We start from the raw sequence: 144,179 nt of genomic DNA, 5'->3' as shown, positions 1-144,179 counted from the left end.
TGCCCACGCACCTCTCTGTGTCTTCCTGGGGTGTAGCTTTGTTTCTCTTTGCCTCTGTCTCTCTCTTTCTCTTGCCTTCTGTCTCACCCCTTCCCTTTGCAACTCCTGCAACACAGTGCAAAGTGCACTAGATGAGAAAAAATCAGAAAACCTAAGTTTTCTTTTTCTCTTCAACTAAGCCATACTCTATTTGCATGACTCTGTAAGTCATTTCTCAACTTCAGGCCTCGGTCTCCCCACTAGCAAAACAAGAAAGGTAGAGCTCTAGATCCCTCTGTGAGGGCCTCTTTCTAGTTTTTATCTATCTTGTTGCTTGTAGCACAGCCTACCCTATAGTTCCCCAAGGCCCCTGCATCCCTGCTTTTTAAATTTAGCCCTAAAGTCAAGACTCCAGCCTCCTAGGGACTTCAGTGGGGAGGGGTCTCTGAGACTGTCAGCCAGCAGGCCCGCAAAGGAGGACTCCTCACTCCTTCTCCCCCTTAAACATCAGGGTGGACAAGGTCCTTTTCTGGGGCCATGTCTGGGATACAAACCAGATTAGCTCATCTCTATAATCCTCTTTGTGCTGGGGCCTCTGCCAGGCAGGGACACCCACAGCGAAGAGTGAGGGTGTGTGTGTGTGTGTGTGTGTGTGTGTGCGCAGATTCTTGGAGAAGGCAGGACATTCAAGGCTTGCCTCCCTCTGTTACCCCCTCCTGCCTGAAAAGCCCAATTTAGCAGCCCTCACAGTGTAAGACACATCTTCCAGCTGCAGCCAAGTCAGGTTTTCCATAATCACAGTCTGTCCCCCACCCCCTGCCATTTTCGTTCCTTACAGCCTCTCTAGGACTGGACTAATCATTCCATAATCATTCTAGCCCCACACACCCGTTTCTGAACAGCCAGGAACCTACCCTTCCTCCACTAGTAACTAACGGCCTGTGTGTGAGTTCCTAGAAGTGTCTTTCTAGCCCCTCTTGAAATGCGCAGGCAGGACACAGGGGAGGCGGGGAGAGCAGGCTGCTGCTGGGCTTCACACTCCCAAGTTGGAGGCCTTCAGCCCTTCTCTGAAGTTTCTCCGAAATGTGGAGAGGTCTTTCTTGGATGATAAGATCAAAGCGTTCCCTCTGCCAAATCATTACCTTATTTTCGAGGCAATTAGAGAACTTGTATCAATAGCCCGGTCTCCAGCTGCAGCCGCTCATCGCTGTCAGTCGTGCGCTTCCAGAGGAAAGGGTCTGCCGGCCCAGCCAGCCCAGCCAGCCCGGCCCAGGAGAGGAGCTGTCCGGCTGCTTTCAGCAGGGACGGGCGGCTGGAGGGGACTCGGGTGCACTTCAGAGGAGCGGGAAACGTCTGCTCCCCTCGGCTCTACACCTGCGCGCCTGATGTGGCCCGGGAGAGCGAGCCATGAGAGCCTGGAGTGAGGGCGAGACTGGTCAGGCCAGGTAAGGGCCCAGGGCTCCGCGGAGGAAAACGCCTAGCGGGAGCCCCAAAGCTGGTGGGTGGGTGACTTACCCTGTGGGCCGGGCGCCCCGCCGTGGCGTTTGCAGGAAAGGCACAGCAGAGCGAGCCTCTTCTCCAAGGGACCCCGGCCTAGGAGTGGCATGGAAGTGGCGCTGGAGTGTGCCTTCCTCTGCTTCTGCCCACAGCTGCCCAGACCACAGGGTCAGGAGGGGGAATCCCTAGAGCAGCAGTTCTTCTTTTTTTTTTTTTTAATTAAATCATAGCTGTGTACATTAATGCGATCACGGGGCACCATACACTGGTTTTATAGACCGTTTGACACATTTTCATCACACTGGTTAACATAGCCTTCCTGGCATTTTCTTAGTTATTGTGTTAAGACATTTACATTCTACATTTACTAAGTTTCATATATACCCTTGTAAGATGCACCAGGTGTAATCCCACCAATCACCCTCCTTCAGCCCATCCTCCCCCCTCCCTCCCCTTCCTCTCCCCATATTCTTAGGTTATAATTGGGTTATACCTTTCATGTGAAAGCCATAAATTAGATTCATAGTAGGGCTGAGTACATTGGATACTTTTTCTTCCATTCTTGAGATACTTCCTAAGAAGATTGTGTTCCAGCTCCATCCATGTAAACGTGAAAGAGATAAAGTCTCCATCTTTCTTTAAGGCTGCATAATATTCCATGGTGTACATATACCACAATTTATTAATCCATTTGTGGATCGATGGGCAATTGGGCTTTTTCCATGACTTAGCAATTATGAATTGGGCTGCAATAAACATTCTGGTATAAATATCTTTGTTATGATGTGATTTTTGGTCTTCTAGGTATATGTCTAGTAGAGGAATTATAGGATTGAATGGCAGATCTATTTTTAGATCTCTGAGTGTTCTCCAAATATCTTTCCAAAAGGAATGTATTAATTTGCATTCCCACCAGCAGTGTAGAAGTGTTCCCTTTTCTCCACATCCACACCAACATCTCTGGTCTTGGGATTTTGTGATATGGGCTAATCTTATTGGAGTTGGATGATATCTCAAAGTAGTTTTGATTTGCATTTCTCTGATGCTTAAAGATGATGAGCTGGAACATATTCTTCTTAGTAAAGTATCTCAAGAGTGGAAGAGAAAGTACCCAATGTACTCAGCCCTACTATGAGACTAATTTAGGGTTTTCACATGAAAGCTATAACCCAGTTACAACCTAAGAATAGGGGGAAGGGGGAAAGGGAGGGGAGGGAGGGCGGAGGTGGGTAGAGGGAAGGGGATTGGTGGGATTACATCAGCGGTGCATCTTACAAGGGTGTATGTGAAACTTGGTAAACGGTCTGTGAAGCTAGTGAATGATGCCCCATGATCATATCAATGTACACAGCTATGATTTAATAAAAAAAAGAAAAAAAACCTAAAAATAAATAAATAAATAAACAGAAAAAAAAATAAAGATGATGAGCATTTTTTCATATGTCTGTAGGCTGTGCACCTGTCTTCTTCAGAGAAGTTTCTCTTTAAGTCCCTTGCCCAGCCTGTGATAGGATCACTTGTTCTTTTCTTGCTTATACGTTTGAGTTCTCTGTGGATTCTGGTTATTAAACCTTTGTCAGAGACATAACCTGCAAATATCTTCTCCCATTCTGAGGGCTGTTTGCTTGCCTTACTTACTGTGTTCTTGGCTGCGCAGAAGCTTTTTAGTTTGATCAGGTCCCAGTAGTGTATTTTTGATGCTGCTTCAATTGCCCGGGGGGTCCTCCTCATAAAATACTCACCCAGACCGATTTCTTCAAGGGTTTCCCTTCACTCTCTTCTAGTATTTTTATAGTTTCATGTCTTAAGTTTATTCAACAGAAGGTTGTTTAATTTCCATACCTTTGTGTGGGGTCGAACATTTTTGTTAGAGTCGAGATCCACCTTTAGTGCCTTCTGGTCTGAGAAGGTACAAGGTAAAATTTCAATTCTTTTGATTCTGTTGGTATTTGTTTTGTGTCCCAGGATATGATCAATTTTGGAGAATGTTCCATGGAGTGATGAGAAGAATGTATATTCTTTATCTTTGGGATGGAGTGTTCTATATGCATCTATCAAGCACAGTTGTTCTAGGATCTCATTTAAATCTCTTATATCTTAGTTTAATTTCTGTTTAGAGGATCTGTCCAGCTCTGTAACAGGAGTGTTAAAATCCCCTGTTATTCTGGTATTATCGGATATCATATTGCTCAGACTAAGTAAGGTCTGTTTTAAGAATCTGGGAGCATTTAAATTGGGTGCATAAATATTTAGAATTGAAACATATTCTTGTTGTATTTTTTCCTTGACCAATATAAAGTGACCATCTTTGTCTTTTTTGACTTTAGTTGCTCTAAATCCACACGTATCTGAAAATAAGATTGCAAACCCTCTTTTCTTCTGAATTCCATTTGCCTGAAAAATTGTCTTCCAACCCTTGACTCGGAGTTTTAATTTCTCTTTTGAAGCCAGGTGTGTTTCCTGCAGACAGCAAATGGATGGCTTGTGCTTTTTAATCCATTCAGCCAATCTATGTCTCTTCAGTGGGGAATTCAAGCCATTAACATTTATTGAGGTAATTGGCAAGTGTGGTAGTATTCTATTCATCTTATTTTGTGAGAGTTCATTGCTTGGTTTTATCTTTTGCATCAGTGTGGAAGTTAGGTTCTGTCCTTTAATTTCTGAGTTCTTATTTTGCTGCTGATCCATAGAACAGGTTGAAGTATTTCCTGTAGAGCTGGTCTTGTTGTGGTGAATTTCCTCAATGTTTGTATATCCATAAATGATTTGATTTCTCCGTCAATTTTAAAGCTTAGCTTAGCAGGGTACAGAATCCTGGGTTGGAAATTGTTCTGTTTAAGTAGATTGAAGGTAGATGACCATTGTCTTCTGGCTTGGAAAGTTTCATTAGCAAAGTCTGCAGTCACTGATGGATTTGCCCCTGTAGGTCAACTGGCGCTTACTCCTGGCAGCTTGTAGAATCTTTTCTTTTGTCTTGACTTTGGACAGGTTCATCACAATGTGTCTTGGAGAAACTTGGTTAGAGTTGAGGTGACCTGGGGTCCGATATCCCTCTGAAAGGAGTGTGTCAGAATCTTTGGTGATATTTGGGAAATTTTCATTTGTAATATTCTCTAGTATGGCTTCCATTCCTCTGGGGCATTCTTCCCATTCTGGGATTCCTATAATTCATATGTTGTAATGCTTCATAAAGTCCCGTAATTCTGACAGTGAACATTCTGCTTTCTCTCTCTTCTTTTCTACCTCTTTAACTATCTGAGTTACCTCAAGAACTTTGTCCTCTACCTCGGAAATTCTTTCTTCTGCATGGTCTAAACTGTTGCTGATACTTTCCATTGCATCTTTAAGTTCCCTAATTGACTGTTTCAGTTCCTTCAGCTCCACTATGTCCTTTCTATATTATTCATATCGTTCATCTCTTATTTTATTCTGTTTTTGGATTTCCTTTTGGTTATTTTCCACTTTATTAGCAGTTTCCTTCATTGTTTCCATCATTTCCTTCATTGTTTTCGTCATGTGTATTCTAAATTCCCTTTCTGTCACTCCTAACATTTCTTTATAGGTGGAATCCTCTGCAGTAGATGCCCCATGGTCCCTTGGAGGGGTTGCTCTGGACTGGTTCTTCATGTTGCCAGGAGTTTTCTGCTGATTCTTCCTCATGAGTGATTTCTTTGTTTCCTTGCCCTAATTTTCCTTTCACTTCCTCTTGCTCTTTAAGTTCCCATGCCTGTGGACTAAGTTTTCGATGAGTCCTTTTGGTACAGGACCAGAATGATGAGAAGGTGGAAGAGCAAGAAGGGATAAAAGAAAGAAAAAGAAAATAGAGAAAGGAGAGGGGGTGGGTAAAAGGGAATATTGACAAAAAGAAGAGAGGCACAGAAAGAGGGAGACAGAGCAATAGGTGTACAGTAGGGTACTTTGACACAACCTTAAGAAAACCCAAACCTCTGGGGGTGTCCGGTTGGGTGGTTCCCTTGAGGTCAGCAGCTCTTTGCTAGCCTGATCGGACACAGTACCCCACCTCCACCAAGTAGAAAGGAAAGACAAAAATGCTATAAATCAAACCAAAACAAGCAAACAGAAAACTTTATGGGATAAAATTGGGTGAAAAATCAAATAATAGGGGTAGAAACACTAGCAAAAATGAAGTTCTAATTAATGAAAAAGGCAGCAATGGGAAATTGTATTTAAACTAGAAAAATGGTGAAAGAAAAAAAGAAAAGGAAAAATCTGTACAGAAAATGTTGAAATTAAAAAACAAAACAACAAACAAACAAAACAGACAACCAAAAACAAAGCAGTATATGTATCTTGTTGAATATTGTCTGAGCAACAGGTGGTCCTCTGGGGTATGAGGTGCTAATCACGATGCTGATACAACTGGCGGCCTCCACTGATTTCTCAAACCCCACAGAGTGGAGACCCTAAATCTCTCTTCAGCCCTGTTAAAAGGCACTTTAAACTTGTAAACTTGGCTAAGCAGAAGCTTTCTAAGGAAAGTGCTTGTTGCTGAGATCACTGCTGAAGTGGCTATCCACTTACCCAGTGTGTCAAAACCAGTCTCACTCTGCCCCTGTGAGTTAAGGCTGTAAGGCAGCTCAGTCTCTGCCTTTAGTCACTAGGTTACTAGCTCCTTCCTGATCCTTGCTCTGTGACCCTGAAGGCGGAGCTTGCCAGTGGCTCTCACAGTGGCTCCCTGCGGCCCACAGCCAAACACTATTAGCTCAGTCCAACTCAGCAGTTCAGTCTGGGGCCCTAGACAACGCCCAAAGTTCTCTGCACTCCTGCTCAAGCTCTCCCCAAGGCAGTTCAACTGAGTGCCAAGTTCCAAAACACCAAAACAGTTCACAGGTAAGGCGTTTCCGGTTTATAGTCTCACTGCTGCTGTACTTACAGCTGCCAGCGGGATTAGACCAATCGAACACCTGCAACCACTTGCCAGTTTTCCACTGTTTTTGCCCTCCTCTTGTGGTCCAGAAGTCTCTTCCTGACTCCCTGTCTCAAAGGGATGATTATAGGCAGATCCCACCAGCCAGAGATGCCTGGAGTCTTATCTCCTCAGACTCATGGTGCCCAGTTGTAGGGAAGCTGTTCCTCAGGCACCATCTTGCTCTCACTCCCCATCTTTGCCTTTCTTTACCATTGTTGCTTTAAAGTCAATTTTATCTGATATAAGAATGGCTACACCTGTTCTCTTTTGGTTTTGTGTCCATGGGAGTTTTTTCCCATCCCTTCCCCTTGAGTCTGTGTGAGTCCTTGTAGGTTAGATGTCTTTCCTGGAGACAGTAAACAATTGAGTTATTATTATTTTCTTTTATCCATTCAGCTAGTCTATGGCTTTTAGATGGAGCATTCAGACCATTAACATTGAGTAATAATAATATTCAAACCATTAACATTGAGTAATAATATTGCTTTTGGGCAGCACCTTATTGCTTTGTTTTCCCTCTTGTGCTATTGTTTTATATGAGCTGTGATTTTTAGCTTTTGGGTGATTTTATCCTGGTGGGTATCTATTGTTCTGATGCATGTTCAATGTAGTTCTGAGTATTTCCTGGAGAGCAGGTCATTATAAATTCCTTTAGTGTTTGCTTCTCTAGAAATGTCTTTATTTCTCCATCAATTTTGAAACTTAGTTTTGCAGGATACAAAATTCTGGGTTGGCAGTTTTTCTGTTTACGAAGACTGAAGACAGGCCCCAATCCTTTCTGGCTTATAAGATCTTTGCTGAGAGGTCTGCAGTTAGGCTGATATATTTTCCTTTGTAGGTTAAGTGTTGCTTTCATCTTGCTGCTTGTAGAATTTTCTCCTTCATTTGACTTTGGCCAGGTTGATTACTATGTTTTGTGGAGATGTCCTATTTGCCATGAATGTTCCTGGTGTTTGATGACCATGATGTATCTGGATGTTTGAATCTGTGGCAATACCAGGGAAGTTTTCCTGGCAATACCAGGGAAGTAATTTCCTTAAATAAAATTTCCATGGTTTTTGCTCTTTTTTTTAATTGCAGTTTTTGGCCGGAACCCAGGCGTGAACTTGCCACCCTTGGCATATGGGGCCAGCACCCTACTCCTTGAGCCACAGATGCCACCCATTTTTGCTCTTTTTTTTTTTTTTTTATCCTTCTGGGATAGCTGTAATTTTTATATCAGTTCAGTTCACATAATTCCATATTTCTTTGTGTGACTGTTCAGTTTTCTTTATTCTTGTTTCTGCACCAAGAGCCTGTCTTCAAGCTCTGGGATTCTTTCTTCTCTTTTGTTTAGTCTGTTGTTGAAGCTTTGTGCTGTGTCTGGGTTTTTTATTTGCTTGTTTTTTTTTTTTTTTTGACAGAGTCTCACTCTGTAGCCCTTGGTAGAGTGCATCATAGCTGACAGCCACGTCAAACTCTCAGGTTCAAGTGATTCTCCTGCCTTAGCCTCCTCTGTAGCTGGCACTATAGGAGTACACCACAACGCCTGGCTAGTTTATTTTATTTTTTCTATTTTTAGTAGAGATGGCTCTTGCTCAGGCTGGTCTCAAACTCATGAGCTCAAGTGATCCACCTGCCTTGGTCTCCCGGAATGCTAGGATTACAGGCATGAGCCACTGCACCTAACCTTTGCTGTGCTTTGAAATTCTCTAAATGGCTGTTCCATTTCTTTAAGTTCTTGTATCCTTTCTTATGTTGTCTAGCTCTTTAGCACCTTTTTTATTATTTTCATTGATTTCCTGAAATACTTCTTTTTTTTTTTTATTTGTTGGTTTTCAATGTTCTCTTCTATCTTATTTATCTTATTTGTCATCCATATTCTGAATTCCATTTCTGTTATTTAAACAATTTCCTTTTCATTGGAGTCCCTTGTAGCTCCGTTGTGATCCCTTTGCAGGGTGCTGAACTGTTTTGTTTCTTCATATTGCAAGGGGGATTTTGCTAGTTTCTTCTTACCACACATTTTCCTTTGCTAGGAGCTCTCCTACTTAGTGGAAAGAAGGGGAGGTCCCTAGATGGTGATTTAGTGTCCTGCTCTGAAATGTTAACCCAGCAGGAAAGGTGTACCATCTATAGTGCAGCTGTTCTGTTTTGTCCCATTCCCCTGTGATTATCACAGCTCAATCCAAAGCTCAGTCTTTCTGTGAGGAGGTGAGTTTTTCCCCTGATCATTGTTGGAAGTTCAAGTTGGGGGCTGGGTGAGACTCTGCACAGAGGCTGGCTCTGTGGAGGATTCCTCTACCTGAGGTTTCACTGTGGAGGTGACAGTGGCAGCTAGGTGAGGATATCTAGGTAGTAGTCATAGGTATCTCAGCTGTGGCTATTTGCTTGAACTAGATCCAAGTATAATGGCAGCTTGAGGCTCAGGGCTCCCTGATGGAGCATTGGACCTTGGGGCTATTCTGTGGGCTCAGTGGCAGTGGTGAAGACTTAGGGATGGGGTCTTGGGGTCTAAGAGAAATGCTGAAATCTCAAGGGCATCATAAGGGCAGGAGCTCTGGAGCCACTGGGCAGAGCCTCAGTCATCAGCACAGCTAGAGCCTCAGAGCTGCTCAGGTAGAGGGCTGTTCTGGCACTATGGGGACTGGGCCATGCAGATGGAGGTCAGTCAGTGGTCCAGGGACCATGGAGGCAGTCAGAGCCACTGGAAAGCCAATGTTCTTTCTTCCATCCCTGCCTAGATCCCCCTGAGACAGTCACCCAAGGCTTCCAAGGTGGTGCCTATGGAGCCTGAGGCATCTCCACTGTTAGATCCCATATTGGGGGTGAGGAGCACTTGGCTTCCAGTCACAGGACATGGCATTGGGGAGTGTCTCCTCAATCTGCTGCCCTACTGGCCGGCGGGTACAATGTAAAGATGCTGCAAAGATGAGTCCCATGAGTTCCATGCAGACCTGGTGCCATGCACTTGAGAGCTCAGGATGGTGTCAGTTGCAAAAACCTGGGATCAGCAGGCACCCAATCCATGCTGCACCTGCTCTCTAGTGCAATGTCTCTGCACAGAGTTTTAGTAGCTCCCTGATATTGCTTGGGCCACAGTGCCTGTGGAATGAGTGTGGAGCCCCAGGGCTCTATTCTCCTTAGTTTTCCCATATGTGTATGCCTTCCCATAGTTCCCTTCATTCTTGCCAAAAGAATTGCCCTGCCACCTTCTCCTTTACTCTGAATGTCTTCCATTGATTTTGTGGAGTTTTTTTCAATGTTCTTTCCAAGAAGAGCCATCTATAGGTAGGCATCCACCTGCAACTTTTGATCTCCTTGAGAGTGGCACACGTGGTCTGCTTCTAGTCTACCATCTATACTGCTCCTTTAAAGTATTTATTTTAATTCATTTATAATTTATAATAACCAAAAGTTTTTTAATATTAATATGACATTTTTATTTAAACAACTATAATTTCTGAAACAAAAAGAGAAAAAGAATGGAATTATTTAACATTTTTGCAAATACTGTATCGTTAAGGTCTGGCTTAATAATAGGATTCTCATAGTATTTTTACATTCAATCTGTTATGGTATTACTCATAATGTAGTCTCTGAAAAACTCCACTGTCCGAGAATGAGGGAAAGAAGGACACATAACACCTTGGCATTTACTATGAACACCTAGCTTTACTATGAACACCTTAGCTTTACTATGAATACCTTAGCATTTATTATGAACCTGCCTTTGTTATCTTTATAGATTACTATGATTCTAGATGCCCAATTTAAAGTCCCTAACTTTTAGGCCAGGCGTGGTGACTGATGCCTATAATCCTAACACTCTGGGAGGCCGAGGCAGGTAGATTGCTTGAGCTCACACGTTTAAGACCAGCCTGAGCCAGAGTGAGACTTTGTCTCTAAAAATAGCTAGGCATTGTGGCAGGTGCCTGTAGTCCCAGCTACTTGGGAGGCTGAGGCAAAAGAATCACTTGAGCCCAAGAGGTTGAGGTTGCTGTAAGCTGTGATGCCACAGCACTATACCAAGGGTGACAAAGTGAAACTCTGTTTCAAAAAAAAAGAAGAAGAAGAAGAAGAAGAATGAAAAGAAAAGAAAAGAAATTCCCTAACTTTGACATGACTTCTGAGTTCTCTGGTCATGTCTGTTATCATAATCTCCCCTTTTCCTTAATCCTCTACCCTTTGAAGACTTCCCAGTTTATTTCAACAGGACCATCATGCCTCAAAGACACTGTACTCTCCATTGTACAAAACTAATAATGAGATAGTTGTCCCTCTCACTTTCTCTAGACACGCTGAGAAGTGTCACAACCCCTAGAATACTGAATGTGTAATAAATGATTGTTGGGTGACTGGAGGCAATTCTGGGGTTAGAGTTCTCTTTCTTTTTGATGAAATCTCCTTCTCACTCCTTCCAGCATGCAACGGCAGTGCTCTGTGATTTAGTAAGCTTCTCATTTGCTTTAGTCAGTTTGACATTTGTTAACTTAAACAATTACTAATTTCTCTCATTGCACAGCCAGGTAAACCTTGGCAGCATCCATTTGGGGCTAACTTTGTGGGCACACAGAGTGTAAAAGCCATGAAGGCATGGATGGTTACCTCAACTTGGATCTTAAAGGAGACCTGCCGAAGGGCCAGGGCTGCCACAGAGAGCCTTTACAAAGGCATTGTCTAGTGGAATGGGGCATAAGGCAGCCCCTCAGTCCTACAGACTTATCAGCATGCAATGCCAGTCTTGGGAGAAGTAGAGACACCCGCCTCCAACCCATGAGAGCTGCGTCTAGGCTGGGCCCAGCAAAATAGTGGGTGTGGGGTTGCCTGGGGCCTTGGAAGGTCCAACCCCAGAAGATAGGCTATAGAGTCAAAGGAGATTATTCATTCCTCAGTCTTAACATTTAATGTTGTTTGCTTGTTGGTTTTCAGACTTACTTGGGACCTGCTACTCCTTCCTTCTTTACTATTGCTCCCTTTTTGAATGGAAATATCTGTCCTATACCTATAATACTACTGTATTTTGGGAGCACGTAAGTTGTTTGATTTCATAGGCTCACAGCTGGACGGAAATTTGCCTTAAGATGAATTACGCCTTGACTCTCACCTATATCTGATTTAGATGGAACTCTGGACTTTAGACTTTGAATTGATGCTAGAACAAGTTAAGATTTTTGGAGCTATTGGGATGGAATGAGTATGTTTTGCATGTAAGAATGGCGTGAATTTGGGAGACCTGGGACCAAAGGACTACAGTTTGTGTCCTTGCAGAATTCATGTTGAAACTTAGTGGCTAATGTGACAGTATAGAGAAGTGGGGCTTCTCTATACTGTCACATTAGGTAATTAAGTCATGAGGGTGGAGCCCCCATAAAAGGGATTAGTTACCTTTGTAAAAGGGCCTGTAGAAGTGAGTTCTTTCTTTTTACCCTTCTACCTTCTGCCATGTGAGGACCCAGTGCCTTTCCACTCCAGAGGACTCAGTGTTAAAGTACCTGACCCTCACCAGACTACAACCCTGCCTGTACCTTGACCCTGGACTTCACTGACTACAGAACTATAAGGCATAAATTCCTATTCTTTATAATCTACCCTATTTGTAGTTCTTTATTGTATTTCATTACAGCAACATGTTAAGGTAGCCTGTGTATTTATATTTTGTTCTTTTTTTTATTGTTAAATCATAGCTGTGTACATTAGTGCAATCAAAGGGTACAATGTGCTGGTTTCATATACAGTCTGAAATATTCTCATCAAACTGTTCACCGTAGCCTTCCTGGCATTTTTTAGTTATTGTATGTAGGCATTTGTATTCTGCATTTGGTAAGTTTTGCCTGTACCCATTCTAAGATGCACTGTAGGTGTGGCCCCACCCATTACCCTCCCTCCACCTTTACCTCCCCCCTCCCTTCCCCTTCCTTGGCCCTTTCCCCATATTTTTGTGCTATAGTTGGGTTATAGCCTTCATGTGAAAGCTATAAATTAGCTTCATGATAGGGCTAAGTACATTGGATACTTTTTCTTCCATTCCTGAGATACTTTGCTAAGAAGAATCATGTTCCAGCTCCATCCATGTAAACATGAAAGAGGTAAAATCTCCATATTTCTTTAAGGCTGCATAATATTCCGTGGTATACATGTACCACAATTTGCTAGTCCATTCGTGGGTTGATGGGCACTTGGGCTTCTTCCATGACTTAGCAATTGTGAATTGGGCTGCAATAAACATTCTGGTACAGATGTCTTTGTTATATTGTGATTTTTGGTCTTCTGGGTATAAACCTAGTAAAGGAATTATAGGATTGAATGGCAGGTCAATTTTTAGGTCCCTAAGTATTCTCCAAATATCCTCCCAGAAGGAACGTATTAGTGTGCATTCCCACGAGCAGTGTAGAAGTGTGCCCTTTCCTCCACATCCACGCCAAGATCTCTGGTTTTGGGATTTTGTTATGTGGGCTACTCTTACTGGAGTTAGGTGATATCTCAAAGTAGTTTTGATTTGCATTTCTCTGATGATTAAGGATGATGAGCTTTTTTTCATGTGTTTGTAGATCGTGCGTCTGTCTTCTTTAGGGAAGTTTCTCTTCAAGTCCCTTGCCCAGCCTGCGATGGGATCACTTGTTCTTTTCTTGCTAATATGTTTGAGTTCTCTGTGGATTCTGGTTATTAGACCTTTATTGGAGATATAACCTGAAAATATTTTCTTCCATTCTGAGGGTTGTCTGCTTGTTTTACTTACAATGTTCTTGGCTGTGCAGAAGATTTTTAGTTTGATCGGGTCCCAGTAGTGTATTTTTGATACTGCTTCAATTGCCTGGGGAGTCCTCCTCATAAAATATTCACCCAGGCCGATTCCTTCAAGAGTTTTCCCTGCACTTTCTTCAAGTATTTTCATAGTTTCATGTCTTAAGTTTAAATCTTTTATCCAGTGAGAGTCTATCTTAGTTAATAGTGAAAGGTGTGGGTCCAGTTTCAGTCTTTTACAGATCACCAGCCAGTTCACCCAGCACCATTTGTTAAATAGGGAATCTTTTCCCCACTGGATGTTTTTAATTGGCTTGTCAAAGATCAAATAACAGTAAGTAGCTGGATTCATCTCTTAGTTCTCTATTTTGTTCCAGACATCCACTTATCTTTTTTTGTGCCAGTACCATGCTGTTTTGATAACTATCAATTTATAGTACACTCTCAGGTCTGATAGCGTGATTCCTCCTGCTTAGTTTTTATTGCTGAGTAATGTTTTGGCTATTCGAGGTTTTTTTCTGATTCCATATAAAACAAAGTATTATTTTTTCAAGATCTTTAAAATATGACAATGGAACTTTAATAGGAGCTGCATTAAAATTATATATTGCTTTGGGTAGTATAGACATTTTAACAATGTTGATTCTTCCCAGCCATGAGCATGGTATGTGTTTCCATTCGTTAACATCTTCAGCTATTTCTTCTCTTAGAGTTTCATAGTTCTCTTTGTAGAGATCTTTCATGTCCTTTGTTAGGTATACTCCCAAATATTTCATCTTCTTTGGCACTACTGTGAAAGGAATAGAGTTCTTGACTGTTTTTTTGGCTTGGTTATTGTTGGTATACATAAGGCTACAGATTTATGGGTGTTGATTTTGTAGCCTGAAACATTGCTGTATTCCTTGATCACTTCTAAAAGTTTTGTAGTAGAATCCCTAGTGTTTTCCAGATATATGATCATATCATCTGCAAAGAGTGAAAGTTTGATGTCTTCTGACCCTATGTGGATACCCTTGATCGCCTTTTCTTCCCTAATTGCAATGGCTAGAACTTCCATTACAATGTTTAAAGAGCAATGGAGACAATGGGCAACCTTGTCTGGTTCCTGATCTGAGTGGAAATGATTTCAATTTAACTCCATTCACTAAGATATTGACTATGGATTTGTGTAGATGGCCTCTATTAGTTTAAGAAATGTCCCTTCTATACTGATTTTCTTAAGTGTTCTGATCATGAAGGGATGCTGGATATTATCAAAAGCTTTTCTGTGTCAATTGAGAGAATCATATGGTCTTTATTTTTTAGTTTGTTTATGTGCTGAATTACATTTATAGATTTATGTATATTGAACCAGCCTTGAGACCCTGGGATAAATCCCACTTGGTCATGGTGTATAATTTTTTTGTTGTGTTGTTGGATTCTGTTTGTTAGGATCTTATTGAATATTTTTGCATCAATATTCATTAGTGATATTGGTCTATAATTTTCTTTTCTTGTTGGGTCTTTCTCTGGTTTGGGGATCAAGGTGATGTTTGCTTTGTAGAATGTGCTGGGTAATATTTCTTCTTTTTCCATATTTTGGAAGAGGTTTAGTAATATACGTACTAGTTCTTCCTTAAAGATTTGGTAGAATTCTAATATAAAGCCATCTGGTCCTGGGCTTTTCTTTTTAGGGAGATTTTGTATAGTTGATGCTATTTCAGAGCTTGATATAGGCCTGTTTCCACTTCGTTCTGGCTAAGTCTTGGTAGGTGGCGTACTTCCAGGTATGGGTCGATTTCTTTCAGATTTTCGTATTTCTGAGAGTAGAGTTTCTTATAGTATTCGTTAAGGATTTTTTTGAATTTCTGAGGGGTCTGTTGTTATTTCATAGTTACCATTTCTGATTGATGAAATTAGGGATTTTACGCTCTTTTTCCTGGTTAGGTTGGCCAAAGGTTTATCTATTTTATTGATCTTTTCAAAAAACCAACTTTTGGATGTATCGATCTGTTGTATAATTCTTTTGTTTTCAATTTCATTTAATTCTGCTCTGATTTTGGTTATTTGTTTTCTTCTGCTGGGTTAGGGGTTGGAGTGTTCTTCCTTCTCCAGTTGCTTGAGATGTCCCATTAAGTTATTAACTTCCTCTCTTTCCATTTTCTTGAGGAAGGCTTGCAGTGCTATAAATTTCCCTCTTAGGACTGCCTTTGCAGTATCCCAGAGGTTCTGATACTTCATGTCTTCATTGTTGTTTTGTTCCAAATATTTGGTAATTTCCTTCTTAATCTCGTCGATAACTCATCTATCCTTCAGCATAAGGTTGTTTAGCTTCCATGCTTTTGTATCAGTATGCAGATTCCTGTTGTTATTGAGTTCAACTTTTATTCCATGATGGTCTGAGAAGATGCAAGGAATAATTACTATTTTTAAAAATTTGCTGAGGTTAGATTTGTGGGCTAGCATGTGGTCGATTTTGGAGTATGTTCTGTGGGCCGATGAGAAGAATGTGTATTCAGTTTTTTTGGGATGAAATGTTCTGTAGATGTCTGTTAAGTCCCGATGTTGAATGGTTAAGTTTAAATCTAAAATTTCTTTGCTTAGCTTCTTTTTGTAGGATCTATCCAGCACTGCTAAAGGGGTGTTAAAATCTCCCACTACTATGGAACTGGAGGAAATCAAGTTGCTCATGTCTGTTAGAGTTTCTCTTATAAATTTAGGTGCATTCTGGTTGGGTGCATAAATGTTAATAATTGAAATCTCATCATATCGAATATTACCTTTAACAAATATGAGGTGTCCATACTTATCCTTCCTTATTTTGGTTGGTTTATCGCATCTGTGAATAGGATTGCAAGGCCTGCTTTTTTCTGCTTTCCATTTGCCTAGAGTATAGATGACCATCTCTTCACCTTGAGTCTATATTTGTCTTTTAATGTAAGATGAGATTCTTGTATGCAGCAGATATCTGGCTTGAGTTTTTGTATCCAATCAGCCAACCTGTGCCTCATTAGAGGACAGTTTAAACCATTCACATTAATTGAGAATAATGATAAGCCTTTCGAGAGTCCAGTGGACATTTTTAATCCTTTTGCGACTGTGGAAGTTGGAATTTGATCAAAATTTTCTGGGTGGGTTTACCTTTGTGGTGGAGGGTTACGCCAGTCTTTATGAAGGATAGGTCTGAGAATATCCTGGAGAGCTGGTTTAGGTGTGGCAATTTTTTTCAACATGTGAGTGTTGTTAAAGTATTTAATTTCTCCATCATAAATGAAACTCAGTTTAGCTGGGTATAGGATCCTGGGTTGAAAGTTATTTTGTTTTAGGAGATTAAAAGTCAATGACCATCTCTTCTAGCTTGAAAGGTTTCAGCAGAGAGATCTGCAGTTATTCTAATATTCTTGCCCTTGTAGGTGATGGTTTTCTTTCATCTGGCTGCTTTCAGAATTTTCTCCTTCATATTAACTTTAGTGAAATTGATTATGATGTGTCTGGGGGATGTCTTATTCAGGTTGAGTTGTGCTGGAGTTCTGAAACTGTCTGCTATCTGAATTTCAGAATCTCTAGGCATGTCTGGAAAGTTTTCCTTCATAATCTCTTGGAGAATAGACTCTGTGTCTTGTGAAGCCACTTTGTCACTTTTGGGGATCCCTATAAGACGAATATGAGTTTTCTTCGAATTATCCCAGAGCTCTCTGAGAGAGTGATCTGTTTTTGCCTTCCATTTCTCTTCCTCTTTGAGAGTTTGGGAGCGTTCAAAAGCTTTGTCTTCAGTGTCAGAAATCCTTTCTTCTGCTTGCTCCATTCTGTTACTGAGGGATTCTACTGTGTTTTTCAGATATTTGAGGGCTGCAACTTCTTGTCTTAATGTGTCAATATCTTTGGTCATTTGGTCTTTGAATTCATTGAATTCTTGAGATATCTTTTGGGTTACTGCTTGAAATTCTAATTCGATCTTATTTGCTATCCAGATTCTGAATTTCTGACATCTCAGCTATTTGTTTGTGCATGGGATCTTGTGCTGTGTCTGCCCCATTGATCCTTGGGGGAGTTGATCTACTCTGATTATTCATATTGCCAGAGTTTTTCTGTTGATTTTGCCTCATGATTGTTTTTTACTATTGTCTCTGGCTGTCCTCAGATTTGGGTAGTTTTCTCTCCAAGATTAGACCCTAGTGGGATCACTCTATTGTTGCTGGATCTTTGTAGGGAGTGACCCTGTGTAGTTCTTCTGGGGCTGCCCCAGGCAGGGAGTTCTGGTTGTGGAAGCAATTCTGGAGTGTGACATACCAGTATTCAGCAACAGGGCGGGGGGTGGTGCCCACGGTTCTGGGAGTGCCTGGTGCCCAGTAACTTTGGCACAGAGAGCCCAAGGCTCTAGCAGTCTCTGGCCAGGAGAAGGGCTTCGTGCAGAGGCAGGAGGGCTCCAGAGGGTGCGTGGCTACCAGAGTCCCTGGCCAGACAAGGGGTGGTGTGGAGGCTGGGAGGATACAGGAGGGAGTATGCAGGGTTGTGTGGCTCCTGAAGTTTCTGGTCAGGGTGTGCAGAGGCCCGGCAGGCTTGTGTTGGGGGTTGTGGCACAGCTGTTACCGAGGTCTAGGTGGGCGCTGATCATGGTCGCAGCATAATTCTTATGGTGGTCTGGGTGGCGCAGCTCTTATGGAGGTCTGGCAGGTGCTGATCGCAGTCTCGGCCAGAAGAGAGAATTTTGAATGCTTCCAGTACAAGGGACTGGTCCATGGGCAGCTGCACGGCGTTGCTCAGGGGCTGCAGCAGGGTGGAGACTGTGGTGCTGGTGGTGGCCATGGTGAGGTCTGGCCACTCTGCCTGCCACACTCAGGCCGCCTGCTGCCAGCTCGCACTGTGCTGGGCGGTGACGAGGATGGGGATGCAGTGGCGCACCTGTATTTTGTCCTTTATAGACAACATATATAGTTGTTTTAAATTCCCAATCTGATAATGTCCACATCACTGTCATGTTGAGACTGGTCCTGGTGCTTGCTTTGTCTTTTCAAACTGTGTTCTTTGCCTTTTAGTATGCTTTGTAACCTTTTCATACTGGTTAAAAAGAAGTACTGTAAATAGGCCTTCAGTAATGCTGGGGTAAGGAGTTAGGGGAGAGGAAACATTCCATAGTTCTATGATTGGGGCCCAGTCTTTTAGTGAGCTTGTGCCTCTGGACTGTGCACGTCACCAGTGTTTCTCAATCTTTCCACCTGTCAGGTGGGACAGGATGGTTAGTGTGGGCTGGAATCCAGTATTCCTTTCTCCAACATGAAGTCTAGAAGATAATTGAAGCTGGGTATTTTCCTTCCCCAAGTTTGTTCAGACTCTGGAAAGAAACCCAACAGTTTAGGCTCTGGTAAAATAATTTCTCTTAAGGGCCAGCCTTGCTCAGAAGAACAGAATGCTTTGGTGTATTTAAAAATGGTTAACTTTTCTCCTCTCCCTGCCAGAAGCACAAGAGGATATTTTTCTGACACTGCGAGAACTTGGTCATGCTTTTGGAGGTAAAACTCACAAAATGTGTGTGCCCCCTGTAACTGGGTCTCCCAGAGTTTTTAATTCTCATAGTTGCCCAGACTGAGCCTCCAGGAATTCAGCGATCACAGTCCAGGTTTCCTGCCCTGGCACTGGTTCCTGCTGGCGGGTTTTTGCTCTGTATTCACCTTCCACCTCTCCAATTTTGGAGGCAGCAGCTTGCCTTGTGATCTTACTACTCTGATGGATCTAAGCAAAGCGTTGATTTTCCAGTTTGTTCAGCTTTTTACTTGCATTTAGGATGGAGTGGTGACTTCCATGCTGTTTTATATGCTGGACAAGAAATTGTTAAGTCTTGAGTGTCATTTTCATATTGATTAATGAGAGTTTCTTTACGTATATGTAAAACAAATCTTTGTTATGTATTTTATGAATGTTTTTCTCCCTATTCTCTTACTTTTCTTACTTTATTTATTTATTTTGAGACAGAGTCTCACTATGTTGCCCTCAGTAGAGTGCTTTGGCATCACAGCTCACAGCAACCTCAAACTCTTGGGCTTAAGTTATTCTCTTGCCTCAGCCTCCCAAGTAGCTGGTACTACAGGCGCCCACCACAACGCCCAGCTATTTTTGGTTGTTGTTGTAGTTGTCATTGTTGTCTGGCAGGTCCGGGCTGGGTTTGAACCCTACATCCCTGGGGTATATGGCTGGCACCCTAACCGCTGAGCTATAGGCACTAAGCCTCTTCCATTTCTCTTAATTTTTTTATAGTGACCTGTCATACATGCGTTTTTTTTGTTTGTTTGTTTTTTGTTTTTTTGCAGTTTGTGGCCGGGTCTGGGTTTGAACCCACCAACTCCGGCATATGGGGCTGGCGCCTGACTCCTTTGAGCCACAGGGCCACCCCACACATGCGTTTTTATGGCTTCAGGGTTACTGTCTGTCTTAGGTAGTTGTTCCCACCTCCATGAAACTAATCTTCTAAATTTTTTCCTGGTATTTTGTAAATCTTAACATAATCTGGAATTTATTTGGGATATAGTATGAGGTCGAGATCTAATGTAATAACCCCCCTCAAATCTTCCTAACTCTTCACCTCTGTTTACTCTTTCCCTTTAGCCTAACATGCTCTTCCTGCCTCTGTCCAATTAGCTGATTCCTACTGGACTTTCAAGATCCTGCTCCACGTGGTCTTTCCTGACTAGCTCAATATTTTTTGGCCTCTTCCAAAATTCTATCTGATTAGTTATTCAGGTCATTAATTTATTCCTTATAATTTGTTGCCTGACATTTTAACTATCCGTTATATTTACTCTACAAACGTTTATTGAATGCCTACTCTGTGCAAGGCGCTCTGCCTGCTGTGTTCTCATACCCTCATGGATCCTTTAGTTTCTTGGGAGGGAATACACAAGTGCATATCTTTTTTTTCATTGTATTTTTTTTTTTTTTTGTAGAGACAGAGTCTCACTGTACCGCCCTCGGGTAGAGTGCCGTGGCGTCACACGGCTCACAGCAACCTCTAACTCTTGGGCTTATGCAATTCTCCTGCCTCAGCCTCCAGAGCAGCTGGGACTACAGGCGCCCGCCACAACGCCCGGCTATTTTTTTGTAGCAGTTTGGCCGGGGCTGGGTTTGAATCCGCCACCCTAGGCATATGGAGCCGGCGCCCTACTCACTGAGCCACAGGCGCCGCCCACAAGTGCATATCTTAACAGTCATACATGCGATGGATTTTTAGTAGAAGGAATAATGATTTATAGGTTTATAAAGGAGGAGAAGAGTGTTGGGGGTTGGGGAGAGATTTTTGTGAAAGAGATGGGTTTTGATACCTAGACTTTTAGAGGTGGGTAGGATTTGAAATACAAAAATGAGGTAATGGCTCAGTGGTTACAGCACCAGCCACATACACCGAAGTTAGTGGGTTCAAACCCAGCCCAGGCCAGCTAACCAACAATGACAACTGCAACAAAAAAAAATAGCCACATTTGTGGCAGGCGCCTGTAGTCCCAGCTACTTGGGAGGCTGAGGCAAGAGAATCGCTTAAGCTCAAGAGTTTGAGGTTGCTGTGAACTGTGACGCCAGAGCATTCTACCGGGGCAACATAGTGAGACTCTGTCTCAAAAAAAAAAATAAAGGAGGGAATGGCTCGGTGCCTGTAGCTCAGTGGTTAGGGTGCCAGCCAGATACACTGAGGCAGGCAGGTTCAAACTCTGCCACAGCCTGCTAAACAACAATGACAACTGCAACAACAACAACAAAATAGCTGAGCATTGTGGCGGGTGCCTGGAGTCTGGGCTACTTGAGAGGCTGAGGGAAAGAATCGCTTAAGCCCAAGAGTTGGAGGTTGCTGTGAGCTATGACACCATAGCACTCTACCCAGGGCAACATAGTGAGACTCTGTCTCAAAAACAACAACAACAACAAAAACAAAAGAGAGGGAATGGGTATTTTAGGTATAGGGAATGTCAGTATTGTGTTTTCATTAAAAATATAAGGTCTTTGAGAAAAAAGAAACTTGCTATTCACTTATCTCTCTTTTTTTTTATTATTTTATTTTATTTTATTTTTTTATTGTTGGGGATTCATTGAGGGTACAATAAGCCAGTCACTTATCTCTCTTTTTGAGCCCTTTTCTCACTCGCACTTGGAAGAACACCTTTGCTACATGTTACACTGGAAACAGAATTTATTAGAAACCTTTTTCTAAGGAGCAATCCAAGGCTAGTCTTCTCTCTACCCAGATCATGGATTCCCTTCTCTCTCAAGTTCCCCAAGATCTCCCTCCAACAGTTACTCATCACTCCAGAGGTTTGGTTTTTTTTTTTCAGAGACAGAGTCTTATTTTGTTGCCCTTGGTAGAGTGCCGTGGTGTCACAGCTCACAGCAACCCCCAGCTCTTGGGCACAGGCAATCCTCTTGCCTCAGCCTTCTGAGTAGCTGGGACTACAGGCGTCAACCACAACGCCCGGCTATTTTTTGTTGCAGTTTGGCTGGGGCCGGGTTTGAACCCGCCACCCTCAGTATATGGGGCCGGCACCATTGAGTCACAGGCGCCGCCACTCCAGAGATTTTAATGTCTTTTGGACTTCACACATAGAGAGCTGAGTTAATGATAGTCCCCAGTTCTTAACACATATCATCATTGACTCATGCAAGGCACCTCTTTGTTTGTTCCTCTATTCCCTTTATCCCATTTCCCACTTTTATTCCTTTTTCTGTTTAGTAGGCATTCACTCTAATGTACTCAAAATAGGCTGCCAGATATATGTGTATCCTTATATATTGTTTGCATGTGTGTTTCTTTTTTTTTTTTATTGTCGGGGATTCATTGAGGGTACAATAAGCCAGGTTACACTGATTGCATTTGTTAGTGATCAATGATATAAACCTTGTATTATTCAGGCTTGCCGTAGAAACAAACAACCCTAAAATCTCAGTGGCTTATGATGCTATTTATTTAACTCACATTACATGTTAGTGATTGTGGCTGGAGTCTGAGGTTCTCTTCGTCCATCTTCTCACCTTGGGATCTGGACTGAAGGAACAGACTCTTGGAGGACATGCTATTCTTTTGCAAAAGGAAACAATGACAGATTTGGTAGAATTTGTGATGCTTATTAAAACTGCTTCCACAATTGATATCTACCCTGTTTCCCCGAAAATAAGACAGTGTCTTGTTTTAAAGTGTGCTCCCAAAGATGTGCTAGGTCTTATTTTCAGGGGATGTCTTATCTTTCCTGTAAATAGGTCTTATTTTCGGAGGATGTCTTATTTTAGGGGAAACAGGGTAAGACTAAAAACAGGATGAGGAAGTACACCTGCCTATGGGGAGGACTAGCATTGCAAGTTTCATAGCAACAGGTGAAGATACATAATCCTCTCATAGGGAAGAGATTAAATTGTTAAAAACAATAACTCAATGAAGTTCAGCCTTCTTTGATCCAAGAGAAATAAAAACAGTCAGGCATTGTGGCAGGCACCTGTAGTCCCAGCTACTTGGGAGGCTGAGGCAAGGGAATCACTTAAGTCCAAGAGTTTGAGGTTGCTGTGAGCTGTGATGCCACAGTACTCTACCCAGGGTGACAAAGTGAGACTCTGTCTCAAAACAAACAAACAAACCTCTCATGTTCTGGCCAGGTGCAGTGGGTCACACCTGTAATCCTAGCACTCTAGGAGGCTGAGCCTGGCAGATAGCTTGAGCTCAGGAATTTGAGACCAGCCTGAGCAAGACACTGTCTCTACGAAAAATACAAAAACCGAGGCAAGACAATTGCTTCAGCCCAAGAGCTTGAGATTGGGTGAGCTATGACACCACAGCACTCAAGTTGCCAAAGTGAGATTGTCTCAACAAAAATAAAATTAAAAATATGAAAAAAAAACTCCTGGGTGGGAGTTTATTGGATGGGGTTTATTGGTGGGAGTTTATTTATGGATGGGGTTTATTGTTATTTCTTCAGGTTTAACAATCATTTCTTACACAGTCTGTTATCTGTTGTTAATCCCATGCAATGTTTTGTTTTCGTCTCTCTGCCTTGGGTCTTTTCTGTATTTTTCATGTCTCTAATTAACAAATCCAACCTCCTTCGACATATAGAATTAGGTTATAATAGTCATTTTAATGTAATTGTCTACTATTTCTATTATTGTGTTTTTCTGGAGTAATTTTCTTTTCTTTCCTTTCTTTCTTTTTTTTTTTGAGACAGAGCCTCAAGCTGTCACCCTGGGTACAGTGCTGTGACATCACAGCTCACAGCAACCTCCAACTCCTGGGCTCAAGAGATTCTCCTGCCTCTACCTCCCAAGTAGCTGGGACTACAGGCGCCTGCCACAGCGCCCGGCTATTTTTTGGTTGTAGCCGTCATTGTTGTTTGGCAGGCCTAGGCTGGATTCGAACCTGTCAGCTCAGGTGTATGTGGCTGGGGCCTTAGCCACTTGAGCCACAGGTGCCGAGCCTGGAGTAATTTTCAATTGATTGACTTTTCTTCTAATTATTTGCCATGTTCTTTTGCTTCTTTGCCTACATGGGAATTTTGGATTGGATGCCAGACATTATAAATTTGGATTATGGATATTTTTGTTTTCCTATACATATTCTTGAGATTTGTTCTGGGATGCAAACAGTTTGATCCTTTTTTTTCTTTTTTCTTTGAGACAGGGTTTCACTTTGTCACTTTGGGTAGAGTGCCATGGCATCATAGCTCACAGCAACCTCAAACTCCTGGGCTCAAGCGATTCACTTGCCTCAGCCTCCTGAATAGCTGGGACTATAGGTGCCCACCACAATGCCCAAATATTTATTAGAGACAGGGTCTCACTCTTGCTTAGGTTGGTCTTGAACTCATGAGCTCAAGCAATCCACCTGCCTCAGCCTCCCAGAGTGCCAGGATTACAGATGTGACTCACTGGGACCAGCCTGTTTGATCCTTTTGAGTCTCACTTGTAAATTTTGTGTGGGTGGGAACAGAGCATCATTTAGTCTAGGGCTGAATTTGGCCCCTTATAGAGACAAAAGTCTCTGAATATTCTATGTATGTGTTACAAATTATAGTATTTTTCATTCTGGGCTCAGAGAAAACAGAAACTACCCCCAGTCCCATGAGAATTCCGAGTACTATTCCTTCTAATCCTTTGGAGTGGTTCTCTCATTGGCCTTGGGGAGTTTCCCCACATGTGTGCCCTGATTAGTACTCAGTAGAAGACCGCAGGGGAAGCTTCTGAAGATCTCTGGTGGTCTCTCTCATTGCAGTTCTTTCGTCTCCAATATTTTGCCCTCCCAAGAGCCCCATCTTTATCTCAGCCTAAGGAGATAACTGGGTTGAGTGGATCACATACCTGGATCAAGCACCTGGATCTCTCCTTCCTGCTGGGCCAATCCTAAGACTCACTTTGTTTCCCATTGTTCTCTTTTATTGTAGGACATTCAATTATCTTGAAAACTGTTATTTAATATATTTTGTTCTTCAGTGTTAGTTTTTTAGGTGTGGGAATAAATTCAGTCTGTGTCATTCTATCTTGGTCAGAAGCAGAATAATCTAAAATTTAAACATGTGTATCTTTGGACTCCATACTCTTTGATTACATCTTCCTATGTATGATGAATTTCTAATTGTGCACACTGTATTGCTGAGTATTTTTACCAACAAGAGGGAAATTTTGTTTTGGCCAGGAATTAATGAGAAATTAATAGTCCACTTACAATTTTACTCATCCAGGAAGTGGAATCATTTTTTATAGACAAGTTCTGGCTCCACATTTCCCCTGTCACTTTCCACTTTACTTTTAGTGCCGGGTGCTTTAGGGTATATTCATAGAATACAACCTTTGGCACTGCTTCTTAATGTCTTTATGTCAGGGAAGGCAGCATGATGATTGATAGGAGCAGTCCCAGAGGCTGGCATGGCTATCAACTAGGCATAGAAGTGAATGCAAACCACATAAATATATTTCAGTCAAAAAGTATTCTCCATTCAACTTACTTTTAGCTGAATTCCAAAAATGCTTGTGGCCACCACTCAAATGCTACCCAACATGGGGGGCGGGGGAAGTGTGATATAGAAAAAGAGAGAAAAGAGACAGCAGGGTTCACTGACTACAGTTTAGTGCCTTCTCAGTTCAGGCACCCGGTGGCCTTCCAAATAGAATGCAAACTCTTTAGGTGAAGAGGGCCGACTGTGCTCTTCCCTGTCTAGTTCCCACTAACTGCTCCATGCCCACACTCCCATTCCAGGCTTCTAACCAGCAACTCCGTGTCGGTTTGCAGATGGTGCTTTGTACCTGCTACTCTCATTGCCCAGAATTCTCTTCATCCCCCTCTTCCCCTGGAGCATCTACACTTCCTTCAAAGTCAGGACAAGTGTCCCCAAGTGAGACCTTTCCTGACCCCACTGGGGATTAGTGTGCAGCCATAGCTTGTTTTTGTATTTATTAGAGCACGTGCATCCATGTTTCATGTTTGTCTCTCCCACTGGCATCTGAGGCTCCTAATGGACTGTAGCATGTATTTCTCTAACCTAGTGCCTGCGTCAATGCCTGGCACCTAGTAGGAACTGCGGCGGGGATGTTTGATAAATGAAATTTCTTTGTTTTCCTCCTGGAGTGCTGGCTCTTGCTTATTTGGCTTATTAAACATTTTTGGTTTGTTTGTTAGTTTTGAGTCAGGGTCTCCCTCTGTTACCTGGGGCTAGATTACAGTGGCATCATGATAGAGCTCACAGCAACCTCAAACTCTTAGCCTCCTGCCTCAGCCTCCCGAATGGCAGGACTACAGGCATCTACTACCACACCTAGCTAATTTTTCCATTTTTCTTTTTTTTTTCCTCTCTCTTTTTCTTTCTTTTCTTTTCCTTTTCCTTTTATTTTATTTTTGCAGTTTTTGGCCGGGGCTGGGTTTGAACCTGCCACTTCCAACATATGGGACCAGAGTGCTACCCCCTTGAGCCACCGGCACCTCCCCAAAGACAGTCTCACTATGTCACCCTTGGTAGGTGTTACAGCTCACAGCAGCCTCCAGCTCTTGGGCTTAGGCAATTCTCTTGCCTCAGCCTCATGAGTAGCCTGGGAGGACCACAGGCACCCACCACAATGCCCAGCTATTTTTTGTTGCCATTTGGCCAGGGCTGGGTTTGAACCTGCCACCCTTGGTATATGAGACCCGGCCCTGCTCATGGAGCCATATTTTCCATTTTTTCATAGAGACAGGGTCTTGCTCTTGCTCAGGCTGATCTCCAACTCCTGGCCTCAAGTGATCCTCCCACCTTGGCCTCCCAAGGTGCTAAGATTACAGGCATGAGCCACCACACCTGGCCAAACATTTTGTCTTTTACAGCATCAACAGTATAGAAAGAACAAAATATTTTTGATGCATGATTAAAAGGATGAATAACTAAAGACATTAATTAATATTGATAGTCATCCTGGCCCCTCTTTAACAGTTATTGAGCATCTACGGTATGTGCATCACCATTCTAGGAGCCACAGAATATTATCACTTTCTGCGTGCTTACTTAGCCAGGGACTAGTGTTAAGTCTTGAACTTGCTTATTTAGGCTCACAGCAGTCCTGTGATTTCTGTAATTTTTCCCCTTTACGCAGTCCGGGCTTTCTTCTGTCTTTTAGGCACACTACGCTGCTGTACCACTGAGGAGGCTGCGTGTGGGGGCGGGAGGGGCCCGCTGCAGGGGGCCTGGCAGCGCTAGCCTCGGTCGGGTCGCGGACCCTTTCCCCGGAAGGTGGGCACGGTCAGGCCTCGGGGAGTCACAGCGTGTGTAACAGCAGGGGGCGCCAGCGGTCCGGCTTTAAGAGGAGGGCGGGGCGACCGGCCGGAGGGGCCCTGGGACCTACTTTCCACCGCGCTCTTTCCAGTCTAGATACACAACTTGTGTTGCCGCCCTGTCACCCGCAGCGCCGCTCAACAAAGGGACCAGAGAATCCTAGTATGTGCTAGGCCCTTGTCTGTCTTCTCTCTTTTAATTCGCAGAGAACCCTGAAAGGAAGGTGGCGAGTTGGAGGCCAGCAGAGGTCAATTCACTTGCCCCAGGTTACACAGGCAATGACAAAGCTCTTGATCTTAACTCCCTTTCTCACCAGGAACGTACACAAACTCCTCTCAATGCAAACCAATGTCCTTCTTCTGTTGATTTAAATCAAGTGCTTCCTGAATGTCCAGTCTCATGGATTCCCAGCTCTCCTGGACCTCTCCTGGCCCCATCACCCAGGTGGCCACCTGCTCTATCTCACCTGAGATGTTACCTGTGTGAGACTTATTCTCCCACTACAGTGTAAATTCACGCACTTAGCGTGATGCTTGACTCAGAGCTGCTACTGTATGTTGAATAAACTAAGGGCGGACACAGCGTGGACGTGGACGCTGCGTGTGTGTCCTTTCCTGCCTAGCTTGGGGGCTGCACAGAGCCAGCAGCATTGAATGTCTCTTGAATATGCAGAAGAGGATTTGATAGTGTAATGTTTCTAGGTTGTTTTGCCTGCTGTGTTTGCATCCTTAAGTTTATATCCAGTGGGGACTGCAAACTCCCAGAAGGCCAGGAGAAGGAATGCGCGTGTGGGGGTGGGTGGGGGAGGGTGTGTGGGGGGTGTGGGGGGTGTTGGGAAAAGTGAGCAGGCGCAGGGCAGGGAGCAGTGCTTTCCCATGGTGAGAATAAGGCCCATATAGAGAATGAGGGAGCGAGAGATGCCAAGATCTGAGTTAGAGCAGAAGAAAAAGGAGGCCTGAATAGAAGCCTTGTGTGGCCCTGTGACGCTGACTCACCAGGACTCAGGAGAAGGAAAACATGTTAGGGATGAAAAGGGGGCCTGTGTGTGCTTTGGTCGCCACCCCCAAACCGCCCCACCACCCTGAGTCCGTTTGGAGCGGGTCTTCCTGAGGACACTTCTGGAAGGCTTTAATTGGGGTTGGGTGGGCCGGGGAGAGGGGGAGTTGGGAGGGTGGGCACTACAGAGCAGGGAGGTGGGTAAGGCTTTTGAGAATGCAGAAGGCCACTCCTGGGAAACCTTGCGTTTCTGTCCAGGCAGGGAAGGAGGGCAAGGAGGACAGAGGCCGCCCCCTCCTCCCAGGCAGGTGTGGCAAGTCAGAGACTCCTGAGCATAGACGGGACAGATGCCCATGGCTTCGGTGGCTCCTTGTCCACACCTGAGCAACGAGACACTTTATGAGTGCTTCCAAGGCTGATGCCAGACAGATGGAGGCACAGCCTGGGCATAGAAGCTCCACCATATCAGCCCCACCCTCACCCCAGCTGTCAAACCTGCTCAGAGACAAGAGGACAGGATTTTTGTGGCAACAAGCCTGGCAGGCAGCCCTAGACCTAGGCAGAGGGCAAGGCCTGGAATATGGGGCAGCCCAGGTGAAGATGAAAAGCAGACATTGTGGAGAAGCAGGTGAGAGAAGGAAAGTGCCCCCGGGAGCAGCCAGGGCTGGGCTAGGAATTGCTGGTTTCAAGTCGGCTCAGGAGGAGCCGTCTGCTGAGGCAGAATGAGGGCACCAGACTGACTGGGCAGTCCAGGCTCTGCTGTGAACTAGACATTACCCTGGGGCAAGTCACCTGGCCTTTCTAGGGCTGGTTCTCCTCTGGGAAATGAGGAACTAGAGAATCAAGGGTCTCTAAACTTCCCTTTAGGTCTAACATTTGATGACTCCATGTGTGGAAGGAACATCAACCTTCTTTCTTCATACCAAAACCCAGTGGCTTTAGTCAAAGGTCTCAAAAGAAAGCTAACTAGTGGATTTACATTTAGGTATTTGCCTGAAAACAACTTAATACTCTAAACTCCCCAAATGTATGATTGTTTTAAGAATGTAGTGTGGCCAGGGGAAGGAAAGTGGGCTTGAAAGTCAAATAGCAGAGAGGTTGAGTCCTGTCAGTGACACTGAATCTCAGCCCTGTTCTGCTGCAGGATCATGGGCAATTGGCTCTGTCTCAGTAGGACTTAGTTACCTTACCCAGCCAGCAGGGATAATCTACCTCTGTAGCTACCTCTGTAGCTGTGTTCATTAAATGAATTAACATGTATAAAATACGTGATTGAGAGCTTGACACCATATAAATACTCAGAAAGTGTGTATTCTTTATTTGGAGGACTTGATCATGACCAAAAGGAACAGAGTAGACTTTGAGATGGAGGCTAGGGTGCAGGAGGCTTATTTGGGGAGTGCCCTTGGGATCCATACCTAGGGAAAAGGGAGCAGGATTGGGCCCATGAAATTGAGCTGTTATTTAGTCTCAATAAAGATTTCAGCCAACCCTACAGTGGGTTTTGAAGCTGCGATGACCCTTCAGCATCATCCCAAATTGGGACAAAGGGTTTAGTATAAACTCCACACCAATCAGTCTTTGGATATAAGTTGCCCATGGAAAAAGATATGACCTTGGTCAAGTTTATTTTCTTTCAGTTAAGGCAATTCCTATAAGGGATTATATCTGAGAGCCATTTATTGCCAGCATTCTCTGCACCTAGGAAATCGTTCATTCCTGAAGGGTGGCCTACATGGCATATCCTAGTATCTATAACATTTTGAGTTATACTGAGTAGGATTCTTGTCAGATTAAATAGATAACTCTCCAAGGATAAAGCCAGTCTGGTTTTGACACTTCCCAGTAATCTTTGAGAGCCAACCATTTCACAGGGGTGTACAGAGCCACTTAATACTCCCTGGTGCTCCTCCAGTCTAAAATCAATGGCCTAGCAAGCGTCCCAGAGGCTCATTTCATTCTTTTCAAAGCTTAACTGGCATTTCTCTCATTCGCTCATAGATTTCAAGGGGATGAAGAAGGGCAATGGGTAGAAGAGGACATTTATGGGCAATGTAGTATTTTGGCAACAGGCCTTTTGCATGTTCCTAGGCCTTCCCTAGAAGTTATTGGAGAATGTTTTGCAGAGTGCTGTAGCCACTTAGAACAGCCACAACCCTTTAAGAAACTATGCATGGGTGTTGGTCTCCCTGAAACAGGACTCAACTCTTGGGGACTTCTTGTACCTCTGTCACTGACCTCATCCTAGAATTCAAGACAAGCCAACTCAAACATAAAGCAGACACAGGGAGATACTGCAAAACTCCAGGCAAATAATGCTTTTTTAGTTAATTTTTTCCTGCCCACAAAGACCTCTGTCAACTCTAAGCTACTACAGAGCTTTGCCAGGGACCACCTTCCTATGGTTTCTTAAACTCACTTGCATTATACTATCAAACTTGTTTCTGGAATCATTATGTAACTTACTAGTTAATGTTTTGCCTCACCAACTAGATTGTGAGTACTCCGAAGGCTGGGAACAGGCTTAGACGTCTATCTTCCTTAATAGCTACCTTAGTTCCCAGTTTGTCTTCGATACTTAAGAACTGTGTTGTTTAGGGGAATTAATAAGGATGTTTTGTTTGTTTCATTTATCTGACCTGATAAAGCTCTTCTGGCGGTCTCATAATCTACCCCTGGAGTGGTGGTACAGCAGTAGGCGACCTTTTCTAAACATTCTATCTTAAGAATCACCCAAGGCACTTGCACTTAATAGAGCCCTACCTTGTCCTACCGTGTCAGAATCACTAGGCAGGGAATCTGTATGTTTAACAAGAGCCCCAGGAATTCTCATTTGGGAAACACTGGCTGTGTAAGAGTTTGAATCTTGGCTGTCACTTAATAAGGACCCCTGTACAGATTTCTGGTCCCAACTACTTCATCTATACATGGGGGACAGTACTCTCTCACAGTACCCTTGTTGAGGATTGGTGACATCATTTTGTGGTCCTTGGTATTCCAGCACACTCTCCACTCCGAACATCACTGACATTCTGGCAAACCAGTCTCAGGAGCATAAGATATCGCCTTAGGTCAGAGGCAGACAAGTTGGTGTGAAAGAATAGGTGTGGGTTATGAAGCACTATTTCTCAAAATGTGATCCTCAAAGCACCTGCATCAGCCACACCCCTAAACTCAATCTCTAAGAAGCTGTATTTTGAGGCTTCCTTGGTTACATATCCATAGGGGAGGAGGGACTGGCCCCACTGATCTTCTTTTTGTATATTTGTTTATGTGGGACAACTGAACATAACAAAAAGAAAACATCAGTGAGGTCAGTCTCTGACCACTACATTGTATGCAACTGTAGAACTGGCTACTCATATGCAAATAGATGGGTGGATAGGCTCTGGACTGGTTTTGTAGTAATTAAATTAAAAATTACTCTGGTAGAATGGTGTTCATTGCCCACCTCTGACTCATTTTTAGGAAAATACATCCTATTTTGGTTTTTGGTTTGTTAATGAAGTTTATTGTATATCAAACTGAGAGAATATGGGAGCAGGAAGCTGTAACATAAAATGAACAGAAAACTGAACTTACTCTGTATTTGGGGTGCGAGTGACTGAATCTGGAGGTAATCTGGATCTGTATCTCTGAAGTTGTGCCCTCTTCCGACGGGTGACTTTTTTTGGAGAGGGGGGTCAATCAAGTATTTATTTGTTAGAGACAGGGTCTCACTCTGTTGCCTTGGCTTACGTGCAGTGGCCCAATTATAACTCACTGTAACCTAGAACTCTTGGGCTGAAGCAATCCTCCATCCCAGCCTCTTGAGTAGCTAGGATTACAGCCATGTGCCACTACAGTTGGCTAATTCAAATTTTTTTAAAATTTCAGGTTAATATGAGGGTACCTGCAATTAGGTCACATAAATTGCTTAAAGTCTGTGTTATTTGTGTACGTCACCCAGGAAGTATGCCATATACCCGTGCAATGTACCCTGAGTGGGAACTTACCCAACTCCTCCTCTCCAATAAACCAACTTGTCAAAAGATACTTGAAGTTCTGTTTCAAGGACGAAGCATCAGAAGCATTCTTCATGAATTTACACACACACACACACACACACACTTGGAAGCATGCACACAAACTGGCAAGCCAGCATTGCTGACAGGCTGTTAAGGGAAAATGGATATAGCTAGTGTTTGCTGAAATGATCATTAATTGGCTTAAATGCTGGAAACTTAAGATATGTAAACATCTATACTGTTTGAACATCTTCTGTACATCAAAAGATTTTCAAATGCTTTTGTCTGGCTACAGCTTGCACTTGCTAACAGTGAGGCTGCAAGGGCAGTGGTCTAGGAAACAAGGGATGCCATTAGTTATTGGGAAAATGAGAAGGCAGGACAAGATCACGCTTTCTTGAGCTGGAACGCATGAGTCATGGATAGTTTCAGGGTCTCTGATTCTGTAAGGCCATCGGCAGAATTCTGCATATCCATTTTTTTCTGGGGATAGAGTCTATACCTTTTCTAAGATTCTCAAAAGCTCCAGAACTACCTATGGCTGGAAAATTACAGACTGGATTATTGTAAAGGCTTTTTCCAGTTCAAACATACTAAAGAAAACCAATGTAGTAGTTCTTGATGGTGTCTAATCTGATGGGTCAGTGACTTCATGTGGTTTTTCAAAGCCATGATCAAGTGTTCCCTCTACTACACCCACTCCTTCCCCAACAAAATATGCCCAAATTGTGCAACGCTTTTCACTTTTTATAAACAAGATTATTTTCCCCGACAGTATGATTTAACTTGTTTTAATGTAGTTTGCTATAAAAATTATGGAGACCTCTGCATGGTGTATTTGATTTTACAAATGTTAATGACTAGTTAATGCTTGTGTTATTTTGTTGCACATCATGACAATCTGTTGACCAATAAATAATACAGCTTTTGCAACATGGGTTAATACCAAAATTGTGAATCATGGATTTTTTTACTTAGCACACACATACAATCTACAGCAAACTTAAGTCCTAATCTATAATACCTAACTGGATTATTGGATTCATTGCAGAATTGTGCTTATTTATCTCAGAAGATAGGCAACTAGCAAAAATACACATTTCTTTTGTATATTCCCACCCCCATATTACACTGTAAAAGAAATACGTTACTCAGTGCATTTCCTAAGAAATAAACTTCCTTATAGTATCTCTCTCTATATATATCTATCCCAAAACAAAGGAAGAGCACAATGCACCTTTAAGATTACCATTTAAAGCAAGAGAGATAACAACACTCTGGCATGATAGCCCCCTCGCCTATTTAGAAAGATTAGCTATTTTATCAACACTGTTCATTTTGGCTATGTATGGCAATAAAGTTCGATGCATGATTGCTTTGGACAGTTTTAAAATATTTCCTACATAATTTTGGTAGGCATCCTGGGTAGTAGCATTTTGATTTCTGATATATTTGCCTTGATCAAACTACGAGCTGTGGGGGTCACCAGTATATTCCATTGTGATTTATGCTTAGATTTCCATCACCTCCCCTTTCCCTATCAACTCATATTGGACTAAAAGAGACTTAACTTATAGCAGGAGGCCAAAGACTGGTGGAGAGATGTTGGTTAGAATTTGTGTGCAGACACCAAGACCTGGCCTTCCTTATGGACATAAAATCATACACCTACCATGTCTGAGCTATGTTGTGGAAGGTCCTGAGGATAATCATTACCGTCTATGGACTCTGTCAGCTATACTAGTCTACACAATTTCAAATTCTGGAGGTGACTGTCCAAATAAACTGTCAGATTTCCAGAATGAAAGATGTTACAACTTAGGAGCCTGTAAGGTAAATCCGTCTGCAAAAGTGTTCGTTTAACCTGCAGGGTTTAAAATAATTTTTAAAATCAGTTCTTAATATTTAAAAATGTGAATGTTTCTTATGAAAATTTAGATTTCATAAAAATTTGAAGAGCTAGTAATCTTGGTCTAGTATTTATTTATTTATTTATTTTTGAGACAGAGTCTCAAGCTGTTGCCCTGGTTAGAGTGCTGTGGCATCATGGCTCACAACAACCTCTAACTCCTGGGCTCAAGTGATCCTCTTGCCTCATTTTTTTTCTATTTTTAGTAGAGATGGGGTCTCACTTTTGCTCAGGCTGCTCTCCAACTCATGAGCTCAAGCAATCCACTCGCCTTGGCCTCCCAGAGTGTGGTCTAGCATTCTTGCACAGCAAAAAACAGGTGGAGATGATGAGGTGCCCTTTTTATTATTTTTAGAGGTAGGGTCTCACTCTATCACCTGGGCTGGCTGAAGTGGTGTGATCATGGCTTATTGCAGCCTTGAACTCCAGCAGTCAAGTAATCCTTCTGCCTCAGTCTCCCAAGTATCTAGGGACTACAGATGCACACTACCACATCTGGCTAACTTTTAAATTTTGTGTACAGACAGGGTCTTGCTATGTTGCCCAGGCTAGTCTTGAACTCCTGGGCTCAAGTAATCCTCCCAAAGTGCTGGGATTATAGGCACGAGCCTCCTCAGTGAGACACCTCATTTAAATGGCACTTGGGAACTTCAGTTTGCCACAGCTCCCCCTACTCCCAGCTGTTTTACCTGAGTGAGTGGCTTGTTTCACTCATTTTTATGGCTCACTCAAATTTCATTTTGTGAGATGGGTTTAGTTTCCCTGCCCTTTTATGAGGCTGATGACCCTGAATTTCTCTATCACTCTGGGAACAAGAGTCCTCCCCTTTGATGGGGTCCCAGCCACATTGAGTTGCTTTTGGTAGGTAATCTTAATGTGCAATTCTGCTTGTCCTTTATGTTATATTGCAAACTTCAAAGATATTAGCACACTAATATTTATGTGTTTAAGTGTGTGTATGTTAAACATGTAAAAGGGGTATGTATCTATACTTCCATTTACGCAAAAGTTAATTTGGTTCCACGGATACAGACACCAAGTGCTGGCAGCTTGGAGAATAAAAGTAACAATTTGGTAAAACTTGTGTAATTCTAACTTATAACATTATAAGGAGAGTGAATTTTAAGTTATTGCTTTTTGATTACAGAGTAAATATTTCATTCTGTTGCAAAACTTTTAAACAGAATGAGTAACCATTTCCTATTCAAGTAACAGCAATCAGAATCAGAAGTTCCTTAAATGACAGTAGATGCATGAAACACATTTTTTTTGAATGGAGATGTGATTTCATTCTATTCAAGACTTTACGCAGGAAACTGGGAGTGACTTAATTTTTCAAAAGTACAAGAAAATCAGCACCTCAACTGCTTAGTGCTCAGGAGGGCTCTCAAGGGCTCTATAAAAGCTCAGCTTTGTGGTGAGTTCACACCCACCTTTAGAAGGATTCCCATTCTACTTATTCAGCCTTGTTTCAGAACACAAAGCTTGTTTAAAAACAGTAAAAGAGGATTAAAAGCAGTGTTGGTTTCTCAACATTCAGAATTCACAGAGGATCTCATTTTCTGCAAGTAAATGATCCGTTTCTGTTTTTGCTGCAGAATCACATTCATATGACAGTCATATATCAGGCACTTAAAAAACATATTCATCTGGAATAAAAATCTGCATGAACCACTTCTGCATAATTCAAAATGAGTGTTGAGTGATTCTAGTCCTAAAATAGACAGCAAATCACCACCTGGTACTCAATTAGCTTTCTCCAACACAACATGACGGTGACTGCTGAGCTTGAGATGTCTTTGAGGTGCCCTTTTAGCTTCAGTAAAAAGATATGAGCCATAAAAATCCAATCTACTCAGTTCCTACTTAAAAAAATACAAAAAGTGAAATACACTAAATGTATTATACAGATGGGTTCAGCTACTATCAAAATAAATAACATAATCTGATTCAACAGTCTGGCTCTGAGCTTTTGGACGAAATCTGATGGAATGTCAAAAGTGGAGACTTCCTCCTAGGGACTAGCTGCTGGTAGGCAAAAGTATCTCAACATCCTTGCCATTGGCTACGATAGCATTAGAAGAACAGCTGCTGGCAAGGTCTTCTGTAGTGGTCAAAGAGGATGCCTGGGAATGAGTTTTGGTTAGTGGAGTGGTAGCAGATGGAGAGGGGGTGAGACCAGGTTTCTTGGGTGGGATAGGTGGAGGGTTTCCTCTCTCAGCTCTGGGAATGGTAGGGGACTTGATTCCTGGAGACAGGGGGCTCAGAGGACTGGATACCTTCCCTGGAGTAGGTGAATGGCTGGTGTCACCTCTTGGATTGGCAGTGTTGGCCAAATTTCGATAGTCTGTGCCAAAGGGCGAGCTGTTGGGAGAGACTGGCTTGATTGGTCCTTGTTGGTTAGTGAATCTGGAGAGCACCTGAGTGACTGTGTTTCGGGCCAGCTGCTTGGCGGCCGAGTTGTCTATGAGGGTGGGGGACAGGTCCCTGGATGGAGGACTCTGTAGACCACTGACTTGCTGGTCCTGATCTGCTTGGGACTGAAATTTGTGTCGAGCTGCATGGAACCGCTGGTTGATCCCTACTTGGTAGGATGACTGGTAGCCGGGGCTGCTGGCTGATGACCCCAGTAAACGCTTAGTTAGTACTGGTGAAGAACAAGGAGAGGATGTTAGAGAGGAGGAGGCTGTGCTGCTGGGAGATGGTGAGCTCCCACTGGAGGGGAGGTGGCTGGGCATTTGGACTGGAGTCTCAATTCCCACAGGACACCCACCATTCTCCACTGGTTTCTCTTGGGCCAATGCCACAGATTTTTCCCGTGGAGACACTTGGTTTTCTACACTGTTGCCTACAACGAGCTCCCTGGTAGTCTGTACTTCTGGTTCGCAATGGCCATTGGTTTTTGCATAATAGTAAGTAGGTGTGGTAGGACCGGGCAGGCCAGTGTGTGTCACCTTGGCAACGTTGCTCCTGTGGATTCTTTCTGCCTGAAAACTCTCTGTTTGGCAAAGTACAGACATAAGCATGAGAGGCTCAGTCGCTGTGGCTTTGGACATAGTTGCTGTTTTCTTCAGCTGCTCATTAGGGCCACTGTGCTGGTGAGAAGCCTCTAGGTCCTTCACTATCTTTTTCAAGCTTTCCATTTCTTCTTTCAACGTTTTGGTTCGGTTCTCTTCTCGGTTCAGTTTGGCTCTCAGTTGTTCCCTTTCGATGTCAAACTCAGACAACTGCTTCTCCACCTGGGCTTCAGTCTGCAAGCTTCGCTTTCTCTCAGCTGCTAACTCTTCCTCCAGTTTACTCACCCGGCTCTTCTCCTTCTCCAATTTCAGGCTCAGTTCTCCTGCTTTCTGGCCCTCCTCGGCTGCCTTGCTGGTGGCTTTCTTGCATTCAAGTACCAGCATAGATGAGAGTTGCTTGTGGCGGGAGCGCTCCTCTTCCAGCTGACTAGAGAGCTTCTTCTGCTCTTTTTCAAACTTTTTCACTTGGGACTTTTCAAATTCCAGCTAAAAAAAAGCCGCCACACATCTTGATTAGAGTAAGAAAACAAAGAGACGTACTGAAAAACTGTGGTCAAATAGTCTCCTGGTTACCTGTTCTCTGGTAGATAGGATTAAACTGTATGCCATGGTGCTTAGACCAAGTATTTCTGAAGTATTAGAATACTAACACAAAAATGCACTCACTACGATTTAATCTTTCTCTGATGGTTTAGGAGGCACTTCTAGCTCTTGTATTGTCTCAGGATTATCAGTGGGAATACGATGTATTGTTGTGTTTTAGGGACGTGAAGAGTATATAGCATTAGGGTCAATCAAAATAGATGGCAGAAGGCAATATACACCAGATTTTGTGATAAACACTGGAAAAAAAAAAACCTTTGCTGTTTCAGTAATAATTTTCTCTGGTTTTAAAAACAAACAGAAATAGCAGCATTTGAATCATATTTTTTACATGAGTGTAGTCTGTTTTAGTTGTCTTCCCAACCCTACGTGGGGCAGAGAGACTCCCAGTGAGAGGAAAAGAGCTGCAGGAACTCTTTCAGTCAGTGGGTTCCAAGTGCCTTAATCCATTAACGGATGGGGAAAACAACTTGGTGAGCCACAACCAGAATTTAAAAAAATAAAATAGAAGAGAAACCCTACTAATAGGCAATAAGGGTTATATATCATTTCATGAGATTTTTGTTTCAGGAAATGTATGTGTCTACATATACTGGGTGATGATGCAAAAAGTCTTTCTTTTTTTTTTTTTGAGACAGAGCCTCAAGCTGTTGCCATGGGAAGAGTGCCAAAGCGTCACAGCTCACAGCAACTTCCAACTCCTAGGCTTAATCGATTCTCTTGCCTCAGCCTCCCAAGTAGCTGGGACTACAGGTGCCCTCCACAAGGCCTGGCTATTTTTTGATTGTAGTTGTCATTGTTGTTTGGCAGGCCTGGGCTGGATTCGAACCTGCCCGTTCTGGCGTATGTGGCTGGCGCCTTAGCTACTTGAGCTATAGGCGCCAAGCCGTAAAAAGTGTTTCTTACTGGGATCCTAAGTCAAAAACACTTTGAAAGCTATAGCTCTAAGTTTGCATTCCAGTCCCCAAAATGTGTTCTATGGAATAACAGTCCTACAATGAGTGATCTCTGTCAAGAATAGATTTTATGAAAACACAGATTAGCTAAACACAGAATACCCTATCTTGCTCTTGAAGACTCACAATGTGCTTTTGCATACTGAAGATTCTAACAAGTTTAAAGTTGGAAACCTGTTTAATTTTGTTTAAATTGGATTAAATTATTTAATCCAGTAGTTTCCATGCTCACTTAGCCTTAAAGCCTAGTTTTTGAGGAACCAATTAGCATCCTGCAGAATACTCTTTGAGAAATGCTCTTCTAGGGAAATGCTGCTGTGAATGCCACCACCTTCATTACCTGTTGAGTCAGTCTCTCTCTTTCCTTCTCTAGCATGTAGGTGACATCATCTCCTTCAGCTGTATCCTGTGCATGCCTTTGCCTTTCTTCCTCAAGGTCTAAGATCACCTTTAAAGAATTAAAAGAAAATTCATTTTCAAATATCAAGGAGTCACATTTACAATACAACCAGAACTAAGTGCCTTAATAAGGACCTAAAATATTTTCCGAGATTAAATAAACAAATGAAACCCAGCCATGTCCATCAAAGAGCACACAGTTCAGTCGAGTGAAAGACATGAAAGCTATGTGCTTGAAAACAATAAGGTATTTACTTGAAGTATGCACAGAATGGTATGTAAACAGAAAGAAGAGAGCAACTAATTAGTTGTAGGAGTTGAGGAAGTTTCAGAGAAATAATAGAAAGTCCAGGAAACTGAGAGCAGTTTGCTATGATTAGGGCCAGGGTAGGTGAAGGAGCAAGATAGGATCACAGAAAGCTGAAAGCTTCCTCTGTGATTTCCAAATCATACAAGAAGGCACCCAAGAGGAAGCCTAGATGAGACATGTCAAGTAAGTGACATCTTAACTGTGCTATGTTTAATTAATAATGTGCACTTTACAGATAAGAGGTAAAAAGACTCTCTTGACTTCATCTTACATGCAAAAAAGCTCAATTAAATGAACCTTTTTTTTTTTTTTGAGAGAGAGCCTCACCACTCTGTTGCCCACCTAGGTAGGATACTATGCGACATCACAGCTCACAGCAACCTCAGACTCCTGGGTTCAAGCCATCCTCTTGCTTCAGCCTCCCAAATAGCTGGGACCACAGGTGCTAACTATGATGCCTGGCTAATTTTTCTATTTTTAGTAGAGACAGGAGTCTTATTCTTGCTCAGGCTGGTGTCTGACTCCTGAGCTCAGGCAATCCACCCACCTCAGCCTCCCAGAGTGCTAGAATTATAGGCATGAGCAATTGCACCCAGCCAATTAACATGGCTCTTAAATGTATATTATTCACAAGGTCCAGCCACCCCTCACTTTTGAAAAATTTTTTATTTTATTTTATTTTGACACAGAGTCTCACTTTGTTGCCCTCGGTAGAGTGTTGTGGCGTCATAGCTGATAGCAACCTCAAACTCTTAAGCTTAAATGATTCTCTTGCCTCAGCCTCCCAAGTAGCTGGGACTATAGGCACATACCACCACACCAGGCAATGTTTTAATTATTTGCAGAGGTGGAGTCTCACTATGTTGCTCAGACTGTTTCAACCTCCTGGCCTCAAGCCAAGTGCTGGAATTACAGGTGTAAGCCATTGTGCCCAGCTCACATGGCCTTTTTAATTAACCTGCCTACCCACGTTCCATTTATCCTGCTATCAAAGAATTCAGCCCAATTTTAAAAATAATACAAATTTAAAGAGACATTTTCCACATAATCCTGCCTAGAACTGCAAAATATTCTTAAATGGAAATGGAATCTGTAGTAGATTCTGCCTGTGCTTTCAAGGTGCCTTGGCCTAGACCTTCAGGCAGAGCTCTGTCATTCTAATGGCCACTTTTCATTATTTCTGCTCACTAACAATTTTTATAAATGGAGACAAAATTTTCTGGGACACGAAATCTCTCTTTAAAAGTAAAATTGAGGTGAGCGCAGTGGCAAATGTGTATTACTTGCCACTTTGGTGGCCTCTGAGGCAGGAGGGAGGATAGCTTGAGCACAAGAGTTTAAGGATACAGGAGCTATGATCGCCCCCGTACTCCAGCCTGGGCCACAAAGCAAAACTCTGTCTCCAAAACAAAACAAAACAAAACAAAACAACAAAATGGTTTTGGTGGACTTTCTCCTGGTTTAGTTTTTTCTTCTGGTTTAATTTTTCATTTTAATAGAAAGGCTTTTGGCTAATGGTAACTCATCTCCTCTCTGTTTTGAGAGCCCTGTGAAATTAAAGAAATAGAATGAAAGACTAAAAACTTACAGGGACAGAGAGATTTTATCAGTCAAGAAATTTTAATAACATTTGAGAAAGCAAAGAGGCTGGAGTATAAGGGAGGAAGCTGTTTTGCCCCATAGGGCCCCACAAACATGGAACGTACAAGTGGCAGGTACTGAGATGAGAGATTAAATGTACAATTGAAAATTGGAGGAATGGCTCAAAGTCTCTATTTTCAGAGACTTTGTATCTTCACCCTGATTCTTCCACACAGAGTATTAGCAGCCAGGCATCTGCTGCCCAGGCCTATGCCAGATGCTGCTTTATCCACTGAAGAACAGCATGTGACAAGCTCAGAATGTGGGAAGACCAGCTATGACGGAGAACAGGGGTGAGAAAAGAGGGCTGAATTGGGGTAGATGGTAAGGGGTAAACAGAGGAAAGGGAGGTGGGGTTAAGATAACTAAATCTATATCTGTCATAAAAGAAAGTAATATAAACACCTAAAATCAATAAAGAGAGAACAGTTTATTATTTAGAAATATGGAGGTTACCTACCAAAATAAATGCCTAAAAGATAAAAGTGGTTGCCTCTAAATACTGCAGAGAATGGGAAATGGAAGAGGTGGACTAGAGAACTCTTTTTTTCATTATAAGCAGAGCAACCATATAATTTACTGTTTAAATGAGAACACTGCTGAGAGTCTAATAGCGTAGTGTTAATAACCATGCCAATGTGATAGGCAAAAGTGGAAGGAACTACGAGCACACTAATTATAAGCTTCAAAGTCAGTATTCTACCTTGACAAACCACTTAACAGGATAGATAGGCACTTAGTTTCAAAACTTAATACTCATTTAAAACATTTTAACATTGAGATACAGTATTAAGACGTTTTGAATTATTTTTAACTTCTTCCTCTCTCCAATCACATAGAACCACAAACGTGCCAACACTACGCCTCTCAGGGGCATGAAAGCTAGCCAGCCCCTTCAACACAGCTCAGTTACCTCATGCATGAAGTGGAAATAAAGCTTGTCTATCAAACAAGGATGTTGGGAAGACTTTCTTAATCTCCACAATTTAGGCAACTAACGCCAACCTACTGACACATTTTATTTTTTTATTTTTTTTTTTGTGGCAGGCTATTGTTCTGTCTCCTGGGCTAGAGTTTAGTGGCATCATCACACTAAACTCTTGGGCTTGAGCTATCCTCCTATCTCAGCCTCCCAAGTAGCTGGGACTACAGGTGCATGCCACCACATTTGGCTTATTTTTCTATGCTTGCTCAGGCTGGTCGCAAACTCCTGGCCTCAAGCAATCCTCCCACCTTAGCCTCCCAAAGTGCTAGGATTATAGGCATGAGCCACCACATTTGCCCATTGACACTTTTTAAATTGGAGCATAAATATTTCCAGATTATCTCATTCTAGACCAGAGGTTAATCTTTTCTGGGTCTTGGGAAACTCTGACAATCTGATTAAGTCTTGGACAAATGTATTTCCTATAAAATATATAAATTTTTTCATTTTACATATTTTATGGAGGGCCATGGAAGGTCTGAGGCCCATTCATGGTTAAGGCCCATTCTGGCCTTTCATGTGGGCTCTGTGAAGAGAAAGAAAAGATCACAGGCAAAACCAGGTAATTTATCAGATGTGATTTAAGCAGATGGCTCTAATGCTAGTAACCATAAAAGTGAGGTCCACCAAATTTTGCAGCTGCTAACCCAATTTTTCAAAATGTTTTCTACTAAATGTACTGATATCCCCTTTGTTGGTATATAAATTTAAACTGATAGTTTTTTTTTTTTTTTAAACACAAACTGCAGCCAAGCATCTTTACAGGCCAAGTTTGAGCAGTAAATGACAAGTTGGGGAATACATTCATAAGAGCTAGAAATCCACTTAGATGAGTTAGAGGAAGGAAAGCACAGCTCAACCTTCCTAACTTAGGAGCTGTCAGACCTATGGAACCACACACACACACACACACACACACACACACACACACACACACACACACACACACACACACACACACACACACACACACACACACACACACACACACACACACACACACACACACACACACACACACACACACACACACACACACACACACACACACACACACACACACACACACACACACACACACACACACACACACACACACACACACACACACACACACACACACACACACACACACACACACACACACACACACACACACACACACACACACACACACACACACACACACACACACACACACACACACAGTTTCCTAATAGGGTAGAACAGCTTTACAGTAAAGAACCCTATGGACTGTTTATGGTTTCATGAGTAATAAAATATAAGGAAACTCAAAACTAGGAATAAATGAAAATAACCTATTGGCTTGTGTGTTTATCAGGTAAATTCTCTCTGTCTTGGATACAGCATTCCCCAAATACCTGTTAATCCTTCTATTTATCAGCTAAGTAAGCAAACAGAGAACGCTCCATTCAGCCACAAGCTTAGCCAAACCCAGTTGGTTGCCAAAGTTTGGATAATCAAGAGCTGAAAAAACACACCAAGTGTTTTGGAGGGACATATCAAGAAAGGCCATCTTAATAATGTGTCTGGCACATTCCTTGAATTTAACTTTTGGAATAACCTGTGTCTATCTCTTGTCTCACTGCTGTGAGACACCCAGCTGACAAGAATAACGCCTGACAAGAAGTTATCAGGCATCGCTTGGAAAGTCTGTGTGAGGACGTGTGCAGCACACAGCCCCAGGGCGCGCCGACCTTTCGGTGCCTGCTCTCGGCAGCAGCCAGCTGGGACAGCATGCGCTCCTGCATGTTCTTGCACTGTTTCATCACCACCTTGAGAATGGACAGTGGGTTTGTGCAGACCGGCTGCTTTTCACCATCACTTTTCTCCTTCAGTGTTTCAAAGTCTCTCTGTAGAGCCATCAAAGGATCACTGATATTATATTTCCCATAGCGTTCTTCAATAAAAGTATCTCTGTGCTGGGCCTGGAAAGAGAAAAAAAAATATTTTGCTTTTAAAAACTACTAAGGAGTTGGAATTGCTATTTAATAGTTATGCATCAAAGGTAGTGGTGTAAGTACCAATGTAACCTGCTGACTACAAATCAGACTGAGCCAACTAAATGTAGAAATAAGATCAGAAAGGTGGTATGGTATGGTATTAACAAGAACCAATACTTACACAGAGCTAACTATGTTTAGACATTAACCTAAGCATTTATAGTCATATTAACTTATTTAAAATTTACAACTCTATCATCTCCATACTGCAGATGAGAAAACTTATAGAGAGGCTAAGCAACTTATTCCTGATTACTCCCATACAGCAAGCTGTCAGAATTAGGATTTAAACGCAGGTAGTCTGGCTTCAAAGTTTCTGTCCCTAATCACCATATTCACTGCCTCTGCTTATGAATGCTTATACTATCAGCAGGTATAGCTGACCTTTTTTTTTTCTGTTACAGCATTTGCATTTCTGAAATATGTTAAACATGAGAATTTTACGAGACCCAATAAAGCGCAAGCAGACATGTGAAGGATGCTAAAGTTAAGTGTGGTCACATTTTAAGCCAGCATTATTTGTGATCTGTATATCTGAAACTTTACTCAGTTGTTGATGGGTCAAGAGGGTTGATGCATTCACAACCAGAGGGGCAGACAAAATGCCTCCTGCCTGCTGCCAGATTCTACCCCCTCTTCCTGGCTCTCTTCAGCTGTTCCCTTCCATCCTCCTTTTTGTCTCCTTCGGGGCTTGATAAACTTTAGGGATAAAAGATGAGAAGAGGGTACAGGCTGGTGCTTGAGTCTCATCTAGGGTTTTAGGCCTGGTGCCAAGTCAAGGAGCTAAGGATCAGAAGGTGGGTGGAAAGATTGCCAGCCTTTTCTCTTTCCTTCTCCCTATGAGAAAGAGCTTGAAGCAGTACTTTATATGAACATGATATATTACATACATGCTAATATTAATAACACTAATTATTACTTTTTTATACAGACCTCAAAACAGTTTCTTGAGAAATTTTACAATAAAAAAAAGGAAACAGGATTGAGGAAATGTTCTCAAAAATCACAGGAAATTACTACATAATTTAAGCTTTCAGATTAAATATAGTTATGAAAACTACTGGCATTTATCCATTTTTAAAAACCATTTCATCAATAGTTATGTTTTCTGAGCACTGCCACCCATGAATAGGAACCCATTTGAAAAGAAAAGGAAATTCACAATTCAATGGCTATGCTTTAATTTAAACAAATTCTCAAGGGAATAAAGCAAATATGAAGTTTCTTTAACATGGAAGTATATTTCAGTGTTGACCATCTCATGCTTTCTTCTTCCCTGACTTTCCAAGTTTAAGTTCCAGTAATTATTTAGCATTATGCTTCAATTTCATCTTAGTATCAGTTAGCAAATGTTCAAAGCAGAGTTAGAAACCCTGGGTTTTAACTTCTGGCTTGATTACAACTATCTTAAGGTATGACATTATTGGAGTATTTCCTTGATATTTGTATATGGGAAATATGAAGAGAGAATCCGTTTGTTTCTTTAAGCTATAATAACCATCTTTCTTTCTTTTTCTTTTTTTTTTTTTTTTAGACAAGTCTCACTATGTCACCCTCAGTAGAATGCCGTGGCATCACAGCTCACAGCAACCTCAAACTCTCAGGCTTAAGTGATTCTCTTGCCTCAGCTTCCCAAGTAGCTGAGACTACAGGCACCCGCCACAACGCCTGGCTATTTCTTTGTTGTAGTTGTTGTTGTTTGGCAAGCCTGGGCTGGATTCAAACTCACCAGCCTTTGTGTATGTAGCTGGCACCCTAGCCACTGAAGGTGCTGAGCCAATAACCATCTTTCTAACATCTCATTAGAAGTGTGTGTGTGTGTGTGTGTGTGTGTGTGAGTGAGAGAGAGAATGTGTGTGTGGGGGGTTGAAAGACAGGCCAATACAATTTTTTTTTTCAGCTCCAAATTAAAAAAGACATTTTCAGTATAATTTCAAATTAATCTCTCATCTGTTTAGGATGGAGAAAGAACAGATCAACCAGCCTGAACCAGCCATTTTAATTATTATTTCAAATCATTTGACAGTAAAACAAAGAAAAGCTAGCCGCATTTTAAAAGCAATAATGTCAAACAACATGGGACTCATCAGTGTTCTCCTTTTTACCTATAAAACTATGAAATGGATAACCTAGAATTCAATGAAAGCATCGATTTGTAGCTACTAATGTCCTAAGGCATTCTTGGGCCATATTTAGAAAAAACAGACAAAGGAAGCAAAAATCTCTTTAAAGCAGTTGAAATACTACTCTTCCGTCTCACTTCTTATTCCTGACAACCGTTTCTGTATGGTTAATGACTGAAGAAAGGATTACTGGTACTGAAATTGATTTAGTAGGGCATAAAGGAAACAGAAAAAGCAAACCTAAATATTTACTTGCAGTTTTGGGCCGGGGCTGGGTCCGAAAGCACCACCTCCTGCATATGGGGCCTGTGCCCCACTCCTTTGAGCCACAGGTGCTGCCCCTATGACCTTTCCTTTTTAAAGCACTATGGAGAAAGGAGGATGGGAGAGAAGGAGCTGGGACTATAATTCATGACCTTGACATCAGATCTGCTTAGAAGCTGTCTCTCAGATGTGAGTACTATATATTTAACTAATCCTGAAAATATAACTTTTAAAAACCTATACTGTGATTACCCTGTATAATTAATAAGCATCACAGATCGGTGAGTAACAGACAAGGAGCTTCTTTGGTGAGGTCGCAGCCTGAGAACAGTTGTTAGGCCCTCTGTTTTCTCTTGAAGTACTTCACAGTAATTCCATAATCACTTGAAAAGTAATTGTAAGTTATATAAAATAGATGGCTTTGACTGAAAGGAAAAGGATCTGTAGGATAATCTAAAAAAGGCTCCTTGTCAGAGAGCAATTCTTTTAAGTACATTCTAATATGAGGCCAAATATAGGAGAGGTGAATTTGGAGTCTCTGTTTACTATACCAAACACTGGATTGCAAATGGGAAATGGAATGTTGTTTCTTTCTTTCTTTTTTTTTTTTTTTTGTAGAGACAGGGTCTCACTTTATGGCCCTCGGTAGAGTGCCATGGCCTCACACAGCTCACAGCAACCTCCAACTCCTGGGCCTAAGCGATTCTCTTGCCTCAGCCTCCCGAGTAGCTGGGACTACAGGCGCCCGCCACAACGCCCAGCTATTTTTTGGTTGCAGTTTGGCTGGGGCCGGGTTTGAACCCGTCACCCTCAGTATATGGGGCCGGCACCCTACCGACTGAGCCACAGGCGCCACCCGAATATGTTGTTTCTTAACTCCATGATTCAGTGAGGAGAACTATATGGATTACAGGTTCATCGGTGCAAGTAATAACAGTAACCAAAACCAGGTCTGAAGAATGAAAAGAGCTTTAATGGAAGTGTGTAATAGTTACCTATTCCTGCATAATAAAATTATCCCAAAACCAAGCAGCTTAAATAGGACATTTTTAAAAATCTCATAGGCCAGGCTCAGTGGTACCTATAATCCTAACACTCTGGGAAGTAGAAGTGGGAGGATTGCTTGAAATCAGGAGTTTAAGACCAGCTTGAGCAACAGTGAGATCCTGTCTCTACTAGAAACAGAAAAATTTGCCAGGCTTTGTGGTGGTCTCCTATAGACCCAGCTACTTGAGAGGCTGAGGAGGACTGCTTAAACCCAGGAGTTAGAGGTTGCTGTGAGCTAGACTGATGCCAGGGTACCCTAGCCTGGGACAACAGAGTGAGACTCTATCTCAAAAACAAAAATAAACAAAAAACCCTCATACAGTTGCTGGAGGTCAGCAATCTGGGAGGGGCTGGTTGAGTGGCTTCTGGCTCAGGGTCTCAGGAGAGTTCAGACAAGCTGTTGGCCAGGGCTGTTGGCATCTAAAGCCATAACTGGGACTGGTGAATTCCAAGCTTATTTACTTGGCCATGGCATAGGCCTTGGTGCCAGCTTCCCATAAAGCAGAGACAGAGAGGCCAAGATAGAAGTCCCACCGTCTTTTTAAATCTAATCTTGTAAGCAGCCAGGCACAGTGGCTGGTACCTGTAATCCCAGCTACTTGAGAGGCTGAGGTGGGAAAATCCTCTGGGGCTAGGAGTTTCAGACCAGCCTGGACAACACAGCAAAACTTCATTTCTTAAAAACAAAACAAAACCCAAACTCCAAAACCCCCTAATGTTGCAAGTGACACATCATCACTTCTGATGTATTCCATTAGTCACACACATCAACCCTGGTAAATTCGGGAGTGGACTACTCAAGGGTACGAGTATCCCTGGGGACCATCTTGGAGGCTGGCTACCACTCTGGGTGAACAACTAGATGTGCTACCACCAACATTCATCCCACAGGTCAGTATTTAAAGACCAAGTATCATACTCAAAATTGTCATTGATATTTTTAGCTATTTTATAAGAAAATTTAAATGATCTTAAATTTGAGTTTTGGGGGCAAAGTTCAGTAATAAACCTAAAGTCAATTTATTGCAATTTCATTATTTTTACTTCAATGACAATGTACACTTTACCTGAATTTCTACATTCCTACATTTTCAGAAACAAGACAGTCTTTTAATTTCAGACAACAGGAAAATAATTGGCTGGTTAGACAGATTCAGTGATAGAGAGTATTATCATAGTAGACAAACACACTCGTCATCTATTACTCATTATTTCTACTGTCACAGGCTGAATCAAACATACCACCACTGGGAGCTTAAAATAAAAATCACATAATACCTTTGGAGTCTGCCTACTTGCTCTCTGAAAATTTCAGCTGTATTATTCTTAACTTCAAAAAAGAAATATAAAGTTCTCATCTTTTCCCTACTTCACAATATGTGTGTGTCTGAGTGTATATTCCATTCTTTTTTTTTTTTTTTTTTAATATACAGTCTCACTTTGTTGACCCAGGCTAAAGTGCTGTGGCATCAGTTTAGCTCACAGCAACCTCTAACTCCTGGGTTCAAGTGATCCTCCTGCCTCAGCCTCCCAAGTATCTGGGTCTACAGGGGACCACCACAAAGCCTGGCTAATTTTTCTATTTTGGGTAGAGAGAGGGTCTTGCTCTTGCTCACTCTGGTCTCGAACTCCTGAGCTCAAGCAATCCTCCTGCTTCCACCTCCCAGAGTGTTAGGATTACAGGCATGAGCTACTGGGTCCGGCCCTTTAAGTAGGAAATCCATCTCTATTCTTTGGATGATCATCACTCATGTGAAAAGTGGTTCTACCTCTAAAGATGAAGAATAAAAGGCCTGTTTAATTCAACTACAAGGTTTTATTTTCAAGACTTAGGCTGGTACCATAACTGGACTAGGATGTTTTTCTGCCATTTATGAGGCAATTCTGAAGTGGTATTTTGTCTTTTGGGTTTTTTTTTTTTTTTTTGAGACAAGATCTTATTCTGTTGCCTGGGCTACAGTGCAGCAGTGGTGTCATTATAGGTCCCTGCAACCTCACACTCCTGAGCTGAAGTGATACTCTTGCCTCAGCCTCCTGAGTAGCCAGGACTACAGGTGAATGCCATGATCCCTGCTGTTTTGTTAAAATGTTTTGTGGAGTCAGGGTCTTGCTATTGCTCAGGCTGGTCTCAAACTCCTGGCTTCAAGTGATTCTCCCACCTAAGCCTCCCAAAGTGCCCTCTAGGATTACAGATGTGAGCACAGCACACACAGCCTGAAATGACTTTTAAAAGTAATCAGCAATTATGATTGTGGGGCATTTTAAAAACTCTGAGTATCTCTCTGTCAGGGACCAGAAAGACAAAGTACATGATTCCAAGACAGTTTTGTTAAGGCTACCAAAAGTATTCTACAATGAATCATTTTCACATATAAATTAGACCTCTTAACTGCCAAATAATTCACACTCTGGAATCCCTAATAAACTATAAACAGCTGCCCGAAAACCTGGCAGTAGAGCACCTATTCTGGATGAAGGTGATGACAAACTTATGAAGAAACCCTTGTGGAAATGCCTTTTCAATTGCTGAAACAAAGTAGATTTTAATGTTTGATAATATTGATTAAAAAAAGGGCTTAGACTCATTTAAATTAAACTTTAGTTTTGGAAAATGCTACAGAATTTACAGTAAAGAGAGAAAATTTTAATGACTTAAAAAAATATTCAACTGATTTTGAAGTAGACTAAACTTCGAAGATTCCCTCTGGAGTCAACTTGTACTACAGATATTTACCAAAGCAATTATTTACATATATAAGGACAGATAGTCACTTATTCTTATTTGACTAAAATGTAATAAATTCTATTCAAGACTATAAGTGATTAAATTTAGTACAAATAGTACAATTGGGATACTTCTAGGTAGCAGGCTGCCTGGTGACGGCCTAAGAACATCGGTAAACAGCAACATGTAGCTGCTTCAGCATTCAAATTCCATAGTCCTGTGAAAAGTTCTAATCAAACTAAGATAAAATGTTTTAAGATTTTTATTCTTTTTTTCTGTTTTATTTTTTGGCCTATGTTTGTGGTCAAAGCAAGTTATGTACATATTCTGTACTAGGTTCACATGAATAACTTTTTAAGATGGGGAAGAAAATGTGTACAGGAATTCAAGTACTGAACAAATTCATGAACTGATAAAGGTAGAATGCTTTATATAAATAAAAGAAGCATTTATTTAAATTCTTTATATAAATTCTTAAATTCTTTAATAAATTTAAATTTATTTATTTAAATTCTTTATATAAATTCTTACTTTATATTCATTTATATAAATGCTCTATAAAAGTATTTATAATAAAAAAGCATGACTATAAAGTAAGAATCCTAAACTGTAATTTTTATTATTTTTATTATTATTATTTTTGGGGGGAATAGAGTCTTGCTCTTTTGCCTGAGTTAGGGTGCCCTAGCCTCAGCCTAGGTCACAGCAACCTCAAACTACTGCCCCAGCCTCCTAAGTAGCTGACACTATAGGTGCCTGCCACAACACTCAGCTCATTTTTCTATTTTTAGTACAGATGGGATCTCGCTCTTGCTCAGGCTGGTCTCAAACTCCTGAGCTCAAGCAGTCCTCCCCACCTCAGCCTTCCAGAGTGCTAAGATTACAGGTGTGAACCACCTGGTTCTAAAATATAATTTTTGAAATAGTTTATTTTTTAGAGCACTTTTGGGTTCATAGCAAAATTGAGCAGAAGGTGTAGAGATTTTCCAAATACCTCCTGCCCATACATGCACAGCATCCCCCATTATCAACTTTATCACTACAGTGATATATTTGTTCCAACTGAAAAAGTATAATTCAAAAAATCTTTTTCTTTATTTTTCATCAAAAAATTTGTATTTCTTCTTTTATTCTCCCAGAATATTAGGGGGTATAAATGTCGTGTTTACATACTTTGCTTTTTGTATTTGTTGAGATTAAGTTACACATGTAAGTATGCCCTTCATCCAGCTAGTATACACTGTACCCAATAGGTATGAATTTGCTCATTGAAAAAAGTTATAATTGTTAATGATATATATCAGGAGTGTCCAATCTTTTAGTTCTCCGGGCCACACCAGAAAAAGAGTTGTCTTGGGTCACACATTAAATATATAAACACTAAAGAAAGCTGAGGAGCAAAAAAAAGTCTGTGCAAATTTTTGTGACATTTGCCACCATAGAAAAATAAAAAAGTCCTCTAATAATCCTAATTATGCAGTGGACTTAATTATTCAGAGAGTTTAACAAAATTGTCGAGCAGGTATCAAGTTTGCAATCACTGACATAGAAAATGCACATGTCCAATTAATAAAACATCTTGGGTTTGGGGAAATTTTTTTTTAATTATAAAAGTAAAAGGAAAATGGGCAACATAAAATTAGTGGGATATGTGAGATTGTATTTGAGAAATTACAGTATCTGGTTTGATGGAAGTAGTTGCAAATCTCAGTGAGCTCTCAAGGTGCTCATCATATATTTTGGTTCTAATTTTACTCTTAAGGTGCTTTTTTCTTGAAAATAGTTGCTCGCAAATGTAGGTACTGCCAAAATTGATGGCATGAATATGGAGTGATTGTGTAGCCAGGAATATTTGTCTCTGGGAAGACAGGACCTATAAAAGGCCAGTAAAGAGACATGATCAAATTTTTCTTTAAGTTGAACATCAGATTGCAACTCTATGCACTCCCTTTAAAAATTGGCAGGTAACATATTTATGTTGACTGAAAATGGAGTCACAAATGCACCTAAATATTGACTATTTTCCTGGAAAACTTAAAATCTGTTTTCAAATTCTTACATCAAATCAAAAAGTAAGGCTGTCTATTTTTTGCTGTTCATAGGACTGTGTTTAGCCAATGTGTTGAAATGCATAAAATTATTTGTCCTAATTTCAGTTTCATTTTGAATGCTGCTGTGGTTTTAAACATTGTATTTTTTTCTTTTCTTTTAAAATTGAGATAGTCTCACTTTGTTGCCCTTGGTAGAGTGCCGTGATGTCACAGCTTAGAGCAACCTTCAGCTCTTGGGCTTAGGTGATTCTCTTGCCTCAGTGTCCCGAGTAGCTGGGACTACAGGCGTCTGCCACACGCCCGGCTTTTTTTTGTTGTTGCAGTTTGGCTGGGGCCGGGTTTGAACCCGCCACCCGTGGTATATGGGGCTGGTGTCCTACTCACTAAGCCACAGGCACTGCTTAACATTGTATTTATATGTTGGTTTTTACCTTGAATGATGTATGCTTAATTCATTTAAACGAGCAGTTAAGTCCACTAAAAATGCTAATAAATCTCTAAGCCAGTTTTCATGTCAAGGTCTTGCACAAATTTGTTTTTTGATATCATAAATGACTTGATAACATGTTGCAAATCATAGAATCTTTTCAACATTTGGTCTTGACTTAGCCATCCTATTTCCAAAAAATAAATGATGTCATCATAGTCAAAAACTGTTAAGAAATTCCTATAACTGCCCATGATTCACTCACTCCCATAGTCTTTGTGAAATTCCCAGTCTTGATGATCTGCATGAGGTTATCCATTTTTAAAGCTTTTGTGTATTAATTTTCTCGATGTACTATGCAATGATACTTCATGAAATGTGAATTTTGGGTGGCAAATGCACCTCCTTTAATTTTACAAGACCCTATCCTTTTTCTTTTTTTTAAGACAGAGTTTTATTATGCCACCCTCGGTAGAGCACCATGGCATCACAGCTCACTGCAACCTCAAATTCTTGGGCTTAAGTGATTCTCTTACCTCAGCCTCCCAATTAGCTGGGACTGTAGGTGCCCGCCACAACGCCCAGCTATTTTTTGTTTTTGTTGGTGTAGTTGTCATTGTAGTTTGGCAAGCCCGAGCTAGGTTTGAACCCGCCAGCTCCGGTGTATATACCTGGCGTCCTAGCCACTGAGCTATAGGTGCCGAGACAAGACCCTATTTTTTACCTAACATTGCCAGGCAGCATCAGTAACTATACCAGTTATGTTGACAATGGACAAAGAAACATTTTTTACTGCTTCATATAAAGCTCTTTAGTTGTGAATTTATTTTATTTTATTTTATTTTATTTTGGATTTTTGGCCGGGGCTAGGTTTGAACCCACCACCTCTGGCATATGGGACCAGCGCCCTACTCCTTGAGCCACAGGCGCCGCCCTTTAGTTGTGAATTTTAATGGCACTGAAGAAGCCATTTCTTTAGTGACATTAGATTCGTCATCAACACCTCTAAAAAAAATGGAAAGTTGAGCTATATTTGTAGCATTGGTGCTGTCATCCATTACCAAAGCATAAAATTTAAAGTTAGCAGCTTTACTCTCTAAACTTCTTTCAAAAGATTTTCTGATTTCAATTCACCTGGCTATGTACCTGATGAGACAAATGGATTTTAGAAATATCCCCCTTTTATTTCAGGGTAAATTATATCTGCCATGCTTTCCATACGTTGCTTAATAAACTTGCCATCAGTAAATGGTCTTGATTTTTTTGCTGTTAAATATACTATCACATAACCAGCTTTTACAATATGATCTGAGCTGTAACTTTTTTTTATCGAGAAGACAGACTTCTTCTCAGTTCCACTATTTTGTCCTTACAAGACAATCCTTTATACACATCAAATTTGGCAGCATGTTTTTGCATATAATGTCTTTTCAAATTATAGTCTTTGAAAATTTTGTACAAATTCCCTACAAATTAAGCAGGGTGCCTTACTATTTGCCTCAATAAAAAAACAGTCATCTGTCCACTTTTCATTGAACAATTTTCCTTTATCCATGATTTTTTTGGGGGGGAGGGTTGTGTTTTCTTTTGAGATGTCGTATAAGCCATGCAGGGATTAAAAAAATAATCAGAGATAAGGGTCTATAATTTAATTCTATGATGCAAAGGAACTGACAGGAAAATAGAAAGCAAGGTTTGGGCCCTTCCCGACCTGGTGCAGAATAAAGCAGGGGCCAACTGTAAAGCATGGCAGGCAATGTGTGAGGCACAGCTGAGGTGTGGAAGTTCCCTTAATCAAATAAGAATGCTTACTTAACTCTAAATAACATTAAATACCTAATATTGAAATGGTAGGTTGAAATATTTTTGATAATTGCTGCCTTGCCAATTCACCATGAGCACATGTAATGTCTGATGGTGTTAATTCAACTGTCAGCTCTTGGAAGATAACACTGCAGGCTGCACACCACCATAGAACTGAAGTCATGCATGCATATGAATAGAGAGAATGTACGTATGTTTATTTTATGTGACATTATGACATGACCATTTTCTTCTACAACGTTCTTGCTCCAAGAACTGTGCAATAAAATTCCACCATAAAAAAAAAAATCTCACAATGTTTTAAGCAAGTTTATGATTTTGTGTTGGGCCACATTCATAGCTATTCTGGGTTACATGTGACCCACAGGCCACCAGTTGGACACCTCTGCATTAGATCCTAATCTCTTATCAGAAAACCATACATCTCTTAGAATACAAAAAAAGATGCATATCTTACACCATACATAAAAAAAGAGAGAGATCACAATCTAAAGATAAAATATGAATGTTCAAAAAGCATATGAAAAAGTGCTTACATATTCGTGATCAGGGAGGTATAAATTAAAACAATAACAAGACGCCACTATGCAAACACTAAAATGGCTAAAATTATAGAATGGTAACATCAAATGTTGGAAAGGATGTAGAGCATCTAGAAAACTCAGATATTAGTGGTAAGAGTATAAAATGGCACAAGCATTTTGGAATTTATCTGGAAATTTCACATAAAATTAAGAAAAATATCTACCTATAATTCTTCTAAATATTAATGCAAAAGATATGACAACACTTATCTATAAAAAGACTTTTAACACAATTGTCTACGGCAGGTCTTCATTTATAGCCCAAAGTAGAAATAATCAACTTATCAATCAAAAGAACAGAATGTGATACATTCACACCATGAAATACTATTTGAAAATACAAAGGAACACATTGCTGATATACACAATGACACTGAAGAACCTGAACATCATTATACTGAACAACAGTAAAAAAGCCAGATATAAAAGAATACATTTTGTATAACTGCTTAAAGTTGTGGAGTAGACAAAACTGAACTATGGTAAAAAAATGAGAGCAGTGATCTCTTATGGGGACAGGAGATAACTGGCTAGGAAGGGACACAAGGGCTGATGTGATCAGAATGTTCTGTCTTGCTTGATAGGGGTGTAGGTTACATGCTTTTGTCAAAACACAATGAATTAAAGGTTTAGGGTCTATGTATTTCGCTGATATATAAATTATACAGTGACATGCAGTTAAAATACGTGAAATGTATATGTAATAAATGTTAAAGGAAAAATTAAGTTATATGTATTAATAGTATATGCTTTATGTATAATGTTTCTAAAATAGGTGGAAAATTCAAATCAAAGTAATTTTTTTTGTAGTAGACCTCAGACTTACAGGGAATTCAAAGTAATTTTAATAATAACAGCAGAAACAAGAGAGGCGTCAAGATTACTTGCCAGGCTTGGCGCCTGTGACTCAGCAGCTAGGGAGCCAGCCACATACACTGGAGCTGGCGGGTTTGAATCCAGCCCGGGTATGCCAAACAACAACGACAACTGCAACCAAAAAATAGCTGGGTGTTGTGGCAGGTGCCTGTAGTCCCAGCTACTTGGGAGGCTGAGGCAAGAGAATTGCTTAAGCCAAAGAGTTTGAGGTTGCTGTGAGCTATGATGCCATGGTACTCTACCCAGGACTACATAGTGAGACTCTGTCCAAAAAAAAAAAAAAGGTTACTTGCCAAAAAATATGCTGAGTATTTTACATATTTAAGCTATTCCTAACAACATTTCTCGTGAAGTAGACATCACTATTATTTCCATTTTGTGAACTGTACGTTAACATGACTCTCCTCAAGTCACAAGGCTAATTAAGTGATGAAGAACAACAATAAATATAGTAAGTACTGAATATGCTAGCTGCGTGAGTAATATATAAACAGATATTGCCCCAGGACTTTGTAAGAATGAAGTTCAATTTATTAGGTCTTGATCAGTAGCTTAAAAATGAAATAGAATAGAACAGAAAACAATGCATAGCTCCAAATATTACAAGGCGAAAGCTAGTTCAAGGTGCTTTTCTTTCAGCATAGGATATAGGTATCTGTACATGTGTGTCTGTGTGCTGTTGTGTCCCCTGGTCACAATGCAAAATCCAGTTTTTACTGTATGTTACCGTCCAAAAACTTTGAAAAATGCTAGAATAGAATGAAGAATAGAAGAAGTATGACGCCTGAATCTATGATTTCAAACAATTTAAGCTATAATAAATATGTAAATTCTAATAGAGTAATATTATTGTTTTATTTTTTATTTTTATTTATTTTTTTTGAGACAGCGTCTATGTCGCCCTTGGTAGAGTGCCATGGCATCACAGCTCACAGCAACCTCAAAGTCTTGGGCTTAAGTGATTCTCTTGCCTCAGCCTCCTAAGTAGCTGGGACTTTTTTTGTTGCTATAGTTGTCATTGTTGTTTGGCAGGCCTGGGCCAGATTCGAACCTGCCAACCCCGGTGTATGTGGCTGGCGCCCTAGCTGCTGAGCTATAGGCACCAAGCCATTATTGTTTTATTTTAAACTAACAAATGTTCTAAAGTCTACAAACCAGGAAAGGTTTATACTGACATCAAATATACAAAGTGTAAAAAAAAAATACAAAATCAAAATGAACATCCCTATGTTCAAAACTCACATCCCTATGTTATCAGAGTTAAAAACCAAAATATAGTTTTGGGAAAAATTTCTGGACTTATGGATGATTCATAGGTGTAAAGCTCTGAATGCTTTTCACTGAATATTTAATGTTTACTGGGTATTAGGTATGCTAAATGACAATATGGGAATACAGACTTGACTATGTAAGACATAGTCCCCTGGCCTCAAGGAGCTTAAAATTTGCCAGACAAGTACAAGGCCTAACAGTAGCAGCGAACATGCAGCCTCTATGTGTTTAAATGTTTTCTAAACAATATCATTTATGTTCAAAGAACACCAAGTACCATTTATTTGATCAGAACTTTCTAAGACACAGACTTTACAATCATAAGGAATAGGAAGGAAAAGGCCAACCCTGGAAATGGGTGGGTTCTGGCAGATAAATGAGACTATAAGCAATTTAATGAATGATAGGAAACACCATGAGGATAGCAGGGTGGGGTGAGGGACCCACACAACTCTCTCTGAAGTATTACACAATGAGATCCAGCCCAGACTACACTTACACTGTGTGAACATTACTATAACTCTACCAACTTAAAGAACTTCTTTATTAGGGATATGCTTAGGCTCTTATACTCACTATACATTAACAGCTAATGCAGAAACTAACTTCAAGGGCAAAATATTTAAACAGAGCTCACTAAATAAGATGTGAAAGGATATTTTCATCTTTGAAGAAAGGATTTGAAGCTGTATAACTGTGGGCTGGGTCTTAACTCTAAAATTTGAATCAAAGTTCTTAAATAACAGACTGATACTATAAGGAAACATGGCAAAAAACAAGTTGCTTAAATGTAAGGTCCTGGGAAGAGGTCCTTAGCTTCATTGAGAAGTAAAAAGTCCTCACATTTGGAATTTATCAAGTTAACAGAATAAGAAGTTTGTAGGGGAAGTGGAGGCGGGGGAGTGTACAGAGAGGACAAAATGAAAAAGGGGACTAATAATAGTTTGAGGGCAACACCATGGTGAGAGCAGTATGGCAGGGCAGGTGAACACAGCAGGATAGTATAATCACTCATCCTAATGACAGGGTATCTACAATGACACGTTAAGAGAAAGAACAGGCCCCATGTCATAAGTTAGAGGATAGAAAGGTGGCAATTGTCATTGTAGCCTTCTGTAGAGGATAGTAGCTTGCTAGCTATTCTATTTCAACTAACAGTCATACAGGTCGATTGGAACTCAAGGAAGGATCATTCTCCTTTAGAGATTAAAATGTGGAGACAATAAAGCAGCCAAGACTGAAAAGTAAAAGGTGGGCTATACGTGCATTGTGGGGTTTTAATGATAGGTGTAAATGTGAACTGGCAAAGGTCCTCACTATGGCAAGATACTGAATATATGGTAAAATCGAGCATGCTAAGGTTGACCACTGCAGCTGTTGGTTCCAAGTAATCCTGAACTAGGATTGCCTTTAATTTCCAAATAGAAGTATATTAAAGGGGATTGAAATATGCATGGATAAGAACAGGAGTTAGTTATCTTTGGTGACATGAGCTCTTCCCTTTTACTTGGGAGGGTGGCAACACCATATAGAAACTTTAAATGTCACCAGATAAGAATAGGATAACCAAGACTGCTTTTCCCATTTTAATCCCACAAGGAACAGGAAAACTTGATTCTATTCTAGGCCTCCAAGACTTTGTTTCAGCACTTTCTTCTTTTAGTGATTTCTAGGTCTGCTATGGAGAAGGTAGTCATTTGTCTTATGGACGGAAGACACGGGCAGGAAAGGGAGGACAAGAGCCTGAAAAAGAGCATTTAAAAGGAAAAGAATTCAGAGTTATCAGTTTGGAAAGCACACAGAGAAAGGGAATGATAAAAATTTTGTTAAAAGCCAAAAACAAAAACAAAAAAAGACCAAAAAAAAAAAAAAAACCAAACCCAATATAAAAGCAAAAAATTGGCTGGGCGCAGTGACTCATGTCTATTACCCTAGCACTCTATAAGACCCAAGCAAGTGGATTTCTTGAGCTTAGGAGTTAGAGACCAGCCTGAGCAAGAGAGAGACCCCCAGCTCTACTAAAAATAGAAAAACTAGCCAGGTGTTGTGGAGGGCAGTTGTAGTCCCACCTACTTGGGAGGCTGAGGCAAGAGCACTGCTTGAGCCCAAGAGTTTGAGGTTGCTGTGAGTATGATGCCATTGCACTCTAGCCAGAGTGACAGAGTGAGACTTCTGTCATAAAAAACAAAAAGGCAAAAAAAATCACAGGAGAAATGAGGGATCAGTAAATACATTCTGAAACATGGAGAGAGGACATGTATAATTTAGACAGATGCCCATAAAGGTCCTTAGCTGAAAAGTTTGGGAAATAAAATTTTTGGTATATATCTAGATAGATGAAGACAGACAAGCAATATTGTACTAGTAAAGAAAAAAACTGAACTATTTTCTCTGATATTCACAAAGCTCCCATTACTAACCAGTCAGGTAATGAGGATGACCACATCTCAATGTACTCATCCCAATTATTTGGTATACTTTGCTATAAATGTGGAAACAAACACAAAGCAATGATTTCCTGTCTGAAGAACAAATTGTTCTGTTTTAGTACAGGATGAGATTTAAATAATGTCACTGAGTGGGAATTATCAATACAGTAAAAGTTACGAAACTTTATTGTTATAGGTAAGCCTCTTTTTAAAAAAATAAATGGCAATCTATTTTGAGTCTTGAACATATTCAAGTTAGACTTAAAGGGCCTGAACTCATTGTCTTATATGACAAATACTTGTGAAATACTTACTTGGTTCTAGATACTTAGGATGTAGTGCTGAACAAGACTAAGTATGTGGCCCCTCATGGAACTTGGATTTAGTGGGGGGAAAAAAAAATACTAGACATAAAGAAAATTGGCTCTGGGAGGCCAAGGTGGGCGAATTGCTTGAGCTCAGGAGTTCGAAAACAAGAGTGAGACCCCATCCCTAAAAATAGCCAGGCATTGTGATGGCAGCCTGTTGTTTCAGCTACTAGGGAGTCTGAGGCAAGGGGATCACTTGAGCCCAAGAGTTTGAGGTTGCTGTGAGCAATAATGCCAAGGCACTCAACCGTAGGGCAACTGAATGAGACTTTGGCAGGTGGATTGCCTGAGCTCACAGGTTCAAGATCAGCCTGAGCAAGAGTGAGACTCTGTCTCTAAAAATAGCTGGGTGTTGTGGAGGGCACCTGTAGTCTCAGCTACTGGGGAGGCTGAGGCAAGAGAATCGCTTGAGCCCAAGAGTTTGAGGTTGCTGTGAGCTGTGACACAACGGCACTCTACTGAGGGGGACAAAAGGTGACTGTCTCAAAAAAAAAGAAAAAGAAAATAGGCAAATACTTGTAATAAGTGATGCTTATCAGCACAAACAGAGAAATTCTCACATTTTTATAATCTAGTATAGATAACAGAAAAAGAAAAATCATATTAAGTGTGATTTCACTCTACAAAAATGTATTGGGTACACTTACATGAGGATTCCTATATATGAAGGAGAAGGAAAGGAAAACAGTATTTAAAACAAAGGGAACAGTTCAAACATGGCTAGGAAAGAATGAAAATGTATAATTCAGGTCTAGAGATAGAATGGTGGGAAATAAGACTAGATTTGGGATGGTCTGTAAATGCCTTGAATGTAATGCCTTTAAATTTAATTTTGTAGACAGCAAAGAGCCACAAGAAATTTTTTTTTTTTCTGAGATAGAGTCTCACTCTTTTGTCCTGGGTAGAGTGCCATAGCATCATAGCTCACAGCAACCTCAAACTCTTGGGCTCAAGTGATCCTCTTGTCTCAGCCTCCCAAGTAGCTGGGCCTACAGGTACCCAACACAATGCCTGGCTAGTTTTTCTGTTTTTAGTAGAGATGGGGTCGACCTTGCTCATGCTGGTATCGAACTCCTGAACTCAATCAATCCACCTACCTAAGCCTCTCAGAGAGCTAGGAATGTATGCATGAGCCACTGTGCCCAGCCAGAACTGCAAGAAATTTTTAAAGAGAAATAACAAGATCAAATTGATACTAATAATGGTTAGGCTACAAATCTAAGATATAAGTCTAGAAAAGAGTAATCAGGTAGGATGACTGGTCCCAGAGACTAGCTAAGGAGCAATTAGGATCGAAACTCAAAATATAGGCAGGAGAGAAAGATCATATTCAAGGGATATGTTGGAGGTAGAATCAACAGGTTTTGGCACCTTATTAGATATGGGGTGTGATAAAGATTTAGATACACAGGTACTTGGAAGTATTATATTTTGCCATGTATAATGTGTTCCTTTTTGCCCAGTTTTTTGAGGGAAAAATAAAGATGCACATTATAAATGGGTAGTACTAATTCTGTACCTGTATGTTTCCAGTTCCTCTATTTATGCCTATGCATTTATTTTATTTTATTTAATTAATTAATTCTTTTTTTTTTTTGAGACAGAATCTCATTATGTTGCCCTCGGTAGAGTGCCGTAGTATCACAGCTCACAGCAACCTCCAACTCTTGGGCTTAAACGATTCTCTTGCCTCAGCCTCCCAAGTAGCTGGGACTACAGGTGCCCTCCACAATGCCCAGCTATTTTTTTTTTCTGTTGCAGTTGTTTAGCTGGCCCGGGCTGGGTTCGAACCTGTCACCCTTGGTGTATGTGGCTGGTGCCAAAACCGCTGTGGTATGAGGGCCGAGCCTATTAATTTATTTTTTGAGACAGAGTCTCACTTTGTCACCTTCAGTAGAGTGCCATGGCATCATAGCTCACAGCAACCTCCAAATCTTGGGCTCAAGTAATTCTTTTGCCTCAGCCTCCCAAGTAGCTGGAATTACAGATGCCCTCCACAATGCCCAACTATTTTTAGAGACGGGGCCTTGTTCTTGCTCAGGCTGGTCTTGAACCTGTGAACTCAGGCAATCCACCTGCCTCAGCCTTCCAGAGTCTAGGATTATAGGCCTGAGCCACAGCACCTGGCCATATGCCTATGTATTTAAAGTATAACTCTAGATAACAATATTTATATCTGCACAAAATAATAACCTGGAATATGGTAGTCAGTTTTGCTAAACTCAGGACAAACTTGTAACAAAAAGCATTTTTGGCCAAGAAAGAGTGATGTATTTCTCTTCATATGCTTTAGGTAAGAGCTAGCAATCTAGCTGATATTTTGACAAAAATGATTGGAAAATTCCTTGGAAAATGTCCAAATAGTTTTTGTACCCTGTGAGCTTTAAGCTAACAGTTAGTACATGTTAATAAGCTAAGAGCATGGCAAAAGAGCTCCCAAGAGACACCTCAGACCTCCTCCCACGGAGTGTCATCAGACTGTGGAGGCAACAGGAAGAAAAGCTTCTTCAGAGGCCAAGAGAGAAGGCAATATGAGGGCAACCTGCAAAGTGGCTGGAGGGGGAGCAGGATGTGGAGACCTGCATCCTGGAGCAGTGCCCACCTGGGATCTCTGTTTCAATCAAGGTGAAATAAGAGTTACAGATAAAAGGATTGCTCGAGAAAAAAACATTGGTGCTTTAACCTTATGAAAGAAGGTTTGAGCACGAACCTTCAGACAACATTTGCCCCAAAGCATCCAGCAAACTTTAACCTTATGATGAAAGAAGGTTTGAGCACGAACCTTCAGACAACATTTGCCCCAAAGCATCCAGCAAACTTTAACCTTATGATGAAAGAAGGTTTGAGCACGAACCTTCAGACAACATTTGCCCCAAAGCATCCAGCAAACTTTAACCTTATGATGAAAGAAGGTTTGAGCACGAACCTTCAGACAACATTTGCCCCAAAGCATCCAGCAAACTATGGGAATCAAGTTTTGGAATTTCATACTGTGTGGTATCAATCTTTGAAAGACTTAGAACTTTGAGCTGTCCCAAATCACCAATATGGATGAATTCCCCCTCACATTTGATGAGCCATCCAATAGAACCCTGGACATCAAAAGAACAAAGACGATGGCTGTTTAAACTAGTGGATATGAGAAAACACATAGCCCTGCTGTTCTAGCCTGTTGTGCAGATGGGACAAAGCTACCACCTATGGTCATCTTTAAAAGAAAAACATTTCCTAAAGAAAAGTATACAAGTGGAGTTATTGTCCACATGCACAAGAAAGGAAGGATGAATAAGAAGGCATGAAAATCTGGTTAACAGTGTCTGGTTTTGAAGGCCTGGAGGATTACTTAAAAACCCAGCTTTGTTTCTGATCACCTCAAAGCCCTTTTTACACAAAGTGCAAAAGCATCTGCAGTGGACTTGAAAACCCAACTTGCTGTGATACCTGGTGGGCTACCCAGCCAACTGCAACTTTTTGATGTGTCAGCAAACAAGTTCTTTTTTTTTTTTTTTATTAAATCATAACTGTATACAATGATATGATTATGGGGCATCATACTAGCAAACAAGTTCTTTAAGGTCCTAATGAAGAAAGAATGAACACCATGGCTGCAGTCAGCTGGTAATGATTTAACACCTTCAGGTAGAATCAAGGAAGGATCCATTGCCCATGTTTATGATTGGATCCTAAGACTGTAGAACTGGGTCAAGAAGGAAGTGGTTATGAAACTGTATTTTCTAAGTACACAGCTTTTTAAAATCATAACTCCCCATTACATAATATTCCATGGTAAGGATGCACCATTTTTGCAGCCATTGATGGATCTTATGGATGGACATTTAAGTTGTTTACAATTTTCTAATACTGTATTAAATATGAGCAAATTTGTGCATATATGAAAGAATACCTTGTGGGATAGATATATTGCTATGCTTTTCTAAGAAAATACTTTCCAGAATAATAAAATTTCCACTTGCCTTATTTCCATAAAGATTTTCAGCAAATATACAAGGTAATTTTCTCTTATCTTCCAAATTAGTCCTATAACTGGCTGAACTGAAATAGTCCTTTGCTTCTCTTCTTTTTTTTTGGGGGGGGGAGCAACTAGAAATAACCTCTGATTAACACCAAATCACAAGGCTAGCACATGCAAGGAAGACACAATAAGAGGAAGTCAAAATAACAGGAATAAGCTGTTTCCCTTTTTTATTTGTTTTAGTTACAGGCGAAATAAATGCAATGAAATTCCTCACAGCTGTAACCTTTTCTGAAGCCCCTCCCCAGCTGCTGGAGAACTCTGTGTCCTCTGAATAGGTACGAGTTTATAAGCTGAATTCCCCATTTCTTTCCTCAAAGGCATAAAAAAATCCAGAACTCACAGGAAGATGTCAGTTAAATGAAAAATTTGCTTATTCTTTTGGCACCTTCATTCTTGAACCCCTAAATGCCATGATTTGTAATGTGAGTGATAACACGTGATAAAAAGTTATATAGCAAATGACAGCAGATACCAATTACTTTTAAGAGCTAGCTATTATATATGGGGTTTAATGTTTTTCTGAATGGAACAAAGACAATCACTTAAGAATACTGTCCTCTTTTTAAAAATACCCAGTTTCTTAACAACCAATACATACGAATAGCCTTTCCAGCATCTTTTGGCTCTTTTCTTCTTGAGTACTCTACCCTTGAAACTAGTACTTCCCTCTTACTAACTTCTTGCCCTTCCAATGGCAGACCATTTTGGGAGTTCCTATCATTCTCAAGAGAACCAAGACAAGGGGAAGGAAGGAAGCAGCTTTGTAAGATGTATTTCTGGCTTCACCAGTTGCAACTTACTCTTTTTTTTTTTTTTTTTTTTAACTATACACACTGTTCTGCAACTTATTTTTTCACTTACTATACTGCACAATGTTCCATATTACAATATACACAGACAGAGATCTTTCTGTCATTCTCTTTAATGGTTCCATAGTCTTCTACTGTATAATTATAATGTAATTTACTTGACTAGAACCTCACTGATACACTAAGGTTGTTTGTAGCACTTTGCTTCTATGAATAATGCTGCAATAGATATCCTTACATATACAATTTATTATATAAGCCTAAGAACATCTGTAGCATAAATTCCTAGAAGTGGAATTACTATTATTTCCCAAATACCCCTCCGTCCCTCCCTCCTTTGTTTCTTTCGACAGTTTCACTCTGTTGCTCAGGTTAGAGTGCTATGGTGTCATCACAGCTCACAGCAACCTCAAACTTCTGGGTTCAAGTGATCCCTCCTGCTTTGTAGCAAGAGCACTAGAATTACAGGCATAAGCCACGTGCCCAGACTATTTATTTATTTTTTGAGACAGAATCTCACTTTGTTGACTAGGCTAGAGTGCCATCGAGTCAGCCTACCTCACAGCAATCTCAAAGTTCTGGGTTCAAGCAAGCCTCTTGCCTCAGCCTCTTGAGTAGCTGGGACTACAGGCATGCGTCCCTGCCAGGCAAATTTTTCCCTCCCTCCCTTCTTTCTTTATTTTTGAGCCAGAGTCTCACTATGTTGCCCTTGGTAGAGTGCTGTGGCACCCTCCCTCCCTTCCTTTCTTCCTTTCTTTTTGAGACAGAGTCTCACTATGTTGCTCTTGGTAGAGTGCTGTGGCGTTGCAGCAAACTCTTGGGCTTAAGCGATTCTCTTGCCTCAGCCTCTCAAGTAGCTGGCCCTACAGGTGCCTGCCACAACACCTGGCTATTTTTTGTTGTTGTTGTCATTGTTGTTTATCAGGCCTGGGCTGGGTTCGAAGCCACCATCCTTGGCATGTGGCTGGCAGCCTAACCACTGAGCTACAGGTGCTGAGCCCAGGCTAATTTTTCTATTTTCAGCAGAGATGAGGTATCACTCTTGCTCACGCTGATCTCCAACTCCTGAGCTCAAGTTAACCTTCTACTTCAGCCTCCCAGAGTGTTAGGATTATAGGCATAAACCATGGTGCCTGACTGCAATTACCTTTAGACATACAATTTTTTGAAGATATGAGATCTCACTGTATTGCCCAGGCTGGAGAGCAGTGGCTATTCACAGGCAGAATGATAGCAGCACACTACAGCCTCCAACTCCTGGCCTCAAGCGACACTTCCATCCCAGCCTCCCCAGGTAGCTAGGACTACAGGTGCACGTCACCATACCTGGCTCTGCATTTTTTAATTTGATAGTGCCAAACGGTGCTTAATGAGTTAAAGATAAAATGTAGGATAGTGCCAGTTTCTCCTCAGTTTTACTAATACAGATTGTAATATCTATTTCACAAGGGTATAAAGAGAATTCAATAAGATATCACATATGGAAACACTCACATTTTACACAATACTAGCTCTTATTACAGGAATAAGCTTTGGGGTCAGCTTCTGACTCTATAGCTTAGCAAAATTCTTTTGGAACTTTATAAGGAATACACTTAAATAAATCTTGTTTCTAGTCTCAAGATCTGGCAAGATGAAATGAAATGAAATCTAGCCATTATGCAGCAAATTACGAAATTAAAATAAAATGTTTAAAATAGCGTTTTTCAAATGGTAGATCAAACTAATTTGGATCATGAAAATAGTTCATTCATAATCAGCAGTTAAAGAAAAAAGAAGTAGAGAAAGAAATATTATAGTATAGCATGGTATAGTAAAACAAAGTTAGTATATTTTAGTGAAATTTTTGTTTTAGTTAATATGCATACGTGGGTACGTATGTGTCCTGGATTGTGGCATAATGTGAAATGTATTTTTAATATGTTTGAAAGACATCTCTTTAGAGTCTGGTGAGTACAGGTATCTTTATTAAAGCCTTTTTTTTTAACCCTCCCTAGACCCTGTGATTTTTTTATTGGATAGAATTAGAGTTATTTTGGGTGGTTTGGAAAGGAGTGATAATATTAACAATATCAGGAATAACAAAAAAGTAACGATTTAGCTATAGCTCTGATTAGCTCTAATATTTCTCCTACCAAGTGAGTAACATATATGGGTAAAATATCTTCTTAGGGCAAGAATGTTAATAAATAGATTTGAGCACGAATTTGTTATATAAAATTATTAATTATAATTATATAAAATTAATTATATAAAACAATAATTATATAAAAATATTGTTATTGAAAAACAAGTCTTTCTGACATGAAAGTAATTCACACATAAAACAGAAGTTATGAAGAAAAAAAATGTGCATACGATTCCACTACCCAGGATTAACCACTATTATCAAACTACAAATTTCAATGTATTTGCTTGAGTCTTTTGTATGTTATTCTTGAGTCTTGTATGTTATTCTTGAGTCTTGTATGTTAGTCTTGTATGTTATTGTATGTTAGTCTTGTATGTTAGTCTTGTATGTTATTCTTGAGTCTTTTGTATGTTATTCTTAAAATTGAGATTAAGATATATGTTTAATTTCATGCTTAGGAACACTACTATGCTTAGGAACACTAGTATACTTAGGAACACTACTACTAAGAATTAAAAATTCTTCATGTTCATCATATTTTAAATTGCTACATAATATTTCACCATGTCAATGTACCACCCAATTCATGTAGTCATTAATTAAGGATTTACTTTTTCTATAGAATAGGAAGTAGATGAACATATTGAGCTGTATGGGGTTAATTAATATTAATAGAAAAATGCTTTTTTTTGAGACAGAGTCTCACTGTGTCGCCCTAGGTAGAGTGCTGTTGCGTCACAGCTCATAGCAACCTCAAACTCTTGGGCTTAAGTGATTCTTTTGTCTCAGCCTCCCAAGTAGCTGGTACTACTGGTGCCTGCCTATTATTCTGTTGCAGTTGTCATTGCTGCTTAACTGGCCTAGGTTGGGTTCAAACCCACCAGCCTTGGTGTATGTGGCCAGCACCGTAACCACTGTAATATAGGCGCCAAGCCAAAAAATGCTTTTTTGTAATGGATTTTTACATAAAATCATATAAAGTGTCCTGAGATTGGTAAAGAAAGAAAAGAAAACTACTGAATTTTTTATCCTAAAGTATAACAATAAAGTGACTACAGTGAACAGTAAGTTATTGTATACTTTAAGATAACTAAGAGTGGAATTGGAATGTTCCTAACACAAAGAAATGATAAATGCTCAATGTGATAGATACTTCAATTACCTTGATTTGATTAATACATATTGTATGCCTGGATCAAATCACACGTACCCTATAACACATACAACTATTATTTATCCATAATAACTAAAAGTAAAAAATTAAATAAATAAAACCAAAACTATAATAAAAACAAATACTATGTCTACCTATTCTGCAATAAGTGACTCTGGAGATAGAAGTGATATCACTTACAAATATTAATACAATTTTCTTTAAAAAGAATTTTCTTCTTGTACTTCCAGAATAACAACGAGAAAATGCCTTCTGGGAAATAGTAAAGAATGGTGCATTATGATGTCTATTTCTTAAGCGATAAGATACATTGAAGATCAGTTTAAATGGTTTAACATAAAAGTAACCTTTAAGCTTATTTCATATAGATTATTCCCAGAAGGTGAAAAAGCTATAAAACCAATAAAGATACAGGACAAAGTTACTTTAAAGGAGAACAGTTCATAAAAGCAGAAGTAGTTTTTGTTTCTTTTTTTGAAATGTTTATGATTTTTTTAAATTTCAGGTTAATGAGGGTACAAACAACTAAATCACAATATTTAAATTTATTAGGTAGAGTCCCTCTTGTAGCTGTGTCCTGTACCCAAAAGGTGTGCCCTACACTCCTACATTATGCCCATTCAGTGGGAGCAACCCCTTTTCTTCTTCCCTTCCCCCATTACCCCTCTCCCAAAACTTGAATGAACGGAGTTTTTCTCCTATGTGGGCATGCATTAGATCATCTACTGGTTTCATGTTAGTATTGAGTACATTGGATAATTGCTTTTCCATTCTTTTGATACTTTACTGACAAGAATGTGTTTCAACTCCATCCAGGATAATACAAAAGATATGAAGTGTCCCTCTTTTTTGGTGGCTGAAGTGTTTATGAATTTAAAATTTTTATTATTAAGTTTTGCCCCTGGAAAATAATCCTGAGCTCTACACAGCAAAATTAAAAAAATGAAATGACAGAATTTAGTTTATAAAAAGTAGCAGAATAAAGATGTATATCACTTTACTTAACCTCAGAGGTCAATAAAAAAGGATGAAGCTTTCTTTCAGACAATATTTTAGACACCCAGGAAGGTCATAATAATCAATTATTCTTTCAATAGATACAGAAAAAGCTTATAACAAAATCCAATATCCATTCTTTTTTTTGAGACAGTCTCAAGCTGTTGCCCTGGGTACAGTACCCTGGCATCTTAGCTCATAGAAACCTCCAACTCTGGCTGAAGCGATCCTCTTGCCTCAGTTTTTCTATTTTTAGTAGAGATGGGGCCTTGCTTTTACCAACATCCATTCTTAATAAAAAAAATCTTAGCAATGCAGAAATAGAAGGAAATATCTCCAACTGATAAGGAACGTTTGTGAAAAATTATAACTAATATCATATTTAATGATGAAGGACTGAATTCTTCCCCAATTGATCTATAGATTCAAGGCAATCTCAATCAAAATCCCAACAGGATTTTTAGAGAAACTGAGAAGCAGATTCTCAAGTTCATATAGAAATGCAAAGGACCAAAAAAAAAAAAAAAAAAAAAAGAAAGGGCGGCGCCTGTGGCTCAGTGAGTAGGGCGCCGGTCCCATATGCCGGAGGTGGTGGGTTCAAAACCAGCCCCAGCCAAAAACCACAAAAAAAAAAAAAAAAAAAAAAAAAAAGAAAGAGAAATGCAAAGGACCATAATAAGCAAAGCGATTTTCGTTTCTTTTTTTTTGAAGACAGAGTCTTACTTTGTCACCCTCGGTAGAGTGCCGTAGTGTCATAGCTCACAGCAATCTCAAACTCTTGGGTTCAAGTGATCCTCTTGCCTCAGCTTCCCAAGTAGCTGTGACTACAGGCACCCACCACAATGCCCAGCTATTTTTAGAGATGGGGGTCTCACTCTGGCTCAGGCTAGTCTCTGAGCTCAAGTAAGTCACTCACCTCGGTTTCCCAGAGTGCTAGAATTACAGGTGCAAGCCACCATGCCCAGCCCAAAACAATTTTTAAAATGAATGTTAAGTTTAGGCTCAGCACAGTGGTTATGGTGCCAGCCACATACACTGAGGCTGGGGCGTTCGAACCCGGCCTGGGCCAGCTAAACAACAATGACAGCTGTAATAAAAAATAGCTGGGCATTGTGGTTGGCATCTATAGTCCCAGCTACTTGTGAGGCTGAAGCAAGAGAATCGCTTAAGCCCAAGAGTTTGAAGTTGCTGTGAGCTCTGATGCCACAGCTCTGGGCGACATAGTGAGACTCCGTCTCAAAAAAAAAAAAAAAAAAAAAAGTACAAGTTTACTCTGGGAGGCTGAGGTGAGTGGACAGCCTGAGCTCAGGAGTTGGAGACCAGCCTGAGCAAAATGCCTTGTCTCTAAAAATATCTGGGCCTGTGGCAGGTGCCTGTAGACCCAGCTACTCAGGGTGGGGACTGAGGCAAGAGGATTGCTTGAACCCAAGAGTTTGAGGTTGCTATGAAGTATAATGCTGCGGCACTCTCTACCAAGGGCAACAAAGTGAGACTCTGTCTAAAAAAAAAGAACAAGTTGGAGGACTAACACTACCTCATTTTAAAGCTTACTAAATGGCCACAGAAATCAAGACAGTGTGGTATTAGCATAAGGTAGACAAATATATCAATAGAACAGAACAGAAAGCCCGGAAATAAACCCTCCAGTCAATGGGTAACTGGCTGTGACAAAGGTGCAAAGGCTTTTCTATAAAGGAAAGATAGTTTTTTTCACAAGTGGTGCTTTATCCAAAGCAAAGGATATTCATATGCAAAAAAAACTGGATACATATGTTGCACCACTTAACACCATTAAGTAAAGTTACATCATAAACCTAAGTGTAAAACTGAAAACTATTATAAGTTACGGAAAAATACAAACAGGGAAAAAAAAATCTTTCTGACCTTGGTTAGGCAAAGATTTCTCATATATAACAGTAAAAGCAAAATCCATAAAAATTGATAACCTAGACTTTCTCAGTATGAAAAATTTTTCTTTAAAAGATACAATTAAGTATCCTTTCTTTTTATTTCTACAAAAGAAGCACCTTTTTTTTTTCCAGTCTAAATTATTGGCTGTCCAGCTTGGTGGCTCATGGCTGTAATCCCAGCGGTTTGGGAGGTGGAGGAGGGGGAGGATCACTCAAAGCCAGGAGTTTGAGATCAGCCTGGGCAACATAGTGTGACCCCATGTCTATAAAATAAATTTTTAAAAAATTAGCCAGGCATGGTGGCATGTGCCTAAAGTTCTAACTATTAGGGAAGCTAAGGCAGGAAGTAACAGAGTGAGACCCTATCTCTTAAAAATCTTTTTAAAGTTTATTTATTTAAAATTTACTTTTTAATTAAAAATCATATGTATATGTATGGTGTACAACATGATATTTTGAAATATGTATATATTATAGAATGGCTAAATTGAGCTAATTAACATATGTATTACCTCACACACTTATCATTAAAATGTACTCTTAGTGATTTTCAAGTATACAATACATTGTTATTAACTGTAACAGTTAAGTAATTTAACTGTAAGAAGAAAAGTTAAGAGAATGAATAAGTCACAGATTCAGAGAAAATATTTGTAAGGTAGAGTGCCATAGCATCACACAGCTTGCAGCAACCTCCAACTCCTGAGCTTAGGCAATTCTCTTGCCTCAGCCTCCCGAGTAGATGGGACTATAGGCACCCACCACCCTCAGTATATGGGGCCGGCACCCTACCCACTGAGCCACAGGTGCCGCCCTGTATTTCCTGTTGTCATTATAAAAAGAGACGGACTATAACATACCATCTGTTCCATGCCCCAGAGTGCACTACTAACCTTTGCTGTCTCTGAATACATGCTTTTGGTTGTGGGGGTGAGGATGGATCAATTCAAAACTATCAATTCCCATAAGAAAAACAAGCTAAAGTACAAGTACCGCTAATAACAAGGATTTAATTGAAAAGTAAGAACTCACTTTCCTTATGAAGGGAAGGCAGATTATCAGTATTTTTGTTTTATGGAATATAATTTTGTTCCTAAATGAATGGAAACCATTGAAACCTCTCTTCTAATAATAATAACTAACAGTAAATGAGCACTGAGCACTGAGTATTTGCCATCTCATTTAATCTTCAAAATAACCATACCACTTCATAGATAAATCTTACAGGGTAAAATATTTGTCTAAGATCACACAACAATTAAGTGGCACGGCTTAAATTCAAGTCCGTGTGATTTGAAAACTCATGCTCTTAGCAGCTACACTTCATTGAATATTCTGGTGGATAGTTTTATAGAGTGCCTCATAGCTATCTTTTTAAAAAAACTAAGATTATATGGATGGATTTTACATAAAATAGGAATAAGAAACATCAGCTATTCTAGCTATAAAAAACACATTGAAATGTGGCCAAAAAATGACCACTGATTAATTCATGAATTAACCTTTGATAATAAAGGTTATGAATGTAAACCAAAAACCTTATAATTCAATAACCTAAATAAAGTTCTGTTTGAATCCTAATATCCCAGTTCTCATCCAAGCAAAAAGACTTTTCTAAGTTATAGCCTATGTTCATGTGATCCTTATCAAAAATCTAAACTACCTACTCCATTCCTAAAATTTCTTCCTAGAAACTATTAAAATGGGATCATTTTTGACCAAAGAACTGTTAGGTCCAGGCTTCTGGATGCCAAAGAATGTTTCAATGTGAATCCATTTAAGACCTCAAATGTCTGTTATCAAAAAAGTTGATTTTTTTTTTTTCCAAAGGCAAATACTCTTAATAGGCTTAATCAGTATAGGACAATATTTGGTAATTGCTAAGTTCAATTTTACCTTCCTCATTTCAAAATAGCTTTTATAATAATCTGTTCCCAGAATAGGTAAATGATCAAAAGCAGATATTAGACTCTTAACAGCGAATTTATCACGTTCTTGAGACAGAACACCTATGGCAACTGTTATTTTTTTCTATATATTTAGCACTGTCATAGATCTTTATAATTATTTCAAGAATATTTTTTTGCAAAAGTAAATATTTGTTGTTTCAACACAGACACATATGTAACACTTAGTTTTTTTTTTTTTTTTTTTGGTTATCTTTTAACCCCTGATTGCTGAAAAAACTCATAATAGTCAAACCTATAGCAGGACACATTACACAATCTCAAACTCCAAATATACTTTAACTTTGTCATGTCTACAACATTTCTTTCTGCCTATAAATCTTCTTGCTTGGAATTTTGCAATGGCCTTTGGCTAAAAACAACAAAGTTTTATTTTAGGCTTTAAAAGAGTCATACCTGTTTTATGACTGAGGTACCAGCAGAAAGGAATTTAAGACTCTTTAAGCTAATTCTACATAAAAGTCATAATACTCACTATTTATCACTGCATAAGCAATTTAAAGAATGCTTTAAAATAAAATGATACCAATAAATTCAGGGTAGATTCTATTTAGTCACAGCCAAGTATGGTTTTCTATCAAATATAAGATGTACAGATATGATACACCTAGTGAGGAAGATCCCAAAAAAGCTATTTAATCTAAATTTTATTAGCAGTTAAATCTATTTTCCAGATTTTTTAAATGGCCATTGATAAAGTTTCCTTCATTCTCCTATGGAGCAGTCACAGGCTATGCTAACCTGTATGGTTCCACTCTGGCTTCCCACAGACACTTCATGAAGAAAATGTAATTTGATTGCACTGTAGACGGTATTCCTATAGGGATACTCAATTCTCATTCATGAAATTAAAGTGGCCAAAGGGAAAGACTTTCATAAGGAACATTTTTTGCTGATGTGAGTCCTTCTAAAACAGAAAGTCACTTTGCATAAAGTTCAATTAGGGCCAAACACAGTATAAAGGGTCTCTGTAACAATTAGGCTTGAAATATACAAGATGCTGAAACGTTTTCTATTGGCTTTCCTGATTCTATGCCAAACACGTCTTGGCTACAAACTTGTGCTGGCTGTAACAGAAGAGTGAGGAGGCTTTTGGGGAGAAAAAGAACATAACTCAGGGGGCTCTAGAAGGGTGTAGCGGCAATCTGACACTTTGCAGAAATTCTGGAAAATGAAGCTCTTTCACAATTCTTTTTAGAGACAGTCTCATGTTGTCACCCTTGGTAGAGTGTCACAGCACCACAGCTCACAGCAACCTCAAACCCTTGGGCTCAAACGATTCTCTTTGCCTCAGCCTCCTGAGTAGCTGGGACTACAGGCACCTGCCACAATGCCCAGATATTTTTAGAGACAGGGTCTCGCTCTGGCTCAGGCTGGTCTCGAACTTGTGAGCTCAGGCAATCTACCTGCCTTGGCCTCCCAGAGTGCTAGGATTACAGGCATGAGCCACCGTGCCTGGCCTACAATTTTAACTCTATGTGTAGGATCAACTTACAAGCAATGAGAAGTGTATAATACAGGGTAGCCTGAAAAGTTCATGTGCAATTTTAAATTGCACATAAACTTTATGGCCAGCCTGTATATCCCTTAAGAAACCCAACCCTTGCCAGAGAAGTGACAGTGAACCATATGGTTTTGGTCAGATGCAAGGCTGAAGAATAGATTTTATGTCCAGTCAAAAGTCTATTTTGAAGATGAAGAGGTGAAAAAAAAAATTTACTGAAAGCAAAACATAGAGGAAAAAGCAATCATAGCTATTTAGGATAAAGATCAAAACCTTTTCAACCTATAAAGCATGAATTCAGAACTAATATAAAAAGGAAGAAAATTACTAAGCTATCACATTATTCCAAAGAGTCCAACAGGTATCGTTAAGCAAAAGCTGCAGAAATAATGCAGTAAAATCTTATATATGTGCACAGAACCAAAACAAATAACAAAAACAAAACAAAACAAAGCTATCACACAAAACAAAAGGTTCATTTTAACTTCTAGAATCTGGTGTGGCAATTGCTTTTCTCAAAGTATTGAAACAATTTTAACCCTAGTTGCCACTTATTTTATCTAACAATAGATTGCTAAAGATGTGTCACTTCTGGTGAAGCTCTTCATTTTGCCTAAATTGCATAGAATTTCAGCCTCAGAATAACTTTATCACCTACAGACCACATGTAGACTAAATACAACACTTGTGCCTGATTCTGAATGGTATCTTGTATCAAAATGCTCCCTTAATTATAGCTCCTATTCTCAAACTGCCCTTTCAAATTGGCAGAAGCTCCTATAGTAACCAAAATTGGACTCATGCAGAAAAAACATATTTTGGGAAAACATGTCCAACAAGCACCTAAGCACCTGTTAACACTAAAGCCAGAAGGCAGTATATGCCGCAGAGCACCAGGCACAGACTTTAATCTTGGTAGTTCACAGCATTTACTCTGAAGTATTATGAGCATCTTTTGAAGCATCACTCCACAGTGGCGCAATCATTTCACTTGTTCAACACAGGTTTGTTAAGCATCTCCATGCCAGGCCCTATGCTGGGTGCCAAGGGTACAAAGGTTAGCAAATAGACACATAAAGCACTACAGGTTTGTATACTTTCTAAGGTTGAAAGTAAAGAGGTTATATTGCTAGAAGTATAAAAGGGAAACCAGTGATCCTCTGATTTTTCTATTAAAAGGCAGACATCCTCCCACCTCTACGCCTATTATAAAGTGACTGAGGTAGATAATAACTGAGAGAAAGAAGTGAGAATAACAACAGGCAATTAGGGATGAGAATTAGGAATGAGCTCAAACTCTCCCCAATCCTCTTTTCTCTTTTCTCTTCATTGATGAGATAAAAAAGGGATAAGAAATGGGAGGGTAGCCTGGGATTAAGGAGATTAGGACTACTAGTAATAACAGGACTAGGTTCTAAGAAACAGAATATAGTGTTTTCAGGGACTCATGAGGAGGGGTAAAGAAATCATCAAGAATTAACAAAAAGGGAACGCTTATCAATGTGGCAGAGGTGCGTCACCAACTAGAGTGAATATTTACATATCATATGTGTTGGTAAGAGAGTCATTATATGCTATTTACATATCATACATGTTGGCAAGAGATTCATTAAAAAATTAATGACTAATCCCCAAAAATAAAAAAAAAATAAAAAAAAATTAATGACTGCTGAGAACACGCTGGAGACATCCATTCAAATGACAACTACTAACTGCTCCTTGGATAAGGGGTACATGATAGGTACTGATAGCATATAAATAAAAGGAAAAGAAGAAATAAATCCCACACCACTGGAGCATTTACAATGTCATCATACAAACTGTAAAGTTGCACATACAAATTTTAGGGTTTTTTTTTTTTTTTTTTAGATAGAGTCTCACTCTGTTGCCCTGAGTAGAGTCCCATGGCATCATAGCTCACAGCAATCTCAAACTCCTGGGCTTAAGCAATCTTGCCTCAGCCACCCGAATAGCTGAGACTACAAGTGCCAGCCACTATGCTTGGCTAGTTTTTCTATTTTTGTAGAGAAGGGATTTGCTCTTGCTCAGGTTGGTCTCGAACTCCTAAGCTCAAGCAATCCACCCACCTCAGCCTCCCCAGAGTGCTAGGATTACAGGTGTGAGATACTGTGCCTGGCCTATACAAATACTAGTTATTAATCATTTATTCTTATTACAGAGAAGGAAACTTTGCTCCAGATAGGTTAAATGACTTGACCAAGGCCACATAGTTAAGCTTAGTGGCATGACAGGCAAAGACTCAGGCAATGAGTCTTCTCTAACATATGTGACCATGACCAGGCATGTGTCAAAACCATAAACATGTGATCTCCAGGGAAGCCATGACATAGACTCTCTCCCCCAACATCAGAAGAAAACTGCCTAATGCACTATGGAGAAACAAAATCACTAGAGATCACTTATTATGCTTCACAAAGCCATAAGGGAAAACAGAAAAGGAGTAGTTTCAGTGATTAATTACCAATACTTTGAGGCACATGTAATTAAACAGAAGTATCCATTTTTTTCCAATCAGCCTTAAAGGATAGAAATTAATGTCACCCTAAACGTAACAGTTAGAGTTATAGAAATAATTGGTATAGATGTTGTTTTTATCACAGTTATAAATCCCAGAGTAATCCAAGAAAAGACTACTCAAATAGGACCAACTGAACACACATACTCTAAATCAATGTGGGGAGAGAAAAAAGAAGAAAATGAAAGAAGAGAAAAGTTAGAATTTTTTTTTTTTTTTTTTGTAGAGACAGAGTCTCACTTTATCGTCCTTGGTAGAGTGCCTTGGCGTCACACAGCTCACAGCAACCTCCAACTCCTGGGCTTAGGCGATTCTCTTGCCTCAGCCTCCCGAGTACCTGGGACTACAGGTGCCCACCACAATGCCTGGCTATTTTTTTTATTGCAGTTTGGCTGGGGCCAGGATTGAACCTGCCACCCTCGGCATATGAGGCCGGTGCCCTACCCTTAATGTCTTTTATTTCCTATCCAAATCTGCTCTTAAGACACAGAATGGGCAAAATCCTTACCAAGGTATAAAGGAGTGGTGACACTTGAAAGGAGCATGCCCCCTTGTATTTTTTTAAATACACGGGACGGTTGCTGTATACTTCCTGCCCCAATACATGCACAATCTCCCCTACTCCCTTGCATTTTATGGGATATTAAATACTTAAGAGTAAAAATTCTTTTTTTTTTTCCTCCTTTTTGTTTTTTCAGAGACAGGGTCTTGCTATGTTTCCCAGACTGGACTACAATTCCAAGGCTCATGTGATCCTCCTTCCCAGTATTTGCAGTAGCTGGGTCTATAGGTGGGTGCCATCTTTTCTACCAAAAGTAGAATTCATCCATGGATGTCTTCATGGGATCTTTGATCTCCTAAATATTATATCCTAAAATTTGACATTTGGAAGTATATATAAATTTTACTTCCATTTTACCCATGGCAGTGGGTCTCATCAAGTTCTAAGCATTTAGCATTTAAAAACAGCTAAGGCCCACCCAACTAAAGAAATGAAGTTCAAGGTCTAGACATCAGGTAGAGACTAAGGGAACTATTCCTGAGGACAAGAAAGTTTTATCAGTGTCCCTGAAATCATACCACAGAGGTTATGAGTCTAGCAAGTATAAATATGTCCTCCCTTCAACCTGAGTGGGAACTATAGAAATAGTCAAGTTAAATAAATTACAACCAATGAAATGACTTTCAAAATGTACGAGGACCTCTCTCTTTCTTTTTTCTTTTAACATACCTTTAAAGCTTCTATAACAAGGTCCCTTGCTTCAAGCTCTCCTTCAAGAATACTAAAAAGTGTGAGGAGTTCGGGCTTGCTGAGCTTTTCCAAATTCATCCTGAAAGCCTAAGACAAAGACAACAATCAGAAAATCTTCATATAATTAAAGAAAAAATAAACTGACACAGATAAGAGCAATTACAGTATAAAATGCTTTAAGAAAGGAGATGGTTACAATTACAGAGAAATATAAGCGCTTTCTGATGTTAATCACAAACTGAATAGTAAGAGAAAATAAAATTCACTTAAGGGGCCAGGCTCAGTGGCTCACACCTGTAATCCTAGCACTTGGGAAGCCAAGGCAGGTGGATTGCCTGAGCTCACAGGTTTAAGACCAGCCTGAGCCAGATTGAGACCTCATCTCTAAAAACAGCTGGGTGTTGTGGCAGGCACCTGTAGGCCCAGCTACTCAGGAGGCTGAGGCAAGAGAATCGCTTGAGCCCAAGAGTTGGAGGTTGCTGTGAGCTAGGATACAACAGCACTCTACTGAGGGAGACAAAGTAAAACTGTCTCAAAAAAAGAAAAAAAAATTCACTTTAATTATTGATTTCATCACCACTCACAAAAATCAGTTTTTTATCATCTTTGTTCCAGGCATATTTACAAATATTCTAGAAGGTCTCAGAAAAGTAGTCACTAATATTGTCCCCCTGAAGTTCAAGTAAAACTATATTACAATTAAAACTATTTCACTTAAAAATCATTACACAGGGCGGTGCCTGTGGCGCAGTCGGTAAGGCGCCGGCCCCATATTCCGAGGGTGGCGGGTTCAAACCCTGCCCCAGCCAAACTGCAACCAAAAAATAGCTGGGCGTTGTGGAGGGCGCCTGTAGTCCCAGCTGCTCGGGAGGCTGAGGCAAGAGAATAGCTTAAGCCCAGGAGTTGGAGGTTGCTGTGAGCTGTGTGAGGCCACGGCACTCTACAGAGGGCCATAAAGTGAGACTCTGTCTCTACAAAAAAAATCATTACATTGTGTTGACCAGCACAGAACCCCAAACCCATCCTTTCCTCCCTCCCACCGCCCCCCAGAATTGTTAGCCTGGAAATGATTTCCCAGTTTTAGACAACTAAATTCTAAAACTGAGGCAGCTCAGTGGCTAGGGCACCAGCCACATGTACTAGGGCTGGGGGTTCGACCCTGGCCCAGGCCTGCTAAAACAATGACAACTACAACAAAAATAGCCCAGTGTTGTGGTGGGGGCCTTGTAGTCCCAGCTACTTGGGAGGCTGAGAAAAGAGACTCACTTAAGCCCAAGAGTTAGAGGTTGCTGTGAAGTGTGACGCTATAGCTCTCTACCGAGGGCGACATAGTGAGACTGTCTCAAAAAAACAAACAGACGGAGACTCTGCCATGCAGCCCTGGGTCTGGCTCCTGCAACCCGGGGCTGGCGACTCCACTCTTCGGCTCCACCTGGCTCCTAAGACCCACAGCCTGCTGCCTGTGACTCCTGCCTGGTTCCTGCAACCCCCAAGTCCCCTGGAGGCCTCAGAGGCCAGTGACTTGGCCCCTCAGGCTTCCCACTCGGATCCTCCAGCCCTGAGGCTGGGGGTCAGCTGCTCCGCCCTCTGGTTCCCCACCTGGCTCCTGTGACCCTTGTGGCTGGTGGTAATGCCCTCCAGCTCCAGCCCGGCTCCTGAGACCTGTACACAGCAGTACCCCAGACCAGGGACGCCATTCCCAACAGTGGCAGTGCCACGGTCCCTCCGACTGGAGTCAAATTGAGCTGCCAGTGGACCACCGCTGCCTAGATGCTGAAGACCTTTTGAACTCTCCTACCTGATCCATGTTTGTGTGGACACAGACAATTGGTTTGGAACTCTTGACCTGGGCCAATCCTTTGGTGATCCACCAAGGTTGTACCCTGGTTGTGTTGTTGTGGGGGTGTGTGGGATCCTCCCCTTCCAGTTGTTGCCTGTGGAGGGGCAGGGTGTCTTAGTTGCTTATATATCTCCACAGCTGACATTTCAGCCTAAAGCCACTGATTCACTAGTATTAGACAGAGACTAGCTGAATACCAGTCAGTGCCATCTAGTCCTACCCCACCAAGCAGGTGCCCAGAGTTTCAGGCAGTAGTTCTTAATGGGACCTTTGTAAAGCTCTAAGGGAAAAGCCTCAATCACCAGTCCCAGTTCTTTGGTAAAGGGCTGGTTAATTACAACTCCAGGAGCCCTCAATTCAATTTCACCTTGCAAGCTTCTCTAGCCAAACTGTGAAAAATAATCATGGGGTGGAATCAGCAGAAAAACTCTGGCAACATGAATAATCAGAGTATATCAACTCCCCCAAAGAAAGACAGAGGAGACACAACAGAAGATCCCATTCATAAACAAATGGCTGAGATATCAGAAATCAAATTCAGAATTTCGATTGCAAATAAAATTAACAGAATGGAGGTAAAGATGGAATTAGAAATTCAAGCAGCAATTCAAAAGTTGTTTCAAGAATTCAATGAATTTAGATAAAAATCACCAAAGACTCAGACACATTGAGGCAAGAACTTATAGCCCTCAAAGATCTGAGAAACACAGCGGAATCCCTCAGTAACAGAATGGAGCAGGCAGAAGAAAGGATCTCTGACACTGAAGACAAAGCTTTTGAACGCTCCCAAAGGCTCAAAGAGGAAGAGAGGTGGAGAGCAAAAATGGATCATTCCCTGAGAGAATTATGGGACCACTCCAAAAGAGCAAACATTTGCCTCAGAGGAATCTCTGAAGGAGAGGATGGTCTGAAGGGCAAAATACTCTATTCCAAGAGATAATTGAGGAGAACTTCCCAAGCATGGCAAGAGATACTAAAATTTAGATAGCAGACAGTTTCAGAACCCCAGCACGACTCAACCCAAATAAAGCATCTTCTAGACACATTGTAATTAACTTCAACAAAGTTAATATGAAGGAGAAAATCCTGCAAGCAGTCAGACCTAAGAAAATCATAACCTACAAGGGGAAGAATATTAGAATGACTGAAGATCTCTCTGCTGAAACTTTTCAAGCCAGAAGAGGATAGTCATCGACCTTCAATCTCCTAAAACAAAACAACTTGCAGCCCAGGATCCTGTATCCAGCTAAATTGAGCTTCATTTATAATGGAGAAGTTAAATACTTTAATGACATACACACATTGAAGAAATTTGCCATAACAAAACCAGATCTTCAGGATATCCTCAGACCCACTCTCCATAATGACCAGCACAAGGCTCTACCACCAAAGTAAACTCACTCTGAAATTCTTGACCAGAACCCAATTTCCACAGTGGTGAAAAGATTCAAAATATCCACTGGACTTTAGGAAAACTTGACACCCAAAATACTACCAGGCTTATCAATACTCTCAATTAATGTGAATGGCTTAAACTGTCCTCTTAAGAGGCACAGGTTGGCTGACTGGATACAAAAACTCAGGCCAGATATCTGCTGCATACAAGAATCTCATCTTACATTAAAGAATAAATATAGACTCAGGGTGAAGGGATGGGCATCTGTAATCCAGGCAAATGGAAATTAAAAAAAAGCAGGGGTTGCAATTTTATTTGCAGATACACTAGGCTTTAAGCCAACAAAAGTAAGGAAAGACAAGGATGGTCACTTCATATTCATGTCAACATGATGAGATGTCAATTATTAACATTTATGCACCCAACCAGAATGCTCCTTAATTTATAAGGAAGACCATAACAGACATGAGCAATTTAATATCTTCCAGCACCATAATAGTTGGAGATTTTAACATCTTTTTAGAAGTGTTGGATAGATCATCCAATAAGAAACAAAGCAATGACATTTTGGACTTAAACTTCACCATACAACAATTGAATTTAACAAACATCTACAGAACATTTCATTCAAACAAAACTGAATACATATTCTTCTCATCAGCCCATGGAACATCCTCCAAAATTGATCACATCTTAGGTCACAGGTCTAACCTCAGCAAATTTAAAAGTATAGAAATTATTCCTTGTATTTTCTCAGATCATCATGTAATAAAAGTTGAACTCACCAATAACAGGTATCTGTATACTCATACAAAGACATGGAAACTAAATAACCTTATGCTGAATGATAGCTGGATCATAGACAAGATTAAGAAGGAAACTGACAAATTTTTAGAACAAAACAATAAAGACACGAATTATCAGAACCTGTGGGATACTGCAAAGGCAGTCCTAAGAGGGAAATTTATAGCCTTGAAAGTCTTCCTCAAGAGAACGGAAAGAGAGGAAGTCAATAACTTAATGGGACATCTTAAGTAACTGGAAAAGGAAGAACATTCCAACACCAAACCCAGCAGAAGAAAATAAATAACTAAAATTAGAGCAGAACTGAATGAAATTGAAAACAAAAGAATTATTCAAAAGATCAATGAATCAAAAAGTTGGTTTTTTGAAAAATTCAACAAAATTGATAAACCTTTGGCCAACCTAACCAAAAATAGAAAATTAAAGTCCATAGTATCATCAATCAGAAATGACAAAGGCAAAATAATAATAGACACCTCAGAAATTCAAAAAATCCTTAATGAACACTACAAAAAACTTTATTCTTAGAAATATAAAAATCTGAAAGAAACTGATCAATACTTGGAAGCACGCCAACTTCTTAGACTAAATTAGAAAGAAGTGGAAATGCTGAATAGACCTATATCAAGTACCGAAATAGAATCAACTATACAAAATCTCCCAAAAAAGAAGAACCCGGGACCAGATGGCTTCACATCAGAATTCTACCAAACTTTAAGGAGGAACTAGTACTTATATTACTTAATCTTTTCCAAAACATTGAGAAAGATGAAATACTTCCCAATACATTCTATGAAGCAAATATCACTCTAATGCCCAAACCAGGAAAAGACCCAACAAGAAAAGAAAACTACAGACCAATATCTTTAATGAACATAGATGCAAAAATATTCAATAAGATCCTAGGAAACAGAATCCAGCAACACATCAAACGAATTACACACCAAGACCAAGTGGGCTTTATCCCAGGGTCTCAAGGTTGGTTCAATATATGTAAATCTATAAATATAATACATCACATAAACAAACTAAAAAACAAAGACCATATGATTATCTCAATAGATGCAGAAAAAGCTTTTGACAATATCCAGCATCCTTTCATGATCGGAACACTTAAGAAAATAGGTGTAGAAGGGACATTTCTTAAACTGATAGAAGCCATCTACAGCAAACCCACAGCCAATATCATATTGAATGGAGTAAAATTGAAAACATTTCCACTTAGATCAGGAACCAGGCAAGGTTGCCCTTTGTCTCCACTGCTTTTTAACATTCTAATGGAAGTCTTAGCCATCACAATCAGGCAAGAGAAGGCAATCAAGGATATACAAATAGGCTCAGAGGAGATTAAACTTTCACTCTTTGCAGATGATATGATTTTATACCTGGAAAACCCCAGGGACTCAACCACAAAACTCTTAAAAGTGATCAAGGAATATAGTAGCATCTCAGGATACAAAATCAATACAAATCAGTAGCTTTTATCTATACCAGTAATAGTCAAGCCGAAAAAAGTCAAGACTTCTATTCCCTTTACAGTTGTGCCAAAGAAGATGAAATATTTGGGAATTTACCTAACAAAGGAAGTGAAAGATCCCTATAAAGAGAATTATGAAACTCTAAGAAAAGAAATAGCTAAGATGTTAAAATGGAAAAACAAACCATGCTCATGGCTAGAAAGACTCAACATTGTTAAAATGTCCACATTACCCAAAGCAATTTACAAATTTAATGCAATCCCTATCAAAGCACCACTGTCATACTTTAAAGATCTGGAAAAAATAGTACTTTGTTTTATACGGAACCAGAAAAAACCTCAAATAGCCAAGACATTATTCAGAGATAAAAACAAATCAGGAGGAATCATGCTACCAGACTTCAAACGATACTATGAATTGACAGTGATCAAAACAGCATGGTATTGGCACAGAAACAGAGAGGTAGATGTATGGAACAGAATTGAGAGATGAACCCAGACATTTATCATCATTTGCTCTTTGATAAGCCTATCAAAAATATAAATTGGGGGAAAGATTCTCTATTTAACAAATGGTACTGGGAGAATTGGCTGGCGACTTGTAGAAGACTGAAACTGGACCCACACCTTTTACCATTAACAAAAATTGACTCTCACTGGATAAAAGATTTAAACTTAAGACATGAAACTATAAAAATTCTTGGAGATGGGCGGTGCCTGTAGCTCAGTGAGTAGGGTGCCGGCCTCATATACCAAGGGTGGTGGGTTTGAACCCAGCCCCAGCCAAACTGCAACAAAGAAATAGCCGGTGTTGTGGCAGGCACCTGTAGTCCCAGCTACTTGGGAGGCTGAGGCAAGAGAATGACCTAAGCCCAAGAGCTGGAGGTTGCTGTAAGCTGTGATGGCACGGCACTCTACCAAGGGTGACAAAGTGAGACTCTGTCTCTAAAAAAAAAGTTGCTAACTTTGGGCAGTGCCTGTGGCTCAAAGGAGTAGGGTGCGGGCCCCATATGCCGGAGGTGGTGGGTTCAAACCCAGCCCCGTCCAAAAACTGCAAAAAAAGAAAAAGATTCTTGGAGAGAGTACAGGAGAAACACTTGAAGAAATTGGCGGGAAAATACTTTATGAGGAGGACCCCCCCAGGCAACTGAAGCAACACCAAAAATACATTACTGGCATCTGATCAAACTAAAAAGCTTCTGCACAGCCAACAACACAGTAAGTAAGCAGACAGTCCTCAGAATGGGAGAGGATATTTGCAGGTTATGTTTCTGACAAAGGTTTGATAACCAGAATCCACAGAGAACTCAAACTTATTAATAAGGAAAGAACAAGTAATCCCATTTCATTGTGAGCAAGGGACTTGAACAGAAGTTTCTCTGAAGATGACAGGTGCATGGCCTACAGACACATGAAAAAATGCTCATCATCTTTAATCATCAAAGAAATGCAAATCAAAACCACTTTGAGATATCATCTAACTCCCTTAAGAGTGGCTCACATAACAAAATCCCAAAACTACAGATATTGGCGTGGATGTGGAGAAAAGGGAACACTTCTGCACTGCTAGTGGGAGTGCAAGCTAATACATCCCTTTTGGAAAAAAGTATGGAGAATAAACTAAAGCAGACCTGCTGTTTGATCCTGCAATTCCTCTATGAGGTGCATATCCAAAAGACCAAAAATCACTTTATAACAAAGATATTTGCACCAGATTGTTCACTGCAGCTCAATTCATAATAGCTAAGTCATGGAAGAAGCCCAAGTACCCACTGACCCATGAATGGATTAATAAATTGTGGTATATGTGTACCATGGAATATTATGCAGCCTTAAAAAAGATGGAGACTTTACCTCTTTTACATTTACATGGATGGAGCTGGAACATATCCTACTTAGTAAAGTATCTCAAGAATGGAAGAAAAAATATCCAATGTACTCAGTACGATTATGAAACCAATTTATAATCACTCACACCTTCATATGAAGAATAGATCACAACTATGGCCCAAGATGAAGGAAGGAGGAGGGAAGGATGTGAAAGTAGGAGGGAGGTCATATTGAGGGAGGGTGAATGGTGGGATCATACCTATGGTGCATAATGCATGTTGGATCTATCAGTATAGAGTATAAATGTCTTAACACAATAGTTAAATAAATGAGATGAGATATATATTAACCAGTGTGATGTAAGCATTCCTAATTCTATATGAAATCAGCACACTGTACCGCATAAATGCATTAATGTATACATGATCTATGTGTTTATGATTTAATACAAAAACAAACAAACAAAACAAAACCAAAAAAAAAATCCCAAAACTGTATATAAAATATTCTGGCATCCCTTTTCAATTGGCTGAAATAAAATCTGAGCAAAGATAATGCTTGGTGGGAGTATGGGAGAAATTTTTTTGTGAATTGTTTACTTTTGGCTGGGTGTTGTGACTCATGCTGTTATCCTAGGACTCTGAGAGGCCAAGGTGGTAGGATTGCTTGAGCTCAGGAGTTTGGGACCAGCCTGAGCAATAGTAAGACCCCATCTCTACTAAAAATAGAAAAATTAGCAGGCATGGTGTTGGGCACTTATAGCTGTGAGCTAGGCTGATGCCATGGCACTCTAGCCCAAGCAACAGAGTGAGACTCTGTAGCAAAAAAAAAATAATAATAAAAAAATAAAGTAAACTGTCTACTTTCAGAGACAATGGCTATCACAATTTTTATATTATGTATGGTAAGATAGACTTAATGCCACCACACACAAATATATTTTAAAATAAATTCTTAAAATATATCATTTAAACATCTTAATTGGCCAGGCTATTACAAACTGAACTTGACTTAACAAGTTCACATTTCTATGAGGATTTGCATGTTCAGAAATATGTTAATGGCAAACTGCAAGACACAAACTTAATCCTTTCCACAAGATTAATTTCTCACAAACAATCTTTGAAGGGTCACCTGATCAGTGTACAAGGTCTAACAATTAAGTTTGCAACTTGTCACCACCATGTGCTTACGTTGATAGCACTATACCACCATTTGGTAAGATTTCATAACCTTAGTATATCAGTGTTTCATAGCTGTGATGGGGTCAATGTGTGGTGGTGTCTTGCTGAGTGGCATTCATCATTGTTGTTATATGTTTTGTGGTGCCTTCGTGAGAATGTTAGAGCTTGACCATAAGAGCAATGGTCAAACATTTGTAAATTTGTTAAACTTAGCAAGAGTAGAAATGAAATCAGTGCCATGTTAATCCAAGTTTATTGGGATAAAGCCATGAAGAGAATGCAGTGTACAAATGGAGGAAATAAAGTGTCACTGATGAAGTCAGGGCAGCTGGTAATGAACAGAACTCACAAAAACATTGCAAAAATTCATCAAATTGTATGTCAAAATCATCAGTTAACTGTGAGAAGCATAGCAGACCAAGTAAATATGGATAGAGAAACAGGAAAATCTTAATTGTAGATCTTGACCAACAACTCAAGATCTTGCATCACAACAATGCACCAGTTCACACAGCACTGTCTGTGAGGGAATTTTTAGCCAGTAAACAGTGAACTGTACTGGAACACCCTCCCTATTCATCTGATCTGGCCCTCAATGACTTTTTTCTTTACATAAGATAAAGCAAACAATGAAAGAAGGACATTTTGATGACATTCAGAATATCAAGGATAATAATACAATAGCTCTGATGGTCATTCCAAAAAAAAGACTTCCAAAATTGCTTTAAAGGGTAGACTAGGTGCTGGCATTGGTACATAGCTTCCCAAGAGTACTCTGAAGGTGACTATAGTGATATTCAGCAATGAGATATGTAGCACTTTTTCTAGAACAAATCAGCAAACTTAACTGTCAGAACTCATATATGGAAAGACATATTTCCTTTTTTCTTTCCTTTTCTTTTTTATTTTTTTGAGACAGAGCCTCAAGCTGTCGCCCTGGGTAGAGTGCCATGGCATCACAGTTCACAGCAACCTCCAACTCCTGGGCTCAAGCAATTCTCTTGCCTCTGCCTCCCAAGTAGCTGGGCCTATAGGCACCTGCCACAACACCCAGCTATTTTTTGGTTGCAGCCATCATTGTTGTTTTGGCAGGCCTGGGCTGCATTCGAACCCACCAGCTCAGGTGTATGTGGCTGGCACCTTAGCTACTTGAGCCACAGGCGCCAAGCCAGGAAAGACATATTTTCTAACTCCTAAAGTAGAACAAGTACTATTTTCCCTCTCCCATTTTTTACTAGTAAATTCCCACTATCATAGTTTTTTCTAAAGTAAATCACAATACGAGTAGTTCATACACCCTACATTAATTCCTCACTCTTTTAAGTTTTAGGGGGTACACAAAAGTCACTGGCTCCTTCCAGAGTTACAGCCTTTAAGTGAAAAACATGTACATTTTGTTGTTAGATTGTATTTAAGGACATGTAACCTCAGCTCTGACTGCTAACTTCCTAACTAGTGAATTTTATCAACTAGTAAGTGATTCTGACTGTTGTATTAGAGCTATGTCTCATAACAGTTATTTTAAAACTAAAAAAAAAAAAAACTCCCCTCCCCCAAAAAAAGACCCCAGAAAAACCCTAAACCTAATAAAGCTGCAGTTTACATAAGATGGTACACTGGAAAGAGGACTTAACTTTGCAGTCAGATCCCACACCTCCATCTTCCCAGTTTTGTGACTGGGCAAATTTTCTGATTCTCAGTTTTCTAATTTATGAAAAAGGGATGATGATATCTATGATATCTAACTCACAGAGTTGTTATAAAGACTGAGTCAATAAATGTTTTACCACACTCCAAATACCAGCTAAATGGTGGTTTAATTATTAATAACTACTATCCACTCTCATTTTCCAAAAGAACTTAAGAAAGCCATTATTACAATTGTGGACAGTCAAGATCAATGTCCTTAGAAATACCTTTAGCTGCTCATTTGTAGCTGGGAAATCCTTCTTGGTTCCACATTAAGCTTCTTGTTAAAAATGAAGTATTATTTGTTAGAAAGCCCAATTAAAATAAGTCTTTCATCTGTCATGATAAATATACATCCTAATAAAACAATAAAATTAAAGAATCTTTAGAGTCACTTTAAAGCAGTTCAACCAGCTGGGTGTACTGGCTCATGCCTGTAATCCTAGGATGGGAGGATGAGGCGAGTAGATTGCTTAAGCTCAGGAGTTTGAGACCAATCTGAGTAAGAATGAAACCCTGTCTCTACTAAAAGTAGAAAAAATTAGCTGGGGGTTGTGGCAGGCACCTGTAGTCCCAGATACTCAGGAAGCTGAGGTGAGAAGATGGCTCAAACTGGAGTTTGAGGTTGCTGTAAGCTATGATGCCACTCTACCCAGGGCGACAGTGTCAGACTCTTTGTCAATGACATAAAGAATAATACACATACTTGTTATCTCTGTGTGAATAAATCACTTCTGCACAAAATTTTTAATAACTGGAACATTTTACCAATAGGGACCAACTCATTTAGTTTAGTCTCTACATGAAGTGAATATAATACAAATATTACGTAGGAGGAAAAACATAGCTACTGCTGTGTAACTCAAGAACCAACAGATTTGGGTGGCACCTGTGGCTCAAGGAGTAGGTGCCGGCCCCATATAACAGAGGTGGCAGGTTCAAACCCGGTCCCGGACACGGCCAAAAAAACTGCAAAAAAAAACCCAAAAACCAACAGATCTATTTTTGCATACTCTAATAACCTTTACTTATAAATATTAAAATTTAACAATTCCTTCTGTTCTACCCTTTTAATCTAATCTCAATATATAGGACATGGCAATAAACGTTTGTCTGATATATAAATGAAAGATAGTATAACTGCATTACATTTTAGGATGGCAGAGATATTCCTGAGGGTAGGGATTGGTGGAGGTGATACTGACCTGATAACTGGCAAACTCACTTTAGTCCTCAAGAACTGTCTTCAGTTAAAATTTGGGAAAATTGACAAATACATTTAAAATGCCATCAGCAAGGTAGAAAAGTGTCCAATGCTGCAAAAAAAAAAAAAAAAATTATTGTCCATGTGACCATAGTGTAAAAAATTGGTAAATCCCATTAATGTCAATTGTCATAGCTGGTCAAACCTGACAAATGTAGGTTCACACTGACAAGAAAGAAGAACACAGTTCTTTAATTGAAGTTGAAAAACATATGAAAAATGTCAGCAATCTGAATTCCTTCTTGCAACTATAATTAAGGAAAGGGGGGGGGCTTTTAAATCTTTTTAAATTCAAGATGCCCACTACTACCAATACTATTGACTGAATGTCACTAGAAGAAACTGACTTTCTCTTCTTTAATTAACAAAAGCCTATTTAAGGCCTGACCAGTGGCTCACACCTGTAATTCTAGCACTCTGGGAGGTGAAGGCCAGTGGATTGCCTGAGCTCAGGAGTTCAACCCCATCTCTAAGGGCACTGTGGCAGGCACCTTCCCATGGAGGGAACCATTCCAGACTTGGATGCTGAGGCAAGAGGATCACTTAAGCCCAAGAGTTTGAGGTTGCTGTGAGCTACTATAGCACTCTACTGAGAGCAACAAAGTTAGACTCTGTCTCAAAAAAACCAACAACAAAAAAATCCCCCAAAACCCAGCCCCCAAACAAAAGCCTATTTGCTTAAATCATCATGACTTCTGCGCACTTATAGAAATATTACAACTGAAAATTTTAGTCAACTTCATATAAAAAATATTGTATGACAATCCATAAACAAATAAAGCAACTTCTCACTATCTCAACTTTGTCTATAAGGCCGATTAGCACAATCCCAGCTTCTAGTCTTTTGCATTTATATCCAAATATTTAATGTTGGTGCTGGGCACGGTGGCTCACACCTGTAATCCTAGCATTCTGGGAGGCCAAGGTGGGTAGACTGCCTAAGCTTAGGAGTCTGAGACCAGACTGAGCAAGAATGAGACCCCATCTCTCCTAAAAATAGAAAAACTAGCTGGGTATTGTGGTGGGTACCTGCAGTCCCAGCTACTGGGGAGACTGAGCCAAGAGGATTGCTTGAACACAGGAGTTTGAGGTTGCTGTGAGCTATGATGTCATAGGACTCTAGGGTGAGACAATGAAACTCTGCCTCAAAAATATATATATATTAGGCTTGGCACCTGTAGCTAAGTGGTTAGGGCTCTAGCCACATACACCAAGGCTGGTGGGTTCGAGCCCGGCCTGGGCCTGCTAAAAAATAATGTAACTGCAACAAAAAAATAGCTGGGTGTTGTGGTGGGCACCTGTAGTCCCAGCTACTTGGGAAGCTGAGGCAAGAGAATCTCTTAAGTCCAAGAGTTTGCTGTGAGCTGTGATGCCACAGCACTCTACTGAGGGCGACATAGTGAGACTCTGTCTCCAAAAAAAAAAATATATATATATATATATGTGTGTGTGTGTATATGTAAATATATATATAAAACGTTGGATCATATTTAAATTTTGTATGTTTTCCTAACAGTACACTAGATCCAGCCTTAATTTTATTTGATACAATGTATTTTTTCTCCATATTTTAAGTCACTAAGTCTGAAATAGGGACAGTGTCAAGCGAGAAATAACATAGCAATAAATTCATAGTCAGTTCATTCAACCAAGAATCAGTCATTAAACTAATTATGACTCTCAACTTAGGAAGTTAAGAATACAGAACCCTCAACATATAGGCAAACCAATGAATAGACTATTTTAACAATTTCTACCCAGAAAAATGTTGTTTCTAGGCACATATTCTTTATTAGAAATATGATTGCCAGACTTCTGATCTACTATGTCATAATCTACTATAGACTTATTTCCTCATCTTCCAAATGAGCTGTTCCTTGTCATTGTCATCATCCATTAAGTGACTTTGAAAGACAAGATTATTTCAACTAGATCTTAGCTCATTTCTTCCAAGACCCAGCTTTCATTAGAAAAGTTGTGAACAAGTTTTCAGGATACATTATCATATACTCTGGTACAGCAACATAAAGCTTTGTAGTTTTCTCAATAAAAAATACATGTATAAATATATATAATAAAAATATATAAAGTTATACATATCTTAAAACCCTGGAAAAATAAGCCCGTTTATGAGCTAAGTATGAAACTTATTTATATGTTATCAGTAAGTGATTTAAAATCAATTTTCTCAGCATTCCATGTGGTTTATTCATAGCCTTTGTCTTACCAAGTCAGACACAATAGGCAGGAAAGCATGAGTCTTTCTAGATGAATTTTCACGTGGCAACAGTCAGAAGAGTTTTGGGTATCAAGAAGCCTCCACCCCCCCACCCCCACAACACACACACACTGTACCTCCTTAACCGTATGTTGATTTTGCCCTAAAGTATGGTGGTATGGCTTGGGCTCTGCTTATTTTAGCCTGACCCTTTCTCCCTCTGTGGATAATACCCAAGCTCTACTCATTCTGGTTCTGGTTATGCTTCTTCCTTCTTGAAAGAGTCTCAGTCTCTGCTCTGGAATTCGGAATTAATTCCCTAACAGGCATGTTGCCCTTTTACCACATAGAGATTCTGAGGCAGAAACAGAAACACCCTACACAGCTTCTCTACGTAAGCAGAAGGGCAGGACAGGGCAGGGCAGGGCAGGGCGGAGTACAGCAAGTTGTTTGTCTGGCTAGTATCTGGTTGTAAGTATATGTTTATATGGAACTAAAGGCTTTATTTCTTTCCAAGTGGTGGGTGACATGGAACATGAAAGAGAAAGTAACATTTTCAGATGACTCAGTTCTGAAAGAAACAGAAATACATACAGATATATTTTTAAAAAATCAAATAGGTTGCATTCTGGGAGGCCAAGGCAGGTGGAGTACTTGAGCTCAGGAGTTTGAGACCAGCCTAAGCAAGAGTGAGACCCCATCTCTAAAAAGTAGCCGAGTGTTATGGCAGGTGCCCGCAGTCCCAGCTCCTTTGGAAGCAGAGGCACGAGGATCACTTGAGCCCAAGAGTTTGAGGCTGTTGTGAGCTATGATGTCACAGCACTCTACCCAGGGTGACAGAGTGAGACTCTATCTTAAAATATATATATTTATATATAATAAATATAATAAATAAATATATATTTTTTTAAATATTTTTAAATTTTAATATTTAAAAATAAAGTTATTTTAACTAGGAGATCATACTTGCAAAACTATAGACAAAAATCACTACTATATACTCAAACATCAAACTTAAGACATTTTTTCTTGGGCTGCAACTGACTCCAATTTAGGTAATTCAATAAGTTTTTAGTATTAGTTATCAGATATGAGCAAAGATGTAAAGGAAATTGCTCCAATTACATAAAGACTCTTTCACATACATATAAATGAACTCAAAATCTAGGAGACAAGTTAATTCTTAAAACTCAAAAAGACTGACATACAAAATAGATGTTTCTGACAGCTTTCCTTTAGATAATGTACTTCCTTAAAAACCTAGTATATATGAAATAATAACAAGAAACTTGCCACATTTATAAATACTAAATCTAAATATGGATAAACATGCATCACTATTTTAAAAAATGTATTCAAAGCAACCATGTATCAGGGAGTTGAAGGTGTTGACATATTATGTTGACTATTTCAAAAGATTTAAGATCTCCCATCCTCTGGCACTTTTGGTTTGTCAGAGGGCTATTTCTGCATTTGGGGTAAGAGAGTAACAATATTCCAAACAGTCTCTCTCTTTCCTCTTTGGCTTAGGGTCAGGCTAGGGAAGAAAAACTTGTCAAGATGCTATCAGAAAATAATTTCCTGATCAAGAAAGCCAGTCATTTGTACCCTTGTTAAAGTAAGCTATTTTTGCTATTATTTATAAAAGTTCTAAAATTGAGGTATAAAAAGTAATCTCATTTTATTGAATTATACAATATTAAGCAATGTAAGATTTATTACCAATATCTCAAATCAAGCTTGTCTTCCTCTGAAGATAAAAGATACTAATGCGATATTTGCATCCCTATAACACACGTTATAGGCTGAGCTGTGCCTCCCCAAAATTCTATGTTGACGTGCTAACCCTCAGTACCTCAGAATATGACAGTATTTGGAGACAGGGTCTCAAAAGAGGTAATTAAGTTAAAATGAGGTCATTAGTGTGGGCCCTAATTCAATATGACTGGTGTCCTTATAAGAGGAAATTTTGATACATTTAGGTCAGAGACAAGGCAGGGATGATGGGAAGATAATGCGGAGAAGACAGCCAACTTTATAAGCCAAGGAAGAAGAAGAAACCAACCCTGCTGACATGATCACCTTGGACTTCTGGACTCCAGAGTAATGATTAATTTCATTGTTTAAGTTGCCTAGTCTGTGGTACTTTCTTATGGTAGCCCTAGAAGAGTAACACAACGTGCTAACCACTTACTACTTTCAAAAACTATTAGACTTACTCATCTAATCTAATTTCAGGTAAGGAGATCTAAGCTTTCCCTTTACTTTAAGAGCACCATAATACACCACTTCTCAGAATACTTTGCTTTGTCTTATCAGTCTGCTTTTTCCAGCCATACTATTGGCAGCATTATATACCACAAAATGGTTTTGGAACGTTTTTAGAGATTATCAGTTTCAGGATCCTTTGAGGAAGGATGTTTTGAGTTATTCTGAAATATAATATAAATAGTGCACTTAAGAGATGCTACAAGATCAAAATGCTTATTTATCCAATACTGAAAATATACTTTGAAGTAGTAGTATCAAGAGACCAGTTCCGTAATTAAGCTAGTACCCTATAAGGTGAACATTTATAATACTGTAGTACTCCATTCTAATACACAGTACTCTATTTATATTCAAAGCAGATTCTAGGATACCAGAGTATCTGGATTTATGTTTAATACAGAAATTAGTAATTATGCAATTTTACTATCAACAGTAATCATTACCACTTCAGAGTTCTATAGCATAGTTTTTCTCAGAATTCAAGCAATCATAGTAATAATGACAAAAGATAAACATTTATTGGGCTAAACATTAATATGTGCTAGACAGTGTTCTAAGTACATGACTTAGAAATAAAATTGATGTAGAGGTATTAAATAATTTAATCTCCACAACAACCTTAGGTGATGGACACCATAATCATCACAAACAAATTCTTCATCATCATCATCATCATCCCATTTAATAGACAGGAACGTTTGTGCTCAGAGGCTAAATCACTTGCTCAAAGTCTCACAGCTTTTATGAGGCAGAAATGGGATTTGAACCCAGATAAACTGACCCCCGAGGCTTCCCTGGTAACCAATGCTACTTGGTAACTACTGCTGACATGTGATCTTCCCATTTTATCAGCCTTAGGAATCATAGGGTGAAAAGTCTCAGCTAAAATATGATTCGCAAAGCTGGGAATATCTAATTCAGCATGCTCATTTTAGATGAGTACTAAAGCCAGAATTGTTAGAATACAGTTGAATAAAGTTAAAGACAAGTAGGTTCAGCACTCAGTCTAATTCATTTTCTGGGACACGGTGACAGGTATCAGGTTTTTGTTCTGTTTAGTTCTAAGACTCAAGCATCTCCGGTGAATCTATGTGTATGTGTACAACTGTCTCTTTCTCTCATTGTCCCTCTCATATGGTGCTAGCAAGATTTATATGTATATTAAAGAAAAGGAGAAAGCAGCCTCATGCCCATAAACAAACATTCAAACATCTTCTTCCGAAATGAGGACATTAGCACGAAGCTATTAAAAACAGGTCTGTCTACCAGGATATCTGTTTACATCCTTTGAAGTATTTTCATCTGAGACAAGACCAAACCAGAAGAACTGCCTTAGTTAAGCTACTGGAATGGATGTTAATGAAAATAAATAATAGTTTTTATTATGATTAAATTTTTTCATTGAAAATTTAAAACAGATATCTTTTAACACCAGAATATTACGAGAAGATAGAATCACGTCAACAATATTTGTTAGTTTGCTTTAGTTTAAATAAAATTATAACATGATTCCATATAAATATGTATCTGTCTTTATCATCTGTCCATCAGTTCACTGAATTTTTGCTTTTCTGAAATAAGGTTACCGTGATTAGTACAATAACACAAAGGTACAAGAACATTTAGATCAATTTTATTTCCAGCAAAATGATTCATGGGCCACAATTGTAGAGGCCCCCTTCAAATGGACTCCACTGGGATTCCAAACTAGGAAGAAACTCCACAGAGAGCATGGTAGGAAGTATTAACCAGAAAACAGTTCAAGGATCTGTGTTTTGGCTGTAACCATAACATGACTGATTAAACTGCAAAATACTCCACAGAAGCCTAAAAGAAACATAACCGGTGATGCTCTTCTTCTATAGGTAGCCTTCTAAATCAGGTGACTGATTAGAAAAAAAGTTTAACAATTTGGTATCATTTGAATATGCCCAATAACAATTTAGCAGTTGTTTTTTTCTAAGGTTCTCCAGCTGCAGTAACTCCTGGGAAACAATGAGTTGTAGCAGAAAGTGCATGGATTTTGGAGTTTAGTAGAGCTTGGTTTGCATCCTGGCTCTGCCGCTTGTTAGTTCTTCATCTATAAAATAGGAATAATAAGACATATTTTCATGGGGGGAGTGATTTAAATAAGTTAGCGATTGGTCAGTTCTCTCATTTCTCATCTTACAACAGCAGTTCTCAACCTGTAGGTCGCAACCCACAGGAACTGTATTAAAGGGCTGCAGCATTGGGAAGGTTGAGAACCACTGTCCTAGAAGAACATACATTTGGTTTCATCTGCAAAGTTTTCCTTTTCTCAGTGGGTCATCAGTGCCTCATTCATCATGTGTATAATTCACAAATCGAAACAAATTTACTTCTTCTGATTTGGCAGACTGCTCTACACCACAGAGACGGCTTGGCCAATTCCCGGGGAAGCTGTCCTAGGAATATCTTCAACACATGTCTGGGCCAATGGTATCTGCACACTGCTTGGGAAAAGAAAAGGACATTCTTTTCCCTAGGTTAGCTTTTTGTGCTTTTAGCATGCAGGTGAAAAACATGCCTTTGCTTCCACAGGATTTTACAGCTTTTAATCAAGTCACAATTTTGTAATCACTGAGAAATGGGTTTTCTAAGAATATCACAACTATTTTTTTACATTAAATAAAATGTGTAATGGATATATATCTACATTCATAACTCTCCTGAGTTTCACATTCTATTACATCAATTCATCAGTTTACATATCTATCTTCTGTCTCATAAGACTCTAAACTCGTCTGGACAACTACTCTGTCTATTCAACTTGCTGAAACTTAGCACCTAGCAGTCTCTGGTTCAAAGGGATATTTAAAAGGTGCTGGTTGGAAAAAAATGTACAGTATCTTCAATCCCAGTCAACACAACTGGACTTTCTTAAAATGAGCCTCTAAACATTTTTAAGCAGGTGAATATCATAATGAAACGGTACAAAGCTGACCTGACTAAAGAGAAACTAAAAGCAGAAAGAGCAGTTAGGAAAAAAAATTTAAGCAAAAGTGTGTCAACTTGGATAGTGATGGTAAGAATGGAAAAGACTGATACAGGAGACATTATAAAGAAAGAATTTACTTACGGTAACTTGATGACTGATTCTATTTAGTGAGGCAAGAGGAGAAATAATCCCAGATCAGCTGAGGTTTTGAGACTGGGTGACTAGAACGATGATGCCATTAACAGAAACAGGGATATTAGAAAAGGAACTAGTTTTAGGGGGAAATGATGACTGTGATGTGAGACAATGAGAAGTAATCAGACCCCCAAGAGGAACATGTTAAGAGAAGGCTTATGTGGTGAGGGCTCAGAAGTAGAGTAGACTTAGAGGATAGAGCCTTTTAAGGGAATTTCTTCTGTGCCCTCAACTTAGGACAAGAGGAAGTTGATATATATGACTAAGTCAGAACATTTCTGTACTCTCAAACATTTAATCAGTTAAGGAACTAGACTGGTTCTGTTGCCACTTCTGTAGCACCTGCTGTAACAGAAAGGAACAGGAATAATGAAGCACCCCAACCCCCCACCCCCAAAGAAAAAGTCAGCATGTCTCTCTTTTTCCTACAACTTAACCTACCAATTATCTTTCTCTTTTAGAGGAGATAATTATCTTCTCTCCCTTGTAGTTCTTCTCCCCTATTAATACAATTTATCTTCACTTCTCCCTTCTGTTCTCTTCCCTGGCTCTCACTTTTCTATGTGGGTAAACTCAGCACACTTCATCCTAGTCTTTCCCTGCAGCTTTAACAAAGGATCTACACAGAAGCTCTCAAGGCTCAAGGTCTGGAGTCTTTGTCTGTAAACTCCATCATCCTGTGCTTTTCCATTTTTCCTTTCTAGTTTCTATCAAACTCAGTAACAATTAAGGGTAATATACTTTAAATTTATTAAGGATTATGTGCTTCATGCCTCCAAAATTCAATAGTAAAAGAACACACTCTGACCGAAAGCTTTGGCTTTGTACCTGAAATGTAGAGTTTTGGAAATAATTGGCAGGGAAGAACCGTAATACAGTGTGTTGCCTTTTTTACTTCAATGGCTGCCTGTAGTGCTGTCTTCTTCACTCCATAAACTCTCGCCCTCACCTTATCCCACCTCCAGTCTTCACTCTCCACCCTTATTTTCCTCTCACTCCAGCTTTGGGTGTTCCTATAATCACTCCTTAATTTGGTGGCAGCAGGGGAGGTTGTCTTCAAAAGGCAAAAATCACTTTTAATCAAAATTACTATTAAAAATCCCTTAAATCTCATGGAAGGTACAACCCTGCACAGTAATCACAATATCCACAAAACTATATGATGTGCAAGATGGTGCTACTGCAGAGCTTGGAGTGGAGCAACTGATAATTCACAAAGAAGCTATCAGCTGGCTGAATCACTTGCCTTTTTTTCCCAGAGGCCAAAAACTCAAGAAAGATAATTTCAATGACAAAATTATTAAACATACAAACTCCAAGACAAACATACACTGTCCTAAAAATCCTTGGCTCAGATGTATGAGATCATGGCATATACAAGATTTGTGTCCCTCTACTTAGGAATTTTAGCTATATATTTAAAAATTTAAAACAAATTCAATCAAGAACTAAAATCAGACACTAATTCTTCTTTGCTAAAATGCTAAAGGAGTAAAAGAACATTTAATATCAAATTCTTTAACTCATGTGCCAAGAGCTAACAATAAAGGTAAGAACAACACCTATCAATTACTGAATGCTTTTTATTTTTATTTATTTATTATTATTATTTTTATTATTATTATTTGAGATAGAGTCTCACTCTTTTGCCCAGGCTAGAGTGCCCTGGCACCAGCTTAGCTCACAGCAACTTCAAACTCCTGGGCTCAAACGATCATCCTGCCTCAGTCTTCTTAATAGCTGGGACTATAGGTGCCCACCACAAAGCCTGGCTAATTTTTCTATTTTCAATAGAGTCTCACTCTTGCTCAGGCTGGTCTTGAACTCCTGACCTTGAGTGCTAGGATTACAGGTATGAGGCACTACTCCTCTCCCCTCACTGAGTGCTTTTTGTAGCTGGGCACCTTGCTTGGGGGCGGGGGGGAGTATGTATATGTATTCATATAAAAAAAAAAAACTCTAAAAGTTATTTCCATCTTATAGTTGAGGAAACTGAGATTGAATTATGGTAAAGACAGAAAACTGCTCTTGCCCTAAGTCACCCAGTGAAACAGTGCAAAGATGGGATTTGAACCCAAGTATGCCTTTACCGTCTGTGCTGTAAATAACCACACGCCATAACCTCTTTATAAATAACCCATTTTCTCACTGAAATACTTTGACTTGAGTTTGGAAGCCTTGACTTTTAGTTATTAGCAGCAAACATCAAGGAAATTAAAAATGGCTGACAAGCTACTCCTGAAGTCAACCACCATAGTCTACATAAATTTCTTCTAAAAATAAATCTCTGGGCGGTGCCTGTGGCTTAAGGAGTAGGGCGCCAGTCCCATATACTGGAGGTGGCGGGTTCAAACCCAGCCCCAGCCAAAAACCACAAAAATAAATAAATAAATAAATAAAATAAAATAAATCTCTGCTTTTTGTCTACTGCCACCCTATACCAATTCAATGGCAACCCCCATGAAACACCATTCTGCTCCACTCAGAGAAGCCAAGAATTCAAATCCTATCCTGCAAATTAACTGGTAGTACTGCACATGTGATTCAGACAAGACACAAATCCACAGTAGACTAAGTGTATTATGCCTACCACAATTGATCTAAATGATTATATTTAGGGACCCAAGACTATCCTGTGCTTCTGTTTGTATATTTAGTGCTAGTTTAAAAGCACAAAATCAACCAAAAAGCCTTTTTAAAAAAGCCCAAAGTAGATCAGTAACTTGTTAAAAATGAACACTTAAACTAGTCTTAAACACAAATCAGTCATTTCAGTGAACCCAGGGTCCTCTCCTGAGTTCACTTCATTCCCATCAGGTCAGCATTACAGAAAGATAAAATCCTAACACAACTAGCATTAAGTCTAGTTCACATTTCAGGATAGCAGAATTATGTTACCTAATCAGCGGTATTTTCTTTATAGGAAATTCAGTATTTTAGCCACTTAGAATATTGGAGATTCTTAAGACATCAGATAAGGGAAAATCAAGTTACATGAAAACAAAAACATAAATTGACTTTATACTAACAAGCTGTGCCACATCTTATTAGTGCATTATCTTTTTTGTCTACCATAGGTAACAGCTTCAAACTAAGTTCAACAAACACTCATTAAGTCATACTATACACGTAGGACCAGATACTTTTAAAGATACAAAAATGAAAAAAAAAAATGATCTGCGCTCAAAGAACTTATAATTCAATGAGATAGATTAAGCACACACATAAAAATTCTTTGTATACTATGTTTTGTTCATCTAATATGACCAAACAGATGTTGAAAAAGTTAGAGAAAAAATTTTCAAGACCCCAAAGTGTAACAAATGGCTCTTGCTTATTGTGCCAAGTAATTATTTGCTTTTTCCTCTCTATCAAGGGCTTGGCAATCACCACTACTTGGGTTTCCTTTGTCTCTTACCTTTGTTTATTTTCTGTTTTTTGCTCATGTAATAAGATATATCTTTTTGGGATTTCCTGTTCTGTTTTCAGTTTTTTTTCTGCTGCTATTGCTAGGGGCCCAAGTCTTACCCTCCCCATCAGGGTATATATTGTGTTTGCCAGAGAGACCCTCCACAGTTTCTTCTTTGTATTCCTACTGGAGATCTGGAAACAATCACTGAACAGATCTGTGAGTACTGCACTGAAACTTTCAAACCTAACTATTCAAAAATAATTATCTTCAAGGAGTCTAATCAGGCAGGTAAAAAATATCACCTTCTGTGATTCCAATTCCTTGCATCTCATCTCATTGCTGCTAGTTATGGCTGTAGGTTAACAGCAGTGAGATGGAATTTGGGCTTGAAAGCAAAAGATGCTAAAAATTGGCAAATTTTAAGTACTCGCCATAGATGATTACTGGGGATTCAATGATACTAACAGTAGGCCAAAATCAGCAATACTTTAGCACCTGCTGAAATTAAGACCAACTTGACAAAACCTTTAGCACACTACAGAAACTTTTTTTGGTAGTTACACATGCGAGCAGCTGGAGTTTATTGTGCCTTTAGTTACTCTTTATCTTTGAGATTTAAAACCTGCTCTTTGTGTCCTCTAAATTTTGGTAGATAATGCTGTTATTGCAAAATCAATCAAAAGTATCATATATGTGTTTCTCCAGGAGGGTAAAAAACCCACTCTAAAAGAAGTGCTAGAGAGTATTCAAAGGCCACAGGACCAGATTAATCATAAACCTAGATGACTGAACCTGAATTTTCTCAAACACTTCCTGCCTTTTGTTTCAAGTTGCAGTATACCTTCAAGGTTATCTGCAGTCTCCTTGAGCTGCAGACAAGCCCACCCTAGACTGGGATATGCTCATTCCTAACCGAATGCTATTTCTTTACTTATTTTTACTGTTTCATTTGAAAACATGCCCTTATTCACTGACTGTCAAACAATACACACTGCATTCCTGCCCACACAATGCCAATTCTGCAGATAACCCACACGCCCACTTCAGTGTGAAAATCTAAGAGGATGGTTTTTCATCAAGTTCTCACGGAAGGAATTGGGTGGAAAGGAAAAATGAAAAGCAACACGAACCTTCAAAACCCTTAAAAGGAGGGAGGGGGTTTCCAACAAGGAATAGAGAAGGTACAAAGGACGAAAGAGGGAGATGGAGTTTACTATTTCTTCTTTTTTCAGAGTCTAAAAAAGTCCCTAAGCAGGAGATCTCTGGACTCCCCATGGGAGGACACAGCATCGAAGGGGCTACCGGAGGAAGACCAGCATTAGAGAATGGGGGATGGGAAGAACTGAAGTGGGGGAAGGCTGCTCTGTCGGTGGATTTGGATGTCTAGGTCGGGTCTTTGATTTTTGTTTCGACTCATCCTCTTTTTTGGAAAACACGGATTTTATTTTACGGAGGAAACAAGCCCCGGTCCCACCCTGGCGAGCAGGGACAGGTGCAGGGAGGGATGTCTGGCCTCCTGGGGGTACAAAATAGGGGTGGGGCGGCAGCCTAAGAATTGGAACCTGTGAGTCCTCCGCCAACGCTGTGGCGCTGGGCAGAAAGAGGCTTTAAATGAGGGATGTCAGGAGAACATTCTCTTTCTGAGGAGGTGGGAATTTACCACGGACAAAAAGCTGCGGGGACCCTGGAAGAATGAGGAGACCCCTCCTCAGGGAAAACTGGGAGGTGGAGAAGACGGCCCCGCCCCCCTCAGGGGATGGGCCCAGGGGCAGTTGGGACGCCGGCGGGAGGCTACCGGTGCGACTATCCTTGGTGGGTCCTCGAGAACCCGGTCTCCCGGCCACCACCATTCCCAGCGCTAGTGGCTCCTACCTTTCCACGGCGCTCCGGGCTCCGCTCCCCGCCGCCTGGGACACCCGCTCCGCATCCACACCCCCGAGGCCCCGCCCCCTCAACCGCCCGGCGGGCGTCATTGGCATTCTCCAGGGCCAATCGCCGCCTCTCATCCCCTGCCCCGGCCCCAATCCACGCCTGCGGAGGGAGGGCTTTCTCCAGTGTTACTCTGGCTCCTCCCGGGGCCCCAAGATCCCTTTTGTTTGGGGAGAGCCAGGCTGGGATCGAGCTCGCGTCACTTCCGGGAGGAAGCGCCCACCTCCATCCCGGCGTTGAGGGTGGGCTCGAGGCCCCATCGCCCCGGTTCTGCAACTTTCCACCTTCTCTGCGTGGGCAGGACCGTGGCGAGTGCTTGGCGCCTAACCCTGACTTTATGGGGAGTTAGGAATGGCGGGCTCTGGTGGCTGGATTGATTGGGATTTTATTCAGAATGTTAATAAAGGAAGCGAGCTTTGGCGTGTGCTTTAGAATTAGTCGTTGAAAACCTGGTATCTAGGTGCTTCTTTGCTCCATTTTTTCTTGGACGCGCCTGAGAGTGTGGTGGCGGAACCAAAGTCACAAAGATGAAACACTGGGAGACCACCCTTCTCTTTTCATGTTATATGCAGAAGAGTGTACTAGCCCTGGAGCCCCAAGGGTGGCACCCGGGAAAGCATAAACCTAGCTCACTTGTCTTCCAAGTCAGAAGTCGAATAATCGCAAATTTGTGTGCCTAAGTTTCTCCACACTATGCCTGTCACATGCAGGAGGTTTTTTGGCGTCCTCGGCTTCATTATCCGCGGGACAATGACGTTTGCAGTGAAGCTGAAACAAAGGACCTGTAGAGGATGCAAGGATTATCTGTCCTGTTAACACAGGAAGCATTGTTGATGGCAGCAAACCCTGGGCAGGACCAAATAACCCAGACAGGGAGGAGCGTACATACCTATTTGTATCCCTACCCGAGGTCAAAGTTTCTGAATTCCTTTCCCATAGATTGCTCTTTAGCTCACAGATTGATTCAACTGGTTACATTAACAACCAGACATTGTTTAAAATACAATATAATACAAGTATGTATAATGCATAAATCATGTATTCCTTTTAATATACCACTCCTAATCTCAGCAATTATCAGCAAGACAGTGTTAGGGACCTAGTACTCACCTAGGCAGACACAGTTCTCTGGGCAGATGCAGCCTGCCTCATGCAGTTTACCATCTAATGGACAGATGTGTTTGATCTGTGCAATTATAATTTGAAGGAAGTAAACCAGTATTTATCATGTTATCATTGTGCCATGTACTTTCATATAATGGTATTTTATTTCGTCTTTGGTACTGTAAGAGAAATTTATCCTACGCTGTATGGTAGAGATATCATGGTGTCCAATTTACAGGTGAAAAGAGATTCAGAGAAGTCAAATTAAGCCATCCAGCTAGTAAATGGTAAAGAACTTCCAGCAGGGCGGCGCCTGTGGCTCAGTGAGTAGGGCGCCGGCCCCATATGCTGAGGGTGGCTGGTTCAAACCCAGCTCTGGCCAAACTGCAACAACAACAAAAAAAATAGCCGGGCGTTGTGGCGGGCGCCTGTAGTCCCAGCTACTCGGGAGGCTGAGGCAAGAGAATCGCGTAAGCCCAAGAGTTAGAGGTTGCTGTGAGCCGTGTGACGCCACGGCGCTCTACCGAGGGCCGTACAGTGAGACTCTGTCTCTACAAAAAAAAGAAAAAAAAAAGAACTTCCAGCAAGGACGTGCGACCCCAAACCTGTATCATAGTGTGCTCACTGCACAGTGGCTCTCACAAAAAGGACCAACCCAGAGAATGGACATGGATGATTATAAAATCAGCCAGAAAAATGCTATATTCCTCCCCAGTGGATAGTGGGCTTGCGAGGGTCATCTCTGTACACAAAGAACAGCAAGATTATGTGCTGGGGTGCTCAGCAGCAGCTTAAGTGCTTTTGGAGTAATGACACAGGCCATACTGAACTTCAGAAAGACATCATGTCCTGTGTTCAGAAGACTGACAATCTCAAAGAAAGATAAGGTGAAGGGCCGGGCACATAGTAGGTCCTCAATAAATAGAGTGGACTTGAAACAAAATGTGTGGATTGGTTAAAAACATGCAGTGTTCCATGCTGGAATAGGCACAAGAACTTGAAAAACCCCATTTCCTCCTCCTCCCCTTTGCTCTGCCTATGGGTGTGCAATGAGGAAGTGCCTCATAGCCTGACAATGATACAGAAGTGGGAGAACAAGCTATTTTCTGCTGGCTTCTGAGTCACTCTAAGTTGTCCTAATGAATCAACTCCTCCCTTGTTGCCCTCCTTCCCTTTGTAGTTGCTAACCCACCACCACCCATTCTATTCCCGGGCCGAGTGTGTGGGAGCAGAGCCCTGTGATCCATTTCCTTTATAGCAATGTGCAACTCCCCTAACTCCCTGGGTTCCCTTCTACCCATTCCTGAGTGAGTGGGGGAAAGACTCAGCAAGAATGACATCATCCCTGCCTTGTAGGATTCAGAATCCAGAGAGTGTTCAAATTGCTTTCCTTTGAATTTGTCAGCCCTGGAGGCAGTAAACAGGCAGGGGAAGTTCATGTTATCCTTCAAGTTGCAATGATGTGAGAGTTCTGGAGTTTATATACAACATATAAAACTTGAAAATAAGTTTATAGTCTAGTGCACAGATATATACAAAAATAGACAATGTGTTTATAACAATATCTTAAATTTGTATAACACAATACATTTTTATATCTATCATCTTATCAACTCTTCAGTATAATATTTATTAAATGCCTACTGTATGTCAGGCAAAAACTTAAAGAAGCACTAAAAAATTAGAACTTGTGTCAATTTTTCTGCAAATAAACTTTCTAGATAGGTGTTCCATAAATGTTTATTGCTGGTTTGGGGAGGCAATGACAGAGTAAAGGAGGGCTAGATGATAAGTAAAACTATTTCGAATCTGGTTCTCACTGTGTCATAAACGATACTAGTTTCCCAGGGCTGCTGTAACAAATGATTACAAACTACATGGCTTGAAACAACAGAAATTTATTATCTCTCAGTCTTAAGGTTAGAAGTGTAAAAGCAGGGTGTTGACGACGTTTGTTCCTTTTGGAGGCTCTAACAGCTGATACATTCCATGCCTCTCTCTTAGGGATTCCTCAAACCATCCCCATCTTGGCCTCCCTCTTTGTATGGCCTTTTCCCCTCTGTCTTGGTGTTTTTATATGTCCTTTCCTTTTCATCAATATGACCCCAGTCATATTGTATATAGGGCCCACCCTAATCCACTATGATTTCATCTTTACTCATTACATCTGCAAAGATGGCATTTCCAAGTAAGTTCACATTCTGAGGTTCTAGCTAGACATGCATTTTGGGCAGTGGGGGATGAGGGAACACCATTCAATGCAGTACATAAACTTACTAGGTAAAGTACTCTCATTAAACTCCATTTAACATCACTGGTGCAGGGAATAAACTAATTTCTAAAATGCATTTCGTCTATGATTTAATATAATAATATATCCTAGATGCAATCTTCAAACTGTTAATCTAAGTGCTGCTAGGCACTATGTAATTGCCTTACATAGTACATCTCATTTAACTCTTAAAAGAATCCCATGATATAGATGTTAATATTATCATTTCACATATGAGGAAATTGATGCCCAAAGAAAGTCCATGGTCATGGAATTCATAGGTGATAAACACAGAATATTTATTTAGATCTGATTCCAAAGTGCACCCTCAAAATTCCTGTGCTCTATCATTTCTACATTATGCTAGGTGGGTTAGAAAGACGGGGTATGTAACAAGTATTTTAAAATTTGATTTATGGGGTTAGGCATGCTGGCTCATGCACTCTGGGAGGCTAAGGCCAGTGGATCACTTGAGCTCAGGAGTTCAAGACCAGCCTGAGAGAGAGGGAAATCCCATCTCTACTAAAAATAGAAAAACTAGGCAGGCTTGGTGGCAAGTGCCTGAAGTCCCAGCTACTTGGGAGGCTGAGGCAAGAGGATTGCTTGAACCCAGGAGTGTGAGGTTGCTAAGGTTGCTAGGGCAACAGAGTGAGGGTCTGTCTCAATAATAAATAAAATAAGTAAATAAACATATAAAATTTGATTTATGATGTACTTGGAGCTGAGTAGTTCTCTTCCTGGAGTTATGGGTGTGGTTTGGACTGATTTTAAAACAAGAAAAAGCAAAAGGGGAGGGGAGGGAATAGCAGGTGGGGTTGATGGCTTAGTAGGGAAGAGGAAGGCTCTGAGCACTTATCTGAACCTCAGTCTCCTCATTTGTAAAATGAGCTAATAGTCTCTGTCTGCACTACCAGATGGTTGTGAATATCCAAATGAAATGATACACATGAAAGAATTTGTTGAACTCTCTGAGGGATTATTATAAACTACCTGGGAGATTCTCCCTCTCTGAGTCCCAGCCCTCTAACTAAACATCTGGGGCTAGTCTGTATAAGGATCCTTGTAGCTGTGACCCACTGGGACTTATAAGCTGCTGAGTGAGCTAAATGTAGAAATTGGAGTAAATGGGAAAAGAGGTCTGGCCTGTCTTCCCTACCACCTTTTCCTCAAGCTTCCTCCAGAACATTGGGGGTTGCAGTCTGGAAGCCAGGGAGGGCTCTTCAGTCCAGGACGAGGCTGAAGCCTAAGGGAAGATGTGCTCTCCATTGCTCCCTGCATTTTCTCCCATCATTTGTTCCCACGGAGGCCTTTCTGGGTACTCCTCAATTATCTCTTCTTGCTTAGATTTGGCTACTCTGGGCGACGAGGGCACCAGGGGAGTTCAGCGATTTCTGGGTGTGGCTTTCACTGCGTTCCCGGGCTTACTGCTCCACCTAGTGTTGAGCTATAAATCCTGCAGCTGTCGGCCACCCTCTGGGCGGGCTCTGAGGCTTCTCGCGGACAGTCTTTCCTTTTACGGGTGTGGGCTGAGCGCCCAGCAGACCGGGGACTCAGAGGACCTGCAGTTTAAAAAGCCACCTCAGGGACAGATTTTTTTGGTTTTTAGCTAAATGTAGGGTCCAGCTTGGCCATGACGGAGCTGTGAAACTCTTATCTTGGATTGCACCGGAGGAGGTCTAGAAGGGAGTGGAAAGAAATGTAACACTGAACACCTACTGGGATCAGGCTTTCTACATAATCCTACATACATAATCCTTGTTATCTTTATATATATGATCATTGTAACTATCCTGAGAGGTAATTATTATTACTGCTGGTTTGGGGAAAAGCAAGTTCAGAGAGATTAAGCATCTTCTCCAAGGTCATGTAATAACAATGACAATGAAGGCACGTGTAGTGAGAATAAGATGGAGTCCGTCCTGCTGGGGTGGACACAGCTGGTCTGGTCGGTTTAGGGCCTACCTGACCTTCACCTCATGTCTCCCATTCTTGCTGTTTTGTAAATTCAGCTTCAACCTAAACATATTTCTTGAGTAGTTTGGGGCAATTGATTTAGGAGATTAACTTTTGAATTGGAATGTTGTTTTGGGTCACGCATTATGTCAATTATTGTTTATTATGGGTCATGAGTTTTGCTGATTATTGTTGTTTAAGATAAGGGTTAACATGGTTTTTACTTTGAACTTTCCTGTTATAAAACTATGATTTTGGAAATGGAAGAATAGAACAGTTTTAGAGAGGCTGCTCTGACTGTTCTCCAGAATCACTGTTCTAACAAAGTTTGGTGGACTTTTCCCCATTTCTGCATTTTGGCTAACAGTGACAGACAGCTGGACACTCTTTGGTAACAATAACAGCATTAACCAATTATTTGTGCTGACTTCACAGCAGGTACATTATTTCTTTTAATCCTCACAGCAACGCTTTGAAGTAGTTATCACAATCTCATTTTACTGCTAGGATAATTGAGAGTTAGATAGTTTAAGAAAGGAATAACTCGCTGGGGGCAGTGCCTATGGCTCAGTGAGTAGGGCTCTGGCCCCATACACTGAGGGTGGCTTGTTTGAAACCAGCCCCAGCCAAACTGCAACAAAAAATAGGCATTGTGGCAGGTGCATATAGTCCCAGCTACTCTGGAGGCTGAGGCAAGAGAATCACCTAAGCCCAAGAGCTGGAGGTTGCTGTGAGCTGTGATGCCACAGCATTCTACCAGAGGCGACAAAGTGAGACTCTCTCTCCAAAATAAAAGGAATAACTGGGTGGGTGTGGTGGCTCACACTTGTAATCCTAGCACTGTGGGAGTCCAAAGTGGGTGGATTGTTTGAGTTCAGGAGTTCAAGACCATCCTGAGCAGAAGGGAGACCCTGTCTCTACCAACCATAGAAAAACTAGCTGGGTCTTGTGGAGGATGCCTGTAGTCTCAGCTACTCAGGAGGCTGAGGCAAGAGGATCACTTGATCCCAAGAATTTGAGGTTGCTGTGAGCTATGATGCCAGGGCATTCTACCCAGGGCAACTGAGTGACCTCTGTTTCAAGAAAGAAAAAAAGAGAGAGAGAGAATAACAAAGAGAAATTTGCCTGAGGTCACAGAGCTAGGTCTTCCAACTCCAATCTCATATGGTTTCCTTTCCAGCATTGCCTCATGGAGTTGGTGGGTGGTAGATGTAGGACCCAAGCCCAGGCCTATGTGACTCAGTGTTCTTTCCATTACTGGGGCTGCCTGTTGGCTCTTCCTGAGGACCAGGAAACCAGGGCCATGTGGTCCTTTTGATCTCCTAACCCGAGATAGGATGGCAATGAAAAAGACAAGGTGGAAGCCAAGGATTCTGGGGACAATTTGCTCAGAGAAACACATAACCAGACTAGCACCCTGAGAATTGTACAACCATATTGCTATTAGGGGTCTCAGGGAGATTACTCAGAGGAGCCTACATCCTGTTTCCCTCTAATCATTTCTCATAGAACTCACATGCTCCCCTGGAGCTCATGGGCCAGGCTGGGGAATGCAAAGCTTACAGAGGCTTAAAAAGAGTGGTAGATGGAAAATTCCTGGAAGTAGATGAGATAGAAAGTTTCAGGTAGGAAAATACTGGAAATAAGCGAGGTGTGGTGCCCAGAATTCCAGCTACTCTGGAGGCTGAGGCAAGAGGATTGCTTGAACTCAGGAGTTTAAGACCAGCCTGGACAACAGAGGAAGATCTCATCTAAAAAAAAAAATTACTAGAAATACATACTGTGGAGTTCTGAAATCACCCAGCAGTGTTTCAAAGGCTTTGGATAACTTTTAATTCTTCCCCTCACACCCAAAATACAGATTAGTCATAAATCCCTGGAATAAAGCGTTATGTCTTTTTGGGTGAGTCACAAATTTTTCATTACATTATAATCTTTACAATTATTAGGTAATTATTAGATTATCATCATCACAAATGCCAGTTGAGGAATTTGTGAAATAAAATAAAATCGTAAGGCTCTCCCCCAGTGGCTGACTGACTGGACCCCCTCTTGACCAAGGAGATCCCCCAAAACTGAGTTGCTTGCTACAAGAAAGGAGATCAGACATGCCTCATCATGTCCTCCTCCCCTCCATAAAGATGTCCTCTGTGACTCATTAACAGGCCTAAGGCTATTCAAGACATAACAAATCACTTGGGTCTGGGCACTTGTGTAGCAGTTTGTCTCTGATTAACAAACCCTTATCTTAACTTAACTTTTCACTGACTCATGGTCTATTAGATGACGCCTAACTCTTCTAGCCAATTCTCAACTATAGAGTCTTTAAAGCTACCTATAACCTGTAAGTCTCCACTTTGAGATGTCCCACCTTTACAGCCCAAACCAATGTGTGCTTTTCATGTGTTTATGAGTTTACCTGTGATTTCTGTCTCCCTGAAATGTATAAAACCAAACCGTAACCCTGCCACAGCTGAGTCTACTTGCTCAAACCTTCTTGATCGTGGCTCCAGGCCATGGTCCTCAAATTTGGCTCAGTTACAGAACATGACTTCTTTTCTATTGAAAAATCGATAAACTAGTTTGTTACCGAACAAAGAGGGTCAGCCACCTGTCATTGTTTAGCCAACATGCAGAGACACCGGGATTAGGTCCAATTAGCTTTATCGTCAGAAGGATAGCAATTCTGGAGAAGAGTGAGAGTAGTGTCCCTAAGACTATTCTGCCCTTTCATTTCCAAAACCACAGTTTTATGCATGAAAGTTCAAAGCAAAAACCATGTTAACCCTTACATTAAACAACAATCAGCATAACCCATGACCCATAATAAACAATAATCAGCATTACCCTGATCCAAAACAACATCTTTAATTCAAAAGTCAATCTCCTAAATCAATCACCCTAAACTACTCAAGATATACACTTTTAGGTTAAAGCTAAATTTACAAAACACCAAGGATGGAAGACAAGAGGTGAAGGTCAAAACCATCCAGACCAGTGTATGGTGTCGGCCCTTGCCTGACCGACTCCATCTTATTTTCCAATATACTCTCAGGTTGATGTTATGTTGGTTATTTTCAAGTATAAATTTCATATAGGCAGACTGGTGAGAAAAGATATCAGTTGGCTACTATTAAAAAAAAAACGGATTTGTAAGTTAACTTATTTCATTAATATTTCAATAAATATTTCATTAATATTTATTTCATTAAATATTATTTTTTTCCCTCTATTCCACCCCCTCCCTGTCCTGTGTCTCTTCCTCCCCCTCCTCCTCTTCTTCCCTAAAAGTCTAGAGCTAGATTCCCTTTCTGCCCCTGTTGATTGTTCAGACTAAGCTCTGGGCTGATGAGCCTGGCTAGAAGGGCTGAAGCTGACCCAAAGGCTGGTCCTTTTTCTCTTTCCCCCCACTTCCCTACACATAAGCAGAAAATAATTTCTGTGCTAAGTTCAGACATAGAGCTTTGACTTGGCCAGGCTGCCCTACAGTTTCAATTTGATGAAAGCCAATTACACATTTCCTCTGCTCTGTTATTTCAGCTGAAGCACCACACGGTTGGCTGAATGGGTCCTTGTTGCTCACAAAAGGGAGAAATATTTGTAGAGAAAGTAATGATCCAGTTATGGCTGCACCGTCATTTCTAGGCAATTTCCTGGTAAATGGTCCTCTGGAGTAGTGTGTTGCTGGAAGCTTCTATGCCCTCATTTCCTGCTTCATGGCTCTGCTGTGCCCCTGCTGGACTCCTGTAGGTCCTAGTCTGCCCTGAACAAAGTGACCAGGTTCTGGTTTCTTGGGAGGAGTTTGCATATTTCCCATCTCTTTTCTTTCTGCCACCTTACCTTCCTCTGGTTCTCCTTTTGTTTCTAAAACAATCATCAATGGCTATTAACATTACCCCTGGACCTCAGGGCACTCGCTGTCTTGATGGGGGTAGATTTGTGGAATTCACTGAACCAAGTAAGCACTTCTGCTTTCTGTAGCCATGCTTTCCAAATAAAATTACTCAAACTGTTACCGGAGGAAGAGAGTCTGGCTGCCTGTCACTGTCAGCTAATAGGCAGAGACAGGGATAGATCTACCAAACTTGGTCAGATGGCCAGCGATTCTGGAGAACAGTGAGAATAGCCTCTCCAAGACTGTTCTGCTCTTCCATTTCCAAAATCACAGTTTTATACATGAAAGTTCAAAGTAAAAACCATGTTAACCCTTATCTTAAACAACAGTAATCAGCATAACCCATAACTCATAACAAACAATAATTGACATAACCCATGACCCAAAACAACATTCCAATTCAAAAGTTGGTCTCCCAAATCAATTGCCCCAAACTACTCAAGAAATATACTTTTAGGTTAAAGCTGAATTTACAAAACAGAAAGAATGGAGATAGGAGGTGAAGGTCAGATGGGACCTAAACTGACCAGACCAGGTGTGTTTTGTCAGACCTAGCCTGAATGACTTCCTCTTATTTCCACTACGTGTGCTTTCAAAACCACTATCTTACATCATCACTGGACTCCAGATGTAAGGGACAGAAATTTTTATCCCATTTGACCACAAGCAAAAAGGATTATTATTGGCGAATTACATAGAAAATTCCAGGAGTAGTCTGACTTTAGATGAGGCTTAATCAGTCTTCTTAAAAATGTTACCAGGACTAGGTTTCTATCTCTGTATCTCCTACTCTGCTTCCTCTGCGTTGGCTCTGTTTTCAGACATGCTTTCTTCCTTATAGGGCAATAAGCATGGTAGTTCCAGCCTCATGTCCTGTCATATTCCCAGAAGTCTGAGAAAACTCTCTTTGGCTCTACTTGGACCACGTGTCCATCCCTGAACCAATCATTGTGGAGGGGGTGGGGCAAGTGGGGGGATGTGCTGCTTTGACTGGTTAGATCTAGGTCATGTGATCTTCCTAGAGCTATAGGTGGAAAGAGGAAAAAAGCTATAACCTCACATAAAAAACGATCTGTCTATGTATTACCAGGAAATGTGGGGACGGACATTTAGGAAGTAAAAAATAAGTATTTACTACACATTTGTAGTTTATTTCACATTTGCTTCTCTGTTGTTACCTGGCCCTTATGTTGCCCCAACTCTGCCTTGGCCTGGACTTCCTTGTTGCTGATCATTGTCAGAAACTCTAGGATGCCTGATCCTTGTCCTTTTTATCTGTGTATAGCAGCTTTTCACTGAGGATTGGGTATGAGCGTAGGTATGGGCAGTATTAAAAAGATTATTTTTCTTTTTAAAATTCATTCATTCTGGCAGCGCCTGTGGCTCAGTGAGTAGGGCGCCGGCCCCATATGCTGAGGGTGGCGGGTTCAAACCCAGCCCCAGCCAAACCACAACAAAAAAATAGCCGGGCGTTGTGGCGGGCGCCTGTAGTCCCAGCTGCTCAGGAGGCTGAGGCAAGAGAATCGCGTAAGCCCAAGAGTTAGAGGTTGCTGTGAGCCGTGTGACGCCACGGCACTCTACCCGAGGGCGGTACAGTGAGACTCTGTCTCTACAAAAAAATAAATAAATAAATAAATAAATAAAATTCATTCTTTCTTTCATTCATTCACTCATTTTTGAGACAGTGTCCCACTCTGCAGCCCTGGGTAGAGTGCCATGGTGTCATAGTAGCTCCCAGCAACCTCAAGCCTCTTGTATCAGCCTCCCAAGTAGCTGAGACTACAAGCATCCAACACGATGCCCGGCTAGTTTTTTCTATTTTTTAGCAGAGATGGGGATCTGGCTTTGGTCAGGCTTCTCTCGAACTCCTGAGCTCAAGACATCCACCCGCTTCTGCCTCCCAGAGTGCTAGGATTATAGGCATGAGCTGCTGTGCCCGGCCATTAAAAAGGTTTTTAAAGACTAGAGGTTGGCGGGTCGAGGTGTCTCATATCTGTAATCCTAGCATTCGAGAGGCTAAGGAGGGTGGCTGGCCTGAGCTCAGGAGTTGGAGACCAGCTGGGGCAAGAACGACACTGTCTTTAAAAAATACCCTGGCCTTGTGGCAGGTGTCTGTAGTCCCAGCAACATGGGAGGCTGAAGCAGGATGATCACTTGAGCCCAAGAGTTTGAGGTTGCTGTGAGCTATGAAGCCGTGGCACTCTACCTATGGTGACAGAGTGAGACTCCGTCTAAAAAAAAAAAAAAGCTAGCGGTTTTCAAATTTGAGGGTGTACGAGAATTACCTGAAGGTCTTTTAAATCACAGATTACTGGGCCCCAGGTGAAGAGTTTCTGATTCGGTAGGTCTGGGCTTTGGCCAAAGAATTTGAACTTTTATTAAGTTCCCTTGCTTCAAGAACCACTGTTTAAGACAATTTATTACGCACATATGTCAAGGCTATCTCAAACTTGGGCAGAGGAAACCTAAATTAAATTTATTAAAGGTTATTTCTTGGTAGGCATATTTGATAGGAAATGAAAATAGATGATTGTTGTTAAACTAAATACAGGACAAAAATAGTTTCTGCTTCAAAATCTTGAAATGATTGACAGTCAGCTGACAGCTATCTGGAAACTAGTGTTCCATAAAAAGACTTTGCTTTTAATGTTTATCAGATAATTGCTTAAACATTTGGCTAGAAATTTACATGATTTATGTCATACAAAAAAGTTCTGTTCCAGTCCAGTTTTGTAACAATTCTTTCAAAACAGAACATTTGAAATTTAGTGTTCGTTTATCCTGTTCCTAGAAAGTTATGGACCATTCTCATCTCAAAGAATTCCATCGTGACTTCATCAATCCTCTTCCTTTACTAATTTTCTATGGTTTCTTCTCTCTATACCCAGCCCCTTTCTTCTCTCCCAGGGATAATCCCCTTGTAAAGCACTATTCACTCAACAAAAATATAATGAGTACTTGTGTGCTGGGCACTAAGGTTACAGTGATGAACATAATGGCTATAGTCCCTGCTCCAAAATTACTGTAACTTTGTCATGCAAAGCAATCTAATTTCTTATTGCCCAAATCTTTCTCATCTCTGCTCTCCCCATGGACCCTCACTTTTCATAGATAAGTCTGGAAAGTCAGTTTCTTCCACAAAGGAATTGATTTGTACTGTTCTTGGGGGTCAACTGGCTCAAACTGCAGCCAGCTTCTGTGATAATAATTTTATCAATTTTCCTGTTGCATAGGCAAACAGATAATGGGAATATTGTGGGTTAAGTACAATGCTACAGGGATTGAATTGGTGTAGCTTCCAGTGCACAAGAAAGAAGAGAGTCTTCTTTAAGACTTCTCTTGAAGGAGACTTCTCTTGAAGTCTTTAAGAAGACTTCTTTCTTCTTTCTTTTCTTTTTTTTTTTTGCATACCCTTTTCTCTGCATCCTTGCCAACATCTACCATTTATTATTATTATTATTTTTTTATTGTTAAATCATAGCTGTGTACATTAGTGCAATTGCCTGTACCCATTCTAAGATGCACCATAGATGTGGCCCCACCCATTACCTTCCCTCCACCAAAACCTCCCCCCTCCCTTCCCCTTCCTTGGCCCTTTCCCCATAGTCTTGTGCTATAGTTGGGTTATAGTCTTCATGTGAAAGCTATAATTTAGCTTCATAGTAGGGCTGAATACATTGGATACTTTTTCTTCCATTCCTGAGATACTTTGCTAAGAAGAATAGGTTCCAGCTCCATCCATGTAAACATGAAAGAGGTAAAGTCTTCATCTTTCTTTAAGGCAGCATAGTATTCCATGGTATACATGTACCACAATTTGCTAGTCCATTCGTGGGTTGATGGGCACTTGGGCTTCTTCCATGACATAGCAATTATGAATTGGGCTGCAATAAACATTCTGGTACAGATGTCCTTGTTATATTGTGACTTTTGGTCTTCTGGGTAGAAACCTAGTAAAGGAATTATAGGATCAAATGGCAGGTCTATTTTTAGGTCTCTAAGTATTCTCCAAACATCCTTCCAGAAGGAACGTATTAGTGTGCATTCCCACCAGCAGTGTAGAAGTGTGCCCTTTCCTCCACATCCACGCCAACATTTCTGGTTTTGGGATTTTGTTATGTGGGCTACTCTTACTAGGGTTAGGTGATATCTCAGAGTAGTTTTGATTTGCATTTCTCTGATGATTAAGGATGATGAACTTTTTTCATGTGTTTGTAGATTTTGCATCGGTCTTCTTTACAGAAGTTTCTCTTTAAGTCCCTTGCCCACCCTGAGATGGGGTCACGTGTTCTTTTCTTGCTGATAAACTTGAGTTCTCTGTGGATTCTGGTTATTAGACCTTTATCAGAGGTATAACCTGCAAATATTTCTCCCATTCTGAGGGCTGTCTGCTTGCTTTACTTACTATGCTCTTGGCTGTGCAGAAGCTTTTTAGTTTGATCAGGTCCCAGTAGTGTATTTATGATACTGCTTCAATTGCCTGGGGAGTCCTCCTCATAAAATATTCACCCAGGCTGATTCCTTCAAGAGTTTTCCCTGCACTTTCTTCAAGTATTTTTATAGTTTCATGTCTTAAGTTTAAATCTTTTATCCAGTGAGAGTCTATCTTAGTTAATGGTGAAAGGTGTGTGTCCAGTTTCAATCTTCTACAGGTTGCCAGCCAGTTTACCCAGCACCATTTGTTAAATAGGGAATCTTTTCCCCACTGAATGTTTTTAATTGGCTTGTCAAAGATCAAATAACGGTAAGTAGCTGGATCCATCTCTTGGTTCTCTATTCTGTTCCAGACATCTACTTCTCTGCTTTTGTGCCAGTACCATGCTGTTTTGATCACTATGGATTTATAGTACAGTCTCAGGTCTGGTAGCGTGATTCCTCCTACTTTGTTTTTATTGCTGAGTAATGTTTTGGCTATTCAAGGTTTTTTCTGATTCCATATAAAACGAAGTATTATTTTTTCAAGATCTTTAAAGTATGACAATGGAGCTTTAATAGGAATTGCATTAAAATTATATATTGCTTTGGGCAGTATGGACATTTTAACAATGTTGGTTCTTCCCAGCCATGAGCATGGTATGTTTTTCCATTTGTTAACATTTTCAGCTATTTCTTTTCTTAGAGTTTCATAGTTCTCTTTGTAGAGATCTTTCATGTCCTTTGTTAGGTATACTCCTAAATATTTCATCTTCTTTGGCACTACTGTGAAAGGAATAGAGTCCTTGACTGTTCATTCGGCTTGGTTATTGTTGGTATATATAAAGGCTACAGATTTATGGGTGTTGATTTTGTAGCCTCAGACATTGCTATATTCCTTGATCACTTCTAAAAGTTTTGTAGTAGAATCCCTAGTGTTTTCCAGATATATGATCATATCATCTGTGAAGAGTGAAAGTTTGATCTCTTCTGACCCTATGTGGATACCCTTGATCACCTTTTCTTCCCTAATTGCAATGGCTAAAACTTCCATTACAATGTTAAAGAGCAATGGAGACAATGGGCAACCTTGCCTGGTTCCTGATCTAAGTGGAAATGATTTCAATTTAACTCCATTCAATACGATATTGGCTGTGGGTTTGCTGTAGATGGCCTTTGTTAGTTTAAGAAATGTCCCTTCTATACCAATTTTCTTAAGTGCTCTGATCATCAAGGATGCTGGATATTATCAAAAGCTTTTTCTGCATCAATTGAAAGAATCATATGGTCTTTATTTTTAAGTTTGTTTATGTGTTGAATTACATTTATAGATTTACGTATATTGAACCAGCCATGAGACCCTGGGATAAATCCGACTTGGTCATGGTGTATAATTTTTTTGATGTGTTGTTGGATTCTGTTTGTTAGGATCTTATTGAGTATTTTAGCATCTATATTCATTAATGATATTGGTCTATAATTTTCTTTTCTTGTTGGGTCTTTCCCTGGTTTGGGGATCAAGGTGATGTTTGCTTTGTAGAATGTGCTGGGTAATATTCCTTCTTTTTCTATATTTTGGAAGAGGTTTAGTAGTATAGGTACTAGTTCTTTAAATGTTTGGTAGAATTCTGACGTAAAGCCATATGGTCCTGGGCTTTTCTTTTTAGGGAGATTTTGTATAGTTGATGCTATTTCAGAACTTGATATAGGCCTGTTCAACATTTCTACTTCGTTCTGGCTAAGTCTTGGTAGGTGGCGTACTTCCAGGTATTGGTCGATTTCTTTCAGATTTTCATATTTGTGAGAGTAGAGTTTCTTGTAGTATTCGTGAAGGATTTTTTTAATTTCTGAGGGGTCTGTTGTTATTTCATCATCACCATTTCTGATTGATGAAATTAGAGATTTTACTCTTTTTTTCCTGGTTAGGTTGGCCAAAGGTTTATCTATTTTATTGATCTTTTCAAAAAACAAGCTTTTGGATTTATTGATCTATTGTATAATTCTTTTGTTTTCAATTTCATTTAATTCTGCTCTGATTTTGGTTATTTCTTTTCTTCTGCTGCATTTGGGGTTGAAGTGTTCTTCTTTCTCCAGTTGCTTGAGATGTTCCATTAAGTTATTGACTTCCTCTCTTTCTGTTTTCTTGATGAAGGCTTGCAGTGCTATAAATTTCCCTCTTAGGACTGCCTTTGCAGTATCCCAGAGGTTCTGGTAATTCATGTCTTGATTGTTGTTTTGTTCCAAAAATATGGTGATTTCCTTCTTAATCTCGTCTATAACCCATGTATCCTTCAGCATAAGGTTGTTTAGCTTCCATGTTTTTGTATGGGTATGCAGGTTCCTGTTGTTATTTAGTTCAATTTTTATTCCATGATGGTCTGAGAAGATGCAAGGAATAATTCCTATTTTTTAAAATTTTCTGAGGTTAGATTTGTGGACTAGGATGTGGTTGATTTTGGAGTATGTTCCATGGACTGATGAGAAGAATGTGTATTCAGTTTTTTTGGGATGAAATGTTCTGTAGATGTCTGTTAAGTCCAGATGTTGAATGGTTGAGTTTAAATCTAAAATTTTTTTGCTTAGCTTCTTTTTGGAGGATCTATCCAGGACTGCTAAAGGGGTGTTAAAATCTCCAACTACTGGGTGACGCCTGTGGCTCAGTCGGTAGGGCGCCGGCCCCATATGCTGAGGGTGACGGGTTCAAACCCGGCCCCGGCCAAACTGCAACCAAAAAATAGCCAGGCGTTGTGGCGGGCACCTATAGTCCCAGCTACTCGGGAGGCTGAGGCAAGAGAATCGCTTAAGCCCAGTTGGAGGTTGCTGTGAGCTGTGTGAGGCCACAGCACTCTACCGAGGGCCATAAAGTGAGACTCTGTCTCTACAAAAAAAAAAAAAAAAAATCTCCAACTACTATGGAAGTGGAGGAAATCGAGTTGCTCATGTCTGTTAGAGTTTCTCTTATAAATTGAGGTGCATTGTGATTGGGTGCATAAATATTAATAATTGAGATCTCATCATATTGAGTATTTCCTTTAACAAATATGAAGTGTCCATCCTTATCCTTATTTTGGTTGGTTTAAAGCCTATTGCGTCTGCGAACAGGATTGCAACGCCTGCTTTTTTCTGCTTTCCATTTGTCTGGAATACAGATGACCATCCCTTCACCTTGAGTCTATGGCTGTCTTTTAATGTAAGATGCGATTCTTGGATGCAGCAGATATCTGGCTTGAGTTTTTATATCCAGTCCGCCAACCTATGCCTCTTCAGAGGACAATTTAAACCATTCACATTAATTGAGAGTATTGATAAGCCTTTCGAGAGACCGGTGGACATTTTTAATCCTTTTGTGACTGTGGAAGTTGGAATTTGATCAAAAATTTTTTGGGTGGGTTTACTTTTGTGGTGGCGAATTACGCTGGTCTTTATGGAGGATAGGTCTAAGAATGTCCTGGAGAGCTGGTTTAGTTGTGGCAAATTTCTTCAACATGTGAATGTCATTGAAGTATTTAATTTCTCCATCACAAATGAAGCTCATTTTAGCTGGGTACAGGATCCTGGGTTGAAAGTTATTTTGTTTTAGGAGATTAAAAGTCATGACCATCCTCTTCTAACTTGAAAGGGTTCAGCAGAGAGATCTGCAGTTATTCTGATATTCTTGCCTTTGTAGGTAATGGTTTTCTTTCGTCTGGCAGCTTTCAGAATTTTCTCCTTCATATTAACTTTAGTGAAATTGATTATGATGTGTCTGGGGTATGTCTTCTTTGGGTTGAGTCGTGCTGGAGTTCTGAAACTGTCTACTATCTGAATTTCGGAATGTCTTGGCATGTCTGGAAAGTTCTCCTTCATAATCTCATGGAGAAGAGACTCTGTGCTTTGTGAAGTCACTTCATCACTTTCGGGGATCCCTATAAGACGAATATTGGTTTTCTTCAAATTATCCGAGAGCTCTCTGAGAGAGTGGTCTGTCTTTGCTCTCCATTTCTCTTCTTCTTTGAGGGTTTGGGAGCATTTGAAAGCTTTGTCTTCAATGTCAGAAATCCTTTCTTCTGCTTGCTCCATTCTGCTACTGAGGGATTTTACTGTGTTTCTCAGATCTTTGAGGGATGCAACTTCTTGTCTCAATGTGTCGAAATCTTTGGTCATTTGGTCTTTGAATCCATTGAATTCTTGAGATAACTTTTGGAATTCTAATTCGATCTTATTTGCAATGCAGATCCTGAATTCAATTTCTGACATCTCAGCTATTTGTTTGTGCATGGGGTCTTGTGCTGTTTCTGCCCCATTGATCTTTGGGGGAGTTGATCTACTCTGATTATTCATATTGCCAGAGTTTTTCTGTTGATTTCGCCTCATGATTGTTTTTCACGGTTGCCTCTGGCCATCCTCAGAGTTGGGGAGGTGTCTCTCCAAGATTAGACCCCAGCAGGATCACTCTATTGTTGCTGGATCTTTGTACGGAGTGACCTTGTGTAGTTCCTCTGGGGCTGCTCTAGCTAGGGAGTTCCGGTTGTGGAAGCAGCTCCGGTTTGTGACACATCCGGATCCAGCAACAGGGCTGGGGGTGGTGTGCATGGTTCTGGGAGTGCCAGGTGCCCAGTGACTTTGGCACAGAGAGCCCAAGGCTCCAGCAGTCTCTGGCCAGGAGAAGAGCTCTGTGCAGAGGCAGGGAGGGCTCCAAAGGGCACGCAGCTACCAGAGTCCCTGTCCAGATGAACGGGCTAGTGTGGAAGCTGGGAGGACACAGGAGGGAGGACGCAAGGTTGCGTGGCTCCCGCAGTTCCTGGTCAGGGAATGTGGAGGCCCGGTGGGTGCGGGTCATGGGTTGGTGGTTGCTACACAGCTCTTATGGAGGTCTGAGTGGCACCAAGCCCAGGAGTTTGAGGTTGCTATGAGCTGTGATGTCACGGCACTCTACCCAGGGCAACAGCCCAAGGATCCAGTGTGCCAAAACCATCTCACTCTGCCCCTAAGAATTAAGGCTGTAAGGCAGCTCAGTCCCCGCCTTTAGGCTGCTCAGTCAGTAGGTTACTTTGACCCACCCAATCCTTGCTCTGAGACCCTGAGGGCGGAGCTTGCCGGGGCATTTCTTTCACAATGGCTTCCTGCGCCCAGCTTAGTGGCTCAGTCTGGGCCCCAGACAATGCCCAAAGTTCTCCACACTCCTGCTCAAGCTCTCCCCAAGGCAGTTCAACTGAGTGCCAAGTCCAAGAACACCGAAACAGTTCACAGGTAAGGCCTTTCCGGTTTGCAGTCTCACTGCTGCTTGTACTTATGGTTGCCGGCGTGATTAGGTTGATTGAACACACGGAACCACTTGCCTGTTTTCCACTGTTTTTGTCCTCCTCTTGGGGTCCAGAAGTCCCTTGCTGGCTCCCTGTATCCTCAAAGGGATGATTATAGGCAGATCCCACCGGCCAGAGATGCCTGGAGTCTTGTCTCCCCAGACTCGCTGTTCCCAGTTGCAGGGAAGCTGTAACATGGCTGCCATCTTTAATCCATCCTCTTCTTTCTTCTTTCAAGAAAGAGCTGCTTGACTTTTGTAGAACACAGCACGAAGAGAGTAACTTCAGAGGCAGACCTACTAGCTTTGTGATGGGAGCACATCACTTAAGTACTTTGAGTTTCAAATTCCTTATCCATAATATTACATGTTTCAGAGGGGTGTAGAATAGTAAAGATTACCACCCGTCTATCACTGAGTCCTGTCAATTTTATCTTCCAAATATCTCAAATCTCTGTATTTCTGCCCCCACCATCCTGTTGATCTGTCCATGATCTTACCTCTCTCCATGACAACAGCACTAGCCTTCTAACTAATCTTCTACAGTCCCTTTTAGCCCCCTCCAGCCCATTCTTTGATCCTGATCGCAATCTGATCCTTTCCTTCCAAATTATAACTTTTCGGTGCTCTTAGGATAATTTGATTTATAAAGACTTCATTGTTTGACAGTTGCTTATCTAGAGCCACTCTGTCCCTGGCTGTCTCTGCCTCAGCCAACTGATAACAAAGTCTCTCTGTTTGACCAAACTTTACTCAGAGTGCTAAGTGAAATAAATCAGTTGCAGGAAGACAAATATGGTAAGATTCGACTTACATGAAGTGCCCAAAATAGTCAAACTCGTGGAATCAAACAGTGGGATGGTGACTGCCGGGGTTGAGTGCAGGGGGAAACGGGGAGTTAGTAATCAACAGGCATATAGTTTCAGTCAAGCAAGGGATCTGCTGTACAGTATTGCTCCTATAGTCAACAACAATGTATTGTACACTTAAAATTCTTTAAAGGGTTGATCTCCTGTTAAATATTCTCAGCACATTAATAATAATAATAATAATAATTTTAAAAAAGCAGACAGCAGAGTCTTCATATTTCAGGACCTCGTCTCCACTTTCACAATTCCACACGCTCTCTTACGAAGACCACGTCCTGCTGCACCCGCTTCACCCCTGGGTTTGCAGAAACCATCTTGTTGATCAACTGTGTGGATATTTCTAGGTCCTAATCTGTACCCCTTGCAGACTTAGACACTGTTTTCCTTTTCTCCTTCATTTGGTGGCCATGATGACACCAAGCTCCCTGGGTTGGTGTCCTGACTATCTGCTCCTTCCCATCCTTCGTGGACAGGTCTTTCTCTTCCCATGCTGTACACTCTGCTGCATGAGCCACCTATTCCAGTGGCTTAGTTACCGTGTGTACTTGGATGACTCCCAAATCCACATCTCTTGCCTAGGCTTCTCTCCTGGGCTCCAGACTCTGATAGGACATCTCCATGGCATCCATGACCTTCTTTCCCTTCACCCACATCCAGCCCATCACTGAGTCCTGCCAGTCCTATCTCCTGGATCCACCACTCTTTCATACCTCTAGTCACTACATCAATTCCTGCCCTCTCCCTCTCTTCTATGGATCCTGGCAACAGCCTTTTGTCTGGGATGCCTATGTCTGTTCTAGCTCTTCCCCTTCAGTTTATTTCTGCAGGACAGCCCTAGTGATTTTTCTTTTTTTTTTTTTGTAGAGTGCCATGGCGTCACAGCTCACAGCAACCTCTAACTCTTGGGCTTAAGCAATTCTCTTGCCTCAGCCTTCCAAGTAGCTGGGACTACAGGCACCTGACACAATGCCCAGCTATTTTTTTTTTATTGCAGTTGTCATTGTTGTTCAGCAGGCCCTGGCTGGGTTTGAACCCCGTCTGCCTCTGTATATGTGGCTGGTGCCCTAACCACTGAACTATGGGTACCGAGCCCCTAGTGATTTTTCTAAAGTGAAAATTTGATCAAGTCACTTTTAGCCCATGTTCCTGAAAAGTCATGGGCTTCTCCTTCGCTTCAGGATAAAGTGCGAGTGTGAGCATGCCAGCCACATCTCTTCTTGATCCGGCCTCTGCTTATATTTCTAGCTCCAACTCTTGCTACTTCCCTGGGTCCAGGCAATGTTCAGCCCTACTGAAACTTGAATTTCCTCACTTCATTATGGTTTCTTTGGCCTCACAACCTTTTGATTTGCCATTCTGCCTGAACTGCCTCTTTTTTTTTTTTTCTTGTCTCCAGGCTGACACCCTGTGTAGTTTTATTCTATATAGGAAGATTCAGTGCCCATTACCCTCCCTTCTTCATCCACAGCCAAATAAAGAGCTGCCCCTTCCAGAGGGGCAGTGGAAGTCCTGTGTGGCCCAGCGCAATCCACACAGTGCAATCCAGGCAGTGCAAGGAGGCCATTAGTCCTGACAGCCCATCAGTCCTCGTTGTCTGACTCTGATTCTTCTACTGACTCAGATGCACTCTCTGGCAAGTCATCTCCCATCTGTTGGAACCTTCCCGACTCTGCATCCCACATGTATTTGATGGTCACCTTGAATCCAGCCATCTCATACCCAAAAAGCAGGACACGGGCCTGCTCTGGGGTCAGCACATCGCCCTCCTTGCACACCTCACAGTCAGACAGGAGGGTCACCACACCTCTCTTGAGGGCAGTAGGCAGGCCCAGCTGCCTCAGCTGTGGTTCCATGGAGTGGGGGAACCACTCCAGGGGCCCCGGATCCAGGCTCACAGTGAAAGTGGCTTTGTTACCGGCTCGGGCACAGTCCATTTCTGTGTATTTTGTGAACCACTCATTCACTTCTTCCTTCGAGCGGTTGGTGAAAAGGAGACCAGCTTCACCCTTTAACTTCTTGCTGGCCTGATACAGGTTGTCTTTGTGCTCATCAGATGGGCTCTGACCCAAGGCCACCATCATCACTTTGTTTTTGCCAAAGAACCTCCAGCTGTGCTTCCAGGCATTCCAGATGTCTTTCAGCTTGCTGTTCCTCATGTTGGCCACAGAGAAGATAAAAAGGTACTTGTAGGTGTCCACACATTTCTGAATCTCTTCTCTCAGGTTCTGTTTCAGTTCCAAGCCTTTCTTGGCAGTTTTGGTTAAGGAAACTTTCTTGTCATGCTTAGATTTGGGCATCGCACTGAAGACACCTGAACTGCCTTTTCTTGGTCCTGCTAGTCCAGCTAAAATGAACTTTCTTTGAGACTCTCCTCAGGGAAGCTTTCTGTAATCTCTCAAGGCCTGATTAAGTGCCACATCCACCTCCATCCCATTTGTTTACAATGCACCCTGTCCTCTCTGTCCTTTTACTTGTATCTGTTTGTCCCCTCCCCCCATACTGACAGCTCCCTGAGGGCAGAGACTGTGCCTCCTTCATAGTTGTGTTCCTAATGTGTAGTATGGTGCCTGGCGCATGGTAGGCATGAATAATATTTGTTAAATGAAAGAATAAGAACAAGGGCATTAAAGCCAGCCTGTACCAGTTAAAATCCTGGCTTAGACAATGCTATCTTTGTGAACTTGGGCAAGCTACTTAACCTCCCTATTCCTTGTTTTCATTACTTTTATTTTATTTTTATTTTTATTTTTTTTAGATAAAGTCTCACTTTATTGCTCAGGCTAGAGTGTCCTGGTATAAGTCTCAAATTCCTGGGCTCATGCAACCCTCTTGCTTCAGCCTCCCAAGTAGTTGGGACTACAGGTGCCTGCTACAACACTCAGCTAGTTTTTCTATTTTTAGTAGAGACGGACTCTTACTCTTGCTCAGGCTGGTCTAGAACTCCTGAGCTCAGTGAGCCTCTCACCTTGGCCTCCCAGAGTGCTAGGATTATAGGCTTGAGCCACCATGTCCAGCCAGTTTCATTGCTTGTAAAATCTTTCTTACCTCATGGGATTGCTTTGAGGATTAAATAGGTTAATGTTTATATGCCTAGTGTATAGTATGTGCCATTTAAATAGGACAATTATTCTACTACCTGGCCAAACTTTGATACTTTCGTTGATAGAATGAAAGGATGCTATTAATATGCCAGGACAACAAGTGTACATGAGAACTGTCCTGAGCAAATAGGGACAATTGGTCACCCTGTATATAAGGGTTCATTAGTAAATAAATGTTTTCGTCTTTGTTGGTTTTGTTATTCTCTGTTTACCTAACTCTAGTAATTAGCAGTAACTCTTCTAACAGTAAAAGCACGTGCATTTTTTTTCAGAGATAACAGAGAAGGGAAAAACTGGGGAGATAGAGTCCCAAGAGGTAGAGTTGGTAGTGTAGCATTAAAAAACATAAATGGAGTTGGATTCTTCGGCTCTGGGTGTAGAAACAGAGGGAAGACTTCCCACACCCCACTGAAGCCGACTAGCCCGTGGGCTGGACAGCAGGTCTTATGGCTTCCTGATGTGGGATGTGATTTCAGGGGATCCAGGCTTCCTGGAGCCTATTCTGGGGAGGATTTGCGAGTGAGGCTGCCTGTGCCAACCTGCTTGACAGGCTTTTGCTGTCTGCTCATTGAGTTTGCTGATTTCTCTCAAACTGTTTCAGAAACGTGTAGGTCTATTTGCTTTCCCAGTAGGGAGTGTTTTTTCATTACCTTAAAATAGTTGTTTTTATGAACTGGGATAAACACCTGGTGGGCAGGAGTTTTAGTGCATGGCCATTCCAATTTTGAATTCCATTATTTCTCCTGCTTACCTGGGGAGGAGAAAAATACACCTTCTCAATAGTTTTCCTTTTTCTGGTTTCCCCAGCAGATGCACCAACAGATAACAGCATCTCTGCAGCTGGCCCCATCCACCCGGAATGCCAATTGCAGGTAGTTCTGATGGTGAGCATGATATTCGAGGGGGAGAGGAGAGCAACTTTCCTTATCTTGAAATACTGAAGCCTGCCAATCTAGGAAGGTGCCACTCAATGTGTATACCAACTCCATTCTCCCCACTTCTTCTAGGGAGGAGTGAGGTAGTAGTGGGGAAGAGGAGGGGCATGAGCTAACAGTTATAGAAAGAACAATTTCCACAAAGCATGTTGGTCATATGCTTAATAATATGGGAGGGAGAGGGAGAACTGAAGATGTTTTTGGCTGTTAGTTATTCCATACTTCATTTCTTCAACCACTAATATATAAAGTGCTTACTATGTGTCAGGCATAATGCATTAATGTATATGAAGAGTACAGTGGGCTTGAAGTGATGTGTGGTAATTTATCTCAGTTTGGCCATTTTGAGCTTGAAATATAGATTTTCCATTAGGCATTTGGGTATAGTTATCTGGAGCTCTGGGGAAAAGTCAGTGTAAGAAAAGTAGACTTGGTAACAATCCTCAAATAGGTGGTAGTTACACCATTAGCAGTGACTGAAATAATCGGGTTCTTTGAGGGAGAGGAGGGCTAAGAATGGAACATCAGGTAATTCCTGTGTTTCAAACGTAAAGGAAAGCGTTCATAAAATTGATTAAGGAGGGTAGTACAGAGATGTAGGTAGATAATCAGGGCAGAGGGATAAATTTAGCTAGATTTTTTTCTATTTCCTTTTGAAAAAAACAACCCTATTGGCCCAGTGCAGTGGCTAATACCTGTAATCCTAGCACTTGGGGAAACCACGGTGGGAGGATCATTGAGCTCAAGAGTTCAAGACCAGCCTGAGCAAGAGGGAGACCCTATCTCTCTCTCTCTCTCCCTCTTTTTTTTTTTTTTTGTGGTTTTTGGCCAGGGCTGGGTTTGAACCTGCCACCTCCGGCATATGGGACCGGCGCCCTACTCCTTGAGCCACAGGTGCCACCCGAGACCCCATCTCTTAAAAATAGAAAAATTAGTTGGATGTTATGGGGGTGCCTGTAGTCCCAGCTACTCAGGAGGCTGAGGCGGGAGTATCACTTCAACCCAGAAATCTAAGGTTGATGTAAGCTAGGATGATGCCATGGCTCTCTAGCCTGGGCACCAGAGTGAGACTCTGTTTTAAAAACAAAAACAGGAGGCAGAGCAAGATGGCAGCCGAGTAACAGCTTCCTTGCATCTGGGCACCGTGAGTCTGGGGAGATAGGACTCCAGGCATCTCTGGCTGTTGGGATCTGCCTATCATCACCCCTGAGAGGATACAGGGAGTCAGCGAGAGACTTCTGGACCCCAAGAGGAGGACTAAAACAGTGGAAAACCGGCAAGTGGTCGCATGTGTTCAATCTGCCTAAACCCGCTGCAACTGTAAGTTCAGTAGCAGTGAGACTGCAAACCAGAAAGGCCTTACCTGTGAACTGTTTTGGTGTCTTTGGACTTGGCACTCAGCTGAACTGCCTTGGGGAGAGCCTGAGCGGGAGTGCGGAGAACTTTGGCTGTTGTCTAGGGCCCAAGTCTGAGCTGCTGAGCCAGATGGAGATAATAGTGTTTGGCTCTGGGTCACAGGCAGCCATTGTGAGCGATCTGCCCCGGCAAGCTCCGCCCTCAGGGTCGCAGAGCTAGAATTGGGTGGGAGCTGGTAACCCAGCGACCAAGTAGCCTAAGGGCGGGGTCTGAGCTGCCTTGCAGCCCTAACCCTCGGGGGCAGAGGGAGACCAGTTTTGGCCCACAGGGTAAGTGGATAGCCACTTCAGCAGTGATTCCAGTGACAAGCACTTCCCTGGGAAAGCTTCTGCTCAGCCAGTGAACAAGTTCAAAGTGCCTTTTAAGTGGGCTGAAGAGAGATTTAGGGTGTCTACCTGCTGGGGTTTGAGAAACTAGCAGCCTCCAGTTGGATCAGAACTGTGATTAACATCTCATACCCCAGAGGACCACGTGTTGCCCAGACAATACTCAATAACATATACATACTGCTTTGTTTTTGGTTGTGTTTTTTTTTTTTGGTTTGGTTGGTTTTTTTTGTTTGTTTATTTTGATATTGTTGATGTTGTTTTGTTTTTTAAGTTCAACCTTTTCCATACAGATCCTTTTTCTTTCTCAATTTTTCTAGTTTAATTATAATTTCCCATTGCTGCCTATTTCAATAATTAGAACTTCATTTTTGTTAGTGTTTCTACCACTATTATTTGGTTTTCCACCCAATTTTATCCCGTATAGTTTTCTGTTTGCTTGTTTTGGTTTGATTTATAGCATTTTTGTCTTTCCTCTCTACTTGGTGGAGGTGGGGTACTGTGTCTGATCAGGTAAGCAAAAAGCTGCTGACCTCAAGGGAACTACCCAACTGGGCACCCCCAGAAGGTGGTTTTTTTTTTTTAAGGTTGTATCAAAGTACCCTACTGTACACCTATATTGCTCTGTCTCCCTCTTTCTGTGCCTCTCTTCTTTTTGTCAATATTCCTTTTACCCACCCCCTCTCCTTTCTCTATTTTTCTTTTTTTTTCTTAACACTCGGTCCTCCTTTCTTTCATCCCTTTTTTGCTCTTCAGCCTTCTCACCCTTCTGGTCCTGTAACCCTTACTCCACAGGCAGAAGAACTTAAAGAGCAAGAGGAAGTGAAAGGAAAATTAGGGCAAGGAAACAGATAAAAGAAATCACTCATGAGGAAGAATCAGCAGAAAACTCCAGGCAACATGAAGAACCAGCCCAGGACAACCCCGCCAAGGGACCATGAGGTAGCTACTGCAGAGGATTCCACCTATAAAGAAATGTTAGGAATGACAGAAAGGGAATTTAGAATACACATGTTGAAAACAATGAAAGAAATGATGGAAACAATGAAGGAAACTGCTAATAAAGTGGAAAATAACCAAAAGGAAATTCAAAAACAGAATCAAATAAGAGATGAACGATATGAAGAATATAAAAAGGATATAGCAGAGCTGAAGGAACTGAAACAGTCAATTAGGGAACTTAAAGATGCAATGGAAAGTATCAGCAACAGGTTAGACCATGCAGAAGAAAGAATTTCAGAGGTAGAAGTCAAAGCTTTTGAGATAACTCAGATAGTAAAAGAGGCAGAAAAGAAGAGAGAGAAAGCAGAACGTTCACTGTCAGAATTATGGGACTTTATGAAGCGTTCCAACATACGAGTTATAGGAACTCCAGAAGGGGAAGAAGAATGCCCCAGAGGAATGGAAGCCATACTAGAGAATATTATAAAAGAAAATTTCCCAAATATCACCAAAGATTCTGACACACTGCTTTCAGAGGGATATCGGACCCCAGGTTGCCTCAACTCTAACCGAGCTTCTCCAAGACACATTGTGATGAACCTGTCCAAAGTCAAGACAAAAGAAAAGGTTCTGCAAGCTGCCAGGAGTAAGCGCCAGTTGACCTACAGGGGCAAATCCATCAGAGTGACCGCAGACTTCTCTAATGAAACTTTCCAAGCAAGAAGACAATGGTCATCTACCTTTAATCTACTTAAACAGAACAATTTCCAGCCCAGAATTCTGTACCCTGCTAAGCTAAGCTTCAAAATTGACGGAGAAATCAAATCATTTACAGATATACAAACATTGAGGAAATTCGCCACAACAAGACCAGCTCTACAGGAAATACTTCAACCTGTTCTGCACACTCACCACCACAATGGATCAGCAGCAAAGTAAGAACTCAGAAATCAAAGGACAGAACCTAACCTCCACACTGATGCAAAAGATAAAACTAAGCAAATAAGACGAATAGAATACTACCACACTTATCAATTATCTCAATAAATGTTAATGGCTTGAATTCCCCACTGAAGAGACATAGATTGGTTGACTGGATTAAAAAACACAAGCCATCCATTTGCTGTCTGCAAGAAACACACCTGGCTTCAAAAGACAAATTAAGGCTCCAAGTCAAGGGTTGGAAGACAATTTTTCAGGCAAATGGAATTCAGAAGAAAAGAGGAGTTGCAATCTTATTTTCAGATACATGTGGATTTAAAGCAACTAAAGTCAAAAAAGACAAAGATGGTCACTTTATATTGGTCAAGGGAAAAATACAACAAGAAGACATTTCAATTCTAAATATTTATGCACCCAATTTAAATGCTCCCAGATTCTTGAAACAGACCTTACTCAGTCTGAGCAATATGATATCTGATAATACCATAATAACAGGGGACCTTAACACTCCTCTTACAGAGCTGGACAGATCCTCTAAACAGAAATTAAACAAGGATATAAGAGATTTAAATGAGACCCTAGAACAACTGTGCTTGATAGACGCATATAGAACACTCCATCCCAAAGATAAAGAATATACATTCTTCTCATCACCCCATGGAACATTCTCCAAAATTGATCATATCTTGGGACACAAAACAATTATCAACAGAATCAAAAGAATTGAAATTTTACCTTGTATCTTCTCAGACCATAAGGCACGAAAGGTGGAACTCAACTCTAACAAAAATGCTCGACCCCACCCAAAGGCATGGAAATTAAACAATCTTCTGTTGAATAACAGATGGGTGAAGGAAGAAATAAAACAGGAAATCATTAACTTCCTTGAGCATAACAATAATGAAGACACAAGCTACCAAAACCTGTGGGATACTGCAAAAGCAGTTTTGAGAGGAAAATTCGTCGCTTTAGATGCCTACATTCAAAAAACAGAAAGAGAGCACATCAACAATCTCACAAGAGATCTTATGGAATTGGAAAAAGAAGAACAATCTAAGCCAAAACTCAGTAGAAGAAAAGAAATCTCCAAAATCAAATCAGAGATCAATGAAATTGAAAACAAAAGAATCATTCAGAAAATTAATGAAACAAGGAGTTGGTTCTTTGAAAAAATAAAATAGATAAACCATTGGCCAGACTAATGAGCAATAGAAAAGTAAAATCTCTAGTAACCTGAATCAGAAATGATAAAGGGGAAATAACAACTGATCCCACAGAGATACAAGAGATCATCTCTGAATACTACCAGAAACTCTATGCCCAGAAATTTGACAATGTGAAAGAAATGGATCAATATTTGGAATCGCACCCTCTCCCTAGACTCAGCCAGGAAGAAATAGAGCTCCTGAACAGACCAATTTCAAGCACTGAGATCAAAGAAACAATAAAAAAGCTTCCAACCAAAAAATGCCCTGGTCAAGATGGCTTCACTCCAGAATTCTATCAAACCTTCGAGGAAGAGCTTATTCCTGTACTGCAGAAATTATTCCAAAAAATTGAGGAAGAAGGAATCTTCCCCAACACATTCTATGAAGCAAACTTCACCCTGATACCAAAACCAGGAAAAGACCCAAACAAAAAGGAGAATTTCAGACCAATCTCACTCATGAACATAGATGCAAAAATTCTCAACAAAATCCTAGCCAATAGATTACAGCTTATGATCAAAAAAGTCATTCATCATGATCAAGTAGGCTTCATCCCAGGGATGCAAGGCTGGTTTAACATACGCAAGTCTATAAATGTTATCCACCATATTAACAGAGGCAAAAATAAAGATCACATGATCCTCTCAATAGATGCAGAAAAAGCATTTGATAAAATCCGGCATCCTTTTCTAATTAGAACACTGAAGAGTGTAGGCATAGGTGGCACATTTCTAAAACTGATTGAAGCTATGTATGACAAACCCACAGCCAATATTTTACTGAATGGAGTAAAACTCAAAGCTTTTCCTCTTAGAACTGGAACCAGACAAGGTTGTCCTCTGTCACCTTTACTGTTCAACATAGTGCTGGAAGTTCTAGCCAATACAATTAGGCAAGACAAGGAAATAAAGGGAATCCAAATGGGAGCAGAGGAGGTCAAACTCTCCCTCTTTGCTGACGACATGATCTTATACTTAGAGAACCCCAAAGACTCAACCACAAGACTCCTAGAAGTCATCAAAAAATACAGTAATGTTTCAGGATATAAAATCAATGTCCACAAGTCAGTAGCCTTTGTGTACACCAATAACAGTCAAGATGAGAAGCTAATTAAGGACACAACTCCCTTCACCATAGTTTCAAAGAAAATGAAATACCTAGGAATATACCTAACGAAGGAGGTGAAGGACCTCTATAAAGAAAACTATGAAATCCTCAGAAAGGAAATAGCAGAGGATATTAACAAATGGAAGAACATACCATGCTCATGGATGGGAAGAATCAACATTGTTAAAATGTCTATACTTCCCAAAGCAATCTACCTATTCAATGCCATTCCTATCAAAATACCAACATTGTACTTTCAAGATTTGGAAAAAATGATTCTGCGTTTTGTATGGAACCAGAAAAAATCCCGTATAGCTAAGGCAGTTCTCTGTAACAAAAATAAAGCTGGGGGCATCAGCATACCAGATTTTAGTCTATACTACAAAGCCATAGTGCTCAAGACAGCATGGTACTGGCACAAAAACAGAGACATAGACACTTGGAATCGAATCGAAAACCAAGAAATGAAACTAACATTTTACAACCACCTAATCTTTGATAAACCAAACAAGAACATACCTTGGGGGAAAGACTCCCTATTCAATAAATGGTGTTGGGAGAACTGGATGTCTACATGTAAAAGACTGAAACTGGACCCACACCTTTCCCCACTCACAAAAATTGATTCAAGATGGATAAAGGACTTAAATGTAAGGCATGAAACAATAAAAATCCTCCAAGAAAGCATAGGAAAAACACTGGAAGATATTGGCCTGGGGAAAGACTTCATGAAGAAGACTGCCACGGCAATTGCAACAACAACAAAAATAAACAAATGGGACTTCATTAAACTGAAAAGCTTCTGTACAGCTAAGGAGACAATAACCAAAGCAAAGAGACAACCTACACAATGGGAAAGGATATTTGCATATTTTCAATCAGACAAAAGCTTGATAACTAGGATCTATAGAGAACTCAAATTAATCCACATGAAAAAAGCCAACAATCCCATATATCAATGGGCAAGAGACATGAATAGAACTTTCTCTAAAGACGACAGACGAATGGCTAACAAACACATGAAAAAATGTTCATCATCTCTATATATTAGAGAAATGCAAATCAAAACAACCCTGAGATATCATCTAACCCCAGTGAGAATGGCCCACATCACAAAATCTCAAAACTACAGATGCTGGCGTGGATGTGGAGAGAAGGGAACACTTTTACACTGCTGGTGGGACTGCAAACTAGTACAACCTTTCTGGAAGGAAGTATGGAGAAACCTCGAAGCACTCAAGCTAGACCTCCCATTTGATCCTGCAATCCCATTACTGGGCATCTACCCAGAAGGAAAAAAATCCTTTTATCATAAGGACACTTGTACTAGACTGTTTATTGGAGCTCAAATTACAATCGCCAAAATGTGGAAACAGCCTAAATGCCCACCAACCCAGGAATGGATTAACAAGCTGTGGTATATGTATACCATGGAATACTATTCAGCCATTAAAAAAAATGGAGACTTTACATCCTTCGTATTCACCTGGATGGACGTGGAAGACATTATTCTTAGTAAAGCATCACAAGAATGGAGAAGCATGAATCCTATGTACTCAATTTTGATATGAGGACAATTAATGACAATTATGGTTATGGGGGGGGAAGAAGAAAGTGGGAAGGAGGGAGGGGGTGGGGCCTTGGTGCATGTCACACTTTATGGGGGCAAGACATGATTGCAAGAGGGACTTTACCTAACAATTGCAATCCGTGTAACCTGGCTTATTGTACCCTCAATGAATCCCCAACAATAAAAAAAAAAAAAAAGCAAATAAACCAAAAAAGAAACCTTATTGAGTGTACAGTTCCCAGATAGATACCACCATCAGATATCACTATTTCAGCAGGCAGTTATGCTGCAACTTTGACAAATATATGTAGTCATATAAACTTTAGTCAAGATAGAAAACATTTCCATACTATTAATCCAACACATCAAAAAGATAATACACCCTGGTCAAGTGGGATTTATTCCAGATATATATGTAAGAATGGTTCCATATATACAAATTAATAAATACAATTTGCCATGTCATCAGAATGAAGGACAAAGCCCCCATTTCAATAGATGCAGCAAAAAGCATTTGATAAAACTTAATATCCCTTCATCATAAAACTTGGTACAGAAGAACCATACTTCAAAATAATAAAAGCCATATATGACAAACCCATAGCTGCATTACAACAAATAGAGAAATGGAAAGTCTTTCCTTTAAGATCTGGAATAAGATAAGGATGCCCACTTTCACTATTTCTATTCACCATAGTACTGGAAGTCCTAGCCAGAACAATTTGGAAAGGAAGAAGTAAAACTGTCCTTGTTTACAAATGATATGATCTTACATTTAGAGATACCTAAATACTCACCAACTCCCCCCTGCCCTCAACTATTAGAACTGTTAAATATATTCAATAAAGTTGCAGGACACCAAATAAACATATAAAAATCAGTACTATTTCTATATGCCAACAATAATCTGAAAAGAAATCACAGGAAAACAATGACACTTAGAATAATCATTAAAAAAATCCCGTAGGAATACATTTAAACAAAGAAGTAAAAGATCTCTGCAATGAAAACTGTAAAACACTGATAAAGGACATTGAAGAAGCCTGGTATGGTGGTTCACGCCTGTAATTCTAGCATTTAAGGAGGCTGAGGCAGGTGGATCGCTTGAGTTCAGGAGTTCAAGACCAGGCTGAGTAAGACCAAGATCTCATCTCTACTAAAAATAGAAAAACTAACTGGGTGTTGTGGTAGATGCCTGTAGTCCCAGCTAGTTAAGAGGCTGAAGCAAAGGATCATTTGAGCCCAAGAGTTTGATGTTGCTGTGAACTACCATGCCACACACTGTACTCAGGGTGACAGAGTGAGACTCTTGCCAAAAAAAAAAAAAAAGAAAGAGAAAAGAAAAAGAAATTTAAGGTGGGCACACACAGAAAGGAAGATACTATTTTGAGACAGAGTCTCACTATGTTGCCCTCGGTAGAGTGCTATGGCATCACAACTTACAGCAACTTCAAACTCTTGTGCTTAAGCGATTCTCTTGCCTCAGCCTCCCAAGTAGCTGGGACTACAAGTGCCTGCCATAATGCCCGGCTATTTTTTGTTATTGTTATTGTTGTTTAGCAGGCCCAGGCGGGTTCGAACTCACCAGCCCCAGTTTATGTGGCCGGTGTCCTAATCACTGAGCTATGGTAACCATGCCTCTCATGCTTATGGATTGGAAGAATTCATATGGTTAAAGTATCCATACTACCCCAAGTAATCTACAGATTCAATGGAATTTCTATCAAAATACTAATGGCATTCTTCACAGAAATAGAACGAACAATCTTAACGTTTGTATGGAACTGCAAAAGACCTTAAACAGCCAAAGCAATGCTGAGCAAAAAGAATAAAGCTGAAAGCATCACACCTCCTGACTTCAAAATATACTTTAAAGTTCTATTAACCCAAACAGCATGGTACAGGCATAAAACCAGATACATACACCAATGGAACACGATGGAGAACCCAGAAATAAACCCACACATTTACAGCCAATTCATGTTTGATAAAGATGCCAAAAAACATACATAAAGGAAAGGACAGTCTTTTCAATAAATGGTTCTGGGAAAACCACATATTTACATGCAGAAGAATGAAACTAGACCCCTCTCTCTGATCATATACAAAAATGAAATAAAAAATAATAAAGACTTAAAAATAAGGCCCGAAACGATGATGTTACTAGAAGAAAACATCAGAAAACATTTCAAGACCTTGGTCTCCTAGGCAAAGATTTAACAGCTAGCACTGCCATCATCCCCAATCCCTAGGGATGGTCTGTGGCCTGTTAGGAATCAGGTTGCAGAGCAGCAGGTGAGTAGCAGGCTAGCAAGGGAAGCTTCATCCATGTTTACAGCTGCTCCCTGTCACTTGCATCACTACCTGACCTCTGCCTCCTGTCATATCAGCAGCAGCATTAGATTCTCATAGGAGTGTAAACCCTGCTGGAAACTGTGCATGTGAGGGGTCTAGGTTGTGTGCGCCTTATGAGAATCTAATGCTTCATGATCTGAGGTGGACCCGAAGTATTGATGCTAGTACTGAAAGGCAGATGCAAATACACATTATCATTAGCAGAAAGGTGTGACTGCACAGATGCCATAATTAATCCATTTCTTACAGATTATATGAAAACCATGGATCCTGCCTGATCTGTGGAAAAGTTGTCTTCCATGAAATCTGTCCCTGGTGCCAGGAAGATTGGGCTAGCAGACCTCCAAAGCACAGACAATGAGTACTAACATAGATAAATGGGATTACATAAAGCTAAACAGCTTCTGCATAGGGAAAGAAACAATTAACAGAGTGAGGAGACAACCCACAGAATGGGATAAAATATTTGCAAACTATCCATTTATTCTGGATTAATCAGAATATATACAGAACTCAAATAGCTCAATGCAAAGAACTAAATAATCCAATTAAAAGCAGGCAAATGATCTAAACAGACATTTCCTAGCAAAATATGTACAAATACCAATAGGTATATAAAAACATGCTCAACATCACTAATCATCAGGGAAATACAAATCAAAACCACAATAAGATGTCATCTCTCAATTAAAATGGCTTTCATCAAAAAGAAAAAAATAGATGTTGGCAAGGATGCAGAGAAAGGGGAATTCCCCTACACTGTTGCTGGAATATAAATTAGTACAGCCATTATAAAAAAGCAGTAGGGAGGTTTTTTAAAAAACTAAAAATATAACTATCATATGATCCAGCAATCCCACTGGTGGGAATCTGTCCAGAAGAAAGAAAGTCAGTATGTCACAGAGATATTTGCACTCCCATCCTTACCACAGCATTTATTCACAATAGCCAAGATACATATTCAATCCAAGTGTCCATCAATGGATTAATGCACAAAGAAAATAGGTATAATATATACATGATGGAATATTTAGCCATCAGAAAGAATGAAATCCTGTCATTTGCAGCAACATAGATGAAGCTGCAGGACATCATGTTAAGTGAAATAAACCGGCCGAAGTAAGTCAAATATCCCATGTTGTCACTCATACTCAGGAGTTAACAAAGTTGATACCATGCTGGTAGAAGAAATAATGGCTACCAGAGGTGGAGATTGGTAGGAGTGGTGTTGAATGGAGGTTGGTTAATGGATATAAAAAATACAGTTATTTTGGTGGAGGGAGGGTAATGGGTGGGGCCACATCTATGGTGCATCTTAGAATGGGTACAGGAGATTGCACTAATGTACACAGCTATGATTTAACAATAAAAAAAATACAGTTAGATGGAATAAATTCTAGCATTCAATAGCATAGTAAAGTGACTATAGTTATCAATAATTTATTGTGCATTTCAATACATCTAGAAGAGAAGATTTGGAATGTTCTCAGCACAAAGAAATGACAAATGTTTGAGGTGATGTATATGCTAATTACCTTGATTTGATTATTACACATTGTACACATGTATCTTGTAAATATGTGCAGTTATATGACAATGGAAAAAGTTTCCCGTGTCCCACCCCAGTCATTCCCCGACACCACCTCTTCCAGGCAAGCACCAATCTTCTATCCCTTTAGATTAGTTTCGTCTATTCCAGAATTTTATATCAATGGAATCACACAGTATACATTTAGTATCTAGGTTTATCAACGTCATTGCATGGGTCTTTAATTTGTTTCTTTTTATTTCCGGGTAAACTTTCCCTATACGAATATACCACCATTTGCTTATCAACTCACCTGTTAAGGAAATTTGAGTTATTTCTACTTTAGGACTATTATGAATGAACCTGCTTTGAACAATTGTATACGAGTCTTTTGTGAACTGGACATGGTGGTGCATGCCTGTAGTCCTAGCTGTTCAGGAGGCTGAGGTGGGAGAATCTCTTGAGCCCAAGAATTTGAGGTTATAGTGAGCTATGATCATGCCATTGCACTCCAGTTTGGGAGAGAGAGAGAGAGAGAGAGAGAGAGAGAGAGAGAGAGAGAGAGAGAGAGAGAGAGAGAGAGACTCTGTGAACAAACAAACAAAAAGCCAAACAAAACAAAAAACCTACATGCACAAAACCCACCAGTCTTTTGTGTATACTGTTGTTGCCCCTCAGTAGAGTGCTGTGTTATCACAGGTCACAGCAACCTCCAACTCTTGGGCTTAAGCAATTCTCTTGCCTCAGCCTCCTGAGTAGCCGAGACTACAGGTGCCCTGCACAACACCCAGCTATTTCTTTTCTTTTCTTTCCTTTCTTTTTTTTTTTGAGACAGAATTTCACTATGTTTCCCTCTGTAGAGTGCTGTGGCATCATAGCTCACAGCAACCTCCAACTCTTGGGCTTAAGCGATTCTCTTGCCTCAGCCTCCTAGTAGCTGGGACTATAGGCATCTGCTACAACACCCAGCTATTTTATTTTATTTATTTATTTTTTTGTTACAGTTGTCATTGCTGTTTAGCTGGCCCGGGCTGGTTCCAACCTGCCAGCCTGGGTGGATGTGTCCGGTGCCATAACCACTGTGCTACAGGTGCCAATCCTCGTTCGGGTCTTTAAAAATATCTTTCATGGGGCGGCGCCTGTTGCTCAGTCGGTAAGGCGCCGGCCCCATGTACCGAGGGTGGCGGGTTCAAACCCGGCCCCGACCAAACTGCAACCAAAAAATAGCCGGGCATTGTGGCGGGCGCCTGTAGTCCCAGCTACTCGGGAGGCTGAGGCAAGAGAATCGCTTAAGCCCGGGAGCTGGAGGTTGCTGTGAGCTGTGTGAGGCCACGGCACTCTACCGAGGGCCATAAAGTGAGACTCTTGTCTCTACAAAAAAAAAAAAAAAAAAAAATATCTTTCATGTTATATGCATTATTTAACATATCCACTCTTTTCTTTACCTTCTTGAACATAGGGCATAAAGTTTTAATGTCTTCATCTATGAATTATATCACTGATGTCATTTTCAGGTCAGTTTTCATTGAATTTTCTCTTCGTTACGAATTGTATTTTCTTGCTTAGTTGAGTGTCTTGTAATTTTTGACTTGATTCCAGTTACTATATATTTTACCTTGTTAGATGCCGGATATCTTTGTATTTCTACGTTCTTGAGCTTTGTTCTGTGCTATAGTTAAGTTGCTTGGGAACTATTTGGTCCTTTCGAGGTTGCTTTGTTAAGCATGGACAGAATTACCTTTATGTTATGGATAATAGTGCCTTGCTACTAAGGCAAAAACCTTTCTGAATATTCTACCTGATGACCTGTAAGTTACGGAGTTTTCCACTCTGGCCAGTGGGTGAATTCTGAGGATTTTTTCCTGTGCTCTTTTCAGATGTGATTCTTCCGAGCTTGGGTAGTAGTTTCTGCACACAAGTGTTCAGATCAGCATTCAGCTGAGAACCCTCTGCAGATAACTGGCGTACTATCCACGTGAACCTGTCTCATCCCTGGTGCTCTGCCATGCGAACTGTAACTTGACCTCTTCAGATTCTCAGCATGATCTACTGAACTAATGGAGAATTTTGGATTCCGCCAGCATCCCCCTTCCTGTGCCTGGAAACCTATTCCTATTATAGACGAGAAAATCATAGGGCTGTCCTCGTTTGAGTCCCCTCTCTTAGGACTAACTGGCTATGCTGCCTGCTGTCTCAAAACTGTTGTTTTATATATTTTTGTCTGGAGTTGTACTCGGTCTCTGTTACTCCATCTTGATCAGAATTAGGAGTCCTGATGCTATTTTAAATATTATTTAAGTTAAAAAAATTTCAGTTATTCATTCATAGTCTATGGAAAAATACTTGATTTTTGATATTTGACCTTGTATCCTATAACCTTGCCAAATTTACTCATTACTTTTCACATTTTTATGGTGGATGCCTCAGGAGTTCCTATAAACACAATCATGTAATCTGTGAAAAGAAAGTTTTAATTCTTCCTTTGCAACTTGTACTCTCTCTTTCTCTCTCTCTTTCCTGTGCTAGAAACTATACAAGGTTGAATAGAAGTGGAAAGAGCAAATGTTCTGGCCTTGTTTTTGATCTTGGGAAGAAAAGCATTCAGTCTTTCAATGTTAAGCACGAGGCTTTTTGTAGATGTTTCTATTGGGTCAAGAAGGTCTTTTCTACTTTTAGTTTGTTGACAGTCTTACCTTAAATGGATGTTGAATTGTATCAAATGCTTCCTTCCCATCTATTGAGGTTATTATATGATTTTTCTCCTTTCTTCTCTTAATGTGGTAAATTATAGTGATTATCACTAAATCAGTCTTGCACTCTCTAGGATCTCTACTTAACAATGCTATATTATCCTTTCAAAAATCCATTTTATCTATTGAATATTCTAGTTACTAGCATTTTATTAGGGATTTTGTATCAATGTTTATGAGAGATATTGGTCCAGTTTTATTTTCTTGTAATGTGTTTGTCAGGTTGGGTAGCAGAGTAATAATAACAGGACTCACGAAACAAGTTGGTGAAAGCTCATTCCTCTTCTACTTTCTAAAAGAATTTGAGTATGATCGGTAGTATTTTTTCCATCAATGACAGGTAGTAGTCATCAGTAAAACTGTGTGGCATGAAGTTTTCCATGTGGAAAGTTTTTAAATTAAAAAATTCAATTTATTTAATAGATAAAGGGCTATACAGACTTTCTATTTTTCTTGTGTCAGCTCTGGAATTCACCTTTCAAGGAATTACACCTTGTATGCTTTTAATATCTACAGAATCCACAGTGGTTCCCTTCTTTATTCCTGATATTGTCACCCTTGTATTTCTTTCTTTTTATTAATTGACCTAGCTAGAGGTTGGTTAACTTTTGCTGCATTGTGAACTCCTACAGTCTGGATGACTTACAACAATAAACATTTATTTCATGTTTATGGCTTTTGTGGGTTTGCTCTGACAGCTCAGCTCTAGGTTGTAGGTTGTGTTCATTTCTGCTCCATATATCTCTTATTCTGAGATCAGGCTGACGGACAATCACTACCTTGGTATTTGCTTCACACGGCTGAATGCTGGAGTACAAGAAGGCAAGCAGAAATTTGCAATGTCTCTTGGAGTCTCTTTTTGGAACTAATTATATTGTCACTTCAATTCCCAAATCATTGACTAATGTAAGTCCCATAGCTAAGCTCAAAGCTGGGGACAGGGAAGTATAATCTGTCTATAGTAAAGCATGGCAAGGCTGGAAGGGAAGGAGAACTTTGAGCAAATAATAAAGGCTACAGCAAGGAATGCCAGAAAAGACTCTGTACTTTTTTTTTTTTTGAGACAGAGTCTCACTATGTCACCCTTGGTAGAGTTCTGTGGCATCACAGCTCACAGCTACCTCAAACTCTTGGGCTTAAGTGATTCTGTTGCCTCAGCCTCCTGAGTACCTCGGACTATAGGCGCCTGCCAGCTCCCAGTTATTTTTTGTTGCAGGTGTCAGTTTAGCTGGCCCGGGCCGGGCTCAAACCCATCACTCTCAATGTATGCGGCTGGTGCCATAACTGCTGTGCTATGGGCGCCAAGCCCTGTATTTTTTTTGAGACAAAGTCTTATTTTGTTGCCCTTGGTAGAGTGCCATGGCGTCATAGTTCACAGCAACCTCAAACTCTTGGGCTCAAGTGATTCTCTTGCCTTAGCCTCCCAAATAGCTGGGACTATAGGTGCCTGTCACAATGCCTGGCTATTTTTAGAGATGAGGTCTCCCTCTGTCTCAGGCTGGTCTCAAATTCTCAAGTTCAGGCAATCCACCTGCCTCCACCTCACAGAGTGCTGGGATTACAGGACTAGGACGTTGTACTTTTCAGTTGGTGCTGGAGTGGGGGCTATGAACATGAAAAGAATGTGTTTGTATGTGAGAAGGGCAAGAGTTTTAGAGGGCCAGGGGTGGAACGCTGTGGTTTGCATGCCCTCTCCAAAACTTATATGCAAACTCAATACCCAATATGGCAGTACTGGTGATGGGGGATGGGTGTTAAGAGGAGACCAGATAAGTCTCTGCCCCCAGGAATGGATTAATTTACTCATGGATTAATGGATGAATAAGTTGATGGGTCCCGTAGGAAGGGAACTGGTAGCCCTATAAAAAGAAGAGAGACCTGAGCCAGCACATTAGCACAGTTAGCCTGTGAGGGTTGCACCACTTTGGAGAAGCAAAGAAAGCACCTCCAACAAGAAGACCCTCACCAGCTACAGCCCCTTGACTATGGACGTCTCAGCCCCAGCTCCCACAAGGGATAACTTCCTTTTCTTTACAATTTAAAGAAAAACACCAAGGAGCAGAATAAGATGCTTATGTGTAATAAGAGCATAGCAGAAGGACATTAAAAAATAAAAATTGCGGGCGGCGCCTGTGGCTCAGTGAGTAGGGCACCAGCCCCATATGCCGAGGATGGTGGGTTCAAACCCAGCCCCGGCCAAACTGCAACCAAAAAATAGCCGGGCGTTGTGGTGGGTGCCTGTAGTCCCAGCTGCTTGGGAGGCTGAGGCAAGAGAATCGCGTAAGCCCTAGAGTTTGCTGTGAGTGGTGTGACGTTATGGCACTCTACCTGAGGGCAGTACAGTAAGACTCTGTCTCTATTATAAAAAAAAAAAAAATTATAATCATTACAAAAAGAATTTTTTAATATTAAAAAAATTATGGGATGAGAGAAAAACATGAATCAGAATTTTAAAACTCAGAAATGAAGTGACTGAATTCTTGAAAAATTTGCTGTAGAAGAAAAAAAATGTTTTCAGAATAGAAGAAGAAGAAAGAAAACAAAAGTAAACACAAATAGAATAAACAGATATTTCGATGAAGATGAAGACAGATTTGTAATAGTCCTCTGTTACAGATCGAAAGACTAATTCGTGTCAGAGGGTACAGTTTTCTCCACCAGGATTCAGAAGTCTAGGCTTAAGGGCAGGCAGGTCTTGAATTGACTTAGGGTGAAGGTTTTCTAGGACTTGTAAGTTGGGAGGAAAAGGAAACAAGGGTATTGGAGGTGCTCATGGGAAATCATTCACATTATTGCCCAGAGGTCTAGCTTGGGTTTTAAAAGACTAAAGCCTGAGAATTGGAGAAGGGGGAAGATGAACTGTGAGGCAATGAAGGAGTTAAAGTGCTGAAACTCCATGAAGCCAAGGAGTGGTGACTGGGAAGACTAGAAAGGATTGTGTGGTTCAAGTGGGATTTAAAGAGATGGAGCCATGCTAGAAATGGTCCAATCATGGTCTTGAAAAGTGCAGCTCAAAGTAGAGAAGAAGGTTATTTGAAGTGATCAAGACAGTTGGGGGGAGGTGAGGTTGTCAGATGGATTGACTTCAGCAATTTGTCTCAGGGTGATGGTGGGAGTTATCCATAGAGATGAATGGGTAGAGTCCAGGGCTGCTGTGGGCCAGGGTCAATGACAGCAAGAAGAGGTAGCGGGCAGTGAACCATTGTGTGTGAGGAGGGCTTGGAAGGAAGGTAGGAGAGTAATGACGTGGAGCTGGTGGAGGAAGGTGCGAGACTGCTGACCCTGGCTGCCCTGCTCCTGGCTGGAAAACATAACTTGTGTGGGAGGAAGAGCAGCCTCCATGTAAGAGGGCTGCAAGAGAACCAGTGTCCTTGGGGTAAAGCCAGGCTTCAGTTATGTGAGGAGGAGGATGACAGTGAAAGTTCTTGGAGGGTGCTGTGAATGTAGACTTTGTTTTTAGTGGAATGCGGTTGCCAAGGACAGAGTGGAAATATTCAGAGGGAAAACTGATAGGAAGGCAGATAAGAGAAAGGTGATGTCCCAATGAAAGTGAAAGTGCCAGTGAAGGGACTTAAAATGCAAAGTCAGAGTTTTCATCCGTGTTTCACAGTACCAGAGACGCAGTAGTTCTCAATAACTGTATTTGAGAGAATAATTAAATACAGTCTGTTTCCAGTGGCTACTTACTTTGACTTTATGGGACTTCATTTCTTCTTCTGATTACAGGTAA

At 40.5% G+C, this 144,179-nt stretch overlaps 2 protein-coding genes across 4 annotated transcripts; both read right to left on the bottom strand.

Annotated features, from left to right (window-relative positions):
- Nucleotides 1–32,643: 32,643 nt before the first annotated feature.
- Nucleotides 32,644–102,520, bottom strand: CTTNBP2NL (CTTNBP2 N-terminal like). 3 transcript variants are annotated; one of them, XM_053591747.1, is made up of 6 exons: nucleotides 102,426–102,520; nucleotides 89,440–89,550; nucleotides 77,994–78,101; nucleotides 43,404–43,634; nucleotides 38,691–38,798; nucleotides 32,644–37,277 (listed from the first exon to the last, which is right to left on the bottom strand). In XM_053591747.1, exons 3-6 carry the CDS (start codon nucleotides 78,090–78,092, stop codon nucleotides 35,796–35,798), a joined length of 1,920 nt encoding a protein of 639 aa, XP_053447722.1. In that variant the 5' UTR covers nucleotides 78,093–78,101; nucleotides 89,440–89,550; nucleotides 102,426–102,520; the 3' UTR covers nucleotides 32,644–35,795. The 3 variants fall into 3 exon arrangements, with proteins under 3 accessions (XP_053447722.1, XP_053447723.1, XP_053447724.1); XM_053591748.1 differs by lacking the exon at nucleotides 102,426–102,520 and adding an exon at nucleotides 97,088–97,147; XM_053591749.1 differs by lacking the exon at nucleotides 89,440–89,550 and having other exon boundaries at nucleotides 102,426–102,465.
- A 21,329-nt stretch (nucleotides 102,521–123,849) lies between these two features.
- Nucleotides 123,850–124,566, bottom strand: LOC128586626 (mRNA turnover protein 4 homolog). The gene has a single exon (XM_053592620.1). The coding sequence runs from the start codon at nucleotides 124,564–124,566 to the stop codon at nucleotides 123,850–123,852; it is 717 nt and encodes a 238-aa protein (XP_053448595.1).
- Nucleotides 124,567–144,179: the final 19,613 nt, after the last annotated feature.

This window comes from Nycticebus coucang, chromosome 5 (assembly GCF_027406575.1).
Source record: "Nycticebus coucang isolate mNycCou1 chromosome 5, mNycCou1.pri, whole genome shotgun sequence".
Taxonomy (NCBI): domain Eukaryota; kingdom Metazoa; phylum Chordata; class Mammalia; order Primates; family Lorisidae; genus Nycticebus; species Nycticebus coucang.
This window is presented reverse-complemented; position numbering and strand designations above follow the sequence as displayed.

What these genes read in the sequence shown, in the direction of transcription:
- CTTNBP2NL (XM_053591747.1), bottom strand. Translation starts at nt 78,092, where the DNA reads ATGAATTTGGAAAAGCTCAGCAAGCCCGAACTCCTCACACTTTTTAGT. An exon ending in TTGTTATAGAAGCTTTAAAG is followed by an intron (nt 43,635 to 77,993) that starts GTATGTTAAAAG and finishes TTCTCTTTCCAG; the next exon opens with GCCCAGCACAGAGATACTTT. An exon ending in GAGAGAGACTGACTCAACAG is followed by an intron (nt 37,278 to 38,690) that starts GTAATGAAGGTG and finishes GCTTTTTTTTAG; the next exon opens with CTGGAATTTGAAAAGTCCCA.
- LOC128586626 (XM_053592620.1), bottom strand. Translation starts at nt 124,566, where the DNA reads ATGCCCAAATCTAAGCATGACAAGAAAGTTTCCTTAACCAAAACTGCC.